At 40.3% G+C, this 144,179-nt stretch overlaps 3 protein-coding genes and 3 long non-coding RNA genes across 13 annotated transcripts; all 6 read left to right on the forward strand.

The window, feature by feature from the left end:
- Window positions 1–3,225: 3,225 nt before the first annotated feature.
- Window positions 3,226–9,504, forward strand: LOC146515074 (calcitonin gene-related peptide 1). 4 transcript variants are annotated; one of them, XM_085167253.1, is made up of 5 exons: window positions 3,229–3,367; window positions 4,358–4,449; window positions 5,371–5,505; window positions 7,255–7,437; window positions 7,636–9,504. In XM_085167253.1, the coding sequence occupies exons 2-4, from the start codon at window positions 4,364–4,366 to the stop codon at window positions 7,415–7,417; spliced, it is 384 nt and encodes a 127-aa protein (XP_085023379.1). In that variant the 5' UTR covers window positions 3,229–3,367; window positions 4,358–4,363; the 3' UTR covers window positions 7,418–7,437; window positions 7,636–9,504. The 4 variants fall into 4 exon arrangements, with proteins under 4 accessions (XP_085023377.1, XP_085023379.1, XP_085023381.1 ...); XM_085167255.1 differs by having other exon boundaries at window positions 3,231–3,367; window positions 7,258–7,437; window positions 7,636–9,497; XM_085167251.1 differs by lacking the exons at window positions 7,255–7,437; window positions 7,636–9,504 and adding an exon at window positions 6,296–7,243 and having other exon boundaries at window positions 3,226–3,367.
- Window positions 9,505–12,707: 3,203 nt separating this feature from the next.
- insc (INSC spindle orientation adaptor protein) lies at window positions 12,708–81,010 on the forward strand. 4 transcript variants are annotated; one of them, XM_085166972.1, is made up of 13 exons: window positions 12,708–13,398; window positions 34,926–35,017; window positions 59,090–59,456; window positions 59,686–59,738; window positions 59,831–59,954; window positions 61,188–61,301; window positions 68,716–68,841; window positions 72,623–72,794; window positions 73,074–73,252; window positions 73,585–73,651; window positions 74,929–75,084; window positions 75,961–76,037; window positions 78,334–81,008. In XM_085166972.1, the coding sequence occupies exons 2-13, from the start codon at window positions 34,944–34,946 to the stop codon at window positions 78,460–78,462; spliced, it is 1,638 nt and encodes a 545-aa protein (XP_085023098.1). In that variant the 5' UTR covers window positions 12,708–13,398; window positions 34,926–34,943; the 3' UTR covers window positions 78,463–81,008. The 4 variants fall into 4 exon arrangements, with proteins under 4 accessions (XP_085023098.1, XP_085023100.1, XP_085023099.1 ...); XM_085166974.1 differs by lacking the exon at window positions 12,708–13,398 and adding an exon at window positions 16,680–23,491 and having other exon boundaries at window positions 78,334–81,009; XM_085166973.1 differs by lacking the exon at window positions 12,708–13,398 and adding an exon at window positions 23,499–28,346 and having other exon boundaries at window positions 78,334–81,009.
- A 5,817-nt stretch (window positions 81,011–86,827) lies between these two features.
- On the forward strand, window positions 86,828–88,215 carry LOC146515076 (uncharacterized). The gene is made up of 2 exons (XR_014875344.1): window positions 86,828–87,336; window positions 87,857–88,215. It is a non-coding gene; the product is annotated as an uncharacterized LOC146515076 (long non-coding RNA).
- A 24,148-nt stretch (window positions 88,216–112,363) lies between these two features.
- LOC146515077 (ethanolamine kinase 1) lies at window positions 112,364–138,969 on the forward strand. 2 transcript variants are annotated; one of them, XM_085165468.1, is made up of 8 exons: window positions 112,365–112,822; window positions 117,577–117,839; window positions 119,663–119,815; window positions 124,624–124,772; window positions 125,184–125,267; window positions 126,383–126,543; window positions 128,924–128,997; window positions 136,243–138,969. In XM_085165468.1, exons 1-8 carry the CDS (start codon window positions 112,682–112,684, stop codon window positions 136,310–136,312), a joined length of 1,095 nt encoding a protein of 364 aa, XP_085021594.1. In that variant the 5' UTR covers window positions 112,365–112,681; the 3' UTR covers window positions 136,313–138,969. The 2 variants fall into 2 exon arrangements, with proteins under 2 accessions (XP_085021593.1, XP_085021594.1); XM_085165467.1 differs by lacking the exon at window positions 136,243–138,969 and having other exon boundaries at window positions 112,364–112,822; window positions 128,924–131,074.
- Window positions 112,829–116,468, forward strand: LOC146515078 (uncharacterized). The gene is made up of 2 exons (XR_014874948.1): window positions 112,829–113,632; window positions 113,717–116,468. It is a non-coding gene; the product is annotated as an uncharacterized LOC146515078 (long non-coding RNA).
- On the forward strand, window positions 117,846–119,541 carry LOC146515079 (uncharacterized). Its single transcript, XR_014874947.1, has 2 exons — window positions 117,846–118,898; window positions 119,194–119,541. It is a non-coding gene; the product is annotated as an uncharacterized LOC146515079 (long non-coding RNA).
- Window positions 138,970–144,179: the final 5,210 nt, after the last annotated feature.

Raw genomic sequence — 144,179 nt, forward strand, 5'->3', positions numbered from 1 at the left:
TATTGTACAGTATCTATCACTATCACACTATCTACTCTTGGAGCTGGGGTACATGATGCTCTGTGCTGACTTTGTACATTAATCAGAGGGTTTTGTATGAATTCCAAAAACCTTAATTTGAAAGCAACTTTATTTCCAGTTTGCTTCTTGTCAAGGTGCATGAAGTAGCATGGTGAGTTTATAGTTTCTGTACTGAATAATGCTACTTTAAGCACTTGATGTCTGTGTGAATGGCCTCTGGGTCGTTAAGACACTGAAACAACACTGTGCATGTTTCTCCTCTTATCTGCTTTGCTGCAAATCATTGGTTAACTTACTTAAGAAAGTTGTGGTCAGCATGACTGAGCCTTTGATCATTGATAACTTAAGTGTCCACTCTAAAACTAGTTCATCATATTGAAATCTGTGATTATTCATCCTGAATTATTCTTAGACACTGCAATAGGTCATCCGACTAATTAAGTTTCTTTTGAAGGCAACACTGTGATGTTAAATGAGGTTTGAAAATGTGAAAATGAGCCCCTCTAAAAGTTTGAACCTAGAATCCCCCCATGTCTTGTTTTTTTCCTCAAAGTTGTATATAAGCCTTGTATCTATGTGTAATTACTTCCTGTTTTATTTTGATAGTATCTTTATCTCCTCTTCCCTTATTACCTCTTGTGTCTAAGTCTCCTCCTGTCCTTTGTCTAGTTGCCCCATGTAGTTGTGCTCTCACTAATATTTTCCAGTTATTTCTTTCTGTTTTTGGACTTAAATGCTTTCATCAGCTCAGCAATAAACACTCAGCTTCACCTTCGTCTGCTGCAGTCTGCATTTGGTTCCTCAAGCAACCATCACACTTTGCAGCTAAATCTGACCCTGCTCTATAAACACTAGAGATGGTTGTGTGGGAAATTCTCAGCAGATCATCAGTATGTGAACTGCTGATAAATAGCTCATTACATTCAAAGTACTTTACATTTATTTCCATTCCAAGCACAATTTGAACATCAGGCAATCTTGACCATGTCTACTTGAATAAAGACAGTTGTTGTCAGTAGCAGTTAAACAGATGTACTTAACAAAGTGGCCACTGAGTGTTTAAACCATATGATGTCAGGTGAAAACTAAAAAAGGGCACCTATAAAAACCTTTATTTTTAACCATGACACAGCTGCTCCATGCTCTCTTTGTCGAGTCCATTTTTAAAGGGCAGAGAGACGTACAAACACACAAGTGCTTACAGTGGACAAATAATCATCTTAATAAACAGATTTTTTCCTAATCATTTGTTTTCTCTCTCTCTCTCTCTCTCTCTGTGTTTTCTATGCACACTTTCACACACTCATATGTTTATTGACATATTTAAGCTCTTCAGTTATCCAAAAGCATTAAATAACTAAAGTAAGGCTGTGATTATACTCCCTTGTAGACCTTGTAGACCTTCTGTCCTACACCTGTGGACACCTAAGACAATCCTTTTTCTAGTCCTCCCTGAGTCCATTTGGAGCATTCTTTTAATGTCTGTGCACTCGAGGGGCATGTGGCAAAATTCATTTATCTTGCAACAAATTCTAGCTCCATGAATGTTATAATGCTCCATTTTACGTGGCTCCCTTTAAAAGCAGCAGTTGAAATATGTGTATAGCTCGGGGTGGGGGTGGTGGTGGGGTCAGAAGCCGTCTTACTAAGGGATGGTTAAAGATTTTGTTTTTACTCACCTGAATAGCAACTCATTTAAACTTTTCCGTGACCCAGTGTACATCAGAAATAAACACTCAAAGGAAGGTAAAATAAGTGACGCTGATCTGAGACTGCCTGCTGACTCCCAGTATTCTTCCATCACCGCATGAGTTATGCAGGTAGCAATGCAGGTGCACGGATGTGGCTTGAGACCAGGCAGCTGTCTATTCAGCTCTGATTTAACGTCTGACATGGCTGAGTCTTGTGGCTCAATAGCACTAAAAGGCTCATCCTGCCTAATGGGGTTCCTCTATGACGCAGACATGGAGAGGCAAACCCTCCCCTTCTTTAGTCCGACAGATAATCTTACACACACACACACACACACCCCTACTGGACGCCCATTCATTTTGTCCACTATGCAGTGCTTGTGAGTGCACACAGACAGATATGCATTCATTTCAAACAGACACATAAATAAAAAAGGTTTTGGTATGTGCAGTAAAATAGGAGTGAACACAACACACAAAAACACACAGCCTGTGCACTAATGAAAAGGAAGGGAATTGAGAGGATGGTCCACGGCAAACAGTTGTGTAATTGCTTTTGAGAAACGGCTCTTGTCGGAGTCTGTCATCGATTTGGTCTTTACAGAGGACAACTCGTTTGCTCAGTGTGTGGGAGGAGGCCCGGGCAGCAACGATCATTAAGTGACTGTGGTATCACTTTTATTAACTCAATACACTTTGATGTTTCACTGTTGTGGGAAGGGAAGTTGTCATACTTAGCTCGAGTTGTACTGCAAACAGAGCACAAGCAGAAGCTTTTGTGAGAGTGGGACCATGTTTTAAGTGAATCATACTGATAACAGATTGAATTGGATAAGATAACAATTGCACAGTTGCTTTGTAGACTGAAAGTACTTAAACAGAAACGTTGATATGCAAAGTGCCATGACTATAAGTTCTAGCGAAGCAGATGATATGGCCTCAAATCAAATCAATAAGAAGATGATTCGATTACATAAGCTGACTGTAGATAGTCTACACTGGGCTGGGTGTAGTGCTGAAGCTAGTGTTATCTGAGCAGCGTTATGAATGAAGAACCTAAGAGTGCGTCACTGTAGTATACATCCATCCCCAGCAGATGGCCCCGCCTGCAAGTGCTTACACGGTTGGGTGGAGTTGTGGGGGAATGTGGGGGGGCTTATTGATTTGGCATTTGGGATATAGCATGAATTGTAACATTTTTTTGAAAGTTCTTAAAATATTTATTGCTGGTGATGCTTCTCCACGGACACCAGTTTGCTTTGCCTCCTATTTAATTAATGACATCAATGCAAATTGGGGATAGCAAATGGTCCAAATGACTGGTGGATTTTGTGAATGGAGCACTTAGTGACTGAGGAATGACGTAAACACAAAGCCATATCTCTTATTAGTGAGCCAGGACTGAGAGGAGGAATCCCATTGGCTCGCTTTAGCATCAGAGCAATGCGATTGGCTGGCATCAGATAATTAAACACCTACACAGTCAATGCACAAATCCAAGTGGTGGGGTATATAGGCTGGTGCGTTGGCACTGCACGCAACAGAATCAAGAGTTGTTCACTAAGTTGAGAGAAAGTCAACTTTATTGTGGTTTGCATAGAGCTTCATAGAGATATATATTTATTTTTTATTTTGCTGGGTGATTATCGCTGAAGGTAAGTGACAACTTTTGATGTTGTGTTAGAAGTTTTACAACTAGACTTAAATTGTTACTTATAGGGTGGTGGCATGTGTGTGTGTGTGTGGGTCAGATGCAATGTGCAGCTAGAGTCATTATGTAAGACGGTGATGTGACAGTGGTGGTTATGGGAATGGAGTGTGGCCACCGGGTTACCCCTGCTCATTTTGTGAAGGTCCAGTGTGCTGCTTCAACATAAGGAAAGCGTGAATGAGAAGGCAGGAACTCGAAAATGAGAAGAAGCTTAAGCAAAGAAGAGCAAGTAACAGAGGAAAATGGGCAGGAGAAATCAGGGTTGAGTGTGTGTGTGTGTGTGTTTGAGGTTGTGTGTGTGTGTGTGTGTGTGTGTGTGTGTGTGTGTGTGTGTGTGAGTGAGTGAGAGAGAGCTGGCAGCTCATTACACTAATGCACTGGTCCCCAAGGGAGCTGGCAAGCATGGAGTCCCCCCCCCCCCCCCCCTTTCACTTCTCCTCCTCCAGCATTAGCAAGTGATACATACATCGCACAATGTAGGACCCCTTCCTACCATTACACACACTCACAAACACACACACACACACACACACACGTGCATGCATACACTCCACACTGGCATGGCACACATCAGGAGCAGCAGCATACGACATGAGAGAACTACCTGTTCTTTGCTCTCAGCTGGATATTTTGGAGGAACAGTCCGTTTTGGAGGCGCGTGTGAGCCGGGGGAGCATTGTTCAGCAGGGGACAAGAGCTGAGAGAAGTAAGCTCAGATGTAAGGCGAACTAAAGCTCGCCTCACAGGGAATGACACTTTTTGCACCTTATTCCTGACAACACAAGAAGACTAGAAAAGGGCAGTTTCTAGTTGCATGCTGGTTTGTAGCTATACTTTTAGGGGATTTGAGCTCTTGTATCAGTGGTGTGTGAGTATGAATGGAAGCACAAGAAGCTGATGTGGAGTTTTGTTTTTTGTTTTTCTTGCCATGTAGGGGACCATGGTTATGTTGAAGATCTCTGCTTTCCTCGTTGCCTACGCCCTGGTCATTTGCCAGATGTACTGCTCACAAGCCGCGCCTGCCAGGTGAGACACACGGAAATTGCCTTTTACACTTCTCACTGTTAAGTTGCTTTTTCTCTGCAACTCAACAGAAGTACCGCAAACAACCAGTAGAAAAGATGGGCAGGGTTTATGCAAAAACGGTATCTTAGAACTGGGACTCTGCAGGTTTAATTTTTTCTTTTTTTTTTTTACTTAAACATAAAATGTTTTTTATTAAACAGGAGAAATAGAGGAAGATGTGAAAGTTGTATAGTAATGCCACAGTTACAACATAGGTTAAATAAATGTGTGTATGCAGAAAAGAACATTGTAGTTGTTCTGGTTAGTCTTAATCTATGGCAGTTTTAAATGAAATACATATATTATTTAAATATATGTATTGTTTGTAATACTTCCAATATAAGTGGATAAAGTTGTACGTTGTAGTTAAATTAAAAGCACAGGAAACACAACAAATGTAATTCAGTTTTTATCTATATATATGCATATATCTTTCTATATATCTTTCTCTCTATATGTAGAGAGAGAAAGATATATATATTAATTTGAGTCCCCACTCAAGTTCCCCCTCCTGCCCCCCCTTTCCCATGAAGCTATTGATTTTGTAATAAATCTAAAGCTGGTTATACATCAGCTTCTTTCTCACAAGGGGCACTTTCTGCAGATTGTTTCCCCCAGCTTTGGCCAGGGGCCCTCCGACTCAGACGTCATTCCTCTCGGAGGTGGTGACGTCTCTGTTACCCCCCCCAGCCCCCACCGGTCCCTTACCCCACCCCAACATCCCCACTCAACCCACCACCCCTCCTTTTTCACTGCAGGTGTAACCCTAGCGGAGCATTTCCATTAATGCTGATCTCATTGCCGTTTCCCTCCCCTCAACCACTCTGACCCCTAAACCTCCCCCCCCCCCCCCCCCCCCCCCCACTCCACTTCTAACCACAGACCGGGCTTAGAGTCCATGTCAGACCGAGTCACGCTCACGGACTACGAAGCACGAAGGTTACTCAACGCCATTGTGAAGGAGTTTGTGCAGATGACGGCGGAGGAGCTGGAGCAGCAGGCAACTGAGGGAAACAGGTACAGATGAATCTTATTTAGTTCAACCTTTGAAAATTAGTTTAACATTTCTACCCTGCACAGAAACCACCAGCCAAGGATTTGACTAATGAGAAACTGCAAAGTGAAACTGGTTTTGGACTAAATAAAACGGTAAAATTAAAAAAAGCTATTTTTTAGGAAACAAATCCTGTTTTTACTTTAATGTGCTGGAAATACATTTCTTTAGTTTCCCACTTGGGTTCAGTCAGGCCAGGAGGTATGTACTTCTTGGCAGATCAAAGAATAACATCTTAGTTTTAACATGTGACTCCAAAAAAAGCCCAAAAAACAAAACCCGATTCTCTGTCATGAGCCTGCCCCCGCATGGATGCGTTTGATTTTGACTTGCGTGGATAGACTACTATTTTGAACCAGCCTGCCGGGCATGTGAACATTGTATGCTTAACAAAACAAATAAGTGTGCATGATGTCAATTAAGTGGAGCTGCATGACAGTGGGAAGCAACTGGTTTCTGTTTGTTCTATGGGTAAAAGGCTGACTGGGGTGGGGGTGGAGGTTCTGATGCATGAGGGGATGGATGACAAGTTTTTGAATGTTGGGAAGGGCAGGGGGAGTGGCATGATGCTGTAAGGACCTGGGATGTTTTAATTTGTTTATACCTGCAATGGCATGAGAAAGAAATGCATGTGAGTGAAATGATGCGTGAATGGAAAGAGAAAAAAAAAGCTTAAGAGATACAGAGCGCATGTTTTCCCCGTATCTATGAGCCTGTTCTATGCATGTGTTTTGTGTGTCCCCTCCTCGACAGCATGGACAGGCCCTTAACCAAGCGCTGCTCCAACCTCAGCACCTGTGTGTTGGGTAAACTGTCTCAGGAGCTGCACAAGTTGCAGACTTTCCCTCGCACGAACGTGGGAGCAGGAACGCCCGGCAAGAAGCGCAGTGCGCCTGAGAGCGACAGCTATGCAAGCTACGGCGAGACGTTTGAAAGCATCTAAACCCCTTCCTCCTCATCCACCCTTAAACCCGCTTTTACTTTTCCCGCATCTCCTCTTCCTTTGTCATTCTTTCCCCCGTCCTTCTCTTCTGTCATCTTCCTCTCCTCATCCCAGTTTCCTTCTGGAATGGGACGTGCATGCCGATATTACCTGCTTGATTGACATGAAGATTATGACTTTGAACTGCAGTTTTTCAGTTCTTTTTCTCCCCCTCTCCCCCCCATATTTCTTTTGGCAGAGAATGATTTGTCCCTGTAATCTCAGACGATTTTCACAAGTGTAATTCAGGAGCCAATTCATACATCCATCTCTGTGTACTGTATGTGGAGTAATTTGATTGCATTTCAAAGCCCCTGAAACTCAAGAGTTGAGAGCGATCACTTAATCTAAACGTTAATAAATGATCCACTCATGCGACACCATGTTTGTTGGTCAATAAACGTATTTTTCTACCAGGAAGGCTTAGGTCATTTTCATTTTTAGGGACTCTAAAACAAACATGTAGCCACCTATGCAGACAGTCAATGGCCATTTTAAATGATGGGCCTAAATAAGAGTTTTAGAGCCTTTAAAATTTTGTCTGAAGCTGTCACCGAGTCCAAAGGTAAGACAAACACTCAGATGCATTCTGTTTTTAAGCTGTAAATCCAAACTTGATGTATTTTCAGTTCTTTGATGTTAGCGTTAATGTGTATAGCTGTGTCTTACATTATTGTATGGATGGCAGTGCCCCAATCTTTTCGTTAAGCCCCTTTCTGCTCTCCTGAAGCAGCGTTACAGCACAGAAGCGAGGCTGCAACACGGCAACCTGCGTGACTCACCGTCTGGCGGACTTCCTCAGCCGGTCGGGAGGAATGGGTAACAGCAACTTCGTCCCCACCAATGTTGGCGCCAAGGCTTTCGGCAGGCGGAGGAGAAGCATCCAGATGTGAGCGTTCCCATCTGGGAAATGGTGAATAACACCTTTTCAATCCTGACTTTTTTTATAGATTTCCTTTGGTTTCAAGAATCTCAGACTTACAACATTTTTTTTTTTGATTTCACGAATTGATAAAAATTTCCGACTGTCCAACTTACACGCGGACGCAAACAGCCAGCTTAAATTTACATCCTTTTTCTTTTTTCTGTCTCGTTCATTTCTGTCTTTCAGGGGTTGAGAACCTGATGAGAAAACATCAGAAATAACCTGAGAAGATAAATCAAGAAAAACAAAATTGACCAGAAAATTAACACTGAACTGGCCCTTTATCCACTCTTTCACATTCCTCCAGGAACAGGGAAAAAAAAAAGACCCCACGGGACATCTCCTAATTTTCATCCTGTTAGTGAAGCCTTTTGCTTTTGGCAAATAAGAAAAAAAAAAGAAAAAAAAGGCACTTTACTTTATGTACATGAACAAATGAACTCCTGAAGAAAGAAAAAAAGTCCTAATCATTCCTCTTTTTTATATTTCCGTATCATTGGAAAATAAAATGAAAGCAGCAGTGGTATCACTTTATTCTTTTCCGCTTATCACGTCGTCAGAGCACATTTCTTCCATGCCAACCCAACCCCAGACCCACTCCCCACTCCCTCACCTCCCGATTTAAGATACATACTTCTACATTGCTTATAATAACCTTTCCTCCCGAGGGTATCCTTTTTTCCTGTGTGCCAGAGGGACGCCATTAAAGATCAGCATACCCAAGGCCCCCCCCCCCACAACGGCTGTTGTCTTGTGCCTTGATGTAGAACAATTTACATGAACATGATTGTACAGTTTCTGTTTAGAGACAATAAAGAAGACCCGAGCGAGGATGCAGAAAATGAAGACCAATTAATATTGTAAACAATATTGTGAAAACAAGTTTCAGCAAGATTAAAATGTATTTTAGATACACTCGGGTATGGGGTACTTGTGTTGTTCTTCAAAGGTTTTTAAGCAAGTGTAGAAGGACGCTGAGTGACTGTGAAGTTGATTATATAAGGAGAAGTTTATATTTGTATTATTAATACTGATAAATACTGTCCACAAATTACGAATGATGGAATCTCACAGGCAGAGAGCTCTTTGTAAGTCGCTGATTAGAAATCTAACACTATTTCCCACTGACGAATGCACAATCACGTCGTGAATACATGTAGCACACGTTTATAATTTGGCGAAGTATTGGGGGAAAAAATGTAACGCACAGTCATACACACTCCTGTTGCACAGCTGAATGTGTGAACACATCAGTTTCATTGGAAATATTTCTGATGACACCGCAGTGGCATGGATATGTTACAATACATGTTGATACAAGAAAAAAAAAACAGTGCATGGGGAATTGCTTAATAAAATGCAGCCAAACCTGCAGTCAGAGTTGTTCTTTAGCTCCAGTGAAGGTAAATGTTCACCACTTATTTCGGCACACAAAAGCCAAGTCTTTTTTTTTCTTTTTTTTTACAAGGAAGGCTTGGCCATAAATAGCATGTAAGAGATTCAGCTTGCACCTTTGCGCACAAGGTTTGTTTTTAATTGTGAAACATTAATGGCTGCGTGATTGAACATTTTGGGGCTCACTTGTTTTTGCAGCAGAACTCCAATAGATGGCAACATAATTACCAAAGTTTCAGTGAGTCTCACAGATCTGCCTCAAATGATGGAAACACTGAAATAGTCATAGTCAGAAGCTATTTTTTCTTTCATTTTCCCAAACAATTAAACAAATGAGGAAGAATATCTGAACCTAAAAAAGAGTGAAAAGCAAAATGAAAAGGCACAAGTAATAAAATGATTGTATGGGTTTTGTGTTTGAACTCCTGCTTGTTTTGTTACGAAGATAAAAAACCTGCTGAACTCTCATGTAGGTCTATGATGAAGAGAAACATATAATCCAAGAGTAAATCGAAGATTATTTAATTCTTGAGTGGTCATTTGTAAGACTGAGAAGAGTACAAACTCAAGAAATACATAAATAAAAGGCTCAAAGAAAAGTGCACATCATTAGTAAGCAACAAAAAAGAGACTCTAGCTGTATTTGGAAAATTATGTAACAGGAAATCAAATATTTAATCACATTAATTCCACAAACTGGAAAAGATAAATATCGTACAAATACATTATTACCATTTTATGTTGTATTTTCCCAGGAATAGCACGCTTTGAGTGTACTGCCAGTAGTTTCAAACCATTTGATGTGAAGGCTTTCCAAGCAAAATCACATACAGAGAACTAAAAACAAAATACTTGAAGGAGGGATAAATAAAGGCCCCTCAGTTTTGGATAGCAAATACGGGATTGCAAGTCGGGAAACAGAGGATAATGAGCCCGTTCAATAAGGGTGAAAGTGAAAAACAGGATATGGTTGATCCTATTTGGCTGCACGGATGAATGCCAAGTGTGCACCAGAGCAAATGCAAGATTTCTGAGTGCATCGTGCACGCAAGAGTTGTCAGTACCATGGAAGCAAATGTACTTTTGTCAAACATCGTATTTAGTTTCTATGAATTACTACATTGAATCCACGTGGAAAAATGGCAACCGATCAACATCAGACACGTTAGATCAGTGCTGCAGACATTTAGAGAAATAAATGTTTGGTCTTGATTCTAGCCGCTCAACTGGATGACTTATTATTTCCCCGATGACAGGATATGTCTGACTAATATGTGAACTTATGCTATGGGAGTATAAACAGAAAAGGAGATTTGTGCTTCATTCCTTCTCGAGCCTTCAAACCCTCGTCTGTCAGTTGTTTTTACAGTCTTTCCACTTATTCTCTCTTGCTCTCAGTATCTGTCTGCTTATATGCCTGAGGAAATCGCTGCTAAAGTTGAATCCATACTGGAATCCACATGGACACTTTTCCTGCATGACAGATAAGGAAAAGAATAAACCCTAGATTCTGATAATTGAGGGATGGTGATAGGTTGAGGGTTGATTTGTGGGTTTGGTTTGGTTTTGGGGCTTTTTTCTCAGCAATAATCTCACAATCTCACTATGCCAATGAGAATAACAGTCATAATGGTATGCAGCTGCTTTTTAATGGGGCCCTTGCAATTGGAAATTAGACAGTTCATATAAGAAAACCAATCATTTGGCCCTCTACTCCAAAGAGAAGATGCACTGCTCGTCCAGTTCCCAGAAATCTACACCACAATCCAATTTCACAACCTGGGGTTTTGGACGATGCTTCCCTAGAACGATTTATTGGAATAGTTTGAAATTTGTGGAAATTGAGTCATATTTCAACATATCTTTTAATCCTTGTTATTTCTTAACAATGTTTAATAAAACTTTGTCAGCACATACAAGCCACCAGAAAAATGTAGCTGCCTGGCAGAACTATATTTCCTCCGCCAAGGAGGTGAGGTTTTTGGTAGGATTCTCTCTGTAAAAATGATATCTTAAAAAGTTTTGAATGAAAACTAAGTACGGGTGCAGAGTGAGAGTGCAGAGTGGGGTCATGTTAACAATTCATCATAATTTGCCTTACATCGAACCAAGGTCTTCCGAGGTCAGCTTGATGATTTATCGGTCAAAAAATTGACAAAAAGTCTTAGAAATTAGAAACTATGATTCCCGTGCACTGTCAACATATAGAAAGTACTGTATAAGAATTTTTAAAAAATCATATTACATTTGACCTTTGACCTTTCCCACATAAGTGGAGATATCATCTGAATTTCAGGAGCAGGACCACTCCTCCTTCATGCCCCCTCCGGCCTCAGGCCCCCCTTCACCAATACCTGCTGTTCTCATTTTCATGCCCCCCCCCCCAATTTTCCCTCTCTTCTCCTCTCTTCCTTTCCTTCATTCACATACATGGGGATCTGCCCGGCCCGGGAGCCGCCACCAGTCCCCTTCGAGGCCTTACCCAAACCGCAGCACCAGTTCACACTTCCTCATCCGTCATCGCCCATCGTTACCAAGGATGTGGTCCCAGCTAGTGAAATAATAACAAAACAAAAAGATTGTACTCAAAATTATGTGAAGTATTTTAAAATGGGTTCCAACAAGGCAAATAACAAAAGACACACATTTTCTGACTGCATCAAAAACTTCTCAATATTTAAAAAGAACAAAGAAAATAAATATAAAGAAAATACAACACTGTTCAGTGAAAAGTATTGCCAAGAGAGTGAGCTACCTTGATAGAGGTTTGCGCTCCTTGCGTGCTCATTTTCTTGATATTGTTTTAATCTATATCCACAGTGTTCACCAAATAAGACATTTTCAACAGTTTACCTGTAGTATTTGGTGAAGCATAAACTGCTTGTTCCAGAAATATTACGGACGTATCTACTCAAAAATCCAATAAACAAACAAAGCTGTCTTTGGCCAGTCATTTAAACTCAACAAACTCAATAAAAGCTGTCCAGGACTAGAAATTCACATATATTCACTCTCAAAGCAAATGGACGTGTGTTTGAGATCCTGTTTATGACATTTACAGTAATCCTTCTTCATCATCAAAAAATATAGCAACTTATGCATCAGTATACTTGATGCCAAGCTAAATGTTTCCTAACTTACTGTTTAATTTTTGTCACATTGAATTCTTTTTTTAGTATGATCATTGTTGTCTTTTTATATATATTAATGTGATTTCCTGCACTTATGTAGCAATAGCATCATAACAGTAATCACTTAGAAGTATTTAAATCATTAGGCACATATTACAGAAAAAAATTAAGGAAGTTTAAAATAATGGCTCTGATGTGATTTTGACTATATTTACAAACTATTAAACTGTGTCTGGCTGGGGATTACCTTCACACATCGCAATGTGACTCTCAGTCTGCTTTTGACTCTCCTGTTGGTTTTGCCAGGAAATGAGGTAAGATTTCGGAGGAAATAAGGCGTTTATGTTCAGATTTCAACTAAAGCTAATATTTATCAACATCCTAAAGTATAACAGGCCTGTGTTGTGTGCATGGGAGTGTGTGTGTAGTGGTACCCGCTTCATAAAGTCACATAATAATTATTCACTCAAGAGTACGTAGCAACACTAGCGGCAGCAACCCAGACCAGCTGAGTCTCGGTTGTAATGGGAACCAGCCGACCGCCGTTTATATTTTCATTTTCCTTCCTCATTTTTAAAGCCCCGAGTTTTTCCATAAGGTAGTCATTTCCAAGGCTGACGTGAAACGAGACACCCATGAGTACTCATGGTAAAGGTCCAGAAACAACATAAGGGTGGGCCCAACATCCTTTCACCTTCCCCAATCCCCCCATTCCGTCTTGTGCGACTGTTCCTGAGAAGGTAAACACCCTTTCACTCTGTCAGAAATGAGATTTCTTTCTGCTGCGATGGCAGTTCCTTCAACTGGCGTGCTTTCTTTCTCCCCCTTGTACTTCTCCTCCCCTCCCTCCCTGTGCTGCCACATCTGGAACCCAGCTCCTCATTTATTTATGTGGTCTGTTGTGTTTCTCTCTTCTTTTTTTCCAAGAGCCTTATTTTAAAGTCCTTTACCTTGTCTTGTTGGCAGTTTCGCTATATCTGATGAGGTCTGCAATTACATCCCACCATAACTGGTCACTCTGCAATTACATGCTCCACCACAGAATCCCCCTCCTGCATCCCCACCTCCTGTCTCTGAAAAGCACCACTGCTCATATGGCAGACCAAAATAGACTAGTTTCATGTCTGTTTGGATGGCAGCCCAGCTGAAACTATGCTCAGCTGCTTGACTGACAGTGGGATGTGGGTTTGTTCTCCTCAAGAAAAACCTTTAAGGCCAGTCACGTTTACACTCTGAGCAGTCTTACTGCAGCAGGCTTCAGAGGCGGTTGGTCCAGCTGGGCACTGAGAAGGAAGACAGAGACTAAGTCAGCGTGAATGAAAGCGAAGACACACACGGAGAGAGTGCTGAGAAGGACTACGAGCTGTAACTATGAACCCGACTGGACACACTTAAAGCTTTCAGTTGCTGACAAAGAGAATGGGTAAGTTTTGCAAAGAGTTCAGTCTGATCTCAAATTCTGGGAATAGTGAAAGGCTTCTGTCAAGGAACTTCGAGCCTTTAAACTTTGGAAAACTTTGGCTTGCATGACTTAGCTGTGAAGCATTCAAATACAAAACTTAAAAGAGAATGCAGGGCATCTGTGGCAGATCATCTATTTTTTTCCAAGCGCTCACAGACTTTTCCAGTTGCCGATGCTGTTGCCGTGTTGAGCAAGGTGCAGCTGGAAACTCATTAGGGATGTAAATTATTTAAATCTCATGAGCACAGGAGACGTGAAAAGCAACCAAGCTCAAAGTGTCAGATAGGAAAAGGACACAAAATTAAGTTTAGATCTCTAGAAATTCTACAAAACTGTAAATACTTTTGAATAGGGATATTAATGATCAATACATAATACTCACAAGTCATCAGCATATGTGCTCCCTGCTGTAGGTTTTTCACCACCTTGGAACTTAAAATTAATGTTCTTGGAATTTTGGTAAGTCCAGTGTTTGCTCCCCTTTTGCTCTGTTTTTGGTCTCTACCAACCTGATAGCTTTAGCTGTTAAATTCTGCACTTTTCTTCAGTTTTAACATCAGATTATTGAATAGTGCTACTTAAAGTCATGAAAAGAATCTACAGGATACAACTTTTTTGCTGAATCAGCCTTCATACAGGCGCTACCGAATGAATCATCAACATAACCTAAGAAAAACAACTCCTCGCTTTCAAATAACAGTTAAAACCATCATCATAGCTGCGTTTGTGTTTGAGTCACATTGGAGTTAAACTCCACCGTGTTCAACTCCAACTTTCTGCTATAACTGTTTGGAATAGGCTGACCTGGTTTGTGTGGGAATGATGGAAGCTCAGACTCTGCAAAACAACAAAGATTACAGTGAGGCCGGTGGTAATGATGAGGACACATGCCATTACTACAGGCTTCTGTCTGTTTGTGATGTGGTTTTGGGCAATGTGTGTATGCATGACAAAGGCAATTGGTGACTACATGAGAGATGTGTCATGTTTTTTCATATGAACCTGAGAGTTTATAGGCGAACAGTGTGGTCTATCACCACGCTGGTCTATTCACCATATCCACTTTAGGAGATGTTACCTGTGTTCTCAGAGTAGAAAAAAAGACCACTGACCAGCAACATTCAATCTGAATCAGAAGCATTTCATGGACCGTGTAATTATGTCAAACACAACAGCACACAGGACCTAACGGTGAATCTTGTAGATTCAAAACATTATAATAATGCAGTGTTGTAGTGGTGCACTCTTAATTTATGCTCCAAACTTTTCAAAATGAAATCCAGCAAACGATAAACACCCAGTGTTATAAACCATGATCTGTAAGTTTATAGGCCAGCAGTATTTGTGGATGATGATCGAACCTAAGCTGTTTGTCATTGGAGAGTAAACATTAATATGAAGTCAAAGCTGAGGTGCAGATTTTTCAATAAGTTCTTATCCACAGACTATAGACTGAGACAGCTACATGATTATTCATGTTAAAGAATGATTTCAACTTCCTTAATGTAGCCTATAACCCAATGTGTTCGTTAGGGCTGTCACGATGTTAAGGATCAATGTGAAGCATTAAGAAAAAGTACTGAAAAACTATAAACTCATATTTAAATTTAACAGAATGAAAGAAGTTCTCATCAGGTTACAGCCTGATGAACATACTAAGCACGTGTCTTTTTTAGCTAATGTTTATGACTAGCTTGGCTCCCACCTAATTTTCATTGCTAAGCTTAAGTGCGATATATAAGTACTCTACTGCAGTGCACAAGTACCTAAATGAAAAAAGTCAAAAAGTTGGTTGCCAATCTGTAATTGTAACAGAAAGGAAGAGATTGCTAATCAGTTTTCAGAAACATGGCAATGCCAGGTCTCACTAGCTAGCTAGTAGCATCCTTCCCTCCATGTTAAATTAAATAAGTGCACGGTGTACATTGTGTACTTACAGTATCTAAATACAAGTAAACAAAATGTGCAACAATTCTTTCCTGTGGTTTGGGCCACATAAATTCTCTTACTGGAGATGAATTTAATTATATTACAGTTTTTCTCCATTGGTTTGGCTCATTTCTTTAAACAGAAATTACATTCTCAAAACTCTAAGATCATTTGGCAAAACACTCTTACAGTTTAGCACAACACTATAGCTCACCTGCAAAAGCTCATATCTCTTCCAAAACTGTTCACTCAGGCTTCAATCTAAATCCCTTTCTCATTTAAACAGTCAGTGTCTCCAAAATGGCAAAGATCCTTCTCAATAGCTTTGGCTCATTTCTCGACACAGATCAGACATTCTCATCATTCTTGGTGCTTTTGTCAAAATAAACCTGGTTGGTTGATCACAACAACATGGTCCACCTGCAAAAGCTCATATCTCCCCTAAAACAGTTCACTCATGTGTCAAAACTACATTTCTTTCTAATCTGAATAGTCAGTGCCCCCAAAATGCATCATCCCTTTGGCATTGTGTGAGTACTGTCATACAAAATGTTTAGATGTTTTGTCACTATGGCAGAGGACCAACAATATACCACAGAAAAGAGTAGCCTCCAAGGTTTGACATCACAGATTGCACTCACACTACCAAGGAAATGATAACCATTTTTTATTCACACGCAAAGAAAGTTTCATACATATGTAAAAAGAAAATGTACATTACAGTAGTAAATTGTATGAACACAAAATCAAAAAACAAGGACTTATTCAGTGGTTGCTGTACTAATTCTCCCGCTGCACAGTGACTGGAATACTTCTCTAAACTGTATGAATTATGTAATTCCATAGTTTACAGTAATTTGTTCAATATATTTCTTGTCATATTTAGTATCAAAACATTCCACTAGTCCTCTCCACCTGCTAGTATAGACCTACCACTGTAGGCAGATGCACACAAAATCTCTACAGTAAGTTATACATTTTTTGCCTCACGCACAGTGCCCTGTCCTATACAACATATAATTCCATCATAGATTACATAGAGTACATACCTGTTTTCCCTGCGAAAGGTTTGGATAATGGAGGAGACTGTAGAACGAGGCACATTAGGCTGCACTCGACGACCTGCCTCTGCCATTGTGAGGCCATGGTTTATGACATGGCCTATAATTGTGGCCCGAATTTCATTTGGGACAGCACAGCACCTATTCCTCTCAGTCCTCCTCTTCTTCTTCTTCTTCCTCCTCTTCCTTAAGGAAGAACTTCCCCTTGTCCGTTTGCTTGGCCTTGTCTAACCATGTTCAGAGATCGGACTGGCTCTGGTCAAGCTCTATATATCTGTGTTTGGCAGCACACAATCATGGAAGACACCTGTGTGTGACACCTAGTTTCACCTGACTGTCAATGACTGTCATCAATTTATCAAATATTCAAAGAAATTCATATTTGGTATTCATGGTATTATGTTCTTGACCAATTTTGACAATTGAACAGACGGTTGTGCATGCGAGTACTTATACAATGAAATTATGCTGACATGTTTTGGAGAGACTGATCATTAGACTGAGAATCAACTAATCAGTTTAGATCTACAAGATCTATTCATTTGGAAAATGTGCTAAATGTGGGCTAACTGTATAACTGTAGGCTACTTGTACTTAATCATTTGCAAAGATGCACTGAGACAATTGAGACATGTACTAAGGCATTTGTCATTTGATAAAATGAATGAGAAATGCCATTCTGTTGTGAACATTTGCCAAGAGGTTTGGAGGTTTGTCCATGTTATTTTGAGAATGTAATTTCTGTTTCAAGAAATGAGCCAAACCAATGGAGAAAAACTGTAATTTAAGTTGACAACCATTTTTACATGTAAAATTTATCTATTCGGAGAGGCAGCAGTCTAAACAGAGCTCAGACCTTCCTCTTCCTCCTTTTATATTTAAGCAGAACATTGTCAAACGTTTATTCTCAGATCACAGGTTATGACTGCTGTTTCCCTTAAATATCTGTTTAGCACTTCTTCTAATAATACAGTACATGGTTGCTTAGGGATAAATCTGCCATGCATTCTCCTCTTGCCTGTCTGATGAACAGCTTAGGAGGGCGTGTTGTGGTCAGCATGAACCGCGCATGCAGGTGTGGCCCTCACTGTGCTGCCACGCTGTTTAATTAGGTTTTCGGGTGTGGAACATCAGGGTTTCCGCTGTAAAAAATCTTGTCTCTCTACGGTCTCACCCCCACACATTGTCCTGTCACATTAAGAGAGTGCCACTCTAGATGAACAGTTACTGTCACTGAGGGTGTGGCTGCTACTAAATCTGGAAGCATGAAGCTGCACTTGACTCCACAGAAGTCTGGCTTTTGAGAGCTCATTGCCAGAGCATTATGCAGTCAGAACCGTGTCTGTGATGCTGAAGTGGTTTTATACTGAACATGAGAACGTCTTTAATCTATCAAAAACTGTCAAACCCTTTCAGTATATTTGCTCCTATAATTAAAGGCTCCTTAAAGTTGCTGACAACAAAGTCATTCTCTTTCAAGATTATATTACATGCCTGAAAGTGGACTTGGTCCAGTCATTGTCTACGATCAGCTTCTTTCCTCTGGATAAACTAGTTTCCTTCTTTGTAATTTATTTCCATTTTCCAGACCCTCATTCATGCTTCTGTGTGGCCTTGCTGGAGTCAAGAACCGGTCATTTTTGTTCTCCTCCCACTAGTCTGGTGCGTCCCCAGAAGCTATTTCTCATAGAGCCAGGACTGCTTTCTCACTCATGGCTCAGGTGCCCAGGGTTTTCTTCAGAGAAAAGAAGAAGTAGTACAATTCATTGGTTGCAACAGTCTTATATTTTTGGCTCATATTTTTAATTCATTCATACTGTTCTTCAGTAAATAGGAAAACATAATGAACCGTCTGTTAGATAGCATCTGGATGGCTAATGCTTGTTGTTATAAAACACATTTTAATGTATGCTTTGCAGAAACTATGGCTCACACTATTAAGGAATAGAGTTATTGGGAATTACTACAATTTTTTGCTGATATTTATGAAAATAAATGGAAAAAGGAGGAAAGCAGGAAGAATTATGACAATATTGCATTTTGCAGAAGACTATAACTTTGTGGGGAAAAGGGTTGATGTCTCTGGAGCAGCTGGGTGACAGCTGCTCAGGCAGCAGGAGCAGGAGGAAGAATATAAGCTCCAGGAATGGGGTGGAAGGTGGAGATATGAAGATATTTCTCATAGTAGATTGTCTCAAGCTAAGCTAAATTACTGAAATGTAATGTATAAATCGAACATGACAGAGTGACTACTTTGTTCAGAGTCAGCGTTCGACCATGGAGAAAGAAAGATATCTGTAAATTGCGATATTTGCAGTACTACATTTCTGGCAACACCGATAATGTGGTATATGCCGCCTTCCACTTACCTTGGAAGTTGGATGTTGGAACTCAGGGGGGACAACAATAGTGAGTTCTGGTAGTAAAGTTGGAAAAGCATGAAAAACAGGATTTGCTTTGCTTCTTCGCTAGGTAGAGCCATTCAGACATCACTAGCAAAACAGACTATTCTGACAAAATGCACCAATGGCATGTTAGTGCATCCCAGCAAGGAGATCCTTTTGTGTCTATCTCGGCTTCGTCAAACTGTTAAAAAAAAGTAGAAAGGAAGAAATTCTCTTCAAAACTTCAGTATTTAATTTAAACACAGAAATCACTTCTTGAGATTATACATATTTTGCACATTTTATGCAACTTCTGCAATAAGTATGAACATTTGTAACAATTTTGAACCCACACCATTGTCACTGACTTTGTGCTGTGGAAAATCCACATGTGGCACATGTACCTCTTTGACGCTACTTTATTGTGGGTAATGCTAACTGTTGACACATCACTGCAACAATGTTCATGACTCAGTGGAGACCCTCTCTTCAACGTATGGACTCAATTAGAAGAGTGCAGGTATAAATTTTTGTGTAGGTGGGCCCAATATGGCAGACACATGGGGGCCCAAGACTGAGAGATAAATCAATATGAGACTGGTTGAATTAGAGCATCAGTTTGAAGCTTCCCTTGAGTTAACCTCTTTTTCTTTGCTCCGTCCGTTTTTCTCCCCTCATCTCCATCTACTAATTGGTGGAAGGTCATGGTTTGCTGAGCTTTAGGCTGCTTTTTCTGTCTTTAGTTCAATTGACATGTGCTATATCTGCTCTCTGGCCCACTGTTTTGGTCCACTGGGGAGATCATGAAAGGAAGTGGAGGCTTCAGTACGTCCGTGTTTGTTGTAGGAGTCAGAAAGGTTACCGCTCACTCCTCTTTGTGAACAAGCCTTGGTGGTGTTTGGGAAAACCTTGGGGAGTCTTGACAGCTTGCTACTCCTTCGGTCTAGCAGTGTCATTTTCTGTTTAGATAACCTCTTCACCCACTCTGCTTTTGTCAGCTTGTGGCTTGCATTGATTTATACAACGGAGACAGACACTCAGCAGCTTTCAGATTTGAATTTTGAAAGAAAGGCCATTATTATGTCCAAAAAAGAAAAAAAGAAAGAAAAAAAGAGGGTGAGGTTAAATGTCCACAACAATTCTACCAGCGGTGGTGTTACACCTTTCTAAATGATGCATATCTCATTTTAAAATCACACTTTTTTAAAGCATGAGAATATTCTTTATATCTTAAATGAGAGTTAGCAGCTCTAACTGCTTTTCAGCTCTAATTACGCAGAAAACTGCATAAAACTGCTGCGTGTTTACTCTTCATGCCCAAAGTACAAAAAACAGCACTGAAATGTCTTTTAGAGGTGCCACATGTGTGCACGGTGGGTACACATGGAGCTTTTCCTGCATACCTTGAGATTTTTGCAGCCGATATTTACTTATCAACATGACCACTTGTGTCGTGTAGTTAAAGTTCCACCCTACCCTGAAGTGGTTCTTGTGTTCCTTTGCTTAGGTCTGGGCAGCAGACCTATCCTCCACCCAGGATTCCTAGTCTTCTCTTCCTTTCTCCCTAAACCCACACACGGACCCAGCCCACCTAATTTACTCCCACCTCCTAATGTCAAACAGCTGTAGCCTTGAGTAGCATGGAATTACTGCTATTGCAGCCCTACTCCCATTCATGTGTCTATTCTTTTTCTCAGCCATTTTGCGTGCGGTCCCTAATATTGCATCACTCACATGCCCAAATAAGGTGTGTAACTCAGCCTTCCTTTCACTGGTTTATTTATGGTCTGGGCACTGGATATATAGGGCATGAATTTACATTGCAGGTGGCTGTGGGTGGAGATAGCTGAGCTGACAGGTGATGATAAATTCTTCATACAGTGTGCTTCACTCATACCTTCTTGCAGCCGCGTGGTCTCCTTGACATGTAATGCAAAGTCATAACTGGTCCAATGCCATTTCCACAGCACTCCATCTAACTGAAGGAGCTGTGTGACATAACTGCCATGAGATCACTTTGTTTGTGATTGATAGCAGGAGACTGGGAAATGATGCTGAGGCTTGAAAGCTCTTGCTGTGGTTAAGAATCTGCTTCAAAGGAATGTTTTGGCCACATGTCAAAAGTCAAACGTGGCAGCTGATTTTCAGGGATTTTGTTGGTCTTAAAATCTGTAGCTCGATGCACCTGTATATTTTTTTTCTTTAAACTGCTACACCCCCATGGTAACTTGTTCACTTATTATTTTATAGAGTTTTCTCCTTCGGCTTGTGGCTTTACTGAGATCTCGTGCTGAGTTTGAGTGGCTCCACAAAGGCAGCTGAGAGTTCAGTGAACCCTCACGGTTCCACATGCACACTCTTTGAGTTGCTGTGTTGATGTTGATGCACATAGTTAATCAGAAAGCGACGAATGGTTAAGGATTATTTGGCAGAAAACCACCAGGTTATGTTCAATTTCATTTTTTGTATGCCAGACGCTAACATTAAAAGCTTCTTCTTTCACAAATATTTGCTTGTGTAAAAAACATATGGTAAAGATGTTGGGAAAAAAACATACACTCACAAGGAGATAGATAGATAGATAGATAGATAGATAGATAGATAGATAGATAGATAGATAGATAGATAGATAGATAGATAGATAGATAGATAGATAGATAGATAGATAGATAGATAGATAGATAGATAGATACTTTATATTTCCCACAAGGAAATATAAACAGCAGCAGGGCAAAGAATAAAAATAGTACAATCTAAAATAAATAAGTTGAAGTAAAAGTGGTTCCAGCCTTGTGTGATTCTGTTGGCATCTCTGGCACTGATGATCTGTCTGGAAGTAGTGGAAAGAATGAAACGTCCTCCCATGAATGCTGACAACATGCTTGAGGAGGTCTATGAGAATGGAATTACTGGCACTGTCTCAGGCAACAAAGAGCTGAAAGTAGAAATTTTCCACAATTTAAATACAATTCACTCTCATGATAGCAGACTCTGTGTTACAGTGCTATGGTTCCTAATCCTGATGAAAATTTGTTCAGTTAACTGCATACCCGTGATGGGAGATAACCATAAAAGCTGGACATACCAATACTCTGACCTACACACCCTGTATGTAGGAGGTAGTAGATTCTGTAGAACTGCAGCACCCGAGTTGGATGTAATTCTTAAGGAGACTGCGCTGAGTGGAAGCTACGGCAATTTTATGTGATATTACCAGGATTAGGGCTACATATGTACTATAGGATTTTTTTTTAAATCAGATGCTAAAGTTCTGAACTTCTCCTTAAAAGACATGTGGCTGAATACAGTTAAGTCATAGCAATAGTTAAAGACACACTTAAGAGGAAAGAGGTACATTCAAAGCATATTTGAATAAAATCATAGAATCACTAGGAGTTGTAAAAGCGATTTGTAAAAACGTGGTGAAACCCAGAAGGTGTACTCGTTACTACAGGGATTTTCCAAGCCAGTGACAAATAAGTTATGACCAGGATGTAAAAACTAGCATGTCCTGAGTTGGTGGGCTTGCTGTCTTGCACTGTGTACATCAGATTTATAGCTTCGCTGAGTGAGCAGCATAGCACTGATGATGTTAAGGTATGCAGTTTTCCGCAAGTTAATCGAGTTAACTGCTGCCAAGTTTTGTTTTATAAAAACAAAAGGCACATATCTAATGACAATGTGGTTCCATTTGATGTTGCTTTTGGGTTTTAGTTCTGGTTAGGTGTGCCCACTTAATCTGGGTTTTCAGGACCCAGCCAGTCTGACCACACTTTTCAAATGGATTCACTTCTGTCTCCTGCCTTTAACCTCAGTGTTTGTCAGTCTTCTTGGCTCTGAAGTGACTCAGCTGATGTTTCACTGAAAAAAAAAACAGGTTTCCACTTTTGTTTCTGCAGCTCTGATTCGGTTTTCCCCTCTCCTTTGCCACAAGAAATGCATCTCAGCCAATCAAAGGTTGTTTCTGAGGTGGGTGTGGTTGGGGTTAAGTCATACATGACAACACCCATCAATCTTGTTATTTTGAACACCACACTGGCCTGTAACTGAGTGATCTTCCAGTTTTCCTTTCTCCCGCTTTTGTCATTTTTTTTTTATTATGCACTAAAACTAAGTAGAGAGGTGTGTAAGTTTCTCTTGTGCTTAAACTTATCTTATAGACACATTTGTGGTCCTTTCTGCGTAAAGTGGCTGCTGCCGAGTTATGACGGGCTACTTTGTTAGTAACTTGTGTCAAGTTGCTTCGACTGATTATAGTCACATACCCTGCTTTTACCTGACCACGCTGTAAGTCTGTCATCAATTATCTCAGTGTGACTCTCTATTAGCCATGTGCTGTGTATGTGAGTGTGGTGCCTCTCTACAGGCTTTGCTCATTCATTATTAAGAAGCTCCTGATGTTTTGCTGGCTGTCACTGCTCCGGTGTCAGGTACCCACACGATCCTCTTTACTGAACTAGCTTGACTAGGGATCCAGTTCCAGTCTCTGGCCTGTTGGAGCTGCTCCCACAGCTGCTGAGCTCTACTCTAAAGCCTTTTGTTAGCTCTGGATGTTGCCTTTTCTACGGCTGATTCCCCCTTGTTATTTCTTCGACTAGCTGTCAATGGAACTGGGAAGCTTAAAATGCATTATGGATATTTCTCTTGGCGTGATCTTGAGGCCATTTCATCTCTCGGGAGGTATGGTGCTGCTGTCATCTTTTTCCCCCTCTGAAAATGAGAATTATGGGTACTTTTATAGCTTACCATAAAGTGTCCGACCAAGAAGATGGTGTGTTCACTTTAGCAGACTTGTGGTGAAGCAGTGTAGTTATTTATCCAGCTGAATGTAATCTTTTTGGGAGGCAAATAGCTCCTTTGGGGCCTGAAGAAGCTGCTGTGATTACTGCTGCTGTGACGTGTAGGAGCTACCAGTCTCTGTCATCTGTCTACATTTATAAGCATGACATCTAATGGGGTGGCTGGTCTTAGACCACAACTCTGGCTACAGGTCTGTGCAAATGTGTGTGTGCAACTTGACCCCATCTCAATTCTCCATAAGCCACACGGTTGCCTAGAAACATCAGGAGGGCAGCAAATTTAACTTCCATAATATTATGCCAAAGGAAAGAATGACCTCAGGCCCAAACATAATGTTCCTTTTTTTGGCCTTACAAGGGCATCTTCACATTATTCCAGTCAGAAGTATGTCCTTGGGGAAGGAAGTTTTCATATCTCATACTCATGTATGCAGAGACTCCTGAGGATAATTATGATTTACTAGACAAAAGAAATTGACCTAATTTCCAGTTTACTTTTTATGGAATGTTTTTACTATATCAACTGCTAACAGTAGCTTTAATGGTAACTGAGGTTTAAGTGGGAAAGAGCCACACTGTTCTCTGCAAATAATACAAAAGGATTTTTCCACTTCTTTTCTGAATATCCTTTAAGTTTTTTGCTCAACTGATAGTTTCTTGAAAAAGTAAGAACTCTTTTTTCCGGGTCTGGGTACAGTATGAGTGACGGAAGTACAATGGAGCAAAACTGTGGTTCTCCTGTCAAGGTACGCCGTTGAGGGAGAATATCACATGCTATCTAAACTGATCTTGTCTGTAGAGGCTGGTGACAAACGCTAAACGATATCCCAATCGTTCCTGCTCCAAAACGGATTTTTAAGTTACAAAGACTTGAATGACACACTAACACCTTCCAATTGGTGTCAACTTTCTAATACTTGTATTATGTGTAACTATCAGTAGTGGAACTGCAGTTTATATGTCTGCTATGTAACCTTTCTATTGCTTCTAATTCTCCCATCTTTTCTTTACATATCAGTTAGAAAGAATCTGCTTAACATACAGTTAACTGTTGGAAACCTTAAAGATAACTCCTATTGACTTCTTGTTAGCATGTTGTATTAGTACATAGGCTTGTTTATTCCTACAGTCATTTGATTACCTTGATTACCTTAATGCTAAATGCAGTTGCACTGTCCAAAGATGAAACCACTATGACAAAATATGTTATGTTCACTTTGGTGAAATTTAATGAAGCAAATCACAATACAAGTTCAAAACAGTGTCAGTACATCACGTCTGAATAATTTGAGTTTGTCTGATTAAAGAAGTATTGAATCAGAAAACTCTCTTTGGTGAGGAGGTTTCTAGCAGAAGTGTTTTTACAGCTCTGTGGCAGCACCTGTATTGCCCACAACCTATCACCCATTTTTCACCATCCCCACCACTTTCTCAACTCTCTTCACTCTTCACACCGAATAGCCACTTTTTCTTATAAAAATATATGGAAAGTGGAACGGTGCTTCCTCTCTGTCCTCCTACACATTTATTTCTGACATCACGGTGTGTCACACTCAAACTTGTGACGCTCATGAAGCCCTGTCACCGTCGCCTGAAACATGTCAGGATGTTGACACTGTTTTTCTATCATTAGCACAGCAACAATAGCTCTGCTGCAGAATGGGGTCTTGTGTCTTTAAAGGCAAATTTCTCTGCTAGCCGTCCCACACCGATGCTGTGTGTTGCATGTGTTGTTACATGCCAAGAACACAGTTGTTGGGGGTCATGGAGTTAGATGCGGTAGCTGCTGAAGTTTTCAAACGTGCCTCCCTCTGCGTGAGATTTGACTGATGGTGAAATCAGTAAAGCCGTTTCATGTTGACAGAGTACGGAGACGACAATGCCTAAAGATGGTGCAGCTGCTTTTCCAGTGAAGTGAAAGATCAGAAAAACCTGCAGCTCTCTTTGAGTTCATAGAGCTGTATACAGTTTCTGCTTGTTGTTTATATGTTTTATGCACAGCAATAAAAATCTTTTTCTGAAAAAAAAGCTCTAAGATCCCTCTGTACACTAGCAGCTAATCAAAGTTAGAACAGAGACTGGAGCTAATTGGTAAACATGTAGCTAATCTGCAGCAGTTAGCAGTGTAAGACCTACACATATTCTCATTGTTGGCCGAGAACAAAATGATTAGAAAAATCTGTTAATATCAGATTTATCTCATGACACATTACTCCCACATTATTGCTAGGAAGTTGCCTCCAAGTGACCACTCTTGCTGTGTTTGCAGTTTCCAAACGCTACGGCTTCTAAAGACAAAATGTTTCCACGGTGGTAAATGTAGGACTTTGGTTTGTCATCCATCTCTGTATGTTTCAGAAGAGACATTCCTCTTGGTTCTGGCTGTGAGCTTTTCTTTGAACAGTACTGAATGGAGGAATGGTCGCAACAAGGTTGGGCTTTAGGCCAGAATGCTTGCTGAGAAGGTCATTCAGATCTCTTACCCGCAGTTAGCACTGTCAAGGAATGGTTTTAATGCTCATTGTGCTAAACAACTCTCAGGTGTCAGTGGAAGCTTTGTAGTGAATGATGCGGGATGATATCAAAAGGGATGGATTAAAGGTTTATCTGCTTGATATTAATGACAGTGGAATCCCTAGTTTATTTTGGTAAGGTAAAACCACATAAGTAAATCAAGTACTCATAAACAGAAAAGCTCTAAAGTTGCTTGTACGATGAATAGATCTTAAAATCTGGCATCCAGTTAACTTTAGAAAAGAGATAAAGTCAATTTTTCTTCTCTTTGTGCAATTCAAATGACACCTCACATCATAACAAGTCAAACCAAATAAACAAATCCCTACGAGATGGAACACACACACACAAAGCTTAGTGTAAGCACACCACTAGAATCACTCAAGCTTTCACAAAAATAAATCCTTCAAGGTAAAGACCAAAGCTGGACTTTAGGAATCACTTATGAATAGTGTGACCAGGTGTCCCTCTGTATGTGTGACTGAACAGCATTTTTATCCCTTGTTCCACATTTTGACTGGCAAGTGCAAGATGTGCCCTTTTTTCAGTTAGTTAATTGTCAGTTACGGCTCAAAAAAGATGATCTATGAATGTATTCCTACTTAAATCTAACCAGACAGAGCAACAGCAGAAATAACAGTGACATAAATAAAAATATAGGAGTATATAAAGACTAATAAACATGAGACCGTGAGAACAAACGTTCCTTTACCACAAGAGAGCTGGAAAAGTTAATTCAACTAATATTACTTTGGCCATTAACATGTTGAATGCAAATTTGGTAATGTGCACAGTTTGGTGTATTTTTATTTTTAAGTTGGACATGAAAAATTTCAGCATTGCTAAGGTGTCCCACGCTGTCCCAGAAGAACATGCTTCACATGTGGATTTTTACAGAATCCACATTAAAAATAGGTGGCTATGTCATGCTAATGTTATCTTTGGAATGCCCTGCATTTAGACTCAGACTGAGATAGCGGACAAGAGGGTTGCGTCTGGAGAGTAAAGTATGCAGTTTCAAAATCTGCTTCTTGTAAAAGAAACAATAGTAATACTAATAATCATTATTTATAGAATGCTGTGCAAAACAAATATACAAGTTTTCTTACATACTTTACCCCAAAGAGGACAAACTGGAGGATAATTAGCAATTTATGAGCTGTGAAATCCTGTCAAATTATTTACACAAGCTTAAATTACTTAATAGATCACGTGGGAAATTCTGGTTTTGTGACTGTTGTGATTCCAGTTTGCAAAGATCATTTTCACAGAACAGAGCAGCACAGGAAGTCATGACTGAAGCAATCGGCACCATTTTCGGTATACAAACATACAGGTATACAGTTGTGTTAAACAGGCTATTGCTGTTCTCTAGCTCCATAATTGCTCCAAAAAGTTTTACTCTACTCTGTTGGATCAGTTTAAGTCAACTGCAGCCAGATTATTCTGGCATAAATCTCTGTCTGATTAGCTCAAGAGTTTGAGCACGGCATTATCACTACATGGATAATGAGGTGGGGGGTTTCTTAATGAAGCTTAAATCTTACTGTAACATTTAAAATATGTGTAAAAAGAAAAAGAAAATACAACAATATACATATATACATTAGTAAATATTTAATTATTGATAACAAAATAGTCTAATGTAGTTAAACTTTGCAATATACTTATACTGTCACCCTTTATGGGTTTCTCTCTGTCTAAAAACAAGGTCCACTTTAAGCCTGCCCAGTGTGCGTGGGATAGGAATGCTGGGCCCATGGCTGAGTACAGCCAGCTTCCAGTTTGTTCCCACCCAGCCACTCATACAGTACCCATCCTGCTCAGTTTTCTTCTCCACATGACAGCTCTGTGGTGAGACTGTAACCGCTGTCTCCTCCTGTGAACCCAGTCTTCAGCTCAATGATAGGACGTGAGCAGGACGGCATGGCTGACTTGCTGATACAGAGCATGTCCACTGTATTTAAAGACCAGCGTCCAAAAGAAACTCACATATTATATGCTTTCTTCAGTCTGTGAGTTTCAGAGAGCAGTGGGAGAAGAAGCCAGAGTGTTTAATCACTGGCAATTTCCAAATAAAGCCAAGCCATAAGGAACAGGCTGCACAATGACGGATCCCTGAAACATCATGGACATTATTTGAAATTTGGATTACGCAGCATGACTCAGTTTGTCCTGAACACAATCACATTGAGTCAAGCTGATCTTGGCCTCTCAAAATGGTGAGTGGCTTTGCTCGTTTCTTCTGTTTCTCCTCAGAGTTCAGTTTCTTGTATTTGCGTCGAACAGAAATTCATTGTTGTTGGCACAACACCGAAGCTAAACCGCAGCACTGTGGTATTTTGTTTTCTGCAGAGCAGTTTTTGTATTCATTTAGTGGTTTTACCAAGACTCTGGCAACAGGCTTTACCCCTTGAATATGCTTTACCACAGTATATTCTAGAAAGACTGGAAATGTATTTTTAGTCAGTGATGTAGAAGTTATAGAGAGCACACAGGGAGAAGTTGGTATACAGTGATATATTACTCTGCACATATGCTGAGTTCATCTGAGTCAAAAAACATGTTTATAGCTGTAGTTTTAAAAAATAAACTACGCAGCATTGCTGTTCTTAAAAGTAATGCAATACGTTACATTACTTTCACGTCAGTCAGTAACATGATCTGAACACGGACACATATCCCTAATCCGAGTGAGGACACACGGATGATATTTCTTTTAACGTTCACGTATGAACACAAAACTGACAACACACAGTAAAGTTGACAACCAACCCAAAGAGACATGAACGTGATCACCACAGTGACTTGGCTTTAGAAACAAGTACATATAACGGTTTACAAAGCGCTTTAATTTCCTGACATCATATGGTAAATGTATCTGTATGGCTACTCTTCTCTTCTTCCTAAGCGTTGACATTTTATCGAGTATCCATGAGAAATGAGGGTAGGAGCTAGTTGTACTGCTCCACAAGGCGATTAGCTTTGACTGGATCAATCAGAACTAATAAATATTTATTTTTTTTCCCATTTTTAGTGTCAGTACATTTCATTGTCCATTTAGTTATCATTTATCTTTTTTCATTTAGTTATCATTTTAATTTCATCCAAATAAAAAGTAGTTTGGGAAATTATTGGTTGTAGAAATGAACACTGCTCTGACTGGTCTGGTGTCAGTAAACCCTCAGCTCTAACACCACCTTGGATTCTTTGCTAGCGTTGTGTGTTTGTGCAAAGAGCTTCAGTTTTATTTTCTGTCCTGGGTCAAGTTTGTGCTTTACCATCACGCTCTTATCCTTTTAAAAGTAAAACTGACGTCTGTATCCCCACTCCTCAAAGGTTTTACGTGCTCCACCATTTTCCTGCACACAAACTGAAATAGCACAAGGGCTACGAAAGAAAAAGGCATGGTTGATAGGGTTTTTTTTTGTTCTTCCTACCTAGGTCAGCAACTATCAAACAATTACATTACATTGGTCTAGACAAATGGGAGAAACCAGTACTGACTTTGAAACTCAGGTTGCAATTCTTTGCACTTTGGAAAATTACTTTTGTCCCTTTTAACTGGTTTTATATTCACAAACAGAATTTATAACGGCTCCAGTGTGCCAGTAACAAAGAATCAAGATTGCTCTTGCTAGTACAGATTTGGCATGAAATTAACTTGAAACAGATACAGGACTGGAAAACTGCAAGTGACAGAAACATGCACACAAGCACAAACCACATTTAAAAGTCCTCTAAATTCCCACACATGCAAAGAATAAATACGAATGCTGCAGTAAATCTGAAAGGCACACCCTAGTGAATTCTCTTACACGCACAAGTCACTAAGTGGTTGTTATTTTACCCGGCATGTGACATGAGGCTGAGACAGAGCTGTCCTTTGTTTGGCTTACCTAAAACTGCAGCTGAATGGGGAAACCTGTTGGGCCACTCAGGTTTCAGCTCAGACATGAAAAGAAATGTCCACCCCAGCAAGAAAATTAGTCAGGATACAGTCAAACCTGACCATCTGCTCACAGAACTCAAGTTTCTGTAGCACTTGCCGCATCTGTGCACAATGCAGCACAGAGATATAAATCTTATTTATTTTATTTTCAAAAAAGACATTTAACAAAGATAAATTTGGTGTAAACACAAAATGCAGTTTTTAAATAATCATTTTTATTTATTAAGGGGAAATTTATTAAGGGATGGGTATTGGTGCTTAAACGGTGCTCAAACTGGTGCTTAAAGAATGGAGAACACAAAATTGGTCCAAAAACCTCTCATGTTCAGCTGTTTTTTTGTAAAAAGATAACAATGTTAGCCTTTTCTGCAGCTATGGGGCATATATGGTATCACTCTTGGCTGGAAGCAGTGCTTAAACAATGGAAAAAACAAACTTTGTCCAAAAACCTCTCATGTTTAACTGTTTTCCTCTTTTTCTTTGGTCATTTTAGCCTTTTTGGCCAGGGTGAAGGGAGTATCTGCCATCAAACAAGAAGACAGCAGCATGTAGCTATGATGATGTTTGCTAGTTTACCTTACATGCATTAATGTAATAACGTGGTTAGCCTACTCAACGTAAATTACACACGAACAACATTAAGCTACTCACGCAGAGAAGAACGGCTGCTGCCATCATCATCCGTCATCAATTCTGCTACACTGGATGGGGTTGGGGCCAGGACTCTCCTCTTCGGGTTCTTGAGGGATGTTCTAACTCCGGGCACGATAACAGGCAGCACACCCAAAGTAGATGTGCTCGGTGTGAGGTCTCGCAGCAAGCTATCAAATACGGTGCATTTCTCAGCTTTTAAAAAAACGCTATGCGTCGCCAGGTGTTTCATCGGATTTGAGGTGTTACCTTCTTTGACAGTATCACAGTATCAGCTTAAAGCACTTGTTGCAGGCTGCTGAGTTTGCATCTTTTGCTGTGAAGTACAGCCAGACTTTGACCGCTTTGCTTTGGGCATTTTTAATCTGTAGCTCTGCTCTAAAAGAACGTACGTACCTGGACCCACCTACTATCATCGGAAACGTAAAATGATTGGCTAGAATCTAAAGTGTATCACAGCTCAGGAAAAAAAAGCACAGAAATAAAGCACCGAAATGTGCGCTGCTTTTCGGTCTGGTTACTACCGTTTATGTCAGAACCGGTGCCATCATGGCACCGGATACCGGTACCCATCCCTACCTGCCGCTATGTGAAAAAGTAATTATTCCCTTTGTAAAATCATGAATTAATTGTGACTAAACACATTTTTGGGAAACCCGAGTTCAATTTTATTAGCTACAACCAGGCCTGATTACTGCCAGACCTGTTCAATAAAGAAATTGCCTAAAGAGAGTGTGTTTGACAAAGTGAAGTAGGTTAAAAGATCTCAAAAAGCAACACATCATGCTCTGATTTACACTCAAGAACAAATAAGAAACAAAGTCACCAACATCTGTCAGTCCAGAAAAGCCATTTTATAGCTCTAGCGAACCACAGTGAGAGCCATTATCCACAAATGGAGAAAACCTGGAGAGACATCCAGGAGTTCATAAAAGAACCCAGGACAAAATCTAAAAAACTTCAGGTCTAACTTACCTCAGTTATAGTCGGTGTTCATAAAACAAAAAATGAGAAAGAGACTGGACCAAAATGGCATCCATGAGAGAGTTCCAAAGTAAAAACCACTGCTGACAACAAAGAACACAGAGGCTTGATGATCGCCAAAACTAGACAGGACACGGAGAGTTTTATTGATCCCATTTAGATTAGTCCATATCTCATCGCTCTCAGTCCACCTTTTGAAATGTCTGAGTCCTGTAAAATTAACACAGCATTTCATCAAAACAACATCATACCAACAGTCAACCACGGTGGTGGTGGTGTGATGGTCGGGAACTGCTTTGCTTTGGAATCCAAAACACACAGCAAATTAATCATGAAATCATCATTTAAAAACGGCATATTATATCTATTCAGGTTATCTTTGTCTATCATTCAAATGTGTTTGATGATGACTGTGAACTCTGACAAATAAGCAAAAACAAAGGAGCCAATGGGTTGTTTTCACCTCACTGGAAATTTCTAGCGTTTATTACAAGATTATGTAAATTAACAGGGAACTGCTAATAACAAAATGACATCAGTCCACAAGGCTGAAAGGGAGATTGTCTAAAAACAGCCAGTGGGCACTCACAGCAGACAGCAATCACTTTCAGTGCAATGGTCCTTAACACAGCACTTAGCGGCACACTCCAATTGCTCAGGACAATTGCTTGATTGGACAACTCATCTCCATTTGTAGGGTAATCCACTGAAGAGCACTGTAACAAGCCGCAAGCACATGTAATGGAATTTGCTGGAACTGTGACTTAATGGCTATGACCCTGTGCTCAATTATAGGGTCAATAAAATTCATCTACACCTCTATTGTAATAGTCCAACGGTTCAATTATATCAGCACTCATTCTATGATATTCTACTTTCATGACTCACTGCACCAAGTGTAATAGATGTGGGCTTTTCCCCAGCACAGGGTGCTTACTGTCAGTAGATTTCCATGGTCCTGGCACAGTATTGGTATAATTTCTGATTCACTGTGATGCTTTCTCTGAAAATGGGCCTAGAGGAGCCATGCCAAGACTGCAGTTAAAATACTCCCCACCCCAACCCTCCTACCACTTTTCCCCACTCTCCTGCATCTTACTCTTTGTGTGGGTTTTTTTCCTCTACTTTTGCTTTGTGTCTGTATTACAAGTCTATCCCTCCACCCATTCATCCGTCTGCCTATCTCTTTATCTGACTAGGTTACTGACACTCAAAAAAGAAAAAGTACTCAACGGTAATCAAATATTTCTCAGTTTTCGAAGCAACTGAAGCAAACAGTCAAACAGAGTTGGCAACCCCGTTAATGTGCAGCCGCTCGATCTTCAAACCCGACTAAAAGCAGCAGATATTCTGTAATTGTGGCAGTGCAGCCCTCGTGAAGCAGGTTGACGTGGGATTCAATAAGCGACGCTTCACGTGCATCGTACATCCCTCTAGCCTCAATTACTTTATTGTAAGTTTATGTCTATCGATCCCGTCGCTCTCTGTAAGCATTTAATAAAAGGCAGAGCAAAACAGTTGAAATCTGCTCCACAACTCACAACACGGGGTAGTTGTGTATTTGTGTGCGTGAGAGAGCTCGTCTCACATTGTAACTACCTGCTAATTATATCTCCGCAGTAAACACGAAATTTGTAACCACACAACTGCAGGATATCATTAACTAAAAGGATTAGAGTGTGGTTCAGGCGGGAGGGCATCTGTGGCTTCTCCCGATTGAAAATGGACTAATCTAAATGGGATACATCAATAAAACAGCAGAATAAAGTTCCGGGCACTTAAGCCCTCTTGCTCGGGCTCAAAGAAGGGAAGAGAGTCACTGGCTGGCAGCCAGCCAACAGATTAGAAGATAAGAAATATTATTCCATGGCACACCATCAGCTTGAAGCTATTTAAAACAGTGAGGTTTATTGATAATTGAATTACTTGGGGAGGGGGACAAGAATAGAAAGCTTAGAGGTAGATCAATAAGGAGATACTGTAGTGGATGACAGTGCGGTGGTCAGCAGTACAGCTAGGGGGATGTAACGTGTGTGTCATCATGTGATAGCATATTTACAGTGTGTGTGTTGAAAGATGTTGTGTAGTGGTGCAAAGGAAGTTTCCATTTCCAGTGCTACATTTGATTAAACTTGATATTCAATTTGATGGTGACATATTCAGTATTGGGAAGGTTACTATTAAAATGTATTTCACTACAGATTACAGAATAAATGCCCCAAAATGTAGTTTGTAGCGTATTCTGTTAAGCTACTCAATGTGAGTAACATATTCTGAGTACTTTGGATAACTTAATATATTGTAATGCTTTTTACAACTGCATGAATGTACTATTGCTGTGAGAATTGTTACTATTACTGAAGGCTACTCGCCACCGAGCTAACATTGTTAAACTGGCGTTAGCTGAGGTTAGTTCATAGACTGCTTTCAGAACTGCACATGATCATTTGCAGCTAGCAGGTTGTTAATGCTATCAAGCCTAACAGTCTGCAGTCTATGAAATAACCTCAGCTAAGGCCAGCTGGCAATGCTAGCTGGGTGGCGAGTAGCCTTCATTGATAGTAATAAATCACATAGCAATAGTACATCGAAGATACTGAAGTGGCACATAACCCAGGTAGCTACCACAAGTAAAACAAGGTAGTTGCAGTAGGCTAACGTTAGTTTTTAAAAAAGAACTTACTTCCAGATATTTCTTTATGTCCAAGTCTTTTGGAGTCTGTTTTGCTGGCAAACAGAGTTTGCATTGCACGGTCAGATTTCTCCCTTTCTTCTTTAAATGTGAAGCGGTGTCGGAATTTCCAAGTAAAAAATGCATTCCTGCCCGTGTACTGCTGTCTCTGCTGCGCTGGCCTCGGGTCCATTGTGTAAGTGGACATTAATAGGATATTTACATTAGAGCCTCTTATTGCATGTTTTTTTTGGGGTTTCCGGCAATGCGTGTAATTACCAAAATTAGAGAGGGGATAGCCTAACATATGAAACAGGAAAAGACCACTGTGTATCCATTTATTTCAACAAACTGTATTATAATTACCACCTTTTTAAACAGTAACTGTAACAGAATACAGTTACTCATATTTCGTATTTTAAATACATAACAGCAGAACATGTATTCCGTTACTCCCCAGCACGGGACATATTGATAAAGGCAGACGTCCAAATTTGTATTCATTCATCACTTGGTGTTTACAGTGCACATGCTGTATTTCAGGTGCTGAGCTGAAGTAAGATGGCCTCAGGCAGGATGGCAAGTCCTCAGAGCAGCTCCAGACAGAGCAGCTCACTCTCTTCATCTCCAATGAGGCAAGTAACAACCCAGTGTGCACAATTTGGGTCTGTACCTCATGTTTTAACAAGTAATGTTCTCATGTGTACTAACAACAGGTCTGGTCATTGAAAGCACAGATACACTTGGTTTATGCAGGTTAGGCACTGATGTTTGGACTTTGAACAAAGGCTACAATGACACCAGTAATATACCCACTCCATGTGTCACTTCTTTGTCTTAATAAGAATAAAAAATACACTCATCAATATTAGCTGTGCTTCCTTGGGTGGTTTTTACTTTTTCTCCCAATTTCATGCTGAAAGCAAAAAGTAAAATGTGGAAAAATGTGAATAAGTTGTAAGAAAGACATTCTTTTGTTTTTGTTATGCTGTTTTCTTTTTGTTATTGCTACTTAAAAATACAATGCATCTCTTTAACTGACCAAATCTTCAATGAATAATAATATTAATAACAAGGTTTGTAGGCTACACCACCAATGTGAACATATTGTTCAAATGACTGATTATACAAGACAGTGGATGTTATATGAGAAGCAGAAATGACCTCAGTGTTCAATGCAGGCCTAGAATTCTGTATGTTATCTGGACCGGCTGTTTAAAGATCATTGCAGAAAAAAAGTCAAATTAAAGGAACTTTGACAGTGTGATAGTTCCACTAGACAATTTCCAGAGATCAGAGAGAACAATTTCCCAAGCATATGGTTTGTTATTAGCAATCATATGCAGTAGTTTATTGTCTCTCAGGACTACTCGTGTTAATATTGCGGCCACTGGTGAAGATGTGGAGAGCACTGTTCACCTCCATGCACAAAAACACAGCTAAACACCAACCTGATAGCAAGAAACTACCCTCCTGTTTCATCTGCAAATGGAACCTCCAAAAAAGCAGCATACTTTGGCCCCTTATCTTCTGCGGGTAATGCAGTGTAATGGAGGTGGTGTGAGAGATGCGTGCCACCTCTCATGGAAGCAGGGATTAAGGTTTGCAGTAGTGACAGGGTGCAGTTGTGTCATTTGTCATTCGCAGTAGATGAATGCATGAGGAGATGTTTGGTGACATTATTATTATTGTTGTTGTTGTTGTTGTTATATCAGACCCCTGAGTTGCTGAACTAAGCCTTCATATCTGCCTTAGGATATATCTTCCACTTGATGTTTGATCATACTAATATTTGCACCTCAGTGAAGATCCCAGATCAATATATTTGAGGTACTCAATTACAGGTAATGCAAAGGTCAAAAACCTTCCCAACGATGCAATCCCATGTCTGGATGGGTTCAGATTTCCTGCCCACCCATAATACTGAGGCTACATAAAAAAGAATCTTTACAAACTTTACTGATAAACACAAAAAGCCAGAGCTCAAAATCTAAAATCCTGAACAATCTGTAAGACACATGTGGCCAAGATGCTAAAAGAGATGTCCACATGTAACAAGCAGTGAGAAACTGAGCTGACAGGGAGCACAAACCCACTAGCTGTTCTCAGCTGATCACTTCTCACTGTTGAGACACCAACAACACAGCGTTCAGCTGGAGATCTGGTCTTTTTAAATGTAAAATTGGCCACTGTCAGTTTTTTTTTAGCTTCTTCTCTTTTTTCATGTTTTATTAACTGAACTCCAAAGAAAACTCAAGGTTTTCAAACCTTCACGACTATGAAACTCTAGGTAAACTGCTGTTCTTGACTTCCCCCCCAAAAAACACCACTTTTTGGTCTCAAATGCAAATCAGCTCTTATCACACACAGTTTTGTCTCACAGTCGACTGACAGTCACACATGCTGATCCTTCTTTCTTTTAACAATTACAGAAGCTGCTTTGTCAGCATCTGTGGTTTAGAATATTTCAGTCACTGAAAATAAATTTGAATATATATCTTCTGACAGTTCGGTGTTTACTAATGTTCGCAAAGCGCCTCAGAAGATGCGCAGTGAATGCACTTGGATATCAAATCAGGGGAACTCACACGCCATAGGCACACACACACGCACATAAATAAAGGACAAAACAGTCTCATACTTATCTCTGTCTGTGTCTCATGTACAGACTCAAATATAAATTGGATTTGTGCTGCGCACAGTGCACTAACAGTCAGTAAATCAGCTGATGAAACGAGCCAAGTGGCTGAACTGCATTAAAATAAATTGCAAACACAGATGGGACACGTACATGAACTCAGCTAACAAACATCTCCACAGCAGAACCTTTTCCCAGATCGGCTTGTCTGCACATTCAAAGCCTCGGGGCGCAGTCTGAAAGTGGTTGGCGAGTCATTACACTGCAAACAGGTTAGCCAAGTGTCTGTCTCTTTATATTTGTTTGTGTGTGTATATTTCTAAAGTGAGTTGTGGCCGCTCACTTAGGAAAATTGGAAAAGTTGTCAAAAAGTGTGGCTTTAGTAATGTGGGGGAAAGTGTGTGTGAGACTAAGAAAAATGAGGAAGCAAACCAAAGTGTAAGATGAATGGACTGGAGATGGTTTGAGACAGAGAGAGAGATGGATCATATTCTAATGCATTTTACATATGTCTGTATTTGTGTGCGTTGTGCGCATTTAACACGGCGTGCTAAGAAGCCTGAGATAATTAAATTTGAGGTTAGAAGTCGGCTAAGACAAAGAGAGAGAGAAGAAAGGAGAAAAAATGGGCTGTGTTTTTTGTCTTAGGAGAATCTAGTCTTGGCTACACATGAGAGGCTGTCTGAAGCATCTGGGAGTCAGATGTCTGCTTCTCTAGCCAGGATTCAGCTGTACCAGTCAGAGGCCACAATATCCCCTTTCCATGTGCTACTTCAGGAGGAGCACATGCTCCACCTTCACCCAGAAAATCAAGGCGTGACTTGTACATTTAAATGTGCCATTAGCCAGATGCCTTAACCATTTTCTTTGCTCATCTGTCACCTCTTGCCACAGTGAAACTATATTATATAGAAACCTCCCCGTGTTTCAGTGAAGCTGTTTCTGTGTAAAAGATGATTCCATTAAGCAATATTCTGGTTTCTGAGCTAAAGAGGAATGCATTAACATCCTACTTGATTATATGCCTCCATATTTAATTCTGTTTGGGACAAGAGTGTCCTTGTTTCCTCCTTCAGCTGAAGCCAAAGCCACAATGGCTGGGTCCTCAAAATCTAACAGCTCACTCTGCCCACATTTCCATTCCCTCTGCCTAGTTGGACTGTGGTTCTGTTGTGGTATTTAAGAAAGATTTCCATTTCGTTCCATTACATCAGTCATCAGATTGTGATATCCATGCACCCCAAACACTGGACGACAGTGAAGACCTCCTTCCTGCTTATACTGTCTTAAATGACTACCATATCAGAAGAATATGCAGCGAATAATCTGAACTGAATGCAGTCAGATCCCAGACAGACATAATGACACAAACCAACACATGTTGCTGTTTCTTTTCCAAGCAAGAAACACTGAGGATGCCAGTAATACTGCCTGGAGTTAATGGACAGTTCCAGATGTTGGTTAATCCTAAATTCCTCCTTGTACCATGAGAGTGTAAATTCATAACATGATTTTTTTTTTTTTTATAGAGAAAGCAGTCTGTGTGTTATCAGGTACAAATTATTTTGTTTTAGAAGATTTTTTGGAGAAGTCTAAGACACAAAAAGCTGATTTTGGCAAGTAAAGCAGCTTCTGAGGATGATGCAAAGTGAGTAAAGATTTTTGTATGAGCATTTATTACATTAAATAAAAGTTCAAAGAACACAATCATAACTTATACTGAGCTTTGTGTTAGCTGCTAGCTAACAACTTGCTAGTTACTGCTAGCAAATATAGCCTGGTAAAAGTAAGTTTATAACTGTGGTTGTTGGTAAGTGCTAACATTTCTAATTAGGTCACTATATGAACAGCAACTATTAGTTACCCTCTAATACAACTGTACAAATTAAACAAACTCTCAAAGTTAAGTTGATATTGCCAACTTGCAATTGGAACTTTGTTTTTATTTTTATTCCAACACCACAAGAAGTCACGGCCTGGAACTAGGCCTTTCATAGCATTTTTACTTGGAAACTTATTCGAAAGATGAATGACACATCAAAGGAAATGGAGATGCCAGTTTTGTCATTTGACTAATCAGTTGTCAGTGTCTGTTTGTGTGTTCGTATAGCTTCATTCAGCTATATGAAGTCTTGTGATTTTCTTGTGATTTTACCCGTAAAAGCAGAGGAGACTTATTTGTCTGTATTTTAAGACATGTTGATGTAATACACTGCCTTTAAATGTTGCTGAGCCACAGAGGACGTCTACCCTTTAATTCAAAACATCCGTGTGGGATCCTTTTGCATCTGACAGCAGGGTTACTCTAGGGTAGGAAGACCATTCATCAAGCAAAGAGAAGCAGACATTACTCAACCTCCGGTCATGATCTGTGAAGTGTTGTACATAGTACCTGAATCACTTGAAGTCTCTAGCGATATGTGGAACAACTTTTAATAGGCTTCCAGCCCTGAAGAACAAATTAGCTCCTGCTGTACAATAACTGCTATACTTGAGTGACAACAGGTGCTCCCATGCTTGAGTTCGCACCTGCCCGTCTGCTTCTCACTAACTAGCAAGCTCTCTGTGAACTGATACAGCATTGAGGGTGGGAATTGTGACTCTCTGTGATTTGGAGCACATTTATATTATCTTTTATTGTAACCATCTACAAGATGCAAGTGAAAGACCCACAGACTGGGTGCAAAGAGTTTAAAGTTTACAAAGTGCTTTCATGTGGATATGGCTATTTTTAGCCTCAAACAAAATGACTCACAGCCTCTAATGAGGCAAGAGTCCATACGTGTAAGTGATGCTTTTGTCATTTTTCACTGTGGTGGGTAATGATGTACCTCAGCAAAGCGAAGCTGTCAGCAGAACATTCCTTCTGCTGGGATGGTAGAGCACACAGAGTGAGGGTATTTTAAATGTTTTGACATGTTATGGCATATGTGATTGGCAGCTGCTTTGACTAAAGTTGTATAGGCACTGACCTTTGTATGAGAATTTGGCATAAAAGTTTGCCACCAGAACTCAACTTTCAAAGGCTAATATAGTTTGAGCAACACTATGAAACTGATATTTTTGCTTCTGGGTGCCCCCTACTGTGAACACCCACTGTATTGTGTTAACTGCTGTCAGCAGGAAGATTGACTCAGCTTGTGTCTTGCCATCTTTGGTTTGAAAAATCTTGCTGGTGCAAGATTTGCTCTTACCTGACTTCTTGCTTATTCACTTTTCTTTTGTCTTCTTAACTTCTTCAGTCAACTTCCTGTTTGGTTTCCTTGCAAATGCCATGGTGTCAATAGAATGACAAGCTAGAAGAAGCTAGGTCTCTATTCATGACGATAAAGACCTAGCTTTTCCTATAATTAGCTCTGGCCTGTAATCAATAGTTAATGGTGTGTGACACTGTTGTAAAACAGTTCTTCTAGTTTAGGTCGATGTACAATGAAAATTGGCTATGAGGCTGCTAATATAGGTAAAATATTCATATAATTTTCAACTTGCTGAGAAGTATCCTTGATGTCTAGCAAGCAAGCCTGTAAACTAATATGTAGTTTGTTTGTTTTATTTTTATAAAGTTATCGTGCAGATGATCAGAAAAAGATGGCAGCCTTTATCACTGGCATCGCGTTTACATGGAGAGAAAAAAAAGTGCCTTTAAAACAAAAACATTCAAAAAACCTTCCTAAAAAACAGTACATACATAATGCATCTTCTTGCCTCAACACAACCCCACTTTTCAAAACCAACACTATGACATTCACACTCACTTTCATGTGAAGTGGATATGTGGGGTTTGATATTTATTTTGTCTCTAACTTTCTGTTTCTGTCGCTTTTTATTTTAACAACCGAGTACCACGGCGACTGGCTTTTCATTCGCCTTTGAGCATGGCAGTTTGGAACATCCATGACGATTTCCCTGTGAGAAAACATCAAACAGACTGTTTGTGACTGAGCATAGCCCAACTCTTATCCTTATCTTAACCTAAAGCCAACATAACTCTTCAAATAAGAAAAGCACAAGAACACACACTCGCAAACTGACTCTGTGGTCACAAGCTTCTCTGTTTCATAAATCTGCAGTGGAGCTAAGGGATAGATCATTTAGGGGCTCAACAGACAGCAGCAGCCTGACAGTGACTCATGCAGCAGAACTCCATGTGCCTCAAGTACATAAAAAGTTTAAGAGGGAATAATCTAAAAGCTCCGGTTATAATTCTCACCTGATGTGTTACAGGAAGAGTGGGTTCACTGTGGCGCACCAGCTCAGCACACCAGCCCGAACCTCTTCACAAATCTATAGAGGATTCGCCCTTTTTTTGATGAAGCTCAGCTACTCATCTTAACATTCAGAGATCATCCAGCTCTTTTTTTTTTTTTTACCAACTACACTTTATATTTTTTAAAAATAGATTATGCATTCTCCAAGTTTACCGTTTTTTAAACAGCGGAACCTGTTGATACTGCGCGTTTTTCTATCCTTAAAGATGCATAGGTTGAAAAATGGAATTAGCACCATCGGACAGTAGCCCATCTCCCGCCTACCTCATCATCACTCAGAATGAACACTAAAATGAAAAACCGACAACAGCAGAACCGTGTAACAAAAATGCAGCTATCTCCTTTTAACCAGCTCCTGTCTCTTTCGTTGCCACCATTGCTCAGTTTTCTGCCAGCCAGCTGCCAGCAGATGAGAAGTACTGATGCTTCATCACTGCAGAGACATCCTGTCTGGGATAATAGAGTTGCTGTCGCCTGACCCTCTTTTGGCCCCACATGTAAATATTTGTCATGCCCTGCAAGCTGAAGTGCACCGCTTCCCCTCCTTTGGAAAACAAACCTATTATTATCTGCTTTTTTTTTTAAACATATGATGACGGGAGTGTTTCTGGCCTTTATTGGTTGTGTAAATCCAGATGGGTTCATCCTGGTGTGATGCTATGATATAACCGAGCAAATGGTTTTAAAATGACATTTTTGGACTGATAGAAACCAGGAGATTCTGGAAACAGTTTCAAATGTTCCCATTTTACCATTAGGCTTTTTTTTATGTTTCTTTGTCATCCAATAAACCCCCCCCCCCCCAAAAAAAAAAAAAAAATTAATAATTATCAAACCTTTAGCTTTGTGACTAATCTGCCACTTAGGTTGAATCACTGTGTTATTCACCACTGCGTGACAAATCTCCAACAAAGGACCTTTCAAGAACTAGAGTGGTTTTTAAGAGGCTTTCAAATAAGCAGAAAAAAACAGGAAACAGGATTCTGTAGTATTTTAAAGATATTAATATCTTTAATTGCCTAGGTAGAGTTAAACTAAAACTCATATCTCATCTGATGATCACTCTGAAGCTTTTTACCCCACTTAGCAGAGTAAGCGGCATATTAATGCTTACTATTCTGTGCAGTTACTTATTTCAGTTTAAATTTATAGCTAATTACATCTCCATTCTCTTACAATGAATGAGATTTATCTCTGCTTCAGAGTTTCGAACCACTGAGCTGCCTCGCTCTACAGCCTGCACATTTTACATCTTTCGCCGCGATGTTCCCCATCCCCAGTTGGCAGATGACTCACTGAATGTGTATTTATCAGAAAATACATGCTTTGTCTTTCGTAGCCGACTCAAAATTTAAATAAATGTGATATAAATCTGCTGTTCCATTCCCTAGTACACATCTGCCCTCCAATTATGTTTAATATCAGATTAGCTATAATTAGATTTGTGGCTTGCTAATGATTTATTCTTGTGTAACCGGCTATTGCTAAAATATAAAGGTCATTGCATAGCTCGAAGACGTCACTTAATAATGATGGCTGCTGCTGTTCAATGACAAATCTTTGTTCTAAATGTAAACACAACAGTGCTTCATTCAGATGATATCAGCCAATACTCAATACCAGTGCAATATCCCAACATGTGTCGCAAGTTGCCATTTCAGACTGCAGTGCCCGAGAGCCAAGAGGAAAATATTCATCTTCAGACCCTTCCCTCTGTGTTCCCTCAAAGCAAAGGTGGCTGTTGTAGCCATCGACCCATCCTCTTTCGGGGAGCTTTGCCTCGCGGGATGCTGGCCTCTGGATTGCCCCCTTAAGCCTCCCTTCATTCGGGTCATTGCTGGGAGAGATTGAAGTGGGGAGAGTATTTGCTCAGTAAAGCTGCTTCTTAAAGCCTCACAATCCTGAGGGGAAACGAGGGATTAGACTAATGAGGACAGAAGATGGCTATCATCTGTGAATAACTGACCTTGACAACACATTATTGATTTGGGTATTTTAGAACTGAATACTGTAGTCTCCAGTGACTGATTATCATGATACTGGAGTTTACATGTATAACCTATATCGGTGGTTCCCAATTGATGTGTGGAGGCTCGCTGGTTCCTTAAGAAATTTTGTCATTTTGGGTTAGATTTTTCTTTTTAAACATACTTACGTACTTACATATGTAAGTTATTTGCTCTGTTGAAACCCATTTTAATATACTTAACATAATTTTCAGCATCATTATTTTTCATGCTTTTTTAAAATTTATTTCCAATTAATTCATTTCAATTCAGTTTTTTTTTTAAAAATATAGCACCAAATCACAACAACAGTCGCCTAAAGGCGCTTTATATTGTAAGGTAGACCCTAATACATACAGAGAAAAACTCAACAATCACCCCCTATGAGCAAGGAATTCTTCAAAAGTTTTCAATCTGTCATGTTTCACAAAGAATGAAATACACACATGCAAGTACTACCAAAAAAACAAAACAAAAACTCTGGAGGAGAACATTGCTGGAGTCAGTTTTAACTAACTAAAATTTAAGCGATCACCTTATATCAGCTCACCTTATATTTATTGCAGCAAGATTTGCCAACAGGAGCAAGAGCTCCAACCCATGTCCAGTGGTGCTGTACAGTTTGTGTTTGTTAGCTAGATCATTTTCTGACTCACACGCCAGGTGGTCAGTATTGAAGTGAGCAGGTTCCATCTTTGACTCAAACACTGTCCTCTCTTTTATCCAATAATGAGTAGCCTGCATCAGAGCAGATACACCGGCCATGATGGGATAAAGACAACTGATGTTTGTGTGAGGGATTAGCAGTGTTTGTTTTGGCATAAGAGATTAATGATATATCATGTACTTTTTCCACAGACAAAAGGAAAAAACAACAGGAAAATTATATAGAGATGACAAGGGTGGCACAGACAAGTAAGCTTCCTAACAACCAATTTGAATTTCCTTAATTTTCCACTGATTACCCATGTTGCAAGAAGGCAAGATGGCGCCGATGTGTGTGGCTGCTCGTCTGTCACACATTGACTGTAGAAAATGGTCTGTCACTGCCAAGTTTGTTCCTGTTTATGTTATTTCTAATTTGTGTCATCCATGAAACAAAGTCTCTGCTGAGGTATGATCGCCAGACACTATTGGACCTCAAACCTGTGGTCCAAAATATTGTGTCCTTTGGAGCTGGTGGGCAGCAACCCCTGCCCCCATTTGCATCGGAAACCCCGGGTTACCTGTACCGGGTTCCCACGCTACCTTCCCGGCGAAAGCGTCATCGTCGCCGGGGTAAACGAAGCGGTCGCCTGGTGAAGCTAAAGGTTTACCTAAAGAATTATTCTGCTGTTTTCCGACCAGTGCATGGATTCTTGCCAAGGCTTTTTGCGTCTTGACGTTTTCTGGATCCCGTTGATGCCTGTTTGGTGCCTGTGGTCGGCTTTGATGATGATGCTCCTCGGCCTCGCTGCCCATGCCCTCCCAGGCTAAACCTCCGCTGTCAACATTATCGGAACCTGAGATCGCTGCGGCGGGTTTCTGGACCTCCTGAACCCCGAGCGCCAACTCCAGCTCCCGCTAGGATTGGCCTGGTGAACGCCAGATCACTTTTAAACAAAACTTTTATTCTTTGGGACTTCTTCAGTTCCCGTGATCTGGATTTTCTGTGTGTGACTGAGACGTGGCTGAGTGTTGGTTAGTCCAGTGCTCTATCTGAACTTTTACCTGCGGATTGTTGCTATTTTAACTCGCCACGGACGTCAGGCAGAGGTGGAGGCACAGTGACTGTTTACAAAAAGCATTTTAAATGTAAGCAGTGTTTTCTACAGTCTTCGTTCTCCAGCTTTGAACTTACCTCGTTTGAGGTGAGTCGTACAAACCCGATTTTCTGCGCTGTCATCTATCGCCCCCCGAAATACAATAAGAACTTCATAAACGACTTTTCTGATTTTTTTAGCTGGGATTATGCCCAACTATGATAGTGTTCTTATTGTTGGAGATTTTAATATACATGTATGTTGTCCTGATAAGCCACTGGTAAAGGACTTTTTAAGCCTTATTGACTCTTTTAGCCTGGTACAGTCCGTGCCTGGCCCTACACATGAGCACGGACACACACTGGACCTTGTTCTGTCATATGGTCTGCCTGTCACTAACTTGGAGATTTGTGACTGTGCACTCTCAGATCATATGCCTGTGTTATTCAACGTTGGTTTGACATATACCGCAGTTAAATCTGGCGCTGCCACTCGGTGCTGTCGGGTTATTAACCCCGCCACTGCCGCGCAGTTTTCTGCTGCTTTTAATCAGCTCGGCGGCCCTTCTGACTTTGTTTCCTCTGATACAGAAGAGCTAAATTCCTGGTTTTATTCTTGCTGTCAAAAAATCATGGACTCTGTCAGGGGCGATTCTAGGATCAGAGCTTTGGGGGTGCTGAGCACTCAGAGAGCTGCCCAGCCAGGCAAGATAAACCTGTCTCTGTCAGTCCCCGCATCCTTAAATGTTGTCCCGAGTTCTCTCTGACTGTCACTTTGCTGCATTTAAACCCCTGTTCCTCCCTGTCCTCATCGTCTGTTGTCTTCCTCTCCGTTATCAGTCATCATAATTTTACCATCTCTGTGCAAGTCTGCAAATTTCTTTATTAAATCATAAGATTCTTAAATTCATCAAGTCTCTCTGTGCCTGGGTCCTCGTCACAAAACATGACATCACTGTTTTGTACATTTTAACACAATTTAGTCCCCACATTTGTAAAAGAAAAGCAAAACACTTTTTTGAAAAGTCTGTAACAAAACCATCGAATCTGATCAAGGTTATTTAAATGCTGCCAAAGAAGAATGGATTGGAATTAAAAAAATACACATCCTAACCTTAATTACTGCAGGAGAATAATGAATGATGCTCACAGTGAGTAAAAAGTAAACTGAGTGCATTTTTTGGACAGAGATTCACTTTTAATGTGTATGTATAATATAATACAGATACATAAAAATACACTCCCAAACAGAATAAATTATTACAAATAAATTATTACAAAATATTAATAAAAACTATAATATAATATATGGAGGCAACTTTGCCTGTGGTAGAATGTATACAATGTATGAAACTATCTTTATTGCAGATACTAATTTTACTAAGATAAGATAAGATAAAACTTTATTAATCCCTCGGGTGGGTTCCTCTGGGAAATTTGTTTTCCAAAAAGCACAGCACCGACAGAAGTTACAAGTTAAGAATATTATATATATATATATATATATACACACACACACATATATAAATACAAAGACATATATAGATAAAATATACAAAGGGGATAAATAGAATAAATAGGAATAAAAATAAAAATAAAAATAAAAATACAAGTGAATTGCACATTTAAAGTATTGAGGTCTATTGCACCGCTGATTATTAACAAAAAGTATTGCACAAAAGGTAATTGCACAGTGAAGAGAAGAGGCACTACAGCTTAGTTGTTCCCCCCTCCTTTGTCCTCCTGTTTCTCCTCCCTCTCCCCTCCAGAGAGGAGTTAAACAGTGTGATGGCGTGTGGGACAAAGGAGTTTTTAAGTCTGTTGGTTCTTGTCTTTGGGAGAAGCAACCTGTCACTGAACAGACTCTTCTGGTTGTTTATGGCCGTGTGCAGAGGATGCCCAGCATTGTCCATAATGTCCAGCAGTTTCTTTAGTGTCCTTTTCTCTGCCACTGACACCAGAGTGTCCAGCTTCATGCCGACCACAGAGCCAGCCTTCCTGATCAGTTTTTCCAGCCTGGATGAGTCCTTCTTTGCTGTGCTGCTCCCCCAGCACACCACAGCATAGAACAGTACTCCAGCAACCACCGACTGGTAAAACATCCTCAGGAGCTTCCTGCAGATGTTAAAAGACCTCAGCCTCCTGAGGAAGTACAGTCGGCTTTGGGCTTTTTTGTACAGGTGCTCTGTGTTGCATGACCAGTCCAGTTTATTGTCCACCCACAGCCCGAGGTACTTGTACTTGTTGACCACCTCCACCTCTCCCCCTCTATCTGAACTGGCAGTGGACCTGCTCTGGACCTCCCAAAGTCCACAACCAGTTCCTTAGTCTTTGAGGTGTTGAGTTGCAGGTGGTTTGTGTGACTCCATGCGACAAAGTTCCTCACCAGACTTCTGTACTCCTCTTCCTGGTCATCCCAGATACACCCCATGATGGCTGTGTCATCTGCAAACTTCTGAATATGGCATAATTCAGAGTTGTAGCAGAAGTCAGAGGTGTACAGGGTGAAGAGAAGAGGGGACAGCACAGTTCCCTGTGGTGCTCCTGTGCTGCTGACCACAGTGTCAGACGTGATGTCCTTTAGCCTGACGTACTGTGGCCTGTCGGTGAGGTAGTCGGAGATCCAAGCCACCAGGCAGGGGTCCACCTCCATCCTGTTCAGTTTCTCCTGGAGCAGACAGGGCCGGATGGTATTAAAGGCACTGGAAAAGTCAAGAAACAGGATCCTGACCGTGCCTTTTCCCCCATCGAGGTGTGAGTGGGCTCTATGCAGGAGGTACAGGATGGCATCCTCCACTCCGACACCCGCCTTGTAGGCGAACTGTAGTGGGTCCTGGGCATGTTGTACCTGTGGTCGGAGGAGGTTGAGGAAGAGCCGCTCTAGAGTCTTCATAAGATGTGATGTCAGTGCCACCGGTCGGAAGTCATTCAGCTCATTGGGCCGGTTCCTTTTGGGGACCGGGACGATGCAGGATGTCTTCCATAGGGCGGGCACTCTCCCCAGTCGCAGACTGAGATTGAAGACTCGTTGTAGCGGCTCCCCAAGTTCAGCAGCACACGCCTTTAGCATCCTCGGACACACCTTGTCCGGACCTGCTGCCTTTCTGGGGCGAAGCTTCCTCAGTTGTCTCCTGACCTGATCCACTGTGACACTGGGAGATGATTGGAAGGAGGGGGGGGAAGATGTCCTGCTGCTGAGAGAGGGATTGGAGGAGGGGGGTGTCATCATAGTGTCAGGAAGGGGGGGAAGCAAGGGAGGTAGGAGAGTGGGGAGAGGGCTCTGTAGTAAAGGTGAGGGTCAGGGTGAGGGTGGGGGGGTTGTGGGCTGGTCAAACCTGTTGAAGAAGTTGTTGAGTTCGTTTGCCTTCTCCACAGTCCCCCCCACTGTGCTGTTCTTGGTATTGTGGCCTGTGATGGTTACTAATTACTAATTTACTTATTACTATTATTATTATTACTATTATTATTATTATTACTACTTATTACTAATGTAATAATAATAATTTTGTGTTGTAAGATTTATGACTTTCATGCTTTCATAGTGGTACTTAGGACAGCTTGACATTTTATCAGGTGGTACACACTGTAAAAAGTTTGAGAAACACTGATAAGTGTATGTGTGCTTTTGGAAAACATTTAAAGCTGCTGTACAGAATCTTTGAAACAAGCTTAAAACATTTTTAGAATATAAACAGAGCATCTGCTTCTCTTTACAGCTCCTCACTCCACCAGGGCACCGTCTGGCACTTTCTGACAGTGTGCAAATGTGATGTACGTACTGTGGCAGTCATACAGACAACTGGACGGTCCAAATGTTGGCCTACCTATTACTGGCTGAGGTTTTAGTAGAGTTGTGGCTGAACCACATAAAAATATATCATTAATTTTAATCTCCCCAATCAATGATAATGTTATGTTGGAATGTTGTTAAAGAGGGTCAGAAATGTTTCAACCCAGTTTGTTTAGCAGATTCTGTATAGCAGCTTTAATATAGAGAGAACACAACTTCCAGATTGTGTGAGTAAAATCAGGTTTTTTGTCTTTGTCAGTTTAACAGTTTCTGTTTTGCCTGTCACTGTTCCCGGCCTTTTTCTTACCTGGTTCTTCCTGACCTTGTACTTTCTCCTCACGTTCCCTCTTTCCTCTCTCCCTCTTTGGACTGACAATCATACACAAATAGATTGTATTCAATTAGATGAAAAATTACATTAATATGAAAAAAATTATATTAAGATCATTAACAAAAAGTCTTCTCTCAGTCTACTTTCAACCAAAAGGAAAAAAACCAAACCACACGGACATCTAATAAAAGATATAAATACTAAAACACTGATCCAACATTATCCTTTATTGACGGATCATTTGATTTTACCTGAATGTGGCTCCTTTTTTTGAAAAAAGCTTTATGAACCTGGCTGTCTCTCTGTACACAAACACACACACACAACAGGAGTTATAAGGTTAATGGGCCTTCAGTCAGTTAGCTAGTTAGTATCCCTTTCAAACAGGACAGTGGTAACAACAGCAGGCTGCGGACAATTTAAAGTTTTAGATTTTAAATAGGCTGTATACATTTCAATGGGAGCAACACGACGGTCAAATGTCGCTGATTTTACTACAGAGCAGGAGGAATTGTAGAGTAGCAAACATTGTCGGAAAACACGCTTTCAACACTGGGTGTTACTGGGTGTAATGTTTTTCAGCTAAAACGAAACATGGTCTTACTCCTACCTAACTATATAAAGAGTAACTGAAGGTTAAATGCAGCTAACATGTCCTGTTTTAAGCCAGGCACTTACACCTCCGCTCTGCTGCGTCTCAGCCACCATCGCTCTGGCAGCAAGAGTGCTAGAGTCAGAGTAGGGGAGAGGCGAGCTGGAACAAACCATTTTGGGAGGGGGGGCTATCTATACTTTTGTTGTTAAAATGTTATGTCTCAAACAAGTAAAGTACTGTATGCTTTTTATATTTTTAGTAGTGTGTCACACAAACAGCAAATATTGTCAAAGAAAGTAAGAAATCTTTGGGGGTGCTTTGATTCATTTTGGGGGTGCTGAAGCACCCCCAAAACTGGGCTAAAATCGCCCCTGGACTCTGTGGCTCCTTTAAAAACCAGGCAGCCTAAGGCTAAACCTGAGCCTTGGTTTAATGAGAGCAGTCGTGCTGTTAAGAGGGAATGCTGTCGAGCAGAACGGAGATGGAAAAAGGATAAACTGCATGTATCATTTCAAATTCTCAAAGACTGCTGGCATCGCTACCAGAACACTGTTAAAGAGGCAAAAAGGGAATATTTTGCAAATATTATTTCTTCCAACTGTCATAACCCACGTGTGTTATTTAGGACCATTGACACTGTTCTTAATACTCCATTGAATGTCTGTTTGGAAGTTTCTCCTGAGATTTGCAATGATTTTCTGAACTTTTTTATTGAAAAGGTTGTCACCACCAGGGCTCTTATCACAGCTCCTGACTCTGACCCCTCTGTCTCTGTCCCTTGCGCTGCTGTTTTCACTCAGTTTGAGCTTGTGACGCTCTCCACTTTAGAGGATGTGGTTCGCCATATTAAGCCCACAGGTTCCCCACGGGATCCTGTCCCTCCACAATTCTTTAAAGACATTTTTCCTAGTATACGACAGTATGTCCTTGAAATTATTAACAGCAGTCTGTCTTCTGGTATGGTTCCTGCAAATTTCAAACATGCAGTAGTGCAGTCACTGCTTAAGAAACCTGGCCTTGATCACACACTTTTAGCGAACTATAGGCCTATTTCCAAGCTGCCTTTAGTCTCCAAGGTTTTAGAGAAAATTGTTTTTAGTCAACTCAAAGATTTTATAGATGATAATGGCATCTTTGAGGTTTTTCAATCAGGTTTTAAAACCCTTCACAGCACAGAATCTGCATTATTAAGGGTTTTTAATGACATCCTTCTGGCATGTGATTCTGGTAACCATGTTGTTCTTATTTTCTTCAATCAGTGATGAGTAGTAAGCTGTTCTGGCTTTGCGGAGGGCTTTCTTATAAAGCAACAAACTATTTCTCCAGGCTAAATGATGATCCTCTAAATTTGTGACACGCCATTTCCTCTCCAGATTACGAGTCATCTGCTTTAGGGTACGTGTTTGAGAATTATACCACGGGGTCAGGTGGTATAATTCACCTGACCCCGGTCAGGTACACGGGGTAGGTCTTGCTTGACCTAACTGCTGCCTTTGACACCGTAGACCACAGTATTCTAATTTCTCAATTACATGATGTAGTGGGTATTGGTGGAACTGCACTTAATTGGTTTAGGTCTTATTTGTCAAATAGAACTTTCTCTGTCAGCCTTCTCGGTTACGAATCGTCTTCTGCTCCTCTGTCATGCGGCGTCCCACAGGGCTCAATCTTAGGGCCACTGCTCTTTTCACTGTATCTATTGCCTCTGGGTTCTATCCTTAGCTGTCACTTGGTGTTCGCTCGCTCTGTGGTATAGTATCGCTTCCTGTTCCTGCTCAAACACAGTGGTGTTTCTGAGTAGCTTATTTGCTTAGCAGTTTAATTAACAACTTTTAAATACATTCTTTTTTCACAGTATAATCTTCACGTGCTTCATCCGAAGCACACTTTCTGTGTACTCACTACCTAATTTATAGCCAAAGTATTCACTCACTGTCTCTGTACTGTTTCGCTAGCTTAGCTCGTAGCTCGACCCGTTAGCACCATGGCTACTTCACCTGTCCCTTCTGCACTTTCTTGCTCATTGTGTCAGATGTTTAGTTACTCCTCGGCCTCCTTTAGCAGTAATGATATCTGTAACAAATGTAGCATATTTGCAGCTCTGGAGGCCAGGATTACTGAACTGGAGACTCGGCTTCGCACCCTGCACTCACCCTTAGCTAGCCAGGCCCCTGTAGCCGGTGCATCCGAAGATAGCGTAGGCCCCGCTAGCTGTTCCCCGGCAGATCCCAAGCAGCTGGGGAAAGACGGCTGGGTAACGGTGAGGAGGAACAGAAACAGAAGCCCCAGGTACACCACCAACCCGTTCATGTGTCTAACCGTTTTTCCCCACTCGGTGACACACCCGCTGGGGGTCAAACTCTGGTAATTGGTGATTCTGTTCTCAGACATGTGAAGCTAGAGACACCGGCAACCATAGTCAATTGTCTTCCAGGGGCCAGAGCAGGCGACATTGAAGGAAATTTAAAACTGCTGGCTAAGGGTAAACGTAAATTTAATAAAATCATAATTCACGTCGGCAGTAATGACACCCGGTTACGCCAATCGGAGGTCACTAAAATCAATATTGAATCGGTGTGCAACTTTGCCAAAACAATGTCGGACTCTGTAGTTTTCTCTGGTCCCCTCCCCAATCAGACCAGGAGTGACATGTTTAGCCGCATGTTCTCCTTAAATTGCTGGCTGTCTGAGTGGTGTCCCAGAAACGATGTGGGCTTCATAGATAATTGGCAAACCTTCTGGAGGAAACCTGGTCTTGTTAGGAGAGATGGCATCCATCCCACTTTGGATGGAGCAGCTCTCATTTCTAGAAATATCGACAAATTTATTAAACCCCTCAAAACATGACTATCCAGAGTTGGGACCAGGAAGCAGAGTTGCAGTCTTACACGCCTCTCTGCAGCTTCTCTCCTCCTGCTACCCCCCCAAAAACCCATCTCCATAGAGACTGTGTCTGCTTCCAAAAAGACAAAAAACAAACTAAAAACCAGCAACAAACAACTTAAACATTTACAAAGAAAGAACAATACAGTATCCACATCTGAACCAAAGAGTAAAACAGTGAAATGTGGATTATTAAATATTAGGTCTCTCTCCTCCAAGTCTCTGTTAGTACATGACTTAATAATTGATAAACAAATTGATTTACTCTGCCTTACAGAAACCTGGTCGCAGCAGGATGATTATGTTAGTTTAAATGAATCAACACCCCCGAGTCATTCTAACTACCAGAAATCTCGAACAACAGGTCGAGGGGGCGGTGTGGCAGCAATTTTTCACACCAGTCTATTAATTAATGAAAGACCTAGACAGACTGTTAATTCATTTGAAAGCCTGATGCTTAGCATTGTCCACCCCAGCTGTGAAACTCAGAAACCAGTCTTACTTGTTATCATCTATCGTCCACCTGGGCCTTACACAGAGTTTCTGTCTGATTTCTCAGACTTTATATCTAATTTAGTTCTGAGCTCAGATAAAATAATTATTGTGGGTGATTTTAACATCCATGTTGATGCTAAAAACGACAGCCTCAACATGGCATTTAATCTGTTGTTAGACTCAATTGGTTTCTCTCAAAATGTAAAAGAACCCACCCACCACTTTAGTCACACTCTAGATCTTGTTTTAACATATGGCATAGAAACTGAACATTTAACAGTGTTTCCTGAAAACCCTCTCCTGTCTGATCATTTCTTGATAACATTTACATTTACAATAATTGATTACGCAGCAGTGGAGAGTGGACTTTATCAAAGTAGATGTCTTTCTGAAAGCGCTGTAACTAAGTTTAAGAATATAATCCAGCCACTGTTATCATCGTCAATGCCCTGTACCAACATAGAGCAGAGCAGCTATCTGAACGCTACCCCAACAGAGGTCGATTATCTTGTTAATAATTTCACCTCCTCACTACGTACGACTCTGGATACTGTAGCTCCAGTGAAAACTAAGGTCTCTAATCAGAAGTACCTGACCCCGTGGTATAATTCTCAAACACGTACCCTAAAGCAGATGACTCGTAATCTGGAGAGGAAATGGCGTGTCACAAATTTAGAGGATCATCATTTAGCCTGGAGAAATAGTTTGTTGCTTTATAAGAAAGCCCTCCGCAAAGCCAGAACAGCTTACTACTCATCACTGATTGAAGAAAATAAGAACAACCCCAGGTTTCTCTTCAGCACTGTAGCCAGGCTGACAAAAAGTCAGAGCTCTTTTGAGCCAACCATCCCTTTAACATTAACTAGTGATGACTTCATGAACTTCTTCACAAATAAAATTTTTATCATTAGAGAAAAAATTACCAATAATCATCCCACAGATGTAATATTATCTACAGCTACTCTTAGTTTCATTGATGTTAAGTTAGACTTTTTTCCAATCGATCTTTCTGAGTTAACTTCAATAATTACTTCCTCCAAACCATCAACGTGTCTTTTAGACCCCATTCCTACAAAACTGCTCAAAGAAGTCCTGCCATTGATTAATTCTTCGATCTTATATATGATCAACCTATCTCTAATAATCGGCTATGTACCACAGGCCTTCAAGGTGGCTGCAGTTAAACCTTTACTCAAAAAGCCATCTCTAGACCCAGCAGTCTTAGCTAATTATAGGCCAATCTCCAACCTTCCTTTCATATCAAAAATCCTTGAAAGAGTAGTTGTCAAACAGCTAACAGATCATCTGCAGAGGAATGGTTTATTTGAAGAGTTTCAGTCAGGTTTCAGAGTTCATCACAGCACAGAAACAGCTTTAGTGAAGGTTACAAATGATCTTCTTATGGCCTCTGACAGTGGACTCATCTCTGTGCTTGTCCTTCTTGACCTTAGTGCAGCATTCGATACTGTTGACCATAATATCCTATTAGAGCGATTAGAACATGCTGTAGGTATTACAGGTATTGCACTGCAGTGGTTTGTATCATATCTATCTAATAGACTCCAATTTGTGCATGTAAATGGAGAGTCGTCTTCACACACTGAGGTTAATTATGGAGTTCCACAGGGTTCAGTGCTAGGACCAATTCTGTTTACATTATACATGCTTCCCCTAGGCAGCATCATTAGAAGACATAGCATACATTTTCACTGCTATGCAGATGACACCCAGCTCTATCTGTCCATGAAGCCAGATAACACACACACCAATTAGTTAAACTGCAGGAATGTCTTAAAGACATAAAGACTTGGATGGCCACTAACTTTCTGCTTCTTAACTCAGATAAAACTGAGGTCATTGTACTCGGCGCTGAAAAGCTTAGAAATATGGTATCTAACCAGATTCTTACTCTGGATGGCATTACCTTGGCCTCCAGTAACACTGTGAGGAACCTTGGAGTCATTTTTGACCAGGATATGTCCTTCAACGCACATATTAAACAAATATGTAAGACTGCGTTCTTCCATTTGCGCAACATCTCTAAAATTAGAAATATCCTGTCTCAGAGTGACACTGAAAAACTAGTTCATGCATTTATTACTTCCAGGCTGGACTACTGCAATTCATTATTATCAGGATGTCCAAAAAACTCACTGAAAACCCTTCAGTTAATCCAAAATGCTGCAGCAAGAGTACTGACAGGGACTAGAAAGAGAGAGCATATTTCTCCTGTTTTGGCTTCCCTTCATTGGCTTCCTGTTAAATCCAGAATTGAATTCAAAATCCTGCTCCTCACATACAAGGTCTTAAATAATCAGGCCCCATCTTATCTTAATGACCTTGTAGTACCATATCACCCTATTAGAGCACTTCGCTCTCGCTCTGCAGGCCTACTTGTTGTTCCTAGAGTATTTAAAAGTAGAATGGGAGGGAGAGCCTTCAGTTTTCAGGCCCCTCTTCCGTGGAACCAGCTTCCAGTTTGGATTCGGGAGACAGACACTATCTCTACTTTTAAGATTAGGCTTAAAACTTTCCTTTTTGCTAAAGCATATAGTTAGGGCTGGACCAGGTGACCCTGAATCCTCCCTTAGTTATGCTGTAATAGATGTAGGCTGCCGGGGGATTCCCATGATGCATTGAGTTTTTCCTTTCCAGTCACCTTTCTCACTCACTATGTGTTAACAGACCTCTCTGTATTGAATCGTATCTGTTATTAATCTCTGTCTCTCTTCCACAGCATGTCTTTTATCCTGTCTTCCTTCTCTCACCCCAACCGGTCGCAGCAGATGGCCGCCCCTCCCTGAGCCTGGTTCTGCCGGAGGTTTCTTCCTGTTAAAAGGGAGTTTTTCCTTCCCACTGTCGCCAAAGTGCTTGCTCATAGGGGGTCATATGATTGTTGGGCTTTTCTCTGTATCTATGAAGCGCCTTGAGGCGACATTTGTTGTGATTTGGCGCTATATAAATAAAATTGAATTGAATTGAATTGAATTGAAGGCATGGGATCTCATTTCATTGTTATGCCGATGACTGCCAAATTTATTTGCCACTAAAACACAAGGATGGCATCTCCATAAAACCTCTCTTGACATGTCTAGATGAAATTAAAGCTTGGTTGGCTCTAAACTTTTTAAATTTTAATGAAAATGGTAAATGGACTTGTTCTTATATAGCGCTTTTCTACTCTGTCTGAGCACTCAAAGCGCTTTATACAACTAATTCATTCACCCAATCACACCCATTCACACAAGCACTTTTTTCTGACCTAAGTGCTAAGTAATCTACCATTCATACACATTCACACTCCGATGGATGCATCGGAGAGCAACGCGGGGTTAGTATCTTGCCCAAGGATATTTGGCATGCAGACTGGAGCATCGAACCACCGACCTTCTGGTTAGTGGCTGACCTGCTCTGCCACCTGAGCTACAGCCTGGCATCCAAGAAAACAGAAGTGTTGGTGCTTGGACCCAGTGGTCCCTGTGAGTCCTCCTCTGTTGTTTTAGGATCCCTGGAAGTCTATTTTAAACCTGTTGTTACAGACCTTGGTTTTAAGTTGGACAGTGATTTTAAATTGGACAACCAAATCAGAGCAGTGGTGAAGTCCAGTTTTTATCATTTAAGGCGACTGGCAAGAGTAAAATCTTTTCTTTCGAGGCAGCATCTTGAAACAGTGATCCATGCTAGGGCTGGGCGATATGACCCAAAATTCATATCTCGATATTTTTTACCTGGACGGCGATATAAGATATATATCTCGATATTTTTTAAGCCATTTTAAGCCATAAAGTAAGAACAAAAAGAGAGTTCTTAGTCAAAGCTGTGTCCCAGATGTCACACAGGCACTTTTATTAACATAGAGCATAGATGTACATAAAATTTACTCAAAAAATAAATTATGAGCATTTATTAAATAATAATGTTGCATAAATAAAAGAAAACAATGTTGTTTTTGTGCATAACAAAAAGCTCACAATTGTGCAGTCAAAATGTAAACTAAAACGCAGAGCATAGTAACAAAGACAGATTTCACAGCTGCTCTGTTCCCAACTTCTACTGTGTGACTGACAGCATTGAGTTTGAAATCCTCTTCGTAACCATGTCTCTTAACAGGTGCCATTTATGGTCCTTATACACAGTAGGGTAATATTACGTTGAAGCACAGTACGTATCACTCCGCGAGGCTCCTCGGTCGCCGTAATGCTCTGACAATCCATCAACCGGTGCAGCACCGTAGCTTACCAAAGTCGTATTAAAACATTTTTTGACAGATTGCTGAGCGCTGTGTACCACATAAAATCGGTTCGCGGCCATCAAGCACAACCAGAATTCATACATAAGGCGCGCTGTCAACTTTTGAGAAAATGAAAGGATTTTAGGCTGTGCAGCGCCTCTGGGCTGCATGGCGTTAGCGTGGTTAGCTCGTTAGCGTGGTTAGCTAGCTAACACGTTGACGGCGTCCAGCCCCACGCACGGGGCGATGCGCAGTAACTCGTTAACGGAGATTTGCCGTGTCCATCTTGTCGCTTCCTGCAGGTGAAGCGATGGGGGAGGAGGGGGATTTGTGTTCAGTGAAGGAGGGGCCAGGCCGAGTAATGTTGCGTAAAGACAAAAGTGGACGAAAGAGAGGCAAACTTGCAGCTCCACAAGTATAGTTATAACGTAACATAGACTATATCGATATAAAGGATATTGTCACATCTTATATCTCGTATAAAAATATATCGATATTTTTTTAAAAACTCGATATATCGCCCAGCTCTAATCCATGCTTTTATTTCTTCCCGCCTGGACTACTGTAACTCACTTTATGTGGGGGTCAGTCAGTCATTGCTCTCACGTCTGCAGCTGGTTCAAAATGCGGCTGCACGACTCCTAACAGGAACTCGAAAAAGAGAGCATATAACCCCCGTGCTAGCCTCTCTGCACTGGCTGCCTGTGTCTTTTAGAGTTAATTTTAAACTTCTTATGTTTGTTTTTAAATGCCTCCACAGTCTTGCCCCGCCTTACCTCTCTGAGCTTCTTCATCCCCACATACCCTGTCGGTCTCTCAGGTCAGCTGACCAGCTGCTCCTGGAGGTACCGAGATCCAGGAGGAAGCTCAGAGGGGACAGGGCCTTCTCTATTGTGGCTCCAAAATTATGGAATAATTTGCCCATGCACGTTAGAGAGGCCCCTTCACTGTCCACTTTTAAATCACGTCTTAAAACCCACTTTTATTCCTTGGCTTTTAACCTCAGCGAGACTTAGTTTCTCTTTTAATTGAAGTAGTTATTTAATGATTTCACTCTTCTTTTATTTGGTTTTTACTTATATCTTATGTAATTTTATTTTACAGTTCCAATGTACAGCACTTTGTGTCAGCTGTGGTTGTTTTAAAGTGCTTTATAAATAAAGTTGATGATGATGATATTTCTTGTGGAGGAGGCAAAGATGATCAGACTTTTTTCATATAAATGTGCTTAAGCTACAGAATTGCAGGCAGGACAGTCAGCATCAGCATCTCTCTAACATGACACTGCCCTCAGTACATAGTAACCAGTGCACATTCATTTCATGTATGTAGCAGTGTTTGTTTAGCAATATGTATTCGATATTCTAATTAATAATGAGAAACCAAAGAGCCAGTTTCTGTCGATTTAGCCTGAGCAAACAAGAGGGAGGGAAAGAAGTTTTCTTTGCATACCGCAATCAATAGATGGCAATAGAAAAATGGTCATCTTCCTTCATTTTGTTTGCAATGGACCAGATATACACAACAAGCTGAATAACGCTGTTGTATCACTAACAGAACATACAGCATGTAAACATGGGGAAAACAGGGGATTCCTTGAAATTGTGTTAAATCTACATCCCTGCTCTTAGTTCTTTTGCCTCTGGCTTAAGAAAAAGTCCTGTTCACACTGAGACTTTTACATTAGATTACATTTTTTAATCTATTATTCTGTTTGTTTCACCCACAGTACCCGTGCGCAGTCTCTTCAGGTTGACTCGGTCCAGCGGTGGATGGAAGACCTCCGTCACATGACGGAAGTAGAGTGCATGTGTGTCCTCCAGGCCAAACCCATCGGGGTAGAGGAGGACTCTCAGCAGGGAGAGCTGATTGTGGGCTCTGGGGTTGGTGCAGGGGACCACGTGGCTAGAAACAACCTGCAGACGCTCCTTCGCCGAGCTTTGGTGGTCAGCACAGAGCTAGGAAAGATGTTTCAGCGGCTGGAGAAGGGACGCTGGCAGAGGGTCCACAGCACGGCTGTACGGGCAAACTGCCATGTTCGCTCACTGGTACATGAGTACAGTGCAGCTCGAAACACGCCACCGGAGATGCAGAAGGTGATGGATGACTTTGAAAATTAGGTTTGCATACATACAAATGTGCCCATTTTACAGTAATGAAAAAAACTGAACAATGTTTCTTTTTAACTGGAGCTGTTTGACATAAGCTGAGCTTACATTACTGAACATTATTTGCATTATTATCTGCAGTTATACCCCACTGACAGGCCATTTATGTTTAGAACTGTGGAGGTCTGACCACTTAAATGTGCATGTTTTGTTGCAGTATGAGAAGTCTTTGCTGGAAAAGTGTATGGAGCTGACTAATATTACAGAGAGGTAAAATCTACAACGTTAATATGCAGTAATTTAAAAAACTCCCAAACAAATACTTTGTTTTTCTAAATCAAACATTTGATTTGCACCCACAGGTGCCTTCACACTGACGATGAATTCTTCCTGAAATCCATGAGGGAGGCCATCCATGAGATCCTTACAGATGTCAGTGACTCGTTCAGCAACATGATTGACATGGCTTTAGCCAATGAGATCCGGGTATGTAGTTTCTGTATTTGCGCATATTCCATTGTGTGCTCTGCAGTGTCATGTGTTTATAATTTTGCTGATAGGTTGAGGTGTTGCTTTGCCTAATTTATAAGAGTGTTATAATCAGTGGTGTAAATAATTCAACTCTGAAGTAAGAGCCAAACAGTCTCAGGGTTGAATTTAGCAAAGTTTGTTGTTATGGAGTGATCAAAAGAAAGAAGAGAGTTTTGGCGATGAGGAAGACCAAGATTTCCACAAGGAACATACATAGTTTGTGACTTATAGTTAGCACGAGGAGCCTGATCACCACGGCTACTTTCAACAACAATCTGGAGAAGAATGTGAGCTTGAGCTGGTCCTTAAATACTGGCTGGAAATGAGTGAATCCTAAAAGGTGTGTTCGCTGAAGCGTGGAGTCCCACAGCAGAACCTGCCCATCTCCACCTAAGAGTAGGCTGAGAGGAAAAGAACCAAAGCAAAACAAAACCCTAAATAGCCCCCCGATTAATAGATCATCTTTACAGTGTCGTATAGATAAATCATTTTTGTATAACTAAAAGAATTAAAGAGAACTAACAGGCTCATACTTTCAGACAATTGAAAATATAAATGGAAAGAAATTGTAATTAAAGTACCTACACATACCTACCTACTGGTAAAATACTTCCACCTGGTGGTCAAGGCTATCACTTAAATTTTGCGGCGGGTAATTGCAACAAGTGCCTTTAATTGTGGTGAACAGTCCTGCAGATACTGCTGGCTACTCTTAGTTCTTTTTTTTTCTAGACAGGGAGTTAGGGGCAAAACGAAAAGTTGCCAGTAATATTATGTCAATCAACCAATCAGTCAATCCTATAAATGCAGTCCATTGTTCTCTGTCCCGCTTTAAGCAACACTGACTGTGATGCCGTTAAAACAGATACTGTGTATAGTAATATTTTGGATCCAAGCACACACACACACACATATATATATGTATATATATAGTTACACTCCATGTGTGGGTCAGATAAGAAGGAGAGAAACTGTCCCTTGATTGTTGCACACATATAGAAATAGACTTAGAAATGCCTGTCACGTTTGTGCTATCCAGTGGTTGTATCGAAATAAGATGACACAGCTGACACCATAACAGTATTAATGAGCCACTAGAAACAGATTTTTGCATCATGTCGTCAAAAGTGATGATTTGAAATGTGTTGAGTCGTGAAGAAAATGATAAAGATGTCAATTTCCTTGCAGGTTCTGATCAAGCAGATTGAATCATCGGACAGCCTTCATACCATTGGTAGTGCCATTAGCAACCTGCTGTCCCTAACCCAGGATGGACCTCAGCTCTGCAGCATCATTGCCAAGGTACTCGGGACATAAAAATAGACTCTATGCTATCCTTCTTACTACATTTAGAGAGCAGATTCACTTTACAACTGGGACCTTGCTTCCTTTTATTCACTCCTGTGGAAAGTCCACCTATACCGATGTTTGTCATTCTAACCAGCAGACCTGGGATTGCCAGCTATCTTATTATACATGCCTCTATAAAGCTATTTCACTGTGAGATAAGAAAAGACAGACTGGACAGCAAGTCTGTATTGGCCATTAGTTAGCTGACCGCTTTCAGGATGCTTTTGATAAGACACTTCCTGGCCCACTCATACACACACATACACGCTCTTTGCAGCCAAATTGTAAGATCAATACTGTCAGCTCTCATTAGCCGTAAGTATTGATTACACATTCAGGTTGCTCAGGTGTCTTTACCTTTTAATCCACTCTCGCTTTTTTTAACCAAGTAGCAAGCTCCAGGGCTAAGAAAGTAAAGCCATGTAAAAATGAGGCTGTTTTTGCAAAGCAAGTCAGTCCCCATGGATATCGTTGAGCTTTGCAGAAACAAATTAATGTTTACAGTGTGGTACTCTTAAAAGCTAGCTAACAAAGGCTTCATAGCAATCATACAAGGGTACATTTTCAACCATTTATATCTAGTTTAAAGATGAGATCGCCTTAAGTGACAGGTTACAGGTCATCTTCACCTCCACATAAATTATCTGAATATGTGGCATGCTTTGTGCTTAATTATACCAACAGCCTGTCAAGGAAGTCTTTGCTCCTGTTTCAGTGCTCCAGGACCCAGTATTATTTTTTCAGTATGTTATTTTTGCAGTATGGCACATATTCGATCGCATGTAGTCTATTTATGCAATTTGCTAATTAAGCTTTGTGATCATTAGATAATAACTAATAACTTAGCACTCCACTCCCCTCCAAACACCAATCTCAAGGCTTCAAAACTGGGCTTTACAAACCAAAGGATGATGTCACAGTGGCTACATCCATCCTTTAAATACAGTTTGTTCTTACCTTGGTGTGTAGCAGAGCTGGACGAACCATCTCAGAGGAATCCTGAAACCCACCATAGCAAATAATTAGCTTTCAGCTATCTGTCTATTACACTTTCTCACACACCCCTTTGATGCATAACATCAGCTCATATTTGAACATTTGGCTCATTACAAATTTTCCACTGCTGCTGACTTCACTCGCGCACTGAATAACAGCAATTAGCCATTTAAATGTCTGGGTGGGGACCTGATATTTCCACCCTCTCCATCTCTATACCAGTGTCTTTGTTGATGGGCTGATTTTAGTGTTAGATAAAAAGGTTAAAAAATCAGATGGGTGGACTCCCATGATGTTAAAAACCATTGTAGCTATCATACAGCTTGAGGCAGTGAGGTACCTTAAAAGAGGAAATAGTGTGATAATGATAACTTGTAATTTGCATGACAACAGGAGTAAAGATTTGCTGCTTTTGCTTAGTTATTGGTTGTTGATGGTTGTTGTTGTTATGTCAAGTGTCGTACTCTAAGAATCATCACATCACACATAATATAAAGTAAATAATCGGGTTGTAAAATCTGAAGTAATCCATGTGGTGCAGGGGTGGAGTCTAGCCTTTAATGCAGGTCCTGTGACCCAACCCATGATTACACAAATGACTTGACTACACAGTGGGAGCGGTTGTGGCTCAGAACTTAGAGCAGGCCATCTAATAATCAGAAGGTTGGTGGATCCAGTCCGCATGTTGAAGTATCCTTGGGCAAGACAATGAACCCGAGTTGCCTCTGATGTGTCCATTGGAGCGTGAGTGTGTGTGCAAATATTAGACAAAGCTCTTAGGTACAGAAAAAGCGCCTGCATGAACGTGTGACTGGGCGAATGTCATTTATAGTCAAAAGTGCTTTGAGTGCAGTTAGAGTAAAAAAAAACACTTTATAAGTACCAGTACGTAAAGTGCTGAACCTACAGGGTCAGCACAGCCAACCAGTAAATCACTGTGGGTTTTTCACTATGAGTTACTCCTTTGACACACAGAAAGTCATTTGATCAATTGTAATATTTTAAGTTGATTATAGAAGCTGTAAATAAAATGTACAGTGTTCAGTACAGTAAGTAAATCACATGTATTAAAACTGCGCGTTTCCTCAACTTGCAGATATTTTATTGAACCTACACGTGAGGAGGGTTTTTAAAAAGCGCTGCACAAATGATTTAAATTGAAAATATTAAAAAATATGTGTCAACAAATTATTGTCAAGTCTATCAACTCTCATGCCCTGATTTTAATAAGCCATTATTTCAAAACATATTAAGTTTTTTTTTTTCTCTTGTGATTTCAAACCCTTGTAGGTGATGTTTTTCCAAAGCACTTCTCTGTAATTGACAGCTTATCAGACCCTGAGTATTCACGCCATCAAGGCTGATTTGGGACGGCTGACTGCACACATCTGCCATACCAAACAGATCAGAACAAATTATACAAATTATCGCTAAACACTATTCATGCCTGCCTTTAGCTCATGACCCACTCAAAATGACAAAACAAACAAAATAAATGCCCACCATATTCATCTAAAAGCATCATTTATTCTTTAATCCATAAAATTCAAACTATTTTCTTTTCTTTGGTGTTTTAGAGATGAACCATAGTTATACGTGCCTACCTTTTTATAGTCATTTACATTTTTTATATTTATATTTTCTGCATGTCTTAGGAATAAAACACATCAACCAATACAGTAACAACATTCAGCAGCCAGGCAGAAAGAGCAGTTGTCACGGATTTAGCAGTGTCTGCAAAGCTGGATTCAAGAAGTGTTTAAAGTTAACGTTTTTAGAGCATTTAAAGCACCATCTTGTGCCAGTATAGAACGTGACATCACTAGGTTGTTTGGTTGGTTTGCCACTGGTCTTTAAGTGATGACATATGAACCCTGCTTCCAGGTCCAAACTACTCTGCGTTTAATAAGGCTGTTGTGTTTTTAACACGTTTTAATGCTTTGTATCTTTTTCTATTTAATCTGAACAAGCCCCTAAAAAAGGCAGTGATCACTGTTGGCCTCTCTCGGTTTTTATTACCACTGTTCATTTTAAAGCTCAGTTTTTAAAACCTTACAATGTAACTACAGCCCAGCCCATGCAGCAGTATATTAATGACTAACCTTATATTGTGGATGGATTATCTCAGTTGTTCTCCTAACTTGGTCCGTTTACACCATCCTGCCATGCAGCGATATTAACTTTTATTGAGTGGAAAAAAGTTAGCGTTCATCCTCCAGCTTCAATGTGTTTACGTTATGATAACATAGCTGTCTTGCTAGCCATCAGGTAGCACATCATTATATACCAGCTAGTCCAACTTCAGTAACCCTACAAACATCACTGCTGTTTAGTTTTCTGTCTTTATTTATGTTGGATGTGGTAGCAGAGCTGTACATTTTAATTTTTTCATAAATCTCTCAGTCAGAACACGGTATATCATGCTTAGGTGGAAACTAGCGAGCTAACTTCCTGCTAACTTCTAACTCTGTTAAATTTAATAAATTCTGTTTTCATGGATCACAATTGTCAATTGTCATTTTATTAAAGATGAAAAAATTGAATCAGTTTGTAACTCTCAGTGATGCTGCAGTATTTGTTTGACTTTGGGACCTGAAGCAGAGTTTGGACCCGGAAATGGCTAATGATGTCAGACTTAAAGACCGGATGGACTTACATTAGTTTATGTTAGCTAACTGATAGGACCGATAACTCAGTGGAAAACAAGGCAATTAAAACTGAAAAGAAGCCTAAAGAGGTCAGTTTTGTACTGCCTGTGGCTACAACAATGGCTTTTATGTTAAAAAAAAAAAAAAGAAGAGGATATACTGTCCACTTTTACCTTCTGTCTTTAAAGCAACACGTTTTTCATTCTTTACTAGCTGCACTCAAACTGGAAAATCCACCTGTTTGCTGTAATGTTTGGGTTTCTAGAGCACTTTACAAATGAGGACTGTATGGAGGAGAACCTGTTTGAGTCAGGTGCGCTGTATTAGACTCCATGGTGTAAGTTAGCCATTATAAATGTGGTGTTTCATGTCAGCTTTAATACTGAGCCATGTGCCACACCATAAATCAAATAGCAGCTGGAATGCTGGAGAGTGACTGTGTCATGATGTGCAAGCGAGTTTGTGTCCAGTGTTTACCTACTGTCATGATAGATCTCAATCTAAATTTGTCCATGTTGGCAGACTTGTCATATGTGTGTCCTTGCTCTGATAGCTGTAAACTGCAGGGCGTGTAGAGCATGAAATGGCAATAACTCAGGCCTGGTGAGAGCCAGTGTGTCATCAAAGCTCTGTGGGTAGAAAGGGGGCTTAGAAATACTGTAGATCCCATGAAGCTCTCTAATTTGACATCCCTTTTAGGATCAGATGAAAGATACCTGCCAGTCTTCCTTCATTTTCATCTTTCTCATCCCTTAAAGCACAAAGTCTTTCTTTCTTTCTTTCTTTCTTTCTGTCTTTCTTCTTCTTTTCTTTTCTTTTTTTACAAACCCTGCTGAAAACTGCCTGTAGTTGCATGTTTGGTGTTAACAAGCGAAACAAGCCCAGAGAGCACAACTCAGGAAGTTATAAGATGGAAACCGATTATACACCGTGTAGGGTTATACATGCAAACACGCAGATAAAGAAGCATTTTCCAGTGAGTAGTCAAGTTTCACTTGATGTTATTGCAAGAAGAACCAAAATGCGTGAGTGTGAGAACAAATGTGTTCTGTGGGCTTAATTTAAGAGATGGGGATGAAGTCAGTTGAAGCAACAAGTGCAAGTTGTTTGTCAGAGAAAAGAAACAAGCCAACAAGTCTAATAATCTGTAAAAGAAAAGTCTGTGGGGATGAAATAATAGAAAGGTGCTTCCACCAGAGAGTGAAGATTGTCTGAACAAATCTCTGTAGTCTGTTTCTCTGAGCCATTTCTATTTATTTATTTACTTATTTATTACAGTATATTAAGAAAGATCACAGAAGATCTATGAATCTTCATCCAGTTATGGTACTTGCTTGAAACAAGACTAAGGCCTACAGTTTTGTGTCTTTTTGTTAGTAGGTGCTAGTATTAAAAAACTGAAGCAATATAGTGTTAGGCTTATTAAACCTGCTGCCCAACAATACACATATTACATTCAGTTAATTTAAGGTAGATTATATTTTGGGAAGATGATGCAGGAGATACAGTTTAAATATAGCTGAAGCTTAAACAAAGGGTGCATTTACAACATCTCATAACAGCTGATCTTGGTGTCAGCCAATGGCACACATCCCATGGGAAAATGTTATAAAGGGCACGATATCTAAGCGGATTTAGTTTAACTACAGTTGCTGCTGTCTCTGTAAGTCGCTTTGCAACCCACCTGCACCCCAGCTCCTCCTTTCCAAGCTGCATCTGACTTCAACTGAGTTCAGTTTTATTTATATAGCAGCAAATCCAACACGCAACAGTCACCTCAAGGTGCTTTATATTGTACACGATAATATGTAAAAACCCTTAATACTTATACTTAATAAAATGCATTTCTGATGCTGGCTGTGGCACTGGGAGTCTTGATATTGCTCTTCCATCCTAAGGCTTTGTGTGCAAATAGAAATGCAGGAGGTTCCTGGATCATACTGCCAAATATAAATGACTGCAGATTAAATCATATTTTCTGACTGCAATGGCCTTGAGTGAAATATGTGTATAAATACAAAATGTCACTGAAGACATAATTTGGTTGGTTAAATACTTCTGGACACTAAATGTTTAAAAAAATAATAATAAAGCTAGCTTTAAATAATTTAAACCAAAGAACTAATGCTCGGTGTAGAATCTTTCATCGCCACAGACTCGTTTTGAACATCAATTTTAAGTGAGATTTGCATCAGAGTGAAGTAACAGGATCAACAGGCTCTCCAGCACCACCCAGGCATTTGGAATCAGCATGTAAGCCTCTCAGTCTTTTAGAGGGTTTACTGAAAACCGTCCATCAGTATTGGTAGTTCTTCCAGGTATGGTGGTCCGATACAGCGTAGGCAGCAAGCGGGGAAGTAGCGGTCAGGCTGGAGGGCAGGATGATTAACCACTCCAAGCCCTGGCAGCATGGCCTTAGCAGCATATGAGACATGCCAGCCCAGTATAATTGCCTTATTAGGATAATGGTGGTAGTTACAGGCTTCATCTTCCTCCAGGTAATTCTAGCTATCTGCACAGTGAATAGAATTCGATACCTGCAAGTGTTTTTTGTCAAAGGGGTGCTTTAAAGTGGACATGCAGCCAATACAGGAGGATCTGTTTTTGTTTGTTTACACCAAGCATACGCAACAGAAAATGCACAGTTATTATGGCTAGCAAATCATCTTTTTTCCCCCTTCTCAGTGTTTTCTATTCATGAAATATATATATTTTGGCTGTTTTAACCTGACATGATAGATTGTGTGAGCTATTTGATAGGTTCTGTGGTTGGCAGGCTCACTGAATGAAGCTGGCCAAGTCTATCGGTCATTCCGGGTCTCTTGGACTCTTTAAAACCAGTATGCTGCTATTGGCTTAAATGTGTAGGGATAGTTGGCTCTCATAACACAGTCTAGCAAGAAGTAATTTGATCCATTGTTTTGCACAGTAATGTGCGCTTCAAGGCAAGAGCTGACAATGATGCATCCTGAATAATTTGGTGTTGAGCCATCTAATGTCAGGACTGTGAAAGTTGCAAGTTGGACTATGAATGTTTTACCAATTTTTGTCCCATATTCACTAATGCTTTGAAAAATAGTAAAGTGTCCCACTGACAAATTTAGAAACTCAGGATAGACTTTAAGCAAAAAAGGACTGTTGCCTCACGGCAAGAAGGTCCTTGTTTTGAATCAACTGAATTAGGATTGTCTTGTTGAAATATAAAGTTTATACCAGCCGTCATGTGAACAGCTTCTGCATTTACACTTAGCAGAAATAAACCGAGTGATAATGATTAAGCCCTGTGTCAGACTGCCAACCTGTCCATGCTCTACCCTGCCTTTCACCCTAAGACAGCTGGGATAGGCTTCAGCCCCCCAACCCTGAATTGGATAAGCGGAAGAGAATGGATGGATGGATGGATGATATGATTAATAATCATAATGATCATACAGTCTCACATGAGTCTAGATAAACAATTTGTATTGTTTATATTGCTATTCTTGATTTGCAGCTTTCACAAAGCATTTGTGAAACATTGGTTTCATAAATTTATTACATTTTAAAAGTTCTTTTTTACAATGACTTAGCAGCTTTAGCTTGTTCCCCTGATCAAGACTCACCGAACAGATGATGCTATTGTGGGACCTGAATGTGGCACTGAATAACATGAGTGCACATACAAGCATACACTTTTCTCCTTAGACTTAAATATTAAAATGACACGTTTTCTTTTCCTACAGGAAGGAGCTGTGGTAGCCCTGTTTAAGATCTGCAGACAGGACCGCTTCAGAGATCTCTACGCACACGCTTTAAGAACAGTGGCCTCCATCTGCTGTGTGGAGGAAGGCATTAACCAACTGGACAAGGTAAAGTTCTCCGACTTACACACTCAGGTACACATGTATGTGTATAAGGGTGTGCAGCGATTTACAGATAAACTGTGAATAAGTAAAGGTGGCCCCAAAGGAAATTTGTCATTAGTTTGTGGTTAGATGGAACAAATCAAATAAAGTGGGGAAGAATAACAGTGCATGAGGCACTATTTCCAGACTTTCATGTTTCATAAACAAAAATGGGTACACGCACGTATTTAAGATATAAGGGGAATGAGAGATTACATCAGTCTGGAGTAAAAGTAAGTCAATAAAATAAATCCAGTAAAAACGGTGAGTAGCTCCAGTCCAGCCAGATGATGTTTGGCTGAAGTTGTAAGTGAGCAGTAAGTTATGACTGCAAGGTTATAGTGCAGCCTAGGCGGAGTAGTCGAACGCAGATCCACTGAGCTCTCAACACAGACAGCATCGTCAGAAGAAAAGTTGATAAAATAAATTAAAAATTTTGTATTGTTCCATACATATGCGTACCGAACCAAAAACACTGTATCGAACGGTTCAATATTGCTACGAGTATCGTTGCACCCCTAATACATACATACATACATATACATATAGTTAATGCTTCATGCATGACACATGAGGTGGTGTCACTGCTGATGGTGCTAGTGTTTAAGCAGTAATTAAAATTACATTTCCTAAAAATGTTGCTCATTACTGCTGGTGAGACTCACCTCAGGTAAAGAGTATAAACATACTGCTGCTGGTTTCTACATTCGGCTGCTCTCAGTTGCAAAATGAAATGTGGAAGCTGTCAGTCAGTTCCAAATTTAACAGCAACAGCATTGTGTCTCACAGTAAATAATTGATATTCATGTGGCAGCTTTTCATTCTTCACAAGTCCATTTCTGACTCCTGAACAACTGCCTGTATTTTTAGGGAGTAAACTTTCAACAACAGTAGCTGAGCTGCGCACGTTTCTTATTTACTTGATTAAATTTTCATGAATGAGCTCACTAGGTCCAGTTACCTCAGAGCCGAGGACCTACTATTAAACACTGCTGTGTAATTTAAAGCTCAGGAAATGTTATACAGTATTGCGTAGGTGAGGGAGGTGCATAAGTGAGGTACATGTTTTGCTCTTCTGGAAAAATTATATAGTGAATACACCAAAATATAACTCATGAATGTGCGTGTGTGTGTGTGTGTGTGTGTGTGTGTGTGTGTAGGAAATAATGTGAGACAGGCAGAGGAAAGACTAACGATACATCCATCTTTGTTCGTCATTCTCTATGGAGAATTCAACCAAAATAAACAACAGACGCACCTGTGTGGGACGAGCGTTTACAGAAAGACAAATATAACCTGATTGCAGTGAATAATGATGCCACAATGGTGTCTGTTCACATATAGAGCAGCTGGGACAGCATGACTCATCCGTGCATGAAAACTCTTTAATGGGAACCAAAGTCCGCCTCAGATTAGCAGCCTCTTCCAGGGGGAAAAGCTGTCAGGCAAGTCTACGCTACCAACCGCTCACTGGCGATTCGCTCAGGCTTGAGAAACACAACTGTCACCGTTGAAGGATCAAATAAAGGGGGCCCATAACGCACCTGCAGTGCTCACTGGTGGCTATACTTCTTAGTTTTATCCCCAACCGGATCATTATGTAATCATAACATTTCCAGGTGAATTCAGGAAAGGCAAGGTTGGTTATTGATTCAGAAAAGATATGCTCAATGAACAAAGAAAAGGAACAGCTTTGCATCGTGGGCAGAGAGCATGGGTCAGTGCGATATTTAACTGACTGAAAGTGAAGGTTTCAACCCACACTCGTAAAATTTCAAATAAGAGTTCAATAGGCAGTGGCCACACATGAAAAATATTTTATGCCCAAAATGCTGACTTTAACTAATCTGATTACATGTAAATGTTCCATGTAATTCTTTTACATAGGTACAAGTGTTAAAGTCTTGGAATTTGGTCAAATGAAATTTACTTGATTGGTATACATTTATTTATACCAAGCATATTTCCTTAGTGATACATTATTTCAATAAATAACACTTTTATTTCAGTTGCATTTTACTCGAAAGTATTCCTTCATCTTTATTGATGGTAAAGAATCTTTTTTTTCAGTGTGTAGGGTTGTACCAGGAGATTTAGCACGCAGTTGGCTATTACAGCACCAAGACCTTGTGAAATTCTCTCTGTTCTATAGTATGTCCTTTCCGTGATCTCAGTCACAACAGGGATCTACCACAGAAACACTTCAAACTGTGAGCAGGTGTCTTAAACTATTTCTTTTAATATTCCTAGTAAAGAAGGAAAGTTATTTGTCATTGATCCTGATGATAAATGAGACACATCCTCTGGTCTGATAGACGAGGAGCTGGGGACCATCCTATTTTAGCGAGGAGGAGGAGTTAGGGAAGAGGGGACAGGGGAGCAGTCGATGAACGGAGGTGTAGAGAGTAGATTGTTCCACGTCAGTGGGTCGCGCTGGCACAGTGCTGCTGACGTCCACAGAGACAAAAATAGGGAATTGCCCTGTGAAGCTTGGTACGTTGATGCTCGTCAGCAGATATGACTGACAGGTGTGGCTGGCTAAGTGCTCCACTCGAGATATGCGTCTGCAAACTTGTGTAAACTGTTTTCAGGAGTGAAGGCGAGCAAATTTCTTTCATCATAAATGGCAACAAAAGCTATAATTGAAAAATGACTGCAAACTCTAAAGTAGCTGATGTCTAGAATACTGCAGTTTTCCCGTGCATAAATTCAAGTATGATTAAAACTTTTAACTTGTGGTTCTGACTTTTTTCCACAGTATCCTCTGACTTTCAACTCTTACAGATATGACAAATTTGATCAAAACTACTGCGGAGATTTGCGGAGTAGCCGCTAACATCAGTAGCAATGTTTGCATGAACTGATCAACACTGCCCCCAAGTGGATAAAAACCTGTCCTACCTCTTTATTTCCTCGTTCCTCTACAGTCTTACAGCCACGTACAAACAAATAAGCAAACACAAATTCATTAGAGCATACATTAAATGAATACATGACCTCATGCCCACAAGAAAAGTTTTGTTTATAGGGATGAGTACTTCCTTCTCTCCTATAACTCTGAGTTCCTCCCTTACTTCCTCACTGATGATGCACACGCTCTGGGTCAATGCCAGTCAGATATACAAGTTTCTCAGCGGCACATTAACTCTAGTAGTTGGCCATTAAAAGGAAGTGATGTTTTTAAAAATATTGATGGCTTTATGGGGAGAGGTGCTGGCTTTAGTCAAGCTGATACCATGGAAACGTCACTGTCCGTCTGGACAGCCACTGCAAATGTGTTGTTAGTTGAAGCTGTTCAGCTTAGGAATCAGAAATGGGTTTTAAGAACCACATTGAGGATTCAACATGTTTGAGTTTTCCTTGCATCTGTGTTGTTTTGCCAGTGCCTGATCCTGAAACAAATTCTAATAAATAGAACCTTTAATGAAATATTAGTAATGAATCCATATCCTTTACATTTTGTTAGTCTAAGCTGTTTACGATCAAGGTTAACGTGCTAACATGTGAGACCAAAGATGACGCAGGCCACTGTATATCATGTAACGATAAGCCATCAGTTAAAACCTCTTGTCTCACAGTGAAATACAAGTACATGTACATAGTTTCCCCATTTGCCGAGCAGCTATATTTCTGTTTGCGCGCAATTTTGGAATAAAAGAAATAAGACAAATAAGTGAGTATGAAAAGAATATGACCGCGTGTTTCCACTGCGGCAGTAAAACAGTCCCTGCTGTATGTCTAATAGGTGGACGGGATCCTGTGCCTGGCAGACATCTTGACTGATGACAGCAGCGTGGAGGCAGCCAGAGCTGAAGCGGCAGCTGTTGTAGCTCAGATCACTTCGCCTCACCACACATCCACTCAGCACCTCGCCAGCTTCCTGGAGAGCATGCACGACATTGTCACGGCGCTCATCAGTGAGTGGACGCAGTGGTGATGATCTCACCCTGACCACTGATTTATAGGAGGAAAAAGTTGTTTTGATTTCATAGAAAATTATGAGTACGTGATTGTTTTAGCACGAGGCTAAACTTTACTACCTTACTGAATTTCTTTTAAACCTCTATAAAACTCTAAACAAGCGAAAGAGAGGGGATCAGTCATATATTTTGTGGTTTGCTTTACTTGCATTTTGTTACGGTGTAATAATAATACCCCTGCAGTTTGGTACGTTACGTCTTTTTTCTCTCTCTCAGAGTTGTGTGAGACTGCATCCTGTGGTGAAGTGTTCCTCCTGGCGTCGGCTGCCTTGGCCAATATCACCTTCTTCGACAGCATGGCCTGTGAGATCCTCCTGCAGCTTAATGCCATCCACATCTTACTTCAGGCCTGCAAAGACCGCCAGAGAGTTGACACACCCTACTCCAAAGACCAGGTACACATTTCCATGTATGCAATGTTTTTCTTACCCTAAGTGTCACATAATAATAATAATAATAATAATAATAATAATAATAATAATAATAATAATAATAATAATGGATTGGATTTATATAGCGCTTTTCAAGGCACCCGAAGTGCTTTACAATGCCACTATTCATTCACTCTCACATTCACACACACAAAAAAGTGTCACATAAAAGCAAACATACTATATAATTACACTATTACTAACAATAATGCAAAAATCAACCTGTTTTTAAGCAGTGCTCTCAACTATAGTTCTTTGCCAGACCTTTAATCATTTTGTTTTTGTTTAAATCGTAGGTGGTGACAATCTTGGCAAACCTGTCTGTCTTAGAGCAATGCGCATCTGAAGTCCTGCAAGAACAAGGTAGTCTGTTTTCTAACTATGGCTTTTCATTCCTTTTTACCCATATTTGGGATTTTTTCCTGGCTACACTGCAGTGTAATGAAGGTACTACACTCACAGGCCTCTTCATTAGGTACACCTGTAAAATCTAATGCACTCTATTACAGCAGCTCTGAAATAAACTCTCCTTTAATGAAGCCTCTACATTTTCAGTTTTTGCTAATGTTTTCAAAAAGGTGATAATTTATACTGGTGGGTAGTGTTGTACAGGACTGGAGCATTCCTACACATTTGTTTCGCCCACCTCTTGTACCTAAGAGGGTTCAAATATTAGGAACTCCTTTAAACTTAATACTCCACTACACCTCCAAAATGAATATAAAACTTTAAATTAAATTAATGGTAGTGGAAACTACCAAACTGCTGACTAGATGAAAGTAAAAGTGAGACGCTTCAGTGTAATTCTTTTTTATTCCTCAGGAGGGCGGCATCACTTTAATTTCTGTGAACTAGCTTAGAAGAGTTGAAAACATCAGACACTGAACATAAAAATATATATTTTTTAATAAAGAGGTATTATTTGTTAAATATAGTTACATAGAGATAATATGTGTTTTGTATCATTTTGTAATCCTTTCATCATTCCCATTTGTATTTTTTCAAACTCTTTTCCTTTTTCTGTTTAACGTATTCCACTGGCTCTGTACTTCTTACACTATAAAAGAGTGAGATAGATAGATGTGTCACTGTCTCAGTCTCACACTATCGAATGTTGGCAGTTTCAGTCTGTTTTTCTGCTCATTAAGGCCAGTTTGATTTTATTTTTCATACGAGCACCTCAGTGAAATCTGATTGTTTTTGTTACAAAACATTTTTATCATATATTAAGCAGCTAAAATGATTTAGATTTATTATCTCTCAATGTCACTTTATGAGTTTTGGCCTTTGAATTATAGCGTTGCCCTTAGGGTGTTAGCCTTATAACTTATTTTTCAGAATAATTTTGAAATATTATTTAACAATAACTGGCTTAAGGGCTGACTGCCTTCAGTAATTTTTTTCTTTATTATACTAACTGCACTTTTTCTATATCCTTTCTCACAGGCATGTGTAGAAAGTTTTGCTTCTTTCTTTTTCACTTGAAACCTTGACTCTTGTGTAACTTTTTGTCTGGAAACTCTCAAGTCTCTCTAAATGTGTTGTTTTGTTCCTGCTCTTATATTACATTTTACAGTTTGCTGGTTCCTATGTGTTATTTTCCTGCCTGGCTAATCTGTGCTGAATATTATATATTCAAGGTATAGAAAGACTGCTACTGTTGCTGGGAGAAAAACCATCCTCTTCCAGTCCATCAGAGGGCGCTGCCTGTGAGCGTGTCCAGCAGAAAGCTGCCGTCACACTGGCCCGACTGAGCAGAGACCCTGATGTGGCCCAAACAGCTATCCAGCTTAAAGGTAATGAGCCTTTGTGTCTTTTGGAACATTTAACAATTATCTTACTTATTAAATATCGCATTGAACAAAATGTACAAAAAACTTAGTAAATGAAATGCATTTTTTTCAAGGTGATATGTGTATTTAATAAAAAGAAATTGTTAAATGTTCCAAAAGACACACACGTCCAATCCACACATCTGGCATAAGTAAACTAATATATAAAACACACGCACACACACACACACGCACACATAAGTGCTGTAAGTCTGTCGGTGGCCACTAGAGGGTCACAGACAGACAGTAGGAAAATGGTATTTTGTTTCCGTTTTATCAGTTTTGTCTGTTTTTTGTTTTGTTTTGTATATTTATGCAACAATCTTAATACAAACATATGCATTTATGCAATTCAATAAAATCTATTTTACATTGCGCCAATTCACAACAGTTGCCTCAGAGAGGTTTATATTGCAACGTAAAGCCACTACCATAATCAGATGATCAGCTGGTTTTGACTGGCATAAGTAAAAATGATTTTGGCCACATAAAAATATTAGTTGGATATCAAATCCTCATAATCAATCCTCTTAAAAAAAAAAAAACCTGATAGACCAGAGGGAAATAATTTAAGAGTATTGGTTGCACATATGTTATTCTGCATAGCTGATTTTTCTGAATCCTTTAATCTGAATTTGAAAAATTTACATGTTTCATAGTCTGTATCAGAAGTGACAGAGCGACAGAATCTTTTTTAAAGGGGTGGTATTCAATTTATTGATCACAGAATGCTAAAAAAGACATTTACTCAGAAGTCTACAACACACAGCTACAGTTGCTCTGTTTGACATCAAAGAGTTGGACAAGCTGCTAACTGAAATGTTCCTCTGTTGTCTTTAGCTGTTCCTCGCCTTATTGAGCTGTGTCGCTCCCCTACTGAGAGAAATAACAGTGACTCTGTGCTGGTGGCTTGCCTGGTAGGTGTAAACTGTGTGTTTTTTTATATGTGTGTGCACATACAAACCTTTACATATGTGTAAATTATTCTGTGTACTGAATACAAATACATCATTCAAACTCACAAACTGCCTATTTAAATTTGACTCCTAATATAATATACATTTTCAGCGGTAAAAGTAAGCGCATTTCACCACAGGCCCACAATCAGTGCTCCTAATATTGTCCTATTTAATTACATTTAAAAGGCAATTTTTAAAAAGCGGAAAATATATCAACCTTATCCTCTCCAAGCCACGCTGAGAAAGCACCATTTCAGACGCTGCGTGTTTAAATATGTACATATCCTGAATAATATCTCTGCTCTTACATTATCATTCTATCATTCTGACCATAATTATTGAGACCAGATCTTGGGGCTGACGAGGGGATTTGAAGCACATAATGGTCAGGAGCTTAATTGGGCTGCCTCGCTGCGCTGAGAAATGCCTTCTTCTTTACTGTAACCACACTCAGTCTATTCAAATTAATGCGATTCCATTAGTGATGGGATTTCCGGCTCTTTTTAGAGATCCGGCTCTTTCGGCTCGACTCACTAAAAAGAGCCGGCTCTTTCGGCTCCGAACCGGCTCTTCAGGTTGTTTTGTTGCTTTAATTATTTAATCATTAACAATAATATAAAATTATGCAGAAAAGGAATTACTAATGTAAAAAAAAAGTGGTTTTATTTATATATGTTTATATATGGCCCCTAGAGACAAAGCACGTACAAACTCTAAAGCATATACAAACTCCAAAAAGCACGTACAAACTCCAAAACACATTTCTAGCGTTAACTGAACTTCCAAAACAAAGCTAACCAGATCACTTAAATTACACAATTGAAAGCATGTGCGTATTGTTTGTGTATTTATAGACAAGCACTCATATTTATTCAAATAATTTAAAAGAAAAATTCATTTACCTGTTATTACCACACACCAAATCCGGTTGTTGATACTTCCTGGCTTGTGTAGCCACTAGGTAACAAAAGCTCAACACTGCACCCTAGCATCCTGGAGCACTTCTGTTGTCTTTTTTGTACGTGATTCTGAGTTTGTACGTGCTTCTTAGTTTTTACGTGTTTTGGAGTTTGTACGTGCTTCTGAGTTTTTACGTGTTTTGGAGTTTGTACGTGCTTCTGAGTTTTTACGTGTTTTGGAGTTTGTACATGCTTCAGGGTTTGTAAGTGCGTCTGAGTTTTTACGCGTTTTGGAGTTTTTACGTGTTTTGGAGTTTGTACGTTTGTCTCTAAGGGCCACCATAAATATACTTTATTTATTCACTCCACATAAAATGTAATAAATAAATCATATAATACAAAGAACAACTATTTACATTTTAAACTTTTAACTATTTAAATTTTCAGCTTTTTCCTTTTAACCAAATTTAACGTGAAACAACACAAAACACTGCAAACCACAACACAATTAAATATAAATTAAAATATTAAAACAAAAAGAAGATGCACATTCTCTGTCATATGGGCCTGCATGATTTCTGAATCCTTTATCATCTGCAACTGAAAATAGTGGATGATTACTATACCTTTCTAATGTGACGTTGTTGTCCCTCGCTCTCTTTCTCTCTGGCTCTGTTCCTGTGCTACTGCGAGTGTAACTAACGCCCCTCCCCCCTCTGCCCAGCGCAAGGCGTGCTGAGTTTAGCGGAAAAAAGGGCGAGAGAGAGAGGGTGAGAGAAAGAAAAAAAACAAAAAACCTCACGGCTCCCAATAAGGAGCCGGCTCGCGTCGTTCACTTCAAAGAGTCGGCTCTAAGAGCCATTTCGTTCGCGAACGACCCATCACTAGATTCCATCTTATCCTTTTAGCCAAGGGTTAAGTAGTGCGTTTGTAGATGTTAAAGTTTTACCTTCAAAAGATGCCGAGCTTTCACAGATCATTTGTAATTTTCAACATAAATGTTGGAGGCTCTCGTGGCTGAATGGATTAGAGGCATCATGTGTAAAACTTGTATGCTCTTCAAATAAAGCGAAACACTGGGAAAAACAAAAAAACAGGGTGATTTTAAAGAACTTCTGGCCCAGTAAAGGTTATAGGATTGAATTTGGTATTTTCATTACAGTTTCTTGCTGATAACCTAAGGATAAGGATGCATAAGTTTCTTTTTGGTTGTCAAGCCATATTATTCATGTGCCTGTATGCATGATTGCATATTTACTGTATATGTGCAGCACAATGATGAGATATGATAACATGAATGTCTATGTGGTACTTGTGTTTGCTAACACGCTTACTGTGCATGTCTGTGTCTTCAGGCTGCTTTGAGGAGGCTGGCAGCAGGCTGTCCAGACAGCATCGAGGCAGCCGACCACCAGCAGCTGATCAAACCACGTCTAGTTGACTCTTTCCTGCTGTGTTCCAACATGGAGGAGAGCTTTGTATGATCCCCTGCACACCAAATCACTGAGAGTGAAGAACTCTCATTGTCAGTACAAAACCGCGCGTCTTCTGAAGGAGTGTATCTGTTTCATGACTACAGCTTTGTTTGACTCTAAATTTCTCGTTCAGTTAATAGGAAATATCTGAATAGATGCAGAGGACATATATTAGTAAATGTGTATAAATGTGTTGCATAGTGCAATTCAGTTTTCAGATTAAATGCAACAAACATGTATGTTGTTTTAGGAAAAAGTGGGTCATTATTTCATGTTATTCCACAGAGAATTTCATTATTTCATTAATCATAACAGTAAGTATTTGTATAAGTAGATGAAACATTTTGAAAAAAAATGCAATGAAATGCTTTAAATTTGACCACTGTGCAATTTTTTTTTTTACATTGTTTCTGAAGCGTTTTGACTCTATAAAAGGTTTCAGAGAAAACTGTCAATCTGAAATGTCTATCATTTAAGAACTGAGATTTAGTTTTGGTTTATTTTTTCTTAAAATAATAAACTTTTTCAGTGAGCAACCATTTTTTAAAATAACTAAGTAAGTAAATTATTACCACTGTCGTGTATGTTTTTGTTTGCTTTTGTTACAGTCATGTGAAAAAGAAAGTTTTTCGAAGTAAACTAAGCAGCCCCGTAATTTAATAGCTTAGTTTAATAGGAAACAACTCTAGCAGCAATAACTTAAAGGATGACTGAAATATGACCTTATCGGTCTGTCAAATCATTGTGGAGGAGTTTTGGTCTATAGGCATTTGTTTATACACAGCTTGCTTAAGGTCCCCCCCACAGTATTTAATTTGGGTCGAGGTCTGGACTTTGGGTCACTGCAAGGCCTTGAGCCATTCCTTTTTGAGCCATCCTGTTGCTGATTTGTTGCAGCGCTTGGCATCATTGTCCTGTTACATGAGCCAATCTTGACCAAGCTGGAGCTGTCAGACAGAGGAGTTTTTGATCAACTCAGTGAATGCAAGGTCATTGTTAATTGAGGATTATGGTGATAAGCACACACGTAACTAACAGAGCAAAAAAAAAGTCCATTAATTAATTAAGAAAAGGGTTAACCGCTAACAGTCATGGTTAATTTATCTTTCAAAGCTCCCAGACAGGCAATGAAAAGGAACCCAATTCTCCTATCTTCATTGTGTCTTAGTTAAAAGATGCCAAAAAGATGCTTTAGTCAGTGCCTTAGTGAAGGTCATTTTGGTATTTTTGAATGCTGTCGCTTATTGAATGCTGTAAAATCTTCTGTTTTGTTACAAAGAAATAAATTGTCTTTGGTCAGTGCCTGTTATGTGCTATGACAGTACATGGTAGCACAAGAGTTTATACCACACAGAAAGAGAGAAATGTTTTAACCCAGTAGTTCAGAACAGCAGAATAAGTTGTGAAGCACCACAGTCTGTCTTTTCATCACATTTTACTGAGGTCAAGAGCAAGATTTTGTGAATTTTAGGCCTGTTAAGAGTGCTCTGTATTTATAATATCTATCATTATAGAAAATGAAATCACTAAACAATAAATACAAACAAATGTCTGGTTAATGGCCTATTAATGAAGACACTGTTTACTGTGTATTTAAATCTTAAAGCAGGTTTAATAAATATATTTATAACAATAATAAAAGCTTTTCTAAAGAACCTACAGACAAATGTCACCCCTGGATTTAAGGTGTTTATCCAGTGTATTATATTCCAAGGTGTTTTCATTCAAAAGTCTGTAAGCACTAACGCCGCCTGCTCAGCAACAAACTGCAGCTCAACACAACAGAAACTTTGTGGACTATTTAGCAAACCAGATATTTCCCCTGTAGTTCGTAGAGAGCAAATGCAGATCTGAAAGAAGGTAAATATTCGACTTTTACACACCAGACCATACAAATGTACCTGAAAGAAATCTATCACACTGCTTAGGCAAGTAAGTAACTGCTAACAATGTAGCCAATTCATTAAAAGGGGCATGTCAGTACTATTTTACTACAGTACTGCCTATTGTTGCTAAATAGGCAAAAAACAAAACACCAGATATGTGAAAAGCTTTTGAATGAGGCTCACAGGGAAACATCAAAGTGACGAGACCATTCGCTGTGTCCCAATTCAGGGTCTGCACGCTTGAAGTACGCATTTTAAGTGCGATTACGTCACCGCCACGCGACGACGGCTGTCCCAATTCGAAGTGTACTTCAAATGCATACTCCAAATGCGCCGTCGATTTCCCCAAATATCAAGCGTGGTCCGGTGCACGCTTCGTGGTCCCATATATCCCACAATTCATAGCGCGGCGGTGGGTGTGGATAATTTTGCCGCAAAATAAGGCAGAAGGGAGCAGCCGAACTGTCAAAGGTAAGTACTGAATATGACGTCACTTATTTATGTGCGAATGTTTAATAACAAAGAACATTAAAACATTACTATTGGCCACATGTCGGCAAAGTTATGTGACATTAGTGATGTTCGTACTTTCAGCGTTAACTTGGTTGTGTATATATATATATATATATATATATATATCATAATAATCTGACAATACTATAATATTGGCCATATTATTTTTACACTACCACAGTGAGATGATTTTAGTCTCGTGACCAACATTAGCTAATTGTTATTTACTCACTACCTGTCATGGTCCTGGGTCGGTGACCCAGCGCTTTGAGTTTGTTATTAGTGTTTTCTAGTTTATTTCTGATCTTGTATTGGTTGTTGGTGTTTGGTTGTGTTTATCTTCCCTACCTGCGTCTCCCTCGGTGCTCTGTTCATGTCCTCGTGTTATGTAAAACAGTCTGGAGGGCCCGAGGAGCCCGTCCAGCCACTGTTCCGTCCGCTGGAGGGCCCGAGGAGCCCGTCCAGCCGCCTGTCTCGTCCGCTGGAGGGCCCGAGGAGCCCGTCCAGCCTCCTGCCTCGTCCGCTGGAGGGCCCGAGGAGCCCGTCCAGCCTCCTGCCTCGTCAGCTGGAGGGCCCGAGGAGCCCGTCCAGCCTCCTGCCTCGTCAGCTGGAGGGCCCGAGGAGCCCGTCCAGCCTCCTGCCTCGTCAGCTGGAGGGCCCGAGGAGCCCGTCCAGCCTCCTGCCTCGTCAGCTGGAGGGCCCGAGGAGCCCGTCCAGCCTCCTGCCTCGTCAGCTGGAGGGCCCGAGGAGCCCGTCCAGTCTTCTGCCTCGTCAGCTGGAGGGCCCGAGGAGCCCGTCCAGTCTTCTGCCTCGTCAGCTGGAGGGCCCGAGGAGCCCGTCCAGCCGCCAGCTGCAGCCTCATCATCCTCGCCGGCTGCCGCTCCATCCACGCCGCCGGCAGCAACAGCAGCTTCATCCACACCACCGGCTGCAGCAGCCGTGTCTTCATCCTCGCCAGCTGCAGCAGCCGTGATTTCATCCTCGCCAGCTGCAGCAGCCGTGTCTTCATCCTCGCCAGCTGCAGCAGCCGTGTCTTCATCCTCGCCAGCTGCAGCAGCCGTGTCTTCATCCTCGCCGTCGCCTGGTCCAGCTCCGGCTTCATCCGACTCGCCTGGTCCAGCTCCGGCTTCATCCGACTCGCCTGGTCCAGCTCCGGCTTCACCCACGCCGTCGCCTGGTCCAGCTCCGGCTTCACCCACGCCGTCGCCTGGTCCAGCTCCGGCGTCATCGTCGTCTGGTCCAGCCTCAGCGTCCTCCTCGTCTGGTCCAGCCTCAGCGTCCTCCTCGTCTGGTCCAGCCTCTGCATCCGCCTCGCCTGGTCCAGCCTCTGCATCCGCCTCGCCTGGTCCAGCCTCAGCTTCCGCCTCGCCTGGTCCAGCCTCAGCTTCCGCCTCGCCTGGTGCTGCAGGGGCCACGCCACCTTCAGGTCCCGAACTGCCGCCTCGACATCGGCGGTCGTCTGCCAGGCCGCTTGTTGGGCGTCATCGTCGATATGGACGACCTCCCAAAGGCCGCCGCTACCTTCCATGCGGCTGGCCTCCGGACTTGTGTCGCCGCCGCCGTTGCTGTCCGCACGGTCGGCCGCCTGATCTGTTTCCCCGTCGCCGCCGTTGCTGTCCGCACGGTCGGCCGCCTGACCTGTTTCCCCGTCGCCGCCGCTGCCGCGTGCACGGTCGGCCTCCGGAACTGTTTTCTCGCCGCCGCCGCCGTCCGCACGGTCGGCCGCCTGAACTGTTTCCCCGTCATCGCCGCTGCCGTGTGCATGGCCGGCCTCCTGAACTATGTTTTGGGACCCTGTTCAGGAACTCCAGTATGTGTTGTGTTTTGGACAATTCGTTTGGCCCGCTGGAGCTTGTTTTTTGTTTGGTTGTGGTCCCTCCGTCCTGGTCCCCCGCCACCCGCCCTGGTCGGGTCGTTTTTGGTTTTTGGGGGGGGGTTTTGTGTTTCTGTTGGGCTGTCTGGAGCCAGCCCTTGAGGGGGGGGGTACTGTCATGGTCCTGGGTCGGTGACCCAGCGCTTTGAGTTTGTTATTAGTGTTTTCTAGTTTATTTCTGATCTTGTATTGGTTGTTGGTGTTTGGTTGTGTTTATCTTCCCTACCTGCGTCTCCCTCGGTGCTCTGTTCATGTCCTCGTGTTATGTAAAACAGTCTGTGTGTTTCCTGTTTTACTTTGTAGGGTTGTGTCTCGTTATGTCCATTAGTTCCAGCTGTGTCCCCTCCTGTGTGCCATTTCCTGATTACCTGGTGTGTGTATTTATAGTGGGTGTCGGTCTGTGTTCGTTGTCGGCTCGTCTGTGTTTCATGGTGTCTGTTCCTCGTCTGTGTCTCTCTGCCTCCCACCCCATTTGTATGATCCGGTTTGTTATTTAGCTCACCCAGTTTAGGTTATGTTCTGTCCTGCTTTCAGTTCTGTTATTTGTATACTGTAAATAAACCCTCACTCTCATCATCTTATCGCTGTCTGCATTTTGGGTCCTCCGTTTCCTCCACACCACACGGCTCACCCCGCCAGCCGTGACAGTACGAGCCGACCAAACATGGACCCAGCAGCATCCGCACCCTCCCAGGAGTTTCGGGAGGAATTGGTTGACTCTGTTTCAAGGTTAGTTAACCTGTGGCTTGAGCATGAGGGGGAGGCATTTCACCGCGCTGTAGAAGCCAGGCTACAGCAGCTAATCCTTGCTCACTCCTGGCTACTGGACTCACTTCACCCGCTCGCACAGAACTTCATTCTGAACGAGCTCCGTCTTCACCCCCCGGCTGCTACCACCCACCCTGCAACTCATGCTTCACTTTCGACAGAGGATGTTCTGCCCGGCCCGTCAACCCAGCCTTCAAGGGGGAAAAGGCGCTCACGCCGCCGACGCTCCTCGCCACAGTCGGACCTGGGGATTTCTGAGCGGCCGGCTGTGGTGAGTGGAAAAGACACTCTGTCTGTTTCGCCTAAACTTGTGACGGTTTATACCGGGGCTGTGTTTTTTGAGCCTGCTGCACAGCCGCAAGCTCGTTTAGCTGCACAGCCGCAAGCTCGTTTAGCTGCACAGCCGCAAGCTCGTTTAGCTGCACAGCCGCAAGCTCGTTTAGCTGCACAGCAGCATTCAGCTCGGCCCCCGGTATCCCCACTAGCCCAGTCATCTATGCCATCTTCACCGACTCCCTCTGTACAGCAGGCTGCGTCTCTGCCTCCCGTTTTGGACTCTTTTTCTAAGTATTTTTTGCAGAGAGACAAACCACACAATCCTGAAAACACTCCTCAAGAGCTGGCCAGTTCTGAGATGCACTCCAGGGCCTCCCCAGAGGCTGGGTTTCAGCCCCCAGCAGACTCTGGACCCCTGGAGGTAAAGAAGCCAGCTGAGGACTGCACCCGGCTGTCGCTGCCTGAGCTGAGTCAATGCTCGGTGCAGCTGCAGTCAGCTTTGTGTTTTCCAGAGGCCCGTGCGCCTGCTGGTTCTGATCTGTTCCTGCCAGAGGCCCGTGCGCCTGCTGGTTCTGAGCCGTTCCTGCCAGAGGCCCGTGTGCCTGCTGGTTCTGATTTGTTCCTGCCAGAGGCCCGTGTGCCTGCTGGTTCTGATCCGTTCCTGCCAGAGGCCCGTGCGCCTGCTGGTTCTGATCTGCGCCCACCAGAGGTCTCCGCGCCTGCTGGTTCTGATCTGCGCCCGCCAGAGGTCTCCGCGCCTGCTGGTTCTGTTCTGCGCCTGCCAGAGGTCTCCGCGCCTGCTGGTTCTGTTCTGCGCCCGCCAGGGGCCCCTGTGCCCGCTGGTCCTGAGACTATTCTCGCTGGAGGGCCCGAGGAGCCCGTCCGGCCCCCTGTCTCGTCAGCTGGAGGGCCCGAGGAGCCCGTCCAGCCTCCTGTCTCGTCCGCTGGAGGGCCCGAGGAGCCCGTCCAGCCGCCTGTTCCGTCCGCTGGAGGGCCCGAGGAGCCCGTCCAGCCTCCTGCCTCGTCCGCTGGAGGGCCCGAGGAGCCCGTCCAGCCTCCTGCCTCGTCAGCTGGAGGGCCCGAGGAGCCCGTCCAGCCTCCTGCCTCGTCAGCTGGAGGGCCCGAGGAGCCCGTCCAGCCTCCTGCCTCGTCAGCTGGAGGGCCCGAGGAGCCCGTCCAGCCTCCTGCCTCGTCAGCTGGAGGGCCCGAGGAGCCCGTCCAGTCTTCTGCCTCGTCAGCTGGAAGGCCCGAGGAGCCCGTCCAGCCGCCAGCTGCAGCCTCATCATACTCGCCGGCTGCCGCTCCATCCACGCCGCCGGCAGCAACAGCAGCTTCATCCACACCACCGGCTGCAGCAGCCGTGTCTTCATCCTCGCCAGCTGCAGCAGCCGTGTCTTCATCCTCGCCAGCTGCAGCAGCCGTGTCTTCATCCTCGCCAGCTGCAGCAGCCGTGTCTTCATCCTCGCCAGCTGCAGCAGCCGTGTCTTCATCCTCGCCGTCGCCTGGTCCAGCTCCGGCTTCATCCGACTCGCCTGGTCCAGCTCCGGCTTCATCCGACTCGCCTGGTCCAGCTCCGGCTTCACCCACGCCGTCGCCTGGTCCAGCTCCGGCTTCACCCACGCCGTCGCCTGGTCCAGCTCCGGCGTCATCGTCGTCTGGTCCAGCCTCAGCGTCCTCCTCGCCTGGTCCAGCCTCTGCATCCGCCTCGCCTGGTCCAGCCTCTGCATCCGCCTCGCCTGGTCCAGCCTCAGCTTCCGCCTCGCCTGGTCCAGCCTCAGCTTCCGCCTCGCCTGGTCCAGCCTGGTGCTGCAGGGGCCACGCCACCTTCAGGTCCCGAACTGCCGCCTCGACATCGGCGGTCGTCTGCCAGGCCGCTTGTTGGGCGTCATCGTCGATATGGACGACCTCCCAAAGGCCGCCGCTACCTTCCATGCGGCTGGCCTCCGGACTTGTGTCGCCGCCGCCGTTGCTGTCCGCACGGTCGGCCGCCTGATCTGTTTCCCCGTCGCCGCCGTTGCCGCGTGCACGGTCGGACTCCGGAACTGTTTTCTCGCCGTTGCCGCACGGTCGGCCGCCTGACCTGTTTCCCCGTCGCCGCCGCTGCCGCGTGCACGGTCGGCCTCCGGAACTGTTTTCTCGCCGCCGCCGCCGTCCGCACGGTCGGCCGCCTGAACTGTTTCCCCGTCATCGCCGCTGCCGTGTGCATGGCCGGCCTCCTGAACTGTTTCCCCGTCGTCGCCGCTGCCGTGTGCATGGCCGGCCTCCTGAACTGTTTCCCCATTGTCGCCGCTGCCGTGTGCATGGCCGGCCTCCTGAACTATGTTTTGGGACCCTGTTCAGGAACTCCAGTATGTGTTGTGTTTTGGACAATTCGTTTGGCCCGCTGGAGCTTGTTTTTTGTTTGGTTGTGGTCCCTCCGTCCTGGTCCCCCGCCACCCGCCCTGGTCGGGTCGTTTTTGGTTTTTGGGGGGGGGTTTTGTGTTTCTGTTGGGCTGTCTGGAGCCAGCCCTTGAGGGGGGGGTACTGTCATGGTCCTGGGTCGGTGACCCAGCGCTTTGAGTTTGTTATTAGTGTTTTCTAGTTTATTTCTGATCTTGTATTGGTTGTTGGTGTTTGGTTGTGTTTATCTTCCCTACCTGCGTCTCCCTCGGTGCTCTGTTCATGTCCTCGTGTTATGTAAAACAGTCTGTGTGTTTCCTGTTTTACTTTGTAGGGTTGTGTCTCGTTATGTCCATTAGTTCCAGCTGTGTCCCCTCCTGTGTGCCATTTCCTGATTACCTGGTGTGTGTATTTATAGTGGGTGTCGGTCTGTGTTCGTTGTCGGCTCGTCTGTGTTTCATGGTGTCTGTTCCTCGTCTGTGTCTCTCTGCCTCCCACCCCATTTGTATGATCCGGTTTGTTATTTAGCTCACCCAGTTTAGGTTATGTTCTGTCCTGCTTTCAGTTCTGTTATTTGTATACTGTAAATAAACCCTCACTCTCATCATCTTATCGCTGTCTGCATTTTGGGTCCTCCGTTTCCTCCACACCACACGGCTCACCCCGCCAGCCGTGACACTACCATTGACTGTAGAAAACATGGACGATGTGACTGCTCCCAAAAAATGAAGCCAAAACGTCTCTATCGCCCCCTGGTGTCTGGCTGCAGTATAGGTCATAAACCCCGCCTCCTCCATGTTAGCGGATGGGACTGGGGTCAGACTAAAATTAATTAATTCTCCTTAGATAACTTTTTTCCAAAGTTTCTTTCTTTTGTTATCAATAGTTCTCATCATGCTGATTGATGTTCAAGGGGTCTCCTTTCCCATAAGTTTGATTCTAATTCCTACCGCGGTGATGTTAAATTGGGGTGAAACGTCATCATAAGAGCTTTGACTGACAGCTGCAGTTACGGAGAAACTTGCGTATCTCTGTTCGCGAATAGCAGATAGAGCGTAGGCTCTGAGAGGAGGACCAGCGTTTACGCTACGAAAACACGACCGAGTGTTTTAACCTGACAGCCTGAGGTGTTCCTCAGTAAACTGGACTACCCGACAGAAGGACCCGAGGCCCCGCTGCACTTTTTCGGTAAGTTAAACGTGTTTGTAAGCTAATCCTTAACTACTGTCCTTAGCTAGCTCCTGACACCTAGCTAGCTAAGATGAGCACTCGGCTGTCAGGGTTCGTTTAGCTAATACGTGCAGGTGAATAAATTTACTAAAGAAATCAAGCGAAACGCTCCGGGCTGCTCAGTCACTAATTACTGTCACTGTACAAGTATTATACTGTAAAAGCAACAGGCTGCACCCTGCTTCAGCTCCTGTGCAAAGCTGAATATTAAATATGTGCAAACAACAGCATGTTTTCAGTCTCTTGCCACATCTTGTAAAGACAGTAACAATTTTTTTTAAAAGCTTGTACTTCAGTAACTCCTCATTAATCAGGAACTATGGATTAAAGTACTGTAGTGTACTGTAATACTGAAAAAAATGTAAGAGAAGAACTTCAGATCCTGAGTGTGTGAGGACAGAAGAATCAGCCTTATTTCAATATTGAGGGATAAAATTTATATTTGAGTTTGATGGTTCTGTTGTCTTTGTGATTACAGGAGCTGCCCTCGGATTCAGACCTCAGCCCCATCGAGTGACAGCAGACAGATCATCCAACATGTTCACATGTTAACTGCAAAATGAACTGATGAAAACAGTACAAAGGTTAAAGTACCACACGTGCTGTAGTGAAAGCTGCAGCTATTTTATTGATAAAGACAAAAAAACAAAAGGATTAATCACCCATGTAACTGTGTCACTATATATCAGCATTAACAGGACCTCAGTTTGGTGTTTCACAAAGCTGCTGATCTCAGACCTGCACAGCTTCTGTTTTAAACACTTGATGTACTCAGCTGCATGAAGAGCATATGAGATTTTCTCTAACACAATTAAATAAAACCTGATGAAGGTCAAAGGTTGTCACTTGTATGTTGAACTACAAACTTGTCATCTGGAATTCTTTCACAGTTTTTTGCAGATAGTGTGTTATTTACCATAAAGTGATTCAGAGTTATTCATACCAGAGTAACCAGAGAGGATCACATATTTTTAAATATATAACTTTCTACAGGACTGAATATAATATCTTTATGTAAAAGTCCGGAGCCTCTGGGGAGTATCTGAGTATTTATAACATTACACAAATCAAAGGTCTCATCACAGTGTTGATGAAATGCTGGGTTTATCCATCTCATGGGGCGGGCCTACGGAGGAGTGCTGAAGATTTCCCTGTGAGGGAGCTGCTGGTGAAGATCATGAGTCCTGCTTGATCAATGCGATGAGCTTCAGTCTTCCTGGTGTTTCTTAAATGATGCCTCTTACAGTGGGTCAATAGAACTTATGGCACAGGACAGCTGTGATGAAAGAAAGGGAAGAAGTTTCTCCAAACCTCTGGACCCAGAAACCCAACTTGGTCCTGATGGTCTCCCTCACTAGTTTCTCTCCAGGGTGAATGTAGCTGTTGATATAATATGGACTCTATTATTAAATGAAAAGAACAAATTAGACTACACTACTGAAATGTTCTGCTGATGTTTTTAAAGTCTCCATGTTACCAGGCTGTAGAGATTTAAACAGTTTTAGATCCATTACACTCACAGTCTTATGTTAAAATCTCAAAGGACAGCATTATATTTTTGATATTAACAGTAACTCTGGGCCTCTGTAGAGTGTGCAGCTGATCTCATTGCTGTCTAAAAATGGATAAAAAAAACAAAAACAGAAGTGTTGAAGACTATTAAGAGTAGCAGGTGTGTAGCATCGCTAACTAGCTGGCAACAAGCCTCCAACACAGTGCGTATGCTAGCGGCTAATCTAACTAACGAATTAACAACAGAGTGATTTTAGAACTATAAGATGATAAGCTGTGTCTTTTTTATAACAGTGACATGGTTGTATTTACCTTCATTAAACGAGTCGTCAGTCACCGTAAACCAGCAAAAAAACTTGAGCAGCCGGGCTATGTAAAAAGTGTAGGGGGGCGTGTTTGTGGTCACGTCCAGCGGGTGTGTGGGCGGGAGCTAGTGATGGGATTTCCGGCTCTTTTTAGAGATCCGGCTCTTTCGGCTCGACTCACTAAAAAGAGCCGGCTCTTTCGGCTCCGAACCGGCTCTTCAGGTTGTTTTGTTGCTTTAATTATTTAATCATTAACAATAATATAAAATTATGCAGAAAAGGAATTACTAATGTAAAAAAAAAGTGGTTTTATTTATATATGTTTATATATGGCCCCTAGAGACAAAGCACGTACAAACTCTAAAGCATATACAAACTCCAAAAAGCACGTACAAACTCCAAAACACATTTCTAGCGTTAACTGAACTTCCAAAACAAAGCTAACCAGATCACTTAAATTACACAATTGAAAGCATGTGCGTATTGTTTGTGTATTTATAGACAAGCACTCATATTTATTCAAATAATTTAAAAGAAAAATTCATTTACCTGTTATTACCACACACCAAATCCGGTTGTTGATACTTCCTGGCTTGTGTAGCCACTAGGTAACAAAAGCTCAACACTGCACCCTAGCATCCTGGAGCACTTCTGTTGTCTTTTTTGTACGTGATTCTGAGTTTGTACGTGCTTCTTAGTTTTTACGTGTTTTGGAGTTTGTACGTGCTTCTGAGTTTTTACGTGTTTTGGAGTTTGTACGTGCTTCTGAGTTTTTACGTGTTTTGGAGTTTGTACATGCTTCAGGGTTTGTAAGTGCGTCTGAGTTTTTACGCGTTTTGGAGTTTTTACGTGTTTTGGAGTTTGTACGTTTGTCTCTAAGGGCCACCATAAATATACTTTATTTATTCACTCCACATAAAATGTAATAAATAAATCATATAATACAAAGAACAACTATTTACATTTTAAACTTTTAACTATTTAAATTTTCAGCTTTTTCCTTTTAACCAAATTTAACGTGAAACAACACAAAACACTGCAAACCACAACACAATTAAATATAAATTAAAATATTAAAACAAAAAGAAGATGCACATTCTCTGTCATATGGGCCTGCATGATTTCTGAATCCTTTATCATCTGCAACTGAAAATAGTGGATGATTACTATACCTTTCTAATGTGACGTTGTTGTCCCTCGCTCTCTTTCTCTCTGGCTCTGTTCCTGTGCTACTGCGAGTGTAACTAACGCCCCTCCCCCCTCTGCCCAGCGCAAGGCGTGCTGAGTTTAGCGGAAAAAAGGGCGAGAGAGAGAGGGTGAGAGAAAGAAAAAAAACAAAAAACCTCACGGCTCCCAATAAGGAGCCGGCTCGCGTCGTTCACTTCAAAGAGTCGGCTCTAAGAGCCATTTCGTTCGCGAACGACCCATCACTAGCGGGAGCGCTACACAGTCGCTCCACCTCAAGTCACTACTGCGCAGACTTTGGCTCCAAATTTGCAAGATGGCAGCCTCCACAAGCGGGGTATTTTGGCTTCATTTTTGCACAATGGTAGGAGGTGGGGTCGCGTCGTCCATGTTTTCTACAGTCAATGGTTAAAACACTCGGTCGTGTTTTCATAGCATAAACGCTGGGCGTCCTCTCAGAGCCTTCGCTCTATCTGCTATTCCCGAACGCAAGTTTCTCTGTGACTGCAGCTGTCAGTCAAAGCTCTTATGATGACGTTTCACCCCAATTTAACATCACCGCGGTAGGAATTAGAATCAAACTTATGGGAAAGGAGACCCCTTGAACATCAATCAGCGTGATGAGAACTATTGAAAACAAAAGAAAGAATCTTTGGAAAAAAAATTTCTGAGGAGAATTAATTTATTTTAGTCTGACCCCAGTCCCATCCGCTAACATGGAGGAAGCAGGGTTTATGACGTATACTGCACCAGGGGGCGATAGAGACGTTTTGGCTTCATTTTTGGGGAGCTGTTGCGTCGTCCATGTTTTCTACAGTCAATGGACGAGACTAAGGCTGTGTCCCATTTCAGGGTCTGCACGCTTGAAGTACGCGCACTACGCGTACTACGTACGGTGCGTACTATAAGTACGAGAAGTGCGGAAGTGAGAGGCTTGTGAAATGGGACGGTCTAGCCCTTCGTTGCGCTGTTCAGGTTGCCTAGCAACCATGATACTAACCGCGAGAAACGTTACATACAGCTTTGTTTGACAGAAATGAAGGAGAAAAATGTTTTGTCATGACATCACTTTGATTAGTTGAGTATCTCAGGCTGAAACCACAGGACTGTAAAACATGATTGTTGGGCTTCATTTCTGTACTGAACAGTCATTTAAGATTAGTTAGTAAATAACAATTAGCTCTTGTTGTTCATGAGACTAAAGTCATCTCACTGTGGTAATGTAAATATATTATGGCCAATATTATATTATTGTCAGATTATTATGATATATATATATATATATATATATATATATATATATATATATATATATATATATATGCTTTAAAACCAAGTTAACGCTGTAAGTACAAACATCACTAATGTCACACAACTTTGCCGACATGTGGCCAATAGTAATGTTTTAATGTTCTTCGTTATTAAACATTCGCACATAATTAAGTGACGTCATGTTCAGTACTTACTTTTGACAGTTCACTCTTCGGCCGCTCCCTTCTGCCGTATTTTGCGGCAAAATTATCCACACCCACCGTCGCGCTATGAATTGTGGGATATATGGGACCACGAAGCGTGCACCGGACCACGCTTGATATTTGGGGAAATTGACGGCGCATTTGGAGTATGCATTTGAAGTACACTTCGAATTGGGACAGCCGTCGTCGCGTGGCGGTGACGTAACCGCACTTAAAATGCGTACTTCAAGCGTGCATACCCTGAAATGGGACACAGCATAAGAGATGGTGGATCCAAAGATTTACCTATTGGTCCTCGGTGCACCACCGAGTTCACTGAGAGAGAGTCTAAGGAGCTTGGAAAGAAAAGCGCCTGGACTTCTTTAAGTTGCTTGAAGACGTTTCACCTCTTATCCGAGAAGCTTCTTCAGTTCTAGGGTCAAATGGTGAGGAGTCCCACATTTAAGCCCTGTGGGAGTAATCCACCGAGAGGGACAATGGACCCCCTAATGATCCTCTACCTAATCACATGAGCCAAGGTGTGAAAATGGGTGTGGGTCCCAATCAGCCAAGGTTTCGGGTGAGATCATTGTGAAACCTGGCCCCACCCTATCATATGATTTCCTGAGGCCAGAAGGCCCAGGATGTGAGTGGGCGTTAAGGCGTCTGGGAAGGGATCTCAGCACTGGATTATAGATGGCAGACAGTTGGTGTCGTAAGCCACCACCTCTGTTCAAAGATGGTCGCTCACAGTGGACATAGATGGCTTCTTTCACTCCTCTTTCAAACCATCTGTCCTTTCTGTCCAAAATGTGAACATTGGCATCCTCGAAAGAGTGTCCTTTATCCTTTAGATGCAGATGGACAGCTGAGTCTTGTCCTGTGGAGGTGGCTCTTCTATGTTGTGCCATGCGCTTGTGAAGTGGCTGTTTGGTCTCTCCAATGTAGAGAGAGGTCTGAGCATTCCTCGCTGCACTGTACAGCATACACCACATTGTTAAGTTTGTGTTTAGGAGTTTTGTTTTTGGGATGAACCAGTTTCTGTCTGAGTGTGTTGCTGGGTCTGAAATGGACCGGGATGTCGTGCTTGGAAAAGACTCTCCTGAGTTTTTCTTATACACCGGCTACATAGGGGATGACAATGTTGTTGCGTCTGTCTTTCTTATCCTCCCTCTCTGGTGTCTGATCTTCTTTTCTGTGCATCTTTGCTGACTTGATGAAAGCCCAATTAAGATAACTGCATGTCTTAAGCGCTTCCTTTACATGTGTGTGTTCCTTCTTTTTTCCTTCAGGCTTAGAGGGAACATTCTCTGCCCGGTGATGTAGAGTCCTGATTACTCCAAGTTTGTGTTCCAGAGGGTGATGGGAGTCAAAGAGGAGGTACTGGTCCGTGTGTGGGGGCTTCCAGTAAACCTAGATGTTAATGCGCATGGCGCAGTCCAGGAAAGGCAAGCAGTCGTCCTTTGTGTCTTCCCTGGTGAACTTGATGTTTTTATCCACAGCGTTAATGTGCGCAGTGAAGGATTCCACTTCTTGTGTCTTGATTTTGACCCAGGTGTTGTCTACATATCTGTACCAATGGCTGGGTACTCTCCCTTTGAAAGAGCCAAGAGCCTTTCTTTCCACTTCCTCCATGTAAAGGTTGGCTACAACCTTCGTTGTATTTGAAATATGTGGTGGTGAGGCAGACCTCTAACAGTGTGTAATACTGTCTGAGAGAGAATTTTTCCCAAGTTGGAAAAACTTGTCATCAAAAGTTTGAGAATTCATTCATTTACAATAGCATTAAAAAGGACCTAACACCTCCCTATTATTGAAGAGTTTAACATTAAATTTTCACTAACGATTGGGAAATACACCAAGTAATGTAAAAATGTGTGAGTGTCGATCTTCAAAATGTGTCCTTTGTATTGCCATCCCTTTGATAAAAAAAACCACTCAGCTTTTTTCATAAGCCTTCCTCTCCTTGGAGAGACAATTGAGGGTCTTCTTGCTTTCACTGTAGCTTCTTTTTCACCTAAGGGCACTAATGCTGAGCCTGGACTTGTAACACTCCAACTCAGCACTGAGACAATTGAGTTGCTTTGTGTGTGCGCATGTGTGTTGTCCAGCATACACGTGGGACTGTGTTCACAGGCTTTTGTGATAGAATATGCTCCTGCCTCGCTTTGTTGAAACCTGATGAAATATGTATCAATAAAGAGGAGGACTAAGCAGACGGCCTAAAAAACACAGGTTCTTTTGATATTGTTTTGGTTTGACCATGATCATGAGACCAAGTATTGTAGCTTGTAGAGTTTTTCTCAGTTTCTTAGCTCTTGAACTTTCACTTTCCTCCCTCTACATCATCTTCAGTAGTCTGTGTATGTTGTTGCCATTCTTTTGTTTTCTTTCAGTAGCAATTTGAACATTTTTAAGGGGGTAATTAACTAATAAAAAATCAGCAAACCATCCATCTCTATTTTCATCAAAAATAGGAATGGAAATATTTGTACCCCCACTTGTACTATGCTAAACACTTTCCCAAACTATAGATATATATCCCTGGCATTTGGGGAAGGAAAAGGATCAGAGGACTTCTAATGCAAGAAGACACTTCTCTCTGGCTCCCGTGAGACCTGAATATTTTATGTGTCACATCTTTTGCTTGGAAAACCTTTTCTCTGTCTTCCTCTTTTTATTTCAGCCAACAATGATTGAAATTTCTCCTTCTTTAAAAAATGCTTTCAGAAGTTGATAGAACTTCACTTCTCCAAAACTCACAAATTAGGAAGAAATAATGTGTCCAAACTTTGTAGATAATTTATTTTGGTCAAGGGATTAAAATGATGCAAGTCTGCATATTTTCAAGATGCATATAAAGAAATGTGAAATCTTGTTTGTATTGTTAGAGAAACTGTATCTTAGGCTATCTAAGACCCAAGGTCTCCATCTTTAACATGAAATGCCATGTGTTTTTTTTTTTTTTTAAATAATTGTAAGATTACTATAGCAGTAGGAGCTTTTTAATAAGGCCTTGGAAATAATAAAATTGACAGCACAAGAGCAGCAACTACACTGCATCTCTATTTCCCAACTAACATGCTTGGCTCGGTTTACCTGTAAAGCAAAAGATCAGTGGTTTAGTCCTGGGCAGAGACAAAAATCCCTTTAGGGTTGCTTTAGGAAGGGCAACTGGTGTAAAAACTAAAATGAGTTTTTAGTGCAACCTGCATCTTAGGACACATCGCAGGAATAAGAGAGCAGCTGAAAGTAACTCTAGAAGTGTACTTTTAGCAGCTTTATTAGTGCGTGTTATTTGCATACTGTTCTGCTGCATCAATGAAAGAAAAAATGTATTTGCACTTTCAGCAGATCGACCCGTAGTGTTTCTAATTGTGGTCACATTTGCTGTCTGGTTTACACAGGCTTCCTTTTCCCAAATGTTTTAGTAAGTGTCTCAATAAAATGTTGTGGACATTAAGTTATTGCTGTTGACAGCACAGATACTGTATTCACCTTTTTTAAAAAAAAAAAAACTCAAGAGATGTAATTTCACATCACTTGCAATTTTCCAGCAGCAACAGACTTTTAGCTTTAGTTCTACATTCTTTCCATGACTCTTCCAGAGTAAAACAAGCTGTCGTTGAGAAACACCATTCCTTTGGTTGAATGAGCTCATTAGAAAAACCTAAATCAACAAAAAACATTAGTATCTGTTTATTTATCTCAGTCAATGCACTGCTAACATTTCTGCAACGATACACGCACACAGAGACACACACGATCCCAAATTAGTATCATCTTGCAGCACATATAGACCTCAGAGTATAACAACTAATTATGACTTAAGTGCCATCACTGTTGGACAGCCAATTAAAGAGTAATATTCCTGTTTACTGATAACTCCCCAGTTGGCCTCTTTTGAGGACCCAGTGGGATTTTAATTGCTAAAATACAACCACAATGCTGAGAGTAATTAATATCTGCACTTGTGGTTGCAACTTTTGGCCAAAGGCAGTGGAGGGTAAAAGCTTAATGCCATAAAAATGTCCAAGAATGTGTGCAGTGCAGAAGCTCCCTTTCATAATTTTCTTCTGTGTCTTGAAACTGCAGAATGAATGCAAGAATAAATGTTATGCAATGAAAACAAATCACGCGTGGTCAAATGGCATTTTTTTCTCTTTCTTTTTGTTATAAGTACTTTGTCAGAAGGTAATTCACCACTAAAAACATTTTGTATGTCAGCGTCTGTTTTTGTTGGTTTTGTGATTATGAATTTAAGAGTTTCACATGTGCAAACACTTGGATCTGCACGTTATTAATTTCACAGTAATCCATTAATCAGTCTTTACAGTGATGAATCATGGTTGCTTTTTTAGGGGTACTTTGGGAGGCAGAGTCCCATCAGAAAAATTGTCTTTAAATAAAATCTGAGTGATCCCTAATATACATTTTAATTCAGTCCAGTTCAATTCCATTTAATTTATGTAGCATCAAATCACAACAAATGTTACCTTAAGGTGCCTTAGTATGCATGGTAAAGACCCTAACGTAGAGAAAAGCCCAACAGAAGATCCCCTATGGGCAAGCAATTGGTGACAGTAGTCAAGAAAAAGAAAAACTCCCTTTTAACAGGAATAAACCTCCAGCAGAACCAGGCTCTAGGAGGGACAGCCATCTACCACAACTGTTTGGGGGTGAGGGGACGTACACCAGGATTTGCAATCCTAAACATAGGGGCACCACTACATGTATGTAAAGGAAGTCTGTCTGAGGCACAAATGACAGCTGTGTCAAATTCTGAACTTTTCATAATAGTTTAAATAGAATCCTTTAGACTTCAAACCTGTTGCAAAAAAACTATGAAATTTCAAATTTTTTGGATGCAAATGTGTCATCGAATATATACACCTGAAGTGTTGAAATTTTGTGAAAAATTTGACCCAAAAAACAAAAAAATTGAAGTAAACATTAAGAGTTGATGAGCTGCGTCTGATGTTTCTAAACAAAAAAAAATGCTATAAATTCACTCGTGAACAAGACCCTGAGATACTTGAACTCAAGTTTAAGTATCCCCCACAGTTCCAACCCAGAGTGGGCACTGACCACCCAAGCAGAAGCCTTCTGCCACTTGGCTACACCTAGGAAATTTTGAACAGAATTGCTTCAGTTGAGTTGCTCAAAAGCTTCAGTTGAGTTTTAGAAAAAAATTCCATCCCATGTAAAACACATTGTAGTTTTTCCCTATTTTTTGCCGCTTAATAGGACAAAGAGAACTTTCCACTCACCGACCACTTTTGATGTAGTATTTTTTAGTGAAAGAAACTCTCCATTGCACCATTCAAAATTCAGCTAAATGAAACAAAAGAGGCTTCTTAGGTGCAATAGCAAGGAGCAAAGAACATGAGGCAGCATGTACTGTCAAGCAAACTTTTTTTTTCACCGGCCTTCAAGGTGAAACAAAACCCCTTTTTTCTTTTGTGTTCTACAAAATGATTGGTGGATCACGGTGTTTTTGTTCAGTTGTTGCCTGAGTGTGCCTTAATTTGTGCGTGCCAGGTGGGACAGCAGGAGGTCCCTGTGTGGGTCATAACTGACTCTCAAATAAATACACTAAGCCAAGGCTCAAAAAGCTCCTTTTTTTTTCTTAAGACCTGTGGCCTTGATAAAATGTTCAGCATATTCAGTGCTGTAATTTATTTTCCACAGTAAAAGTAAAAGATAAACAAAGGTGATTAATTTTCATCAGAAGAAAATTAACATTTTGAATCTTTTTCTTTCACCAAAATCACTGGATGGAGACCAGCATGCTTCTGGAAAAAGGAATGAATTAATGAAATGTGGTGATTAAAATTTGAGCATCTACAGTCTAGTTTTCAAAGGGTGTTTTTATTAAGTTTGTATTTATGCATTTGAGTGTGCGTGTGTGTGTGTGCGCATGTGTGTGTGTGTGTGAGAGAGAGAGAGAGAGAGAGAGGAAGAGAGAGAATGAAAGAAAGACAGCACTGGTCTTCAGGGACTGGAGAAATTCCAGCAGAAAGAAACTGCCTTGAACATCGTGTGTGCAAACACATAATGTATGAGCAAACATGTTTGTACCTCCAAACTCAAGAGGACCCTCATTGAAGCTATTAATTTTATTAAATTCATGTTCACATTCATGTTAAATTCATTCATTCATTCACACACACACACACACACACACACACACACACACACATATATATATATATATATATACACATCAGTGAGCAATTCTTATTGCAAGCACCTGAGAAATAGAGCTAATGTTAACTGCTGACAGCAAAGTGCAAGTTGACTCAGTTGTTTAAATTGCAGTTTTACAATCTACTATAGTGTAACATTTTCTCATAAAACAGTCTCTGTGTTGGTCTCAGACTATGTGTCATGTTAGGTGTGTGACAGGCAGAGAGAGGGCCCAAAATGCAGGACTTGGCAGACTGACTTAACGGACAACTGCTTTACTGTAGGCTGAAGGTTGACAGAACAAAATAAAGAGCAGGACTAAGCTGGAGAGAGCTACTGAAATACAAATACAGACTAAGGAGCACATATAACATAAGGAAGGAGACGTGACAACTTGACAGGGGGACAAGGAACTGACACAACCTGAACCGAGGACTTAAATAGGCATGAGGTGTATTGCGACACAGAATTGAATTCAGAAGTGAATTCTCTGCACACAGAGGAAAACTTGTTTTGTTTTTTGCTTTTTTTTGTCATTTGAAAGAAAAAAAATAAAGTCGATATAAGTCTTTTCTTTCTCATGGCAGTATGTTTAAGTTAAAAAGAATATAGGGCTATTCACTGGAGGAACATAAAACTCAGCTATATTTTCATACTTACAAGCAGTGTTGGGTAAGTTACTTTAAAATAGTAACTTAGTTACATTACTAGTTACTTCTATCAAAAGTAACTCAGTTACTTCAAGTTACTCATTACTTTCAAAGTAACTAGTTACTAGGGAAAGTAACTTTGGTTTTACTCAGAATTCTCTTATTAATGTGTTGCTTCCATAACTTTGCCAGTCTTCTAGCTTGCTTACTTGCCACAAGTGCACTGTGCCACCTACCAATAGAAAGGAAAAGATAATGTGCATATTTCCATGAGAGAAATCCCACGCCTGGACCATCATTGACCGCTGCCATGATTCTAGCCTACGTCACAGCGTCATGTGCGCCTTTTACATCCATCACAAAAACTGCAGTCGTGGTGCTTTGATTGTACTCAGAACTCGGAAATTCTGCCTTCTAAATAGGAAGATGTAGGTAACACCAGACTGCAGATGAGCTGCATACAGGGCTGGACAGGGACAAAAAATCGGCCCGGGCGTTTTGACTAGAGACCGGCCCACCATTATAGGAAAAATCATAAAGCCTTTGAATGAAAACAAACGCTGTTGTGACAGTGATGTACACTGTCTTGATGGTATATATGCATCAATCTATCAATCGTTTGTTGTAAGATTCAGATAATTATTTTTTAAAAGCTAGACATTTTAAATGAGAATAAGAAAGAAAAGTATTTCTTTGTGCCCACCTCTCCCTGTTAATGCCCTACCTGCCCCCCTGCCAAAACTTTGCCAGATCTGCACCTGCACAGTTACCAGCTGTCAGCTACCTAAAAAAGGATCCTGGGGTTATCTGTCTCTCAGAAACAGTTCATAACTTCCCTTCAACTCATTCATGTCACCTAAAAGGTAAACCTGTTTCTCCATCACCTGTTCAGCTCTGATGATTCAGTAAGGACATCTCCTGGTTTCATCTTCATGTTTCCCTCTCACCAGATAACCAAACCGACATCATGACCAGCAGCTTTTTTGCAGCTGTGGCTCCAGCAAACATCAGCTGATACTAGAAATTAATATTAAATAAATTCTAACAACTGCTGATCAAGCTTAAACGTGCTGCTGTTGTTTAACGTGACATTGGCTGGTTTCCTCTTTCTGGCGCAAAGTGGGCGATAAACAAACAAGAGAGCCGATCAGCTGATCATTGATCAGTTTTCATGATTGAAGTAGAAACAGGAGAGAGAGGGGGAGAATGAAAGAAGAAGAGGCAGCTGTGCAGCAAAGACACAGAATAACTCCAGCTTTGTGTCTTTTTCATTGTAGCTGAATTACGGGACAAACTGTTCTTTTTCACCTCAATAAGAAACGCGTAATATTTTATCTGAATACCAGACGGGACGGTTGGCAACTCTAATAACTTATGAACAAAATAAAGTTCAGCATCAGTAACATCATAGCACCCACCCAGCTGTATAGAAACTCCGTCATGCTAGCTAGTACGCAGTACGGAAAAAGTCAGAATAACGAAAATAAACTCCACCTAAACTTGGTTTATATCTGACTCGGATAGCCTGCAGGTCATAACTTCTTACCTGTAGTTCAGTTCACACTTGGACCGGCGGCCGCCTCGGGTCTCTTTTCCTTCTGCGTCCCCTTTCCCTCATCCACCTGCTGCCTCCACCACTTGCTAATGTTACAGAATCTGTGGAAGCTCCGCGATAGCCGCCACACGAAGTAACGAGTAACGACCCTATCTAAATCCCAGTAACGACTAACGCGTTCCTGATTTTGGCATAATAACTAGTTACCGTGCTCATTACCACAATAATAACGTAGTTACTGTAACGCGTTACTTAATAACGCGTTAGTCCCAACACTGCTTACAAGTATATGAGCGGTGAAACACAATTGCCATAAAGTTGAGAAAAAGTCTGTTTCTAGTTTTACTCTGACTGAAATGACTAATTAGCGATGTACCATCTCTCTGGAGAAAATGTGCCTTTGGTTTGCGAGAGAGACACAAACACAGATTGATTCCAATCAAAAGTTGTTACTGATCATCAGTCCCAAGCAGATATAAGAAGTGAAATAACTTTTGAGATAAACATTTGTACATATGTACACCATGGTCTTTTAATTCATATTTAAACAAATTCAGACTCAAGTTTGGCTTACATAGTGGAAGCCTTGTTCCTCCTGACCCCATGAACAGCATGGACAGCAAACACTGTTACAGCAATGTTTGTTGTCCAGTACACTGTTACTGTGAAGCAGCCAGTGACGTCAGAGTACAGCAGTGCTGTTGTTGCACTGTATGTGAAAAAAACACTCAACTCACTAACTGCCCGTTTCCATGACTTGAGTAATCCTCTCTCTGATAATATGCTCTTCTAAGTTTCTAGTGACTTAGTCAGTGTAAAGTCCTAACTGCATTTTTGCTCATCAGACTCCTTAGATCAACATGGGTGTGAAATATGCTTTGTCCACTATTACAGTTTGATTTTCACGAGTGATTAAAAGTTTGTTTCAAACTGTTTCCTAATCAGACTTGGAGCCATTTACTGTAATTCTGGAGGAAGCATGGAACAGAAACCCTTATTTTGTTAATATTTCTTAAGTTACAAAGTACCCTGATTAAATGTGCTGCTTTCCATCCCCATTGGTGCTGCTCAAACACTTTTGAGGCCGAATAAAACTGCTGAGTGCATTTTCTATCCCCCAAAACACTTACAAGTCTGAGTTCTTTTTTCCATGGATGTTTACTGGTTCTTGCCACATACTTGAAATGAAATCTTTAATGACAAAAAAACATCAGAGACCCGCCTTTCAAAACTGTAGCATGATAAGGGGTCATATATGTGAGAAAAGGTATCCTTAATCCTGAGAAGCAGCCTAAATATATACTTTATCACTCTATGTCTTAACTCTCAAACTTTACAAAGTATTTCATTTACACACTGCATAGATGCAGATTAGTAGGGACATTCAAATACAGTAGCTGCATGTTCCTGGTTATACGCACATACATGAAACATCCCATATGGAAAAGAAATAGTAAAAACATATAGTATGATTTACTCATGAAAGTGGCCACTTTCATGAGTAAAGCCTTATAAATCATATAAGGCTTACATGATTTACTCATGAAAGTGGCCACTTTCTCATTACTTTCATATTTTGTTTTAGTAAGTATCCAAAACATACAAGTTTCATCATATAATTTTTCAAGGGATCTTATATGTGTTTTCACTCTTGTATGAAAAGCATACAAGTTTCATACAAGACAGATACAAACTTTATAAGATTTATATATATCTTTTCAATATGGGATACTTTGATTATTGATTTTTTTTCATTCTGTCTTTAAAAAAACATACAGAAACCTGATGTCACTGTTACAGTTTTTAATACACTCAGCTGTGCTTCAGCAAATGATTACTACACCCATTTACATTCATTGGCTGGAACCCTAAAGCTAACTGACCTAGAATCCACGATCTATGTTCTCTAGAACTGAATGTAGTTGAATCTCAACAATGTCTCCCTGCAAACAGACTAATGCCCCCACAACATTAGAAATACATATAAGTACATGAACAAATATAAGTACATGCGTTCCTCTCTTTGGTCCTGTGAGCTGCATTCAGCATTTACAAACCACCACAGCACGCTCTCTCCACTTAGGTCTTCCATTCCACCCAAACCCACACACCCCGATATACACACACCCGCACAGGAGATCCTTCTGTCCTCTTTCTATCCAACACCTCTGAGAATTTGTGGAGAGATTGTTTCTCCTACAGACGACCAGGCAACAGAACTGTATTTGTTTTTTCTGTATCGCTGCCCATAACTGCAGACAGTAGCAAACCGCCGGGCCGCGTTTGTGTAACTGTCTGTGTCCACAGTTATGACGGAGCATATCATGTAACAGCCTCAGAATCCATCGCCTTTAGTTTTTATATGTCTAACAAGGCAGAGTTTGTTTGACACTACTTTAGACTGGCAGCAGGCGCTCTTCTTCTCTTGGGTATTTATATTTTCAAGAACAAGATTTATTTATTTTTTTAACTTCCATAAAAACTATGGTAGCTATGCTAACAAAGTTTATATAAATAAATAAGCTACCATAGCTTTTTAAATTTACTTTATTTAGATTTTGGTCGTCATTTGAATTGCTTTTTGATGTGCTTTAAATCAACGTTTTCCAATTAAAAACATAATTAGATGACAGCATGCCAAGTTAGACAGTTGCCAGCTGATTCCCGAAACCTTTCCACAAACAGAAAAGTAAACTTTGCCTTATCTACTGTAACATCCTGTCCCCTAAAACGACTCATCTGGTTAAAAATTAAGAATGGTTTGTTGATTGAGTATGACCTCTTGGAGGGGACATCTGGTCATGTGTGACTGTTGGTTTATACAGGTGTGTGTAGAAGTATTTTCACACATGTCCTGTATAAAACAGAGCTGTTGGATTTGTTAGACTGTGAATATTGACACAATAATAGTATATTAAGAATTTAATGATTAACCCACTCCTATATTACATTTATTCTACTGCATTGCAGGACAGGTTAGTTTCTAAGAGACAGGTTTTCAGACAAAATAGGGTTTTGACCATTACACAAGTGAACAGCCTTAAAAAGAAAGACTAGAACATCCTCAGAGGTAAGGAACAGGCAAGTTTCCAAAACAAAATTTACACCTTCAAAAAAATCCAAAAACCAAAAAGTCAAATAAGAAATTCTGGAACCTCAACAAAACAAAGTTTAAACTAAATGGTACAGTAGCTGATGAAAAATGTACATGTAAGGAAAATTAAATATTAACATATTAACTAACTACAGAGAAAAAAAAATCTACAGTAAGTCTTACAGCTACTTTAGCTTACCATTGAACCATTAATTGTTTTTTATGTCTTCTTTTTTATGTATTGAAATGTGCTACATTAATAAAATTTCCTGTTTCATGAACCAAATCCAGCTCAGTGTCTGTGTGTGTGTCTGTGGATTTCCACTTCCTGTGTTTAGGTGTGCTGCATTCCAAAGCCTGCCTTTTTGCTCACTTTATTATGATTAAATCAGCAGCCAACAGACCTCTAAGCACAGGTAACACCAAGTTAAATAAAATAAAAGAGAATAAATTAAAACAAGACAAAGTAATTTAACCATGTTAAATTGTTAACTGAACTCACTGAGCTGGATCTTTGTGCTTTTGTGACATTTTTATCAAATTAGCTGATACACAATAAAAATACACTTTGCTTTGTGGTACAGCCTATGCTGAAAGTCTTGGTTGGTGAAATTGTGTGTTTTGTTTGGCTGTTACTTAGTACTATTTAGCTAGCATGTGTTTGTGCAGTACACCTAGCTTGCTAACCAGGCTTGCTAGCACTGGCTAATGTCTTCACCTTCTTGACCAAATATTCTATCTGGCTTCAAAAACTAACATATTTGTAGCCAAAACAGTAACTTTGAGGCATCAAATTGCCTAAAACCAGTGGGTGAAGTCATTTAGGTCCATCTGTCATACTGGCTACATATATGTGGGTTGCTCTGGCTAGAAGCTTAGGTACATTTACAATAAAAGAGGTAAATGCACACAATTTGTGGTTAGTTTCTTGTTCTTGCTTTTATTATAGACGTCATAGTTTTGTTATATTGTTGTGTGTAGTTTTGTGATTTTTTTTTAAAGTGATAGGATGGCAAAATGATGGCTGGGGCTTCAGTTCAATTCATAGAAGTATAACGTCCTTCCAGCAGAGCAGCCCTTCTATCTTCTATCTTCTTATAATATTTCATGTTATCTCTATCTTCCACCCTTCAGATCTCTAATGCTTTTATTTTCTGTTTTTCTCTCCCTTTCCCTTTAAAATGCACGCATGCAACTTAATTTTGTTTGTTGCAGAAAAAAAATAGCTTTTGACATGAGAGAATTGAAAGATGGCACCAACAAGGTAGTGACAATGCTATTTGGGTAGACTGCTCTTTAGAACAGAGTAGAATAGCCCTTTGTCATTGTACATGTACAATGAAATTGTGGATTTTTATTTTTTAAGAATGGGGGGATGGGGATAACAAGCCTAACCTACCTCCTGCATCCTGACAGAGGAAATTGTAATAGCCTCTTTTGAAACGGGATAACCTTTCCTTTAAGAGATACTGTATGTGCCAATGCACCAATCCAAAAACAAAATCCCCACTTTCATCATGCTGTCTGGAGAATTTCTGAAAGCCAAAAAATGAATAAACACAAGAAGTGAGAGTTACTGCGTGTGTCTGAGTGTGTCCCTTAAAGATGCTGCTTTTTTGTATATTTTTTGTTAAAGATTGAAATAGATATAGATCATTAACCATTCATCATTCATGAAGCTCGTTATATATCCTCCCCACCCCATGCCCTCCTCCCATTTCAGATGTCTTCTCAATTAAACAAGAACAGCGCTTGCATCAAAACAGGTAAGAACAAGTGGATATTAATAATACGGGGCTCCTGACAGATGTTATCTTATTTTATTTATTTTTTAATACAGTACAGTACTTTCCCCCTCCATCAAAAGAAACCCAACAGCCACATTAAGGACAGATCTGTGCAATTTTCTAACAGATGAAAGTGAATGTGTAATTAACATGCTAGATTTTCGGGCAGTCTCTCTTTTTATTTCAACATGAAATGATGCAAGCTTTTTCCTGAGCCAAGGTCAGAGGCCCAAGCCCATGTAATACATATTTAATGGAGAAATACAGAATGTGAAGATGTGTGGCCGGATATGTGGGTTAATCTTAAATATCATTCACAGCTGCTGTTGCTCATTTTGGGTTGTGAAACAAATTATGTTTAATAAATTATTGCATAGCATTCTTACACTGCATTATTTATTTTCTGTGTCAATAACATGACTTTTTTCAGTTTGCTTTAGTCGAAATCCAAAGATGGATTGTTCATTTCCTCCACTTCCAACGTAATTCAGTAGCCAGACCACAACTAGAACACACTCTACTTAACATAAAAGTAAATGGGCTATCTTTGCCTCATGCGCTGACGTGTTTTGGTGGCTCCTTCTCTTTTTCTATATTGCTTATGCCATTCCACCACGCGCAATAAACCAACCGCCATACAGCTCTTTGGAAATGGCATCACAAGAACAAGCTTTCTACAGACTTCAAAGGTATAAACTGAGAATAATTTAGCTTTATGAATAGATCTAAGGATCCACGAAGGCTGAGACAAGACAGCATTGTTGGATGGTGAGCACCCCAAAATAGTGTGGCCAGAAATGGAGCTGGTTAAGTATCTTGCTGCCAATGATATCAGATTAAGCAAAGCTTTCAGGGACCGGTACTAGCTGCATGAATGACCTCATCAGCTGCGGCTTGGGTGGTTTGGCAACGATGGAGCGTGTATAAGGTATGGCAGGAGATGACAGAAAATACAGCAGAGATACTTTCTGTGAAAAGGGACGGAGTGTGGATGCACTTATTTGGTCAAATTAAGGCAAAAGTAATGCTTTTGAAGACATTAAGCACATGAAATACATTAAATAGAATAGTTTCAGTAGAGTAGTGGTCAGACTTGTATAGTCCTTAAATAACAAAGCAATCTATTAGCTATCCAGCTGTTGGCTAAAACACGCAAGCAACCTTTGACACAACTTCCAAATCGATTTCTGTATTTATTTACAGAAATATAGAAAGTGTGAGAATAGCAAACCTTATTTTTGTGTGCTGTCTGGACTATTTTTGGTTAAAAAACAATGAGTAAAAACAAGAAGGACATTTTCACTCAAATATATCAGGAAATTAAACTAAGACGGGACTTTATTATTCTCCCCTGGATAAAGTCTGATACTGTGAATGCATGATGTGTTCCTGAATAGATTAGGATGTGGTCAGTAATCTAACCTAAAATTAAAGTTTCATCTTTAAAATGGAAACTATGCAGTATTAGTGATTTAAAGGCAAAACTCCCCAAAACTATAAAAAAAAGCTGCAGCACCTATTATGCGGTGCTGACAGCAGTGGTGATTTTTAACTTCACAAAACTGCAGCAACATTTAGAGAAGGTCCAAAGTACAGCAGTAAAAATCAACAAATTTATGTATGTCTGCAAGCGCAACTCTTCTGCATATATACATGCTACTGCAAAGAAAACTTAACATAAAGTGTCCCGTCGACATCTCTGATTTGTCAGCAAGATTTGACAACAATTAACTGCACTTGCAAAGTCAACAATGTCTTAGGCAATTAGCCCATCACCCTCCTCCCCCTGAGGACTGAGGCATGAATTCTGCATGTCACCCTCTTCACATAATGAAGAGACAGCGGGTGTCATGTCTGGACTTGGCAATCTGCTACTGACATGAGAGTTAGAGTATTAAATGGACTAACTGCCGGCTTTACCGCAGAGGAACACCGGTGTCTGAGCCCAGTGATTACCATGGCCCCAAACAAAAATGACATTTGTCTGACAATAAAATTGGATACTAACCTGTCTGAAAGCTGTCTCCATTTGCCTAGAACAAATGTTGGCGTTGGAAAACAGTTTGACACACTTTTCCCCTTGAATGCATAGAGAAGGCGAAGCCATCCTTTGGCTCACGGTAATGGCCCTTCATTGTTGGCCACAGAGGATGTGGCGCTATTCATACCGGTGGATGATTGAAAAGAAAATTGAATCTCTTTTGATGTGATAAATGTGTCTATTACTGCATTTGCACACAAAATGTCGGTGGAAATTATAGTGGGGAGGCAGGGCTCAGAGGGGAAAATACATAGTGATGGCATATTGGCTAGCTTTGATTGGAGCTGAAATATAAATATACTGTACCGGTAGTGAAATGAGTCCAAGCTCCCTGATTTTTCCACAGGATCTTCACAAATGAAAGGCCTTGAGAGCCCCAATTGTAAGACTATATAAAAAGGTTAAATATCTGCACAACGCTCCCTCTCTCTTTCTCTCCAAAGAGCTGTTTGATAAAGGAAACCAACAACTGTTTGCCTTGTAATAAAAGAGAATTTTCTCTGACCTGAAGAAGCCCAGGGAAGAAAGGAGACGATACATTTAGTGTTGCGTGAAGTCTTGTGCTGCGCTTGACAATTCATTTGAAAATATTAAGATGGCTAGTGAAGTGCTCTGATGCACTGATATGTGCTCTTGGTGGAAGAAACAAACACACCTTTTTTCTAATATTGGAGACATCTGAAATGCAGATATAATGATATTTACATGTTTCATTTGTTTTATTCATCTACATTTTATTTTCAGTAGACAGTGTGTAGTATTACTAAATACAGCGCAATCTCATGCACATGTTGTGGTATGTTTGGGAAAATTTTAACAAAGGAAAACAGAAAAAACAGAGTAAACATTATTTCAACAAGAAAGAAATCCCTGTACTCTGCAAGATATTATTAATGCTAACTGCCAGCGTTACTGCAGAGGGACAACCAAAACTTGTGTTCCAGCTGTAGTACAAAAATATTACATATACAAGATATTTGCATGCTTTTTTAACTTTATAATATTTTACTACATTCAACAAAAACACAATTTATACATTTATAAAGTATTTGTTGCCTATTTGCAACCCAGTATGTTAAAAATGTTTACTCTTTACACTATGATGATTTTCCCTATTAAATTCATCTTAAAATCAACTTCTCTTGAACACTTAAATAAGATTTTTTCCCCTATCATAATAAGTCATTTTGATCAATGTTAATACATTTTTTGGTTGGGTCCAGGTTTGTGTAAAATTTTTAAAAGTTTTAACAAAGTTTTCTTGGTTATGCATTTTTTCTGCTAATTCTTTATATTACTTTGATGCAACATAACAATCACTTGCTTCTCCTTTAATTACAGGTCTTAATGTTAATAAGATGTTTGGTATTCATCACATTTGTCATCTTCAGGCATTTCTGAGATTCAGTTAACATACCATACACTTCAGTTTATCAGTTTATTAATTCAAATTTGTGAAGATCATGCAAAACATTTAAAAAATGCTACTGATTGAAACATTGTAAAAAAACAAACAAAAAAAAAAACAGTAACATGGAGAAGTTTCAAGAACAAATCCCTCTCATTGTACAGATCCTTTCAGTTGGGGTATACTAGAGACACATAAATACCAGTCAACGAAGTTCTTAAGGAAGATGAAACATGCAAGTTTAGGAACTTGAAAAGAAGCTGAGGCCAGCATACCATTGTTATTCTGTTATATTCCATTTTAAGTGATCACCGTTAAGTGATGATGTGACGAATCCTACTTCGGGGCCTAAAGTAGTCTGCGTTTAATATGGCTTTTGTGTTGTTAACATGTTTAATGTTTTGTATTTTCTTCTATTTAATCTCAAAAAGCTCCTAAAACAGTCAGTGATCATTGTTGACCTCCCTCGGCTTTTATTACCGCTAATCATTTATTTAAGCTGTTTTTAAAACCTGCATCCTGCCATGCGATTACATTTGTTCCTGACCACCGAGAACACTCATGTTAACTTTTATCGAGTGGAAAAAAAGTTAGCTTGTTTATATTATGCTAACATAGCTGTGTCGCTAGTAGGGATGGGTACCGGTATCCGGTGCCATCATGGCACCGGTTCTGACATAAACGGTAGTAACCAGACCGAAAAGCAGCGCGCATTTCGGTGCTTTATTTCGGTGCTTTTTTTTTCTGAGCTGTCATACACTTTCTTCTTCCTTACATTTCTATTGGCGGTTGGCAAACAACTGAAAGGTGCATTACCGCCACCAACTGGTATGGAATGATACACTTTAGATTCTAGCCAATCATTTTACGTTTCGAGGATAGTAGGCGGGTCCAGGTACGTACGTTCTTTTAGAGCAGAGCTACAGATTAAAAATGCCCAAGGCGAAGCGGTCAAAAGTCTGGCTGTACTTCACAGCAAAAGATGCAAACTCAGCAGCTGCAACAAGTGCTTTAAGCTGATACTGTCAAAGGAGGTCACACTTTAAATCCGATGAACCTAGCCCTGCCAGTGTAGCAGAAATGATGATGGCAGCAGCAGCCGTTCTTCTCTGCGTGAGTAGCTTAATGTTGTTCGTGTGTAATTTACGTTGAGTAAGCTAACCGCGTTATTAAATTAATGCATGTAACGTGAACTAGCAAACACCATCATAGCTACATGCGGCTGTCTTCTTGTTTGATGGCAGATACTCCCTTCACCCTGGCCAAAAAGGCTAAAATGACTGAAGAAAAAGTGGAAAACAGCTAAACATGAGAGGTTTTTGGACAAAGTTTGTGTTTTTTCTATTGTTTAAGCACTGCTTCCAGCCCAGAGTGATACCATATATGCCCTATACCTGCAGAAAAGACTAACATTGTTATCTTTTTACAAAATAACAGCTGAACATGAGAGGTTTTTGGACCAATTTTGTGTTTTCCATTCTTTAAGCACCGGTTTGGGCACCGTTTAAGCACCGGCACCGTTTCAAAAGTACCGGTTTGGCACCGGTATCGGATAAAACCTAAACGATACCCATCCCTAGTCGCTAGTGGTCACGTAGCACATCATTATATACCAGCTAGCCAAACTTCAGTAACCCTACAAACGTCACTGCTGTTTAGTTTTCTGTCTTCATTTATGTTGGAAGTGATAACAGAGCTGTACGTTTTAATTTGTTTCCAAAACCCCGCAGTCAGGACATGCTATATTGTATTTAGATAGAAGCTAGCGAGCTAACTTCCTGCTAACTTCTAACTCCGTTAAATGTCATAAATTCCATTTTCATGGATGCCTGGATGTTAAACTCAATTGTTACACCTGGTAGAGCAGAATGCTGATCATTTTATTAAAGATGAAAGACTTTAGACAGTTTTTCAACTCTCAGTAATGCCATAGTGATCGTTTGATATATGGACCTGCAGCGGAGTTTAGGCCCAGACACGGCTAGTGACGTCAGACTTAACGACCGGATAGTGATTGTGTCTGAGAAGATGTATTTTTCAGTGCCCCCCCCCCCCCCCCCCCCCATTTCAAATCATAATAACGGCATGGATTGAGCTAATATTCGCAGCATTCATGCTTTCCTCAGCTGTACTTTGTATGTAAAGCTAATTAGCAAATGTAGCGATGTTGGCCTAGCCAAGTTGGGAAATATAGCAAGCATATACCTTCTTAGCATTAGCAATTTAGCATATCATTCTTATCAATTAACTTAAAGCACTCATTATTTTTCATATATAACTACATAATATTCTGAAATTAGCAGTTATGAATAATCTGATCAGCAAGAAAAGCTGTCCCTTTCATTTGCATGATCAGCTCTTTGTAATCCTGTATTGTTGTTAATTCTAAATGCTGCTAACAGGGAGTTTTTTGTGTACCTTTTTTGTTTGTTTTCACAAAATGAATCTAATGTAAATAAAAGTCAAAAGGCTGACAAATTATTGGTTATTTTTTTCCACAGTTTTAGTGACAGTCGGTTTTACTGTTCACCTTCTGCTTATTTCCAGATTTTAAAAAGTAGTCTATGGTTCTATTGCTTTAATCGCTTAAGTGAAACTGTTTATGATGCCAAGATGTCAAAAGATTTCAACTCCCCGATTCTTTTTTGAATCTTTCATAAATAATTAGTTTTCAAGGCTTAATGGCGAGGAACAGCAAGATAATGAAGCTAGACACATAGTCAAAGAAATTTTTCTACAAAATGTAATAATTGTATCTGTATGGGTTATTACTCACGTCACCTTTTTTGTGACGTTAAAAAAAGCATATTTGTACTGCGTTTGAGAGGTACAGCCAGTAAAAGAAACACCGGCTCTACTACTCTGTTCTACAGCCTGAGCCTTACATTTTTAATCAAGTCACTCATCTCTCTTTCAATACATAACATCTTTGATGATGAGATGCGCTTTGATGGCAAGCGAATTTCATTTGTGTCTAAAAGCTGCAAAGTATTTGGTTCAAGATGATCACCACATTCGTGACTTCTAGGCAATTACTGTAATGATGCTAAATGGTAAACATTGGCCCAACATCTAAATAATTTAACAGACTGAAAACACGCTGCTCCAATGTTTATTAAATTCATTTTGTGTTTACAGAGTGATCATACTGAAATGTTCCATGGCATTGAGCTAGCATGAGAGGTCATGTTTGAATGGACTAATTGTATGAAATTTAACATAGCTTGTCTAGATTACATGATTACCTCAGTCAGACAATAGAGCCAACCCTTTTAAAGTCTTTGCTGGTGCACATGAACTAAAAGTACTACATCTGCAAAGTATTTAGACAATCAAATGCAATATTATTTGCCTATTCTTGGGCATTTGGCTATTTCTTAGCTTGTATGGAGCTCAATAAAATAATTGTGCATAAGGCCAGGGGACATTTTGCGACCATGTTTACTGTGTGTTCAATTTTAATGTTAAAACAGGTTGGTTATCAAAACTTGTGCTGAAACTGGCTGCAAGCAGAGCTAAATTTGGTATATGCTGGGCTTAATTTGGACAGAAATGTCACAAATAAAAAATGTTTTAAAAGTTTTCAATTCAAGTGTTTTTTACAGTTTTACATTCAGTGGTTATTTTACATCTTACAGTAAATCTTATTCGAGCCTTATTTGATCAATCTGAATTTAATATTTAAAAACTTGTCTTTGGTTTATTGACGTGTGTTTAACAAATGCATACTGCAGAGCAGGAGCTACCTGTGGTTAATATGTAAACTACAGCAGAAGGGATGAAGATGCCCACAGGAACATTGGACCCTGATAAAGTGCTGAATAACTGGACACGTAAGTAGACAGCTTCAGTGACTGGCAAATACCAGTGACTGCTCTTGACTCGATAGTTTTAAATCATTAATCATCAAGAAATTTGCGTGGACATCAATTTTTTTTCTTTTTGTTTTCTTTTGCTTTTTCACCCTTTTTTTTCTTTTTCTTTTTGATGGTTTAGATTTAACTTTGACTCTGCTAACACTCTCTAACACTGTCTAAAACTGGTCCAAGTCTAGACACAAACTCATATTTACTACTTTAATCCTTATCGGTTTTCAAAGTATAATCAATTTGCATTGGTGAAAATGGACAGTGGACTTGTTTGTGCTGGAAAACAGCTTCTCCATGTGGACATCTATATTGATGAACACCAACCTTCTAGAGGAATCCTGGCTCTTTTGAGCAGACTTCGTCCCAACTGGAAGGCACAAGACATTCAAATGAAGGCAAGTGAATGTTTGTATCTCTAAATGTATGGATTACCAAAGACTGACTATTATTTGTAAGAAAGCATGAAATTCACACATTTTCATTTGTATTTCTAATCTTACTCTCATGAACTTTCAAATGTAACATGCTGACTGGGGCTTGCAGCATCTGAGATGTAGCTTTTGTTTTTTGGATGGTTTTGTTGCATGGTCTGACCTTGGGATGAATTGGCTGGGAAATCCACTCCTGGGAAGATTGTGGCATTGCATTAACATACAGTGGAACCCCGACTTACGAAATTAATTTGTTCCCGAGGGTCTTTCGTAAGTCGAAGCACCCATCGCGCGTTTTGACTGAGGCGATGCTGAACAATAGGCTATAGGCTAATTGCTAACTAGAACAACAATGCGTTGTTCAAGTGGAACAGCGAAGCGCAAGTATGGAAGCCAAGGGGTTGTCACATGATTTGGAAGGCATTGTGGGCATTGTAGGCTCAGCCAATCAGAGCCAGTGGATTTCGTTACTCGGGCATTTTGCTGTAACACGGGCAAAAATATTGCCGTTCAGTGCCTTCGTAACTTGAATTTTTCGTGAAACGGGGTATTTGTAAGTTGGGGTTCCACTGTACTTCTAAATACACCAGACCAACAAAATGAAAACCTATCTGCTTTTATAGGAGTTTAATAGCCCTGGGAAAGCTTTTGAATTTCACATGACTGTTTAACCTGTATTCATGTGTTAAAGTGAATGCATAAACTATGATTTATATCTAAATTTATTGCCTGTATATGGCAAAACTTGACACATCTTATAAGAATAGGGAGCAGGTGGAAGAGAACATGGAGCAGTGCTGGTATGAAAGTGAGTGGACGCAAGACAGAATACATGTGTGTGAATAAGATGGAGTCAAGTGGGAAGGTGAAGCTGCAAGGAGCACGGATATTGAAGTTAGATGAGTTTAAATATTTGGGGTCAAGCCCCCCCGAAAGCAACAGACAGTGAGGCAGAGAAGAGAGTAAAGGCAGGAGGGGGTGGGTGGAGACAAGTGACAGGGTTTTTTTTGTGAGAGAAGGATGGCAGCAAGAGTGAAAAGGTAGATTTACAAGTCAGTAGTGAGGCCTTCTCTGATGTATGTTTTGGCAGAATGACAGAAAGACAGGAGGCAGAGGTGGAGGTGGTAGAATTGAAGATCCAAAGATTTTCATCCCATTCGGGAGTGATCTGGACAGGACAGGATTCGAAAATACACAGCCCAAAGACATACATCTTGGGTTAATTGGAGATTCTAAATTGGCCACCGGTGTTAATATCAGTGTCTGTCTCTTTGTCTTAACTGTTTGATAAAATGGCATGACCGGCATGTACCCTGTCCTTCACCCTACAACAGCTGAGATTCTGAAACCCCATGGCCCAAAACTGAACAGGTTAAGAAAATGGACAGATGAATGAGAAAAAAAAAAGAAGACTGCAGTATAAATGCAGTATCAAAATTAAATTCACACAAAGTGATAAAGTTTTGTCGTGTTTTGGTTGGGCTCCATATTCCACTGTACTGAAAACTGTAGAAAGACACATTTCACACATCAAAATGGAAAAAAAACCCAAGGTAACTAGACAACAAAAGTAGACTTTTAGGAAATTTCTTTTAGTAGGGCTGTCAGAGGGTCTATTCACAACAGGATAATCCCATTCTGGTCCCATGTGCAAACACAAGGTCCAATATTTCAGAGAAATAGGGTTTATGTTTGTTAGGTGACCCAACATTGGATGGATGACCTCTCAATCCTCACCAGGTCCAGTAATGTACACAAGAGTAGATGTTTCTCTTCAGCTCTCGCACTGCAGCGGCTCCTTTAATGGTGTATTGTGTCCAGCAAGGAATGGATAGACAACTTCTGCTGTTACAGTGAGCTTTAACCCAGTATACATAGCATTCCTTTCAAATGACTGTCATTGTTTTGGGTTTTTTGATGATTCCATGATTCCAACAAACTTCATCATTTCTATTTTATAACAAACTAACAGAACAAGATAAAGGCTGATAAATACACATTGAATGATTTACATAAGATTTTTTGTAGACAGTGTGATTAAAATTTGTTTCAAAGATGGAACAAGAGGACATTTGTAGAATTTTAAAGGCATCCCTTTAAAATTCTACAAATGTTCCAACAAACAAACATGTTAAAGCGAACGCAAAATTCATGTCAAAAAGAAGTGCAGATCAAAGCATGCATATTTATCTTGTGTGTTTTAATACATTTAGGGGGATTTCAAATGACAATTAATAAATTGTAAAAATTCAGCACAAAAAGAAAATGTAAGATACAGAGGCAGAAAGAATTTAATGAAAACCAGCCCTGCATCCATATAAATACTGGGTCAGATGTCAAGGTGGGCACGTTTGTTCATTTTCCATTTAGATGAAAAAATGTGTTGTGTGCAGGTCCCATCTGATGCTCAGAAAGTGCCTTGGGGACTTTGACAGAAATTGAGAGACTGAGAAACCACAGAATGACAACAAATGTCAGAAAAAGTCGTTGCAGACAGTGGTCTCAGCGGTGTTGTTGTGTACACATACTGAGGAATAGAAGCTGTTCCAGAAGTGGGATTTTCAATGTCACCATACTTTCTACAGCTGTGTCTGTAACTATGTATTCATCTACCTGTTGTTGCATTGACTCTACACAACAAAGATGTATGCATACCAGTTTAATTTCAAAATGATTTCATATTTGTTTTTCCATAAAGTACATTAAAAGGAGTGCCAAATCTTTCCATATCAAATGTTTTTTGTTTTTTTTTACATTGGATAAAATGGTAACCAATATTCCAAATTAATATGGGTGTATTTTTCAGGATGTATAAAGGCGATCACCCAAATCTTGAACTTTAATATATGCTATAAACAGAAACTGGAAAATACACAACACACAATAATGCAAAAACATAAAAACAGACAGGCAGCATATGAAGAACAGACACAAGGCTCATATCTAAATTAAAACCATAGCTGATGCTACAACAAAGACTGAGGGGAAGAAATGATTAGTTATACACATTAGGATTAGGAAATGGGGAACAGGATTGGTAACAAGACACAGGTGCAATCAATCACACACAAGTGAAGCTTGTCAATAAAATCAGGGGGGAAACAGGAAGCAAAACTAACCTAGGACACAAAAGAAATCAAACCTTCAAAGTGAAGACAGAACGTAAAGTACAGCAAAATCACAAATCAGAACACAACACAGAAACTTGGAAACTGGGAAAATCCAAACACACTTTAGAATCACCATTTCACCTAACCCCACTAACTGCAAGTCTTTGGACTGTGGGAGGAAGCTTGAATGAACCCAGACAAACTCGGGGAGGATTTCCAAACTCCAGATCTCAAGGTAATGAGTTCAAATCCACCATCTGGCCAGATGAACTCAGGACCTTAATGCTGTGAGGCAGTAGGGATAATCACCATACCACAGTGCTGGCCATTTCTGGTATCATGTAGAATAGAAATCAAAGTCTCATTAAGACTCAGTATATAATAATAATAATAATAATAATAATAATTCAAAACTCAACCTATCAGATAACAATCAAAACTCTTTGGAAAACAAAGGCCTTAACTCAAACATTAAAATAACTCACATGAATGAAAAAAAATAGGACCATGACAATATCTGTAATACAGTAAATACATACATTTCTCAAATTTCTGTTAAATTACCCATGCTTCAAACAACATACAGGACATGTGCCATGTTCACTGTATAGACAAAATAGCAAAGACCAACCAATAAACCTGTAGTTGATCAGCAAGATTTTATGAATCTTTATGATATTTTCTAAGATACTCTTCTACTCAAAGATAAGAACAAGCTGAAACAAAAAAACTAAACAGAAACTGAAAACTTTGACACAGGGTCCTTTTACAGTAGATACTCATGATACAGATTAATTCAGAACCCAGCATGAATTATATTGCAAATAAGCATCTGAAAAATGACCCATAAAAGACTTCTGCAAAATTATTCTTTGACTTATGTCTCATCTAGCTTCTACCTGTTGGTTGTCTAAACTTGTATTCTATGATAAAATTATTTTAACAAAAAGCTGTTACTTGAGTAACCTATTTGAAAATGCAAGTATTCATGTGGCAACACGCTAACGGCGCGGGGGATTTCCACATGCATTCTAAATTTTGTATTACACAGGTATTTTCTCTAGGTTTTTTTTGAGTGTACTGATGTGAATTTGCTCTGTTTCTGTGGTTTTATTTTTCCTTTTTCTCCAATAATGTGCACTTAATGGAAGGTTAGTGAAATTTTTAAATGAGCTATAACAGTGGTAAATTAGTGGGCTGTATATCGATATGGTACTGAAAATGTAATCCAGAATCCTGAAACCAAACTGGGGTCTGCGAGTTGCCTGCTATTTACCTGCCTGCTGTAATTAATGTAGAATAGTATGATTTTCCAAGATTGTTATAAATGTTTTAAGGAAAGTAACCAATTAAAGTTATAGTTACAGAATAATTATATGACTGCCTGCTTTATTGACAGATGGTAGTGAAATGTTATTATCTTTTTTTTTACAGTAGGATTTTTTGTGCGGGTATAATTATGATAACCAGCATCCTGGGTTTTATGGGCTCTTTTGACAATACAGAATGCTAAAATATGGTATAGCAAAATGTTTCATTTGCTGTATACTATCTGTCCAAAACTGCATTTTTCATGCTCACGGCCCTTTGGATTTCCTTTCATTCCAGACATTCACAGAAGGCATCACCAACCAGCTTATTGGCTGCTACGTGGGCTCTCTCCTGGAGCCTGGTTGTGTCTTGGTGCGACTATATGGCAAAATGACAGAGCTCTACGTGAACAGGGACCATGAGGTGGAGATGTTTCAGATCCTCCACGCACACAGATGTGGTCCTGAAATTTACTGCAGCTTCCAGAATGGCATCTGCTACGAGTTTGTAAGAGGAACTGTGCTGGATGATAAACTGCTTCGGCAGCCGTCTATCTCCAGGTCTCTACAATAACAGCGTTCGCATTTCTCTCTCACACACACACACACACACACAAATAGATAAACATCATCTAATTAAATTTATATAATTGTGAATACATTAAAATAGCAAAATTATTTCACAGCTTTACAATCTGTATATTCAAGTTGACAATAAACCTGCCCTAATTTAAGAAACATGAAAGAAAATAATGACAATTCTGATTATTGTCTGGTATGCAAAGTTCATATCCTGAGTAAAACTACTGTGTAGGTTTGTAATTATTTAATATCAAAGCGTAAGGGCAGGAGGTTTATTTGTTTATTTATTAGTTTATATAAATAGAAGATTTTTGGCTTTTCTTGCCTCAACATGTTCTTTTCAAATCTTTTTCTCAAACTAGTACAAAAAGGTTTTCAAAATTATCCGCTGTAAATAATCATTGTTGATATTTGTTATCCCTTTAAAGCTAAGTGTATCAAATATGATACTTTGCATACTAGATTTTGAGACAATAAATAACAAAAAAATGGCAGATGTGGCATATATGACAGAGATCCAAACTAAAATCTGCAAATAATATTTTTTTTTTAAAAATTATTATTTTGTTAGAAGGTTCAATAAACACGCCAAAAACAAAAACAAAACAAAAAAACAGCAGTCTTACATCCACAAAACTTCACTGTTAATAATCTGGAGCCTGATTTGTATAACATTTAGCACAAGTGGAGTCTATCATTAGTGAATGCTACGTCCAGATGAACAGAATCAACTTTTTTTTTGATTTACTTAATTGGATGATTAAACATGCATCAAGACAACATTTAGCAACATTTAGCTAGATCTCCTGAATTAAATGTAGTATGCATTTTGTAGTATGCATTAACATTATTTTATGCAACTTTAACTTTTATTTCTGAGAAAGAGAATATTTATTGATAGGACATCATTTGCACATCATATCATAAATTTCAGAAAACTTGTAACTCAATTTCTTTTTTATTTTTAATGGAAATAATTAACTTTGGACATTTCATTTGAAGTCATCATTGTACATCATCATCATTTTTTGAGTTCAGGTGTAAATGGACTGGTTCTTATATAGCGCTTTTCTACTCTGTCCGAGCACTCAAAGCGCTTTATACAGCTAATTCATTCACCCAATCACACAAGCACTTCTAAGCTTAAGTGCTAAGTATCTAACATTCATACACATTCACACTCCGATGCATCCATCGGAGTGTGAATGTGAGCACGATGGGGTTAGTATCTTGCCCAAGGATATTTGGCATGCAGACTGGAGCAGCCTGGGATTGAACCACCGACCTTCTGGTTAGTGGCTGATCCGCTCTGCCACCTGAGCTACAGCCACAGGTGTGTACATGCAAACCAAACAGTTCATTTAATTTGTGCCAATGTGGGGGTTTCTTATTAGTAATTTGAGTCATGTTTCATGTTGAGCAATGACGTTTGTTCGTGCCCCCATTACATTCATCATTCTCATGATAACAACCTGTCATCATTATTCACAACTCGGGACAGTAGAACTCAACATAGCCAGGCAAGGTTTCACATCCAGGGCCACAATAGACATCAATCAACTTGCTCTGCCTGATACCCTGTGTGGGGGATACCCAGAAAACTTTATGTTATCATTAAGATGCCTTGAGAATGAGCGCTCAAATGGTCAAAAAGGTCATAACCACAACAAGGTCCATTTTTTTGAAAAGAACAAGATAAGAGCACTAAATGTAGAGGGAGTTGTGTTTCTGCTCTGATAATGATTGTTTGTGCAATAACAGCGTCAGCCAGGCTCATCTGAGAAAATGTTTTCTCTCTGCAGATTGATCGCCGCAGAGATGGGGAAAATCCATTCGATCCAGCCAAAATCCGGTCGGCCAGTCAAACCTGTGCTGTGGACAAAAATGTCTCATTTCCTCAAACTAGTGCAGAGCAGTGTCAGCAGCAGTCCAGCTGGGCAGTGGTACATAGGCAGGTACAAGTCATGATAGCCACAGAGCACAATACAATATATAATGCATAATATTTACAATACATCCACTTGTGATTGACCCATTAAGCAACTGCACTGTAAAAAGACAGGAAGATTTGCACTACGCAATAACATATGGGCGGTAGCTTTGCTAAAAAAAACCCCACTATTTACACTTTTTGTTTTGCCAAAGAGATATGCTTGGAGAACTGCTTGGCTGTTGATCACCTGGTGGGGTCATTCAAAGTATTGTTGTGTTGCTAGAGAAAACGAAAAATCCCCAAATGACATCAGAGCTCACAGATAAGCTCAAGCAGTCCTTTGGCATCAGGTGACAGCAGGTATCATTCCCATATGGACATTATTAGTGACATTATTAATATATCCTAGTATATTTAGCATACTATTGCTATATAAAATAAATATATTTATTTTATATAGCAGCACCTCTGAAGTGCTCCTGGCTAAATCGTTATCACACTGTACAGGAGCAGAAGCACACAACTACTTGAGGTCACCAAAATGTCATTAACAGTTATTAGTTAGGCTAAGAAATGTAGCATGGCATGATGTGTCCAGCACTAAATGGACCGTTAATATGCAATTCTATATTTCTTGTAAAAAATCAAGAGAGGTGTAAATCAGAGATAACTTGGTTAGTTTAATTAGTTGCTTACGTGACATCCACTATTACAACAATATCTTACTGCGATTAATCTACTGCTGTAATCATAATAATAAACTGTATAAAGTACAAGGGCTGAGAGCTTGACAGCTGTAACAACAGTAACTATGGGGGTGGGGCTTAGTGATTAGTCAGTCATCCTGTCAGGAAGGTTTCAGACTAATGTGTGTGTGTGTGTGTGTGTGTGTGTGTGTGTGTGTGTGTGAGAGAGAGAGAGAGAGAGGCTGTCAATTATCTACTATGCTGAAAACACAATGTTTAAAAAACAAAATACCTGATGACTTTGAGACAGGAGGGCACCCCGATGTTTAATTGTGCTGTCCTCTTTGATAGAAACCAGCTTCATTTTCAACTGTTTTATCTTTTAGGCAGCAGCTCATTCACTGATGTCTTATCATTTTCTCACATTGCTCAAACCAGCCTAAAATGCTCTTGTCCATCCAAATCTTGCCCGGCTTAACGGGCAACAGGCATTTACCCCTCCTTACATGTATGGAAGCCATCACTGTGTGCTGTCATTGGTCAGAGAGATGAGGCGGGGGAGTGGCCTCATTGACACTGAGAGCTCTCATGGGTGAAGGGGTGAGAGGTACGCGGGGTTACAGGGAAAGACACTACAGAGAAACAGACTCTTGGCTCTCCCTTATCGGTCAAACGCTGAACCTTATTTGTGTTTGCAGCAAAGGGGTCGGAAGTCCATGCAAACAGAAGCTGGAAGGCCCCAAGGTTTCTAGTCACTTTTCTTTTAGCGTGCAAGGCAGGTAGGAACTGAATGAGTCATCCATAAAGTAGAGGCTTGGAAGCAGAGGGCCTTTTATGAAAAGAGGTACTTTTAACATCCAGGATTCACAAAAACAAAGGTCTCATAGGAGAAAATCTCCATAATTAAAAAACCTAATTTGGGGGTCTGGGTTTTTTTTTTTTTTTTTTTGCTAGCTAGCTAGCTAATTTGACAATCTAAATTGTGATAAACTACCTCGGACAAGCTGAAATGTATTTATTTATTTTATAACACACTGCACAGATAACAAAAATGTGTTAACACAAGACACCAAATTATGCATGGATGGGTTCTCTGCTACTGAAAATTAAGCCACAGAGGAGTATTAACCTACTATTTAAGTCCCGTTGCTCCAAACAGCAAAACAAGTTCACTTTTGCTAAAGTTGCATGCATATCCTGCTAAACTTCAGTTTTAAAGAGAACACTGAGAACACTGTGAGCTCTTCCATTTTACCCACTAAAAGCAGTGAAAGCATGTCTGAATATGGATCACTCTGCAATATACAATAGGAGACTGCACCACATTTCAAGGCCCAATAGATGGTGCTATATTGTGAAACATTTTTGAGACTTGACAGCCCTGTGCAGCTCGCGCTCAAGTAGATACAGAGCAATTTAAAATAACCTGAAAATGATCAGTATTTAGGAAATGTATCATAACAATGTGGGAAAGCTATGAGAAAATAATGGAAGAAACACTACAAATGACTCTGAGGTGTCAATACTAGAAATTAGAAATTGGGTTATTTTAATCTTACCTAATGTCTTCTCTCTCTCTGTCTGTGTGTGTGTGTGTTTGCACGTTAACTGGTCTCTTGAGTGTGAAAACTGTGTGCAAAACATGGCACAGAGACAGAAAAAGAAAAGACCAAAAAAACAGGTTTTAAACAAGCATCAGAGAAACTTTTGTACTTGAGACTGTATGAGTGCTGATATGAATGTGATATTCAGAGGAAATGGCAAAAGAAAGGCAGAGAAAGAGAGAGAGCAGGAAGAGGCTGCACCTGCAGAGGAGGTCTTCAGCTCTCAAGCCACCCGCTGTGCAGAGGGAGAGAGAGGGGGAGAGAGACAGATCGACAGAAGGAGAAGCGAAAGAGACGAGGGAAGGGGGAGCGCAAAAGAGGCTGCAGCAGCTGCAAGGTTCAGAGAGAGGGAGCACAGTAGAAGTCAGAGCTGGGAGAGAAAAGAAAGAAAGGCAATGGAAAGCAAGAGTGCAACCTCTTTTTCTTCCAAAGCCCCCCTGCTATGTCTCCCGTTTGCACTCTTACAAATTGCATAAAACTGCAAAAAAGAGAAGGAGTGGTGGAGAAAAAAGACGAAAAAGAAAAAAAAATCTGCAGTGCTCGGCTGGTGTTTGAAATCATATGTAAATAAGGCACATTGATAATGAAGCGCTAGAGGAGGAAATTCCACTAATTACCTTACAGAGACTTGACAGGGAGCAGGAGGCGAATGTACTTGACGCACTGTTTTTCATGAAAAGGACAGAAAAGAGAGAGGAAAAGATCTGATGGCAAGACGACAGGTTTCCATTTAAAGTCAATGTAAGTCTTTCATTTAGCTTTTGATTCCAAGTAATCGTGGGTTCCTATGTGAACGTCGAGTTGTTAGGTTAAAGGAATGGGTTGGTTGAAAAGGAATCAGGGTGATTCACCATTCAACTGCATGTTTTATTTCATATTAGAGAGGAGATAGATAAATTATGCATGTCAGAGGGGGTCGATTTTAAATAAAGCTGTCACCGGCAAGTAGCTGTGAATCGAGCGCTCTATTCTGGGCCTTTTTTTTTTTTTTTTTTAAAGGCAGTTTGGTGTTAAAATGTAAATCATTTGTACACTGATGCTTGAAAATAAAGTTAAATAAATCTTAGTTATTTTATCAAAGATCTTGTAACCAAGAAGATGGTATTTTAAAATACTGCATGTGCCACACTTGCTTATCTCTTTTTATTCAATCCATGTATTTATCTCAGAGGGAAGCAAGACTGACTGAACAGAGCAGAGAAGATAACATACAAAGTGACTTGTTGTGTAGTGGAGGACATGGAGACAGCAGAGCCTCTGTGCCACGGCTATAAACACTATAAACAAGGCTCATCCTCCTCTGCTTTTATTGTGCGTTCCTTGCAGGCCTCACTAAATTATGTCTCCAAGTGTGTATAATACCGGAGCATCTGTTTGTTCCCTTTTCGAATAAATAGGTAGTGTTTAAATTACACTGTTTAAAGTACCCTCTTGCCGTGGCAGTCGTGGGGACTGGAAAGGAAACACAAAAATTAATTAGGAGACGGATGCTTGCACAGCATTTCTTCCAGATGCATTTTGCACTGACGTCCAAGGACATTAGTGCCGTCTTTGATAGATTGAATAATCAAGAGAGTGAAAACAAGGCATGTGACCTCTCAGCGAGGCTTGCTGAACCGTGTCAGTTTACAAACAAGTTCTACTTTCTTGTCTCAAACTCTCTTGCCCCTCTTACCAAGTGTACGGAAGACTCCTATACAAGTTTAGTTCAGATTTTCATCGGGAAAAAACAATCCCATAGACAACTTCCATCTATCCATTTTCTTCCGCTATTTAAGTCAGGCCTGCAAGAGCCATCGTGGGGTGAGATGCAAGGTTGCACCCTGGACGCCAGTCTGTTGCAGTGCTAACACATAGAAACAGGCAACCATTCGCACTCATATTCACACCTATGGTCAATCTAGAATCACTACTTAACCTAGCTCGATGCATGCTTTCTTCATGTTTGATAAGGCAGATTTATTTTTATAAATATGTCCTTCTTGATACAACCCCAAGTTAATTTTGCGTTTACTCAAGCAAATGAGTAAACCTAAAACACTAGAGAACCATTGACTTAGCTCTAACAAAAAAATGAATAACAGTAGCACTTTATAAAGGCAGACAAAGCACTTAAAACATCTCATATAATAGCTAAGCATGTCTCATCTCTGATTTTCACTCGATTGCATTTTTTAAGAAGAAAGACTCCTCCCATGCTAGACTATCCCAGCGGCAGAGTGTACAAGGACATGTGTGTTATTGTCAGACCGTGAGCATTTTTACCCAATTAGACATCAGATAAATTAGGAGGGTTGTACTTCTGGAAATCAATGTATTTTTCAGCTTCAGTGATTAAAACTAAATGCCAAAGTTCTTTTTTACAGTCTTTGGTGTAAAACATCACACAGCATTTATGACTTTGGCTGTTCAACTTACTATGCTTCTTTACCTACCTGCCAGGTGCAGCTGTGAGTTAAAGACATCACTCATTCATGGGGGAAAAAAGAGCCCTTTTCCATCATAAAAAATAAATAGTTTCAACGTTTTACCTCTTGCAGTTCTGCAGATCTACAAAAGGTGCCCAGCTTTAAGACTTTGTCACAGGAAATGGAGTCACTGAAAAGACACCTCTCTCAGATTGACTCGCCAACTGTCCTCTGCCACAACGACCTCCTGACAAAGAACATCATCTACAACGAAAAAGAGGGTGAGGAAAATTCTTTGGTTTTTAGAATTTCATCAACCTGAAAGCAGTAACAAACAAAAGAAGGCCTAATGCTAAACTAACTTAATTCTAGCTGAAGAGTGGCAGTGCTTCTGAAGCTAATGCTAAAATAGATGAATGTGTGGCAATATTCACATTACTGAAAATGCATTGTCCCTTATTTAATATCTTACCTTATTTGAAGTTATTCTGTTACAAATTCTTTAAACATTTTAAAAAAATATTGCCCGGGGTACTGTTCAGCAAAAGAGACTCCCTGTTCCTTTGACTCTTACAAGGTTCCTGTACTTTCCATAAAAACACGAAGGCTCATCAGTTGTACATCTATATCTGAAATGTGTTTATCATGTTGTCCTAGTAACTGCTGTTGCTTTTTCCCCCTACATCCATCAGGAATGGTGAAATTCATTGACTACGAGTACGCCGATTATAACTACCAGGCCTTCGATATCGGCAATCACTTCAACGAATTTGCTGGTGGGTCTTTCAAAATAGCATCAATTTACCTCCAAATCTTTTTCACAGCCAGTACATATAAGATGCCTTAATGTGGAATATATGACTGCAGTAAATATTGTAAATACAGGATGTGATATTTTCAACGTTGTGTTTTCTCTGACTACATCATGTTATGATATAATGTGCCGTGAAACAATCTCCTTCTTGTGACACTGCTCAGAAAAATGTATTCTGCACAGTGATAAAAGTGGCTTTGATGGACCAGCTGTGTAAGAGCAAAGCACAACAAGGACTGTCCGAACAATCATCAATGCAGTCGTTTTAGATTATTCAGCTTTCAAGTTGTAACTTGCAAATTATCCACAATTCCCAATGACAGCAGCTGAAGTTATGTCTGATAGTCTTATGCTGGAAGGGGCAGACATTCTCCACACGAATCACATGCTGGAATGAAAGATAACAACTTTTTATTGTGTTCTTTTTTTTATCCTGATTATACCTCAAACAAAATTTGAAAATTAGCCGATGGCATGGTCTTGAATGATACAACTGTCTTGCAGACATTTGAACATAATTGTTTATGTAGGGAAGCTTTTATATGGGCAACATGAAAAACCAGTCTAGCTTAAATAAAGCGTTTCACTATTATCTGTACAATGTAACCCAGATGTCATACTATTGCTGATGTATGTAGAAGTCAACAGATGTGTCTAATTGCCAGGGTGCTTATTTACACTTCACAACATTTTATTACATTTAATATTTTTATAATTCACAAAATGTTATTTTTTAATTTAAAGTAGACTTGTCAAATAAATGCAGTGCAGCAAAAAGCACAATACTTTCTCTGAAATTTAGTGGATAACATGTTATCCACTAAATTTCAACATATTGTTGTCAGCATGTTGTCACCCAGTTTCCATGCTGCTTTCTTATAACTTGTCCATTTGGAACAAACGTTTCTCACTGCCTGAGTGGGTCTGACAAGTGTTGACCAAAGAGCTGTTGCTCCACTCAAAGTAGATATAGTTCACTGGCACGTCTTCAAAACAAACAGTTATTTTAGGCATTGTGTTGAATTTTAGCACCGACGGTAGTGCCACTAATGTGCACGTATATGTGTCGCATTTCAGGTGTGAATGATGTTAACTACGACCTCTACCCAAGCTGGGAGCTGCAGAGGGACTGGCTGACAGCCTATCTGGAGAGTTACAAGCACAGCACTGGACGTGAGGTCAAAGTCACGGAGGCAGAAGTTACGCAGCTCTACATTCAAGTCTGCAAATTCTCTCTTGTAAGTGTCTGCTCCCACTGACTTTGTTGAAATATATCATTATGTAGTGCCTCAGCTCTTTGGAAAGACTTTGGAAAGTGACAAATCTCTCAACAGTTATTTCCTTTTCTTAGGTTTTGCTCTTGGAGGGACTCGAATATCTCAATATTAAGAGATTAGCGTATGCATTTCAACAACATCCATATGTGTGCAGAGCTCTGGAATGGCGGGGTGGCAACACCTCACCATCATATTTTAACAATTTACTTTTCCAGCGCCCCCCCAACCCAAAGAAAACCAAACCATCCACAGCTGACCCACCACTGTTCAAACTTTGATGGACTCCATCTGAGTTGATTAGAAACTACCGCAGGGAAAAATGAAACACAGCAGCCAAAATTATTTTTCTTATGACCACAATTTTCATTCTTTGGTGTCTCAAGTGGTGCTGGACTATCTGTCTAAAAGTGCTTTCATAGCTCAACACAATATGCAGAATTGTCCAACCAATTTTGGGGCGGTGTAAATGTCTCTTGAAATAGCACAGAATTGATGAGAAGGCATATTACTTTTTAAAATAACTTGTGCTTCAGCCAAAAAACCGAAAGGGAAATGCATGCGTGTGTGTATAAGGGGTAGAATATAGCCTGAAACTGAGTGATAGAAGTGATAATATCACGTTGATTGAAATCAGATTGTCTGCAACAAACCGAGGCGGACTCTTGAGGGTAGTAGGAGAAATTGATCACTAACACTTAACAAGCCAAGTTTCCAGCTCAACTCGCTTTGACAAGCTGTGTGTCAAAATGAAGCATACAGGGCAGAATACTGATATGTTTCTGCTTAAAAATATTTACAAATACCCGCATCACGATTAAATAAATTGATTACATCTGCTTTTAATGAAATCAATTAAGTACAAGTTTATCGGTTTCTATCTCCTTAGTATCACTTGGTACAGTGATACTAAGGTAGTAGTTTATGATATAGACAAAAAGTGACACTGTAGGAATTGAGGGAAGCCATCCTGCACTGTGTGGCATCGAGGAGGCCTGGCCAGTTGCCAGAGCTCTGCGGCATGAAGCTGCCTCCTTCCCATCTTAATCCTTGGCAAACTGTGCCAAGACGCAGTGGGGTCCTTACAATCCGTCCTCTCCTCCGCAGGGATCCCCCATGATGTTGAAGCTGTAGCCTGTGGCTTGATGATGTCACTCTTCCCACACATTTATCATCTCCGTTTTTCTCAATGGCTCCCTGTCACCGATAGTCTCTGCTTAGTGTTAGATTAATGCTTTCTTAATGGAGAGCAGTTATTAATCATAATGGAAACACGCTCAATCTCCATCTCCAACTAAGGACAGAGATTAGAGATGAAAATCTGCCAGGGCGAAGGAGAAAAGCCAAGGGAAACCGCACATTGCTCTTCAAGTATTTCATTCCACCCTTTATTTGATTATCAAATAAAAATGTGATTATATCACTGGGCCACAGAACAGAGGCCCTTCTGGATCTTATTAAGACTTGCTATTAGTGGCCTTACCATGAAGATTTACAATAAGGGTGGAGAACAACAGAAATTTATGGAGGTATGGAGGTCTGCAAGACTAAGTGAGCAAAACCATTAAGGAGGGAACCATTCAATACAGAGGTTTGTCATTCTGACTAAGCAGCGCGCAACTGGCATGCAGCGGGAGCAGCAGCAGTTCTGGGAGCAGTTACAACATGACAACCGGAGGTCACTGAAGTGTGTTTTCACAGTTGTACGCTATGGCAAAGGGGAATGTTGCAGGAGCATAAAAATACAGCACCTGCGATTCTGCACTGCAAACACAATGCACAGTTTTACACTTCTCCTGGGACTGGCTGTGTGTTCTTAATGAGCCTGTCATTCAAAGAGATTCCTTCGGTTCATTGTCTCAGCGAGCACACATTTTCCCTGCTGAAGTGTTCCTGAGCAAAGCATAACATTTGACCTCACTGTGGCCTCTGTGTAGGAGGCAAAGAATTATGCTTTTGAAACTTTGTTGTTTCAAAAGGGCGTTTGAGAATCTCATTGTGGTCACATAATGCTGTCATGTTGTCATTCCTTTGATGACAGAGTCCAATATTGTACTGACTGTGTGAGCTTTAATACCACAGGTAGGCAGTACAACAGATAACTGTATTTTGTTAAACAGTACAGTCCTTCAGTTATTTTTCCATTTTCCTATGATATTGTAATGTTCTTCTTTTTTCAATATTCAATCTTTATTTTTTATATACTAGCTCCCTGCAAAATCAATTTAAATTCTACAGTTTTGTAAAATACCTGAAAAGTAGCACCAAATCAGCTCAGACACAAATATGAACCAGTGTTACGCTTTTTCAAACTTTAATTTCTTTTTTTTTTTACTTCCACCAGGCATCCAGCTTCCTCTGGGGTCTTTGGGCCATCCTGCAATCACGTTTCTCCTCGATTGACTTTGACTTCCAAAGGTTTGTCCAACGTCTGACAAAGACATTTAAAACTCCCACAACTCAAAGTATCACTCTGCATAAACAATGCTCAAGTTTCCTAAAATGTCCTGGGTGAGATGTCCCATCCATCAAAAACATGTTGAGTTCATTAGTATTTTAATTGATGTTCTAATTATGTTAAGTGACACCTTCACATTAAAACACTCTCAGTAAATGTTTAATAAAGGAACCCATGTAACCGCAAATAAGAATTATTACTTCACTGCAGTTTTTTTTCAGCAGTTAATGTCATCATCCATCACTTGAAATACTCTGAAAAAGAAAAATATTTATAGGACATTGAATTTAGGCTCTCGGTATATTACTGCAATGTTTAGACAAGCAGGATCTTCATTAGAAAGGAATGACAAAGAATTTGTTGGCAGACAAACTGCAAAAAAAAAAAAAAAAAAGCGGTTTAGAAACCTAAGCCTAGAATATAGAAATATTTCATTCTCCCCCCAATGCTTCAAGTCTTTGTGTATTTAAAATCTGGCATAAAAAACAGGCGAGACAAACACACTTCTTCTACTCTTCATGTCACAGACGAAATATTTACACATGAAATTCTCTGCTTTTCTTCACTGATAAACTGCAACATCATAAGATGAAAGCCTCGGTTTTCACAAAGACTTTCAAAGGAGATCAAAACTAACGTCTTTTATTTTTAACAGTGATCACCATTGAGGACTAGTTATCTTAAACAAGTCCAGGAGACATTCCTCACCAGCAGCAGCACTCAGACAGTTCAGGAAGGCAAAATGTTTCCCTCAACCCCCACTTTTTTTCTGCCTTTCTCCTTTTTCTGCATGCCCCACACCCACAACAGTTGTGATCATGATCCTAATCACTATTGACACACGGCACCCTCCCCTCTGTGTGGCTTTTTCTACTCGCTTGCAAGATCAGCGACAGGGCCCCCACCTCATTTTAATCTGGACCTTGGAGGAAATGTGATCCAGAGGGGTGCTGAGGCACAGAGGCACTATTGTTCCAGTGCCGTCGTTCCTGCCTTACATATACATCTCTCATCCCAGGCTGGGCCACATGTGCCTGCTGAACGTCTACTCCTTTAAGCTACCGGCTGAGGTTGTCCTAAAGTGGATGGTGAGGGTTGGGTTACCTTTCTTTAACTGGAGGGTTAAACTGAAATGAGCTCTGAGAGCAACAACAACAACGGAGAACCAAGTCTAATGTTTAAAAGCGGGAGGCTACTATCTAGCTAACCTCTGCCCCACGCCCATCCCTGTCATGCAAGACACATTCATACACTTAAGCCTCCCTTTCAGGCAAGAGATACATAACATTGCTGGCTTCATCGATCTGTTAAAGTGACAACATTATTACATTCAGACGTAGGTAACCTTTGGCTTAGTGCAGACATACATACAACAGACAACCTCAGTAACTGTGCAATTTTTGTACAATACATGCAAATGAGTTTTGCTCTTCAAGAAGAAAAAGATAAGAAACTATTTAAACCTTGAGTTGTTGCATGGGTGTGCATACTTGTCTGTGTTGTGTGTGTGTGTGTAATTTCTCCCACTGCTATCCCCCTGAGCCAAATCTCCAATAACTTCCCAACGAGTGACAGGCGTCACCCAGGCCTTGTGCTCTAACCAGAGCCAGATGTAGATGTGACAATAGGGAGCCACAAGGGGAACGCAAACCCGCCCTCCTTTTACCATCCATATTTACTTTTCTTATATGGTTTTTTTCATGTGTTGAAAGTGTCTGCAAGTCAGCAGTCTAGATTTGTGGACGTGCTGGCAAGGCGAGCTGTTATTTGACAAAGACATTATTATAAGGAAATGAACAAGGAGGAGGCCCACTGTTTGGAATAGCTTGACTACAAAATTGAGGGAATTGTGCACAAAAGCACATTGTGAAATGGAATACCTGCATTGGCAGGAGATCATTTTCCCCTACTCTTGCTAAATATAAAAAAGCCTCCATTCATTTCTGATGAAGATAAACATTAAGTATGCTAGTCTTAGGTGTCACCCTTAATAAAAATAGGGATAAATGGGATTGCCTGTGAAGCTTGCTGTTCTTATAGGAGGGTGTCCTCAAATAGATTTTACCTGTGGAGGGTGTAATAGGCAATTACATTAATTGAATAAATTACAGGGTGGGGTTGAGGTGTGTGTGTGTGTGTGTTAAATTAGCTGATAGTGAAGCTATTTTGACTTTTTACATTAGTTGGTATGGTATGGTATGGTATAACACAGATTTTTTATTAAGTTGCTTTTTCTTTACTGGATTTTGTTGGGGAAAAATCACAAGTGTGGATAAAAACAAGAAACTGCTGCCTGGAATTCTTTATTGAGGAATGTTTTGTATAGGAATGGTAAGCGATTCAATAAGAGAGCAATTAGTGTTTAAGTATTCTGTCAGTCTATATGTCTGAACTCGCCAGATTTTTCAGATTCACACAATTTTCATTTACACACATGCAGTGGAATGAGTGCATTCAAAGAAGAGCAGTGCATACAGTGGAAATAGCAGAGAAAAAAACAAGGCCGACATTGATTGGATTTGTTTCCCAATCCTTTTTACAAAGAACAAGTTCAGGACCGCTATAGGAAATGAATGGGAATCCCCCCCCCCCCCCCCTCAAGGCAGGGGGGGGGGGGGGCAGCACGGTGGCACGGAAGGCAGCACGGTGGCACGGTGGTTAGCACTGTTGCCGCACAGCAAGAAGGTCCTGAGTTCAATTCCACCATCAGGCCGGGGTCTTTCTGTGTGGAGTTTGCATGTTCTCCCCGTGTTTGTGTGGGTTCTCTCCGGGTACTCCGGCTTCCTCCCACCGTCCAAAGACATGCAGCTTGTGGGGATAGGTTAATTGGAAAATCCAAATTGCCATTAGGTGTGAATGTGCGAGTGAATGTGAGCGCGAATGGTTGTTTGTCCCTGTGTGTTGGCCCTGCGACAGACTGGCGACCTGTCCAGGGTGTACCCCGCCTCTCGCCCTATGACAGCTGGGATAGGCTCCAGCGCCCCCCGCGACCCTGAAAAGGATAAGCGGAAGCGAATGGATGGATGGATGGATGGAAGTTCAGGACCGCTATAGGAAATGAATGGGAATCCCCCCCCCCTCAAGAAAACCTTGTTTATCTCAGCAAGACTATGTCAAAGCACATTCAAGAATTACAGCAGCATGGCTCTGTAGTAAAGAGGTCTGAGTGCTGTGCAGTTACCCACTGAAAACTTTTTATGTCATATGAAACATCAAGTACGAATGGGGGAAGCATTAAGTTATCAAAACTACATGTCTCGTGGGTTTCCAACAGCTTTGCTAAAAGTAGTGATGAACATGCCCGCGTTACAACTTGAGCATGTTCCAGCATTTGTTTTGCTGGCATCCAAAACATAATCTAGTCATTAACAAACACTGGGCAGCAGGGTTCAGTGGTGCCACCCCACAGGGAGTATGTTAACTGCTAATTCTAAATTAGCTGTATTTCATCATATAATATATGAAAGTCATGTTCTGAGTCAATTCACAGTTTATACAGCATCCATATTTGTGTGGAAAGCAACTTGTTCATAGCTGTACAACAGCTCTACCTCCCCCACCTCCTGTATACAGAAAATGCTATTGTAGCAGTCAGCAGAATCTGATTCTAGTGGGTCATTATGAAAATATGAAAACGAAAATGATGAGCAAACACTTTAGTTTTCTGGACCAATAAGGATAAGGGAGGCTTCATTCTGCTGTCTGAGTAAATGAAAGAAGTGTCAGTTATCAACTGTAGCACATTAATTGCTTGAAATTAAGTCTGTCCAGAGAAAACGCCTGTTGAGGCGCCAAACCACAGCGTGCAAAGTGAAAATTGTCTGCTGGCCTCCGCCAATGATTTCTACTCCCCAAAATTTTATTATGAACTTTCTTTTCATTTTTTATTTTTTTTGCAGTGGCAAAGGTTATACACACAGTGTACCACCTATCTCTATCAAACAAATACTGGTAAATCTAAAGGTCAGCCTTCAGCAAAGCAAAAACTAAAAGAAAGGAGAAAATGATGAACAAAAGCAGACAAAAAAAACCCAGGCTTTGATACAATAATTAGAGTGTAGCTTTACCCAGAGATGCAGGTGGGAAAGAATAACTAAAAGGCATGTGACTAAATTATCGTTTTGTCTCACAACACAAGCGCTTGAAAACTGATTTGGCATTGAGGAGTTCAGTGAAAGCACTGATTAAAGGACAAACTCCTCTCTGTGCCTCTATTTTCTGTGCTTTTGAAACTTCACTTTATTTCAAAGGGTATAGTATAATGGCCAAGGGCAACAGCGTACTCAGACATCAGATTTATTGAGGCGTTCAATAATATGGTTTGAACACAAAACCACTTCTCTTGCCGTTAAGTTCTGAGATGCGCTGAAGCTTTGGCACAGCTTTCAGGCTCATTGCTTCATTTGAGAGTCTTAATGCTATTGTTATGCAAGAATGACAAACAAAAACACAGTAGCCACCTATAAACCAGACAGAAAGAGCAGCCTGTAGCGAACAGTGAAAGATACATTATGGCCACAGATATATACAGAGGAGGGAAGCAACAAAGTACAACTACTTTGTTTTTGGACTTCTGTAGAACTTCTAGGTATGTGTACTTTACCTACTTTTGAGTTTTACTCCCTACAATTTAACAGAAATACCTCTACTTTATACTCATATATTTTCAAATGATGGAGTAGTCAGGACGAAAGAGAGGGGTTAAAGTGGGCTGCAGTGGTCCAGAACAGCATCCTCAATGTAGATGTGATCACTACAGCTTCTAGCTAGACTATAGAAGAGAAATGAGCATAAAGGGAGCATAAAGTGAGTAAAGTGTCAGCTAATTTCAGCTGAACTAATATCATGCAATTTGTCACAGAGCATGTCTGCTAGCTAAAGGTGCAGCTGCTGTATTTCAGTGGGAGAGAAAAGAATGTGAGAAGTTAAGTCAGAGATGGAGAAAGACAAGACTGACAAAGACAGGACAAGAGAGTAGAAGACAGATTTCTATTGAAGCTAAGTCAGTGAAACCTGATAAACTGGAAATTTAAAGCCTACAAATAATGTCCACTTTCATTTTGTGAATAGATATCTGAGCTGTACACGATTTCAAGTGATGTGTTTTCACACTGTGAAACTTTTTACAACACAAATTGTAAAATGTTTGAATAACTGTCTGTTATTCAAAGGTTCAGTGAACATGCTAGGCAGGCCAAACAGGTTAGTTTGCAGTGCTGTGGAGAGGTCTCAAGAGATGGACTAATGCAGTTGGCTGCCATGTTCATGGTCAATGTTAGGTTACATAAGGAGTAGCAGATATCAAAGACAGCTTAGTTGGATGATGCTGACTAGATTCACTCAGCCCAACTAATCTCAGGATCCCCATTCCTGCTGAATCCCACTTTAACCCCTGATTATATTCATTTTTCTGTTTAAATGTAGAGGCAGAACCTGCCATTTACAATGTAGGTAACCACAATTAGAACTTCCTCTTTTCTGTTCTACATAACAGATGTTTGAGATATTCATCAGACTAAGAATTTACAGCGCTTTACAGCAGTCACAGCGCTTCACCTGATCCACATTTGTCACATTTTGGCACAGCCTTGTTCCAAAATGGATTAAATTAATTTTTCAACTCAAAATTCTACACAAAATAACAATGATTTCAGCACCGCTCCACCAATCAGGCCTGTATGGTAGAGTGGCCAGGCAGAAGCCACTCCTCAGTAAAAGGAACATGACAGCCTGCATACAGTTTGTTAAAAGGTACCTAACAGATTCTCAGATCATGAAACAAATATTGAACTCTTTGTCCTGAATGCCAACAGGGACACTGTCTAGTCAGGGTCAAGGGAAAGATAAATATATAGCAATGTACAGACACATCTTTGATGATGACCTGGTCCACAGTGCTCTAGACCTGTGGCAGGGGTGAAAGTTTATCTTCCAACAGGACAATGACCCTAAGCACACTGCCATGACAACAAGTGTGTGACCTCAGGACCACTCGGCAAATGCCCTTGAGTTACCTAGCCAGAGCCCAGACTTGAACCCAATGCTGAAGAAATATTAAAATGGGTGTTCACTGATGCAACCCATTCAACCTGATGGAGTTTCAGAGGTTCTGCCAAGCTTGTAGCATCAAACTCAAAAAGACTTCAATACAAAGTATTTAACAAAGGCTTGTAAATACTGTTTGTATTGTCATGTACTTTTTACTTTTATGTTTGGAGCACATTTCATGGACTGTACTGTTTCAGTTTAGTAAGAAGTTGAATCAGTTATTCAGCTTTTACCAGATAATTTTTTAAAAATAATCTATAATTATATTTAGTATATAATCGTATTAATTATAATCTGCATTAGAATATTATATTTAATATATCATATATTATATAAATGTAATCATTATATAATAATTATATTACACATTTATATAATTATGTGGAAAATGTCTAATGAATGAATAATGAATAATAATTTTAGGTACTAATTTCTATTATTCTCATATAAAGCCCGAGACTGAAAAGACATGAATATTTTGACATTACAAGTATGTTTCAAACAGTTTGCAAGTTGCCAATATGTCAAAGAGGCTTCAACCAAAGAATGTTAATAATATTATAAATATTATATGTTTACTACAGGCAAGTAGGGTCAAATAAAACTCAGGTATACACAAGGTTTCCATGATGCCATGATAAGTATTGTCAATAGTACGACGAGTCTTTTCACTCCCAGTTTGTCAATATGAATTCCAAATTGTCCCTGATGTTTCATGGGTGTGTCTGTAATTGGAAAGTACTGTGTGTAATATTAAAGCACTGTACAAATGGGTAAATTTTTCTTCTCATGTAAACCATTACAAGTGGTGAGACTAGATTTAAATTTATTTTTTGTGAAACACCGCTTCATAAGTTACTTAAGTAAAACGTACAGTTATGGTAAAGAGTGATCTTAAGACAAAATTTGCCATGAGTCATATATGCTTGACTCGTCATATATAGAAACGGACAAGACAGTCTCAGTTATTTGACATACTTGCCTGAGCACATTTGATCTAAGGTTGACACATGCCACCCTTGGGCAATGTGACTTTCCAGCCAACAGATCAATGTACAGCTGTACAGTCTTTAAGGCCCATTTAGTTTTTGTATAGTGTATAAGATTTTTTTTCTGTTATCTAATCATGTGTTTTCTGTCTCCTGCTGTTTTATCAGATATGCCACTGCACGACTGAACTTCTATTTTGAGAAAAAAGAGGAATACTTTGGACTGGCAGTGAACTAATTAATCCCTCTACTTTTGCAGAAAAATTATGTGTTTCTTGTGTCAAACAGTGATGTGGACCATATGTGAGATGGTGGAAATGGAAAAGCATAGAATAACCTTATAAAAGTGCTCCCCATAGTTTGTTATTTCAGGCTGTATAGTGTGAGTTAATATGTTTTGCTATCACTGTGATTTTTAAAATATTTGTTTTACCACAGTCAGTATGCCGATAAGCCTATTTGGCAAATTGAGAAGAGGCTCGTGCCAGAAATGAATTAATTGTTCCCACATTCAGCCGAGTCACATAAAGCCACAAAAATTGAGCTTGATCATAAAACACATAAGAGGGTTATTTGCAGGCTTATTCAGTGTGTACCACAGTTCTGGTGGAAAACAAGCTTTCATTTCAACTTATTTACTGTACCAAGGGCATTATTTTAATGGTTTTCTTTCAGAATGACTTGCTATAAAAATATCATGTGTGACTTACAGGGTGTTCGTTAATGTTGCCATAAAATGAAAATTTAAGAGAAAATCTTTTGTGTTGACCAACATTATTGAAGCTGTCACTGTGTGAAGACAGGCGAAACCGAATCAGGAGTTACATGGTATGTACATGAACCAAAATGCAATGCTGACTGATGTCAGTGCTTTAACAGGTGGATTTTACTTACTCTGTTCATTTTATAAGGTAAAAATGTACTTTAACTCCTAGTAGTGATCTGTTTTTTAGAAATATTCATCCAAATGTAGGCCCACAAACATTGTATGATCTTGATGTAATCTCCTTGAATATGTCTCACAGGATGTTAAAAAACAATGTAATGTATAATGGTTTACTAAACAAAAATCAGATTAAGGGAGCACAAATCTGTAAATAAGCAATTTAAAATTGTCATAGCATAACAGGCACAGCTGTAATTATTGCTTTTTTTTGTCATAGAGACTTGTAGGAATAACTAACCATTCACCCTTTTACTTAGATTTAAATGTCATGTGCCATGCATATACATAAACAATGAAATGGTTATGATTGACCAACATCAGGGAATTTGATTGAAAATACTTTGCTGTTTGCTTTTCGGCTCAATTCAAATGCGCTTATATAGCTCCAAATCAGAACAACCCTCGCCTCAAGGTGCTTTATGTTGTAAAGTATAGACCCTACAACAATATATTTGAAAATAAATAAGAGGTGTTAACAGGTACACTAAAGCTACTGGCTGAGGACATATTATTGTAAAAATACGTTCTGTCATGCATTTAAGTGCACTTAAACTGTAATTATGAGGCAGATTGCTCACATTTTTATGCTTCCAAAGTATATAAATAACAGAACATAATGATATAAAGAGACAGAAATGAGCAGTGTGATCCAGATTCAACTTTGTAACTGTAAGAGCTTTTCAAATGAAAGCTTTCTTTATTTCACTGTTTAAAAGAATCTGGTATTGATCAAAAGTGCTACACTGATTAATAATGTAATTCAGTGTTGTACCACATGTATATGATCACATGAAACAGAACTTCAATTGTAGTAAAAAACTGAGTAACGGCCTTTAAAACAATAACTCTGGCCAATATCAGGAAGATGCTACCCTTTCTTATATGCAGCATAAAGCAGCGGATTTGTCCTCACTACTAAAAATATTGGTTTAATGAGAATACAGCCTAAGTAGAGCATGCAAGAACAGAAATAGTTACATGCTAATAAGACAACTTCAGCTCTTTGTAGCCTTCTGCACAGACAGCACGCTAATACAAAAGTAGCAACAACAAAAAAACTAGGATGTTAAAGTCATTCTGTGAAATGAAATAACATACTGATTACTTTTAAGAAAAGTAATTGGTTATGTGTAACACATTACCTTTGTTGAGTAACAACAGCAAAACTGAGCAGAGTGATGTAATTCTGTTGTTTAGGCTAAGGCAGGGTGGATGGCAGAGGCTCCATAGCTCATTAGTACAACTGTCTGATTCTTAAAATCAGCAAATACTTTTTCAGTATTCGACCAAAACCACAGTTTATTTTTCTCAAATGTTCACCAAGTGCTTATGGCCTTGTGATATATCTCCCACTGCCACAGTATTTTCACAATTGTCAAAACAGTATTTCCAGAATTGTCAAAACAGTTTCACCACAAACTCCATTTAATGGCTGTTCTGGAGTTTTTGATCCTATCACTGTATCTTCAGCGGATGGAGCAGCTTAGATGTCATGGAATTATCGATTTTTCTAAGCACTTAAAGGCAACTCTAGAGAAGAATGTCTGCATTTGGAGGATTCGCCAGAACCTCAGACTATTTTGTTTTCTAACATTTGTAATGTCATTGCTTGGATTCTGTAACAGCATCTGCAGAATAACTTGAGGATAGAGATAGCTTGAAGTTATGGCACATAAAATATCATTAGGGAATGGTTAGGCTTAGGTAAGTCAAGGCTGGTTTTTATGCTTTGGCTCTGTGGTCTTACATGTTATTTAGTTTCAAGGTACCCAAAAAGTGAGTGACCTGTAAGCAGTGTAGAAACAGATGAAGCTACTGTGATACCTGCTGTATGTATTCTCTCCAGACACAGAAGGTTTGAGAAAGACATCACAATATGATTGATAAAATTGTGAAACTTTGTAGCTAAGTGATAGCAAACTCCTGTATTAAAGTTGGTCTGTACACCACCCCAGCTTCCACACCCTTGTAATGTGCATTATTACATAAAAAGAAGAGTACATCCTGCAGTATTGAATGATGGCATTGGGCCTAAATGTTATAACGCAAAAGGCATTGGCCAGTATACGCATATAAACACTTGAGATGAAAAGCTTTGCAGCAGAGAACAAAAAAGGTTGAGGGGTCGAAACTCTTGAGACTGAGTGAGAAAATCAAAAGCAGGAGGCAAATATGGAATCTACAATGGAAGAGATTAAAATATGACTATAATAACTGGAAATGTTATGTTAAGTGAGAGATTTTATCCATAAGACTTTCATTTTCCAATGTTGGTTCCTTGTAGGATAAATGGTTGGTAACTTGTCCTTCAAACAGTTTTGATTGGTAAATGATATGTTTGTGTGTACTCACAATCAAACACATCGGTCTTTACAAAGTACATGTGACATGCTCAGAAATGTCAATGAGTCCTTCCACTCTATGACTGCTTCTACTGTCTTTATCTGTGAAGGGAGCACAAAAGGGAATGTGATTGTAAAATCAGTAGAAAGGATTATGGCAGGTCAAATGAGGGGAGGACTAGCTACAATGGCGTTCTTTACCTCCTCATGGTCGCGCACAGTTCCACTCATCAAGGCTGCAGCCGTGTCTTTGAGTCAAACAATCCAGCTGCTTTCATGCTGGCATTTTTCGTTAAACATATAATATTTAATTAGCGGACTAATGCACTTAAAAAGACCCAAGGACTTTGGATCAAAAAGAAAAAAAATTGGCCTTTTGTCCATTGCCTATTTTCCTGAAAAAGTGCTGTAGATTTTTTCTTTCACTTTTAATTGCATTAAAAAAAGAAGTATATGCCTTTATGCAATGTTTCAAAGACATAGAAACCAGGAAAAAAAACTGTGAAAGCAATTCCTTTCAAAGGGCTTTTTTGTATGATTCTCTTTTATTCAGACATTGCATTTAGCTTTTTAGTTGTTAAAGGACTGACAAGGCTGTTGACCCTTGGAATTCTAATAAGTACCCAGTTTGCAATTGTAATCAACTTACATTAGCAACAATATACTCAAGGGAAGGTTTTACTATAAATTCACTTGTTATACATGTTACATACAATGCACAACGCATGCTTTTTGTTCCTATATTATATAGAGTGCTGTCACTTTCTCAGTTCCATTTCTAAATTCACAAAGGAAGTCAAACCTTCTCCTGTTTTTTTCAAAACACATGAGCCACGTCACCAACTATTCAGTATAGCAAGTTCAAAACTAAAGGCATTTCCATCAACCCCAGCTGTTCTTTTATTTTTCTACCAGTTAGCAAACTGTGTGCTAACAGGCTAATTCGAAAAGATGTCTCTTGGCGTTTAGAAACCCTCATTATTTAAAATCGAATCAATTAGGTTGCAGCTCCCTTGTTCACAAAAAGTTATATTTTAAAGGGTAATGTGAGAAAAGTATGAAAATCTTATTGCTCCTTCATCTATGACTTCCACTTTCCCAGTTAGTTTATCAGCTCAATTGCTCATTTGAAGTGTTGTTAAATATACAGTGGGGCAAAAAAGTATTTAGTCAGCCACCGATTGTGCAAGTTCCCCACTTAAAATGATGACAGAGGTCAGTAATTTGCACCAGAGGTACACTTCAACTGTGAGAGACAGAATGTGAAAAAAAAATCCATGAATTCACATCGTAAATCAGGGTGGAAAATAAGTATTTGGTCAATAACAAAAATACAACTCAATACTTTGTAACATAACCTTTGTTGGCAATAACAGAGGTCAAACGTTTACTATAGGTCTTTACCAGGTTTGCACACACAGTAGCTGGTATTTTGGCCCATTCCTCCATGCAGATCTTCTCAAGAGCAGTGATGTTTTGGGGCTGTCGCCGAGCAACACGGACTTTCAACTCCCGCCACAGATTTTCTATGGGGTTGAGGTCTGGAGACTGGCTAGGCCACTCCAGGACTTTCAAATGCTTCTTACGGAGCCACTCCTTTGTTGCCCGGGCGGTGTGTTTTGGATCATTGTCATGTTGGAAGACCCAGCCTCGTTTCATCTTCAAAGTTCTCACTGATGGAAGGAGGTTTTGGCTCAAAATCTCACGATACTTGGCCCCATTCATTCTGTCCTTAACACGGATCAGTCGTCCTGTCCCCTTGGCAGAAAAACAGCCCCATAGCATGATGTTTCCACCCCCATGCTTCACAGTAGGTATGGTGTTCTTGGGATGCAACTCAGTATTCTTCTTCCTCCAAACACGACGAGTTGAGTTTATACCAAAAAGTTCTACTTTGGTTTCATCTGACCACATGACATTCTCCCAATCCTCTGCTGTATCATCCATGTGCTCTCTGGCAAACTTCAGACGGGCCTGGACATGCACTGGCTTCAGCAGCGGAACACGTCTGGCACTGCGGGATTTGATTCCCTGCCGTTGTAGTGTGTCACTGATGGTGACCTTTGTTACTTTGGTCCCAGCTCTCTGCAGGTCATTCACCAGGTCCCCCCGTGTGGTTCTGGGATCTTTGCTCACCGTTCTCATGATCATTTTGACCCCACGGGATGAGATCTTGCGTGGAGCCCCAGATCGAGGGAGATTATCAGTGGTCTTGTATGTCTTCCATTTTCTGATGATTGCTCCCACAGTTGATTTTTTCACACCAAGCTGCTTGCCTATTGTATATTCACTCTTCCCAGTCTGGTGCAGGTCTACAATTCTTTTCCTGGTGTCCTTCGAAAGCTCTTTGGTCTTGGCCATGGCGGAGTTTGGAGTCTGACTGGTTGAGGCTGTGGACAGGTGTCTTTTATACAGATGATGAGATCAAACAGGTGCCATTCATACAGGTAACGAGTGGGGGACAGAAAAGCTTCTTACAGAAGACGTTACAGGTCTGTGAGAGCCAGGGATTTTCCTTGTTTGAGGTGACCAAATACTTATTTTCCACCCTGATTTACGAATAAATTCTTTACAAATCCTACCATGTGAATTCATGGATTTTTTTTTCACATTCTGTCTCTCACAGTTGAAGTGTACCTCTGGTGCAAATTACTGACCTCTGTCATCATTTTAAGTGGGGGAACTTGCACAATCGGTGGCTGACTAAATACTTTTTTGCCCCACTGTATTATTTGTCTATTTGTATATTAGGGCCCCAATTAGGATCCAAAAGAAGTATAACACAGGGCATTGGGTTTGATGAGTAACTACCTCAGTTTCTCAGTGAAGAACCATAGCTCACCATGATAAGCTTCAAAAATAGATGATCTTATGAAGGGTATTACCATCTTCTTTATACAGTCTGTGGTTTTCCATCAAGACCTACAAGACAACAGATGTCGGAAAAAGTATGGAATTTGTGTGTTTTTTGCATATGGAAATAATTTAAATGTAACGGTAAAGTGCAAACATATATAGACTATAAACTTTAATTTGTGTCAAATTTAGGGGAGGAAGTCATGTTTCTGCCCCAAATACCCAGAAATATTTAACTTTATTACGAGATTTAAAAAAAATATTTTAAACTGTTTTTGTTTTGTATTGTTTTTCAGTTGGGAAAATAAAACCTCTGGTGTATGTAAAAGCAAAGGCTTGTTTTAGATATCATATTCATGTGACCATACAAGTCACTACACCACTGCGCTGCATTAGGTGGCGGAAATGCAGGAGATCAAAAGCCAGGCAATATCACAAAAACAGTGAGCATGGAGAAGATTCACGCTGTGCTCTTGTTGATTGTAATTTTTTTTATGCTTTTCTTGAGTTATTTAAAGAAAGCAGCTTCTTAAATCTAAACACTTCAACAGCTTTTTACAAGCTACAGCAGAGAAATAACATGAGAGAGATAAAATACTCGACTCGGAAATGTTCATGGCTGCAAACCAAACCCAAGTGCACCTGAACTTTCAGAGAAAACAACTTTCCCCCTGACAAGGAATTTTTCTTGGGGGGCGTCCACTTTTTGCCAAAAAGTGCAGTGGAAATATACCGAGTTGCTACAAATACTTGTAGTCTGTGAGGAAAACGCTGCTGCCTAATTTCACAAAGTAGTTAAAAGAACAGTTAGGAAAAAACAACCTCTAAATCATATGTAGACTTCTAGACGACTTTTTACCTGATACATCACACAAGTGGCACCCGTTGTGAAACATGATCAACTCGACAGGAGTGAAAGGGTCAATTAGTCTCCTTTAAATCAAAAGCATTTCAATGATTAAGCATCATAAGCTCAAAGAGGATGTAGTGTGCTGCAGCACCGTGACCATTCTGTGTGCTTTAATGAGTAGTGGAGCCTCAATGATCATAAACGGGCTGGCTTTGATGCCTCATTGAAAGAGCCTCTCCAACACGTCTGAAGGGGGCTCCTCCTTTGTAATAACAATTTATAATTCTCTTGATCTAAATGCCCAATTGGTGGGGAGAAGGGAAAAAGAAAGGATGTGGTTCTTTCTAGTCTTCAAGACAGTTTTTAAAAATCAAAAAGTGAATTTGCCTAGAGGGCCCAACCAAGACCAGGTTTCCATGAAGAAAGCATCTCAATATGTCTCATCATCCCCCACACACGAAACCTATGAGAAAAGAAAGGTAAATTCAAAGTCTATATAATCACACACTTTAAGTTTACTAATAAGTACATTTCTGCCTTATATGAAAGAAACGGTTGCCAACGTTATTAGCCAAGGTGTAGAGCTTTACTGCAAAACATTTAGTTTTCTTTTGGTGTGTGGCTGTCAAGTCATTTAAGTTATGTCCATGAAGTTCTTTGATTGATATAGTACACCTGATCCTGTTATGGATGACACAGTTTGTGCAAATGACCATAAAAAATATATCACTGCAACCCGCTGTTGCTAGTTGTGCATTTAGCTACCAGTAGCTACAACAACTGGGAAAAGTTAATGGAAACTGAGGATTACATCATTTTCCTTCAGGGATGAAATGTTAAGGGATAAATAAGTTTGTATACATTACTGCAGGCATGTACTTGAAATTATAACTGTGCTGTAACAAGCTACACTAACCTTTGTTGAGGTGCTGAAAGCTTCGCTTATGCTCACACCAACTGTGCACATACGCCCAAAAAAACCCCTGTCAACTTGAAAACAACTAAATGTTCATCTTGAAGAAAGGAAAAAGGAAATGTAAGTTATGATGACTCGTTTAAAAAGCTTAGCATGGCAACAGTGCAAGTATGATTTCAAACACCCCTCCCAACT

This window comes from Neolamprologus multifasciatus, chromosome 7, assembly GCF_963576455.1.
Source record: "Neolamprologus multifasciatus chromosome 7, fNeoMul1.2, whole genome shotgun sequence".
Classification (NCBI taxonomy): domain Eukaryota; kingdom Metazoa; phylum Chordata; class Actinopteri; order Cichliformes; family Cichlidae; genus Neolamprologus; species Neolamprologus multifasciatus.

Bases quoted from the DNA above. Each gene is read 5' to 3' on its own strand.
- LOC146515074 (XM_085167251.1), top strand. From the start codon at position 4,364: ATGGTTATGTTGAAGATCTCTGCTTTCCTCGTTGCCTACGCCCTGGTC. The intron at 4,450-5,370 runs GTGAGACACACG...TTCTAACCACAG, and splicing joins TCACAAGCCGCGCCTGCCAG to ACCGGGCTTAGAGTCCATGT. The intron at 5,506-6,295 runs GTACAGATGAAT...CCTCCTCGACAG, and splicing joins CAGGCAACTGAGGGAAACAG to CATGGACAGGCCCTTAACCA.
- insc (XM_085166972.1), top strand. From the start codon at position 34,944: ATGGCCTCAGGCAGGATGGCAAGTCCTCAGAGCAGCTCCAGACAGAGC. The intron at 72,795-73,073 runs GTGAGTGGACGC...TCTCTCTCTCAG, and splicing joins CATTGTCACGGCGCTCATCA to AGTTGTGTGAGACTGCATCC. The intron at 73,652-74,928 runs GTAGTCTGTTTT...TATATATTCAAG, and splicing joins TGAAGTCCTGCAAGAACAAG to GTATAGAAAGACTGCTACTG.
- LOC146515077 (XM_085165467.1), top strand. From the start codon at position 112,682: ATGGACAGTGGACTTGTTTGTGCTGGAAAACAGCTTCTCCATGTGGAC. The intron at 117,840-119,662 runs GTCTCTACAATA...TTCTCTCTGCAG, and splicing joins CGGCAGCCGTCTATCTCCAG to ATTGATCGCCGCAGAGATGG. The intron at 126,544-128,923 runs GTAAGTGTCTGC...TACTTCCACCAG, and splicing joins AAGTCTGCAAATTCTCTCTT to GCATCCAGCTTCCTCTGGGG.